Source organism: Coregonus lavaretus, assembly GCF_964263955.1.
Source record: "Coregonus lavaretus genome assembly, chromosome: 21".
Taxonomy (NCBI): Eukaryota; Metazoa; Chordata; class Actinopteri; order Salmoniformes; family Salmonidae; genus Coregonus; species Coregonus lavaretus.
This window is the reverse complement of record NC_140008.1, coordinates 13722006-13824866: the sequence shown is the minus strand read 5'-3', so window position 1 is coordinate 13824866 and position 102861 is coordinate 13722006. Positions and strand designations below refer to the sequence as shown.

The following is a 102861-nucleotide window of genomic DNA, read 5'->3' as shown; positions in this document are numbered from 1 at the left end:
AGAGGTCTGAGAGCGGGGTGGTTGAGAGCAGGGTGGGAGTAAGCTGGGGCAGGGAGTGGGGTGGCTGGGGCTGAGTGGGAGCGGGCTGGGAGCGGAGGGGCTGGGGCTGAGTGGGAGCGGGCTGGAAGCGGAGGGGCTGGGGCTGAGTGGGAGCGGGCTGGGAGCGGAGGGGCTGGGGCTGAGTGGGAGCGGGCTGGTAGCGGATGGATGGGGCTGAGTGGGAGCGAGCTGGGAGCGGAGGGGCTGGGGCTGAGTGGGAGCGGGCTGGTAGCGGATGGATGGGGCTGAGTGGGAGCGGGCTGGGAGCTTGGTGGCTTCCCACCTCTTCCCTTCCCTCCCCGTGGCTGGGTTGGGGTTGGCACACCAATGTGCTGTGCCAGGAATGTGCTGTGCCCGCACCTCAATGACGCGTGACACCTTTCCTGTGGTAAGGGGCTGGATGATCCTCTCACTACTGGCTGCCATGCAGGCTGGATCCCCTAAGAGTTAACATACCCCTCCTACCGTACACACTCACTAGAGAGGAGGTTTACCCAAATGGTGTGGGTTGCCCAAAATCTGTTAGGGGAGTGGAGGAGACTGTAGCTGCCCTGCAACACTCAAACTACATACAAACTTTTGCAAAATCACAACTTAGAAAAATAGTTACAATTAGTGGTAGTGTAGATGTTAGAGTATAATGTAGGTATGAAATAACTTTAGATAACTTTTCCAGCAACTTAAAAATATATATGTTTTGAAACAGAGACTTTAGGGGAATGGATTGATGAGGGTGTAAAAGGCTGAGAGCAATCTTGCTTTCCCCCCCACCCATCACTGCCACCCCCTCTCCCCCACACCCTCCCACTATACCCCACACCCCCACCCCTGCAGAGGCAGCTTGGCAAAACGCTCATGTGACCCCCATGAGGCAAGTTCAACATTAATCAATGATGACAACATCCTCAACTGGTCAGGAAGCCCCATTAGAGGGACATAAAGTCAGATTAGTGGTTCATCCCCACTGAAAAGACACTATGGCACCCTGCTGTGCTCCATAATCTAAACCAACAGCTAGCGATCTCTTTCTCTCTCATGAGAATGGGAGTGCTCGGACCACTTGTCCCGGCCGCTGCCGCTGTGTTAGTTAGACGCTCATCTTCATCTGCCAGGCAACCGTTTTCTCTTTCCTCAGTCCATAGAAAGACCAACTAAATAGCAGTTCCTCCTCCTGCATCTCTGTTCACTGATCCAAACACAGGAAATCAGAGAGAGACTAGCTAACTACACTAACACGACCATGATATAGGCCTAGGCTACATCCCAAATGGCACCCTATTCCCTACATAGTGCACTACTTTTGATCAGGGCCCATAGGGATCTGGTCAAAAGTAGTGCACTATATTGTATAGGGTGCCATTTGATACGCACACATAGCCAATCAAGACAACAATACAGCATTGATTAGGGAAGTGGAACAAAGGAGTGAGAGTCATGCCAGGAGATGATGTCATACATCCAGTGGAGCAGGACTAATTATGGAGCAGGACACATTATGGAGCAGGACTAATTATGGAGCAGGACACATTATGGAGCAGGACACATTATGGAGCAGGACACATTATGGAGCAGGACACATTATGGAGGAGGACTAATTATGGAGCAGGACTAATTATGGAGCAGGACACATTATGGAGCAGGACTAATTATGGAGCAGGACACATTATGGAGCAGGACTAATTATGGAGCAGGACACATTATGGAGCAGGACACATTATGGAGCAGGCCACATTATGGAGCAGGACTAATTATGGAGCAGGACTAATTATGGAGCAGGACTAATTATGGAGCAGGACACATTATGGAGCAGGACTAATTATGGAGCAGGACTAATTATGGAGCAGGACTAATTATGGAGCAGGACACATTATGGAGCAGGACTAATTATGGAGCAGGACAAATGATGGAGCAGGACACATTATGGAGCAGGACTAATTATGGAGCAGGACTAATTATGGAGCAGGACACATTATGGAGCAGGACTAATTATGGAGCAGGACACATTATGGAGCAGGACTAATTATGGAGCAGGACTAATTATGGAGCAGGACACATTATGGAGCAGGACTCATTATGGAGCAGGACTAATTATGGAGCAGGACTAATTATGAATGCAAATAAAAAACACTATTAATGCAAACAGGGGGCCTGAGAGAGATATGTGCAACTACTCTGCCCTTCTGTAAACTCCTGGGAACTGGACTTGGCACCTCAGAGTGTGTTAAATTGACCATTATGAGAAAGATTGAAATATGTAAACGATTGCTCTGCCACAATAATGTGTTTTCCCACCAACTAACACACAAGCACAGACACACGCACACACTGCACTTTCACAGATATCAGTTAAACCATGATTATAATATACAAACAGTACAACACAATGATTTCCTATCAGATTGTTGTGAAATACACAGCAATGAATGCCACTCACTGAATGGGCAACCACATGTATTTTTTATTTTTTAACCTTTATTTTACCAGGGGTTAATTCATTATATGGATTCCGTTGCGAAACGTTTTGTCTGTTGCTAAATATTTAGCAACAGAAACTGTTTACTCCAAACGTAAAATGCTTTGCAATAAAAACTGAAGTTTCTATTGGACAAATTAATATACTGTAGGTCTCTCCCCGTTTGGTTCCGTTTGCTCTGTTTGCTTCCGTTTGGTTCCTAGAGTAAACAGTAAACGTTTTGCAACAGTCGAAACGTTTTGTAACCGAATCCACTAAATGAATACACCCCATGTAGATTGACTGAGAACACATTCTCGTTTACAGCAACGACCTGGGGAGTAGTTGCAGGGGAGAGGGTGGATGATGATCAGATTTGTGCCATGGGATCTTTAGTGATGACAGAGTCAGGACACCAGTTACACAGGACAATGTCCCCAATCACTGCCCCGGGGCATTACGATAAAATATAAAATACCAGAGGGATGAGTGCCTCCTACAGGCCCTCCAAAACCACTTCCAGCAGCATCTGGTCTCCCATCCAGGGACCAACCCTGCTTAGCTTTAGAGGCAAGCCAGCAGTGGGATGCAGGGTGGAATGCTGCTACAGATACTATAGTCATCAGTGAAAACCTAATGTGTGAATTCAAAAACAGCTGTATAAGTTTTATACACTATGATGTTAGAGCTGATGCTGCTGATCTTTGACAAAACACCTCTCAAAGACGACCGGGCAGTGAGGGAGAAATCCTGCTCTGTTATGTGACAGGTTTATTGGGCTTTATCATGTTTGAGTTGTGTGGTGAATCATCCAGAGGGGTAGCGAAACACAGATTGATTCATCTCAACTTGAACTCTGAGCTGGGCTCTCCTCATTGTCATCAGAGTACTGTATCACATCTACCACAGACATAGCGAGAAGTGACATACTGTAGACACAACAGCAACAAGCGGAGTATACACACAACAGCAGACATACACGAGTCACACAGACACAACACAAATACATTGAGAGTTCATTGAAAGTTCATTGAGATACATTGAGAGTTCCACAGACACAATTATATGGACATAGACAAAACACAAGATCCACAGACATATCGAGAGGGTTGGTAGACACAACAAGGGGCACACAGACAAAATAAAATGTCAAAATATCCGTTAGATTATAGTGCCCTGATTGATAAACTCCAGGAAAGTTTTAACAAGGCAAATGTCAGTGTGTCAAATATATATATTTTTTAATTGTACACAGTATAAATAGCATGGGGTCCAATGGTAAATCATGTCGTTTTTATAAGAGGAAAGGAAGCCAGTGTGGTGGAAAGTGGTAGAATGGAAATTATTTGTCTTTTTTTTCAAACTTCCTGGTAACAGTAATCAGATTGGTAGCTAAAGGCCTAATTTAGACACAGTTGAGTTGATTGAAATCTTGATAAAATTATAATAAATCAGTAGTTAGAGAGATCATTGAAGTAGTCTCAACACACTGACACAGGGCAAAGCCCAGAGCCATTCACTGAGGACGGAGTGGAGGAAAAGGAAAGGTGAAAGGGGGATACCTAGTCAGTTGTACAACTGAATGCATTCAACTGAAATATGTCTTCCGCATTTAACCCAACCCCTCTAAAGGCTATCTGGAAAGAGCTGCAGTGTGCCAGTTTACACTGTAACCTAAGTAAATACTCAATGAATGTGAAGCCAGCTTCCAGGAAAAGCCTCAGCGAACAGAGCCCAGTGGAGATAGCTGCTAATCTGAGCGTGGAGCAGAAACCCAAACAGTGGAGGACCGCAGGCAGGGCTGGCCACCCGAGCGTGACGGCCAAACACATCAGACACCTTTGGGTGACACCAAACCGCAGGAGGCAAAGGAGCCTGGGATCCACGGAGGGAGCAGCTGTAACCTGCCGTTGAAATAACCCTGACCACACTGAGGCACAGGCTTGCGTCCCAAATGGCACCCTAGAGTGCCTTCAGAAAGTATTCACACCCCTTGACTTTTTCCACATTTTGATGTGTTACAGCCTGAATGTAAAATTGATTACATTTAGATTTTTTGTCACTGGCCCTACACACAATACCCCATAATGTCAAAGTGGAATTATGTTTTTTTTTTTATGTCCACAAATTAATTAAAAATGAAAAGCTGAAATGTTTTGAGTTAATAAGTATTCAACCCCTTTGTTATGGCAAGCCTAAATAAGATCAGAAGCACAAATGTGGTTAAGAAGTTACATAATAAATTGCATGGACTCTGTGTGCAATAATAGTGTTCAACATGTGTTTTACTGACTACCTCATCTCTGTACCCCACACGTACAATTATATGTAAGGTCCCTCAGTCGAGCAGTGAATTTCAACAACAGATTAAACCACAAAGACCAGGGAGATTTTCCAATGCCTTGCAAAAAAGGGCACCTATTGGTAGATGGGTAAAAAAAATGCAGACATTGAATATACCTTTGAACATGGTGAAGTTATTAATTACACTTTGGATGGTGTATCATTACACCCAGTCACTACAAGGACACAGGCGTCCTTCCTAACCCAGTTGCCAAAGAGGAAGGAAACCGTTCAGGTATTTCACCATGAGGCAAATGGTGACTTTAAAACAGTTACAGAGTTTAATGGCTGTGGTAGGAGAAAACTGAGTATGGATCAATAATGTTATAGTTACTCCACAATACTAACCTAATTGACAGAGTGAAAAGAAGGAAGCCTATACAGAATACAAATGTTCCAAAACAATGCATCTTGTTTACAACAAGGCACTAAAGTAATACTGCAAAAAAATGTGGCAAAGCAATTAACTTTTTGTCCTCGATATAAAGTGTTATGTTTGTGGCAAATCCAATACTGAGTACCACTCTCCATATATTCAAGCATAATGGTGGCTGCATCATTACATTTACATTTCAGTCATTTAGCAGACGCTCTTATCCAGAGCGACTTACAGTTAGTGAATGCATACGTTTTTTTTTTTTTTTCATACTGGCCCCGCGTGGGAAACTAACCCACATCCCTGCCGGCCAAACCCTCCCCTACCTTGGACGACACTGGACCAATTGTGCACCGCCCATGGGTCTCCCGGTTGCGGTCGGCTGCGACAGAGCCTGGACTCGAACCAGGATCTCTAGTGGCACAGCTTAGACAACTGCGCCACTCGGGAGTCATATCATGTTATGGGTATGCTTGTAATAGTTAAGGACTGGGGAGTTTTTCAGGATAAAAAAGAAACGGAATGGAGCTAAGCACAGGCAAAATCCTAGAAAAAAACCTGGTTCAGTCTGCTTTCCACCAGACACTGGGAGATTAATTCACCTTCCAGCAGGACAATAACCTTAAACACAAGGCCAAATCTACACTAGAGTTGCTTTAAAGAAGACAGTCAATGTGGCCGAGTTACAGTTTTGTCTTAAATCTACTTGAAAATCTATGGTAAGACATGAAAATTGTTGTCTAGCAATGATCAACAACCAATTTGACAGAGCTTGGAGAATTTGAAAAGAATAATGGGCAAATGTTGCACAATCCAGGTGTGGAAAGCTCTTAAAGACTTACCCAGAAAGACTCACAGCTGTATTCGCTGCCAAAGGTGCTTCTACAAAGTATTAACTCAGGGGTGTGAATACTTATGTAAATGAGATATTTCTGTAATTCATTGTCAATACATTTGCAAAAATTTCTAAAAACATGTTTTCACTTTGTCATTATGGGGTATTGTGAGTAGATGGGTGAGAAAATAATCTATTCAAATCCATTTTGAATTTCGAATAAAACAACAAAATGTGGACTAGGTCAAAGGGTATGAATACTTTCTGAAGGTACTGTATTTCCTATTTACCCATAGGGCTCTGGTCAAAAGTAGAGCACTATGTAGGGAATACAGTGTCATTTGGGATGCAGACAGAGGCACTCCATCTCACCACGGCCTGCAGGGAGATACACGACTATACATCACACTTTAAATACAAGACATAAAAGAGTCTCAGAGTTCCATAGCTGCTGAGAGTTTTACAATGGATCCGCATCCAGACCATATTTCAATATCAACAGGGTCTTAACTGGCATTAAAATACCCATATTCCCGCACAGGGTGAGGGTAAAACAGACGTTATTAATGGTTATTCTGCCAAATAAGATGGGGTGTTCAAAAGAAATGGAACCCACATAGTATTGTGTAAATATTTCTTTTACCATCAGTTTGCCACGCCATTCTCTTGGAAATAACTAAATTGAGCTATATGAAGAAACTGCCACTTGTGATCTGTTAATAATTATAGGCTCTCACTTTCAAGCCCGATTTTACAGCGTTTTGCAACGTTAATCCAATAAATATTTTATTTGTAACTTATTTCATCATCAAAACCATACCACCAACAATATTTCTTTAACCTATAAAAATCTGAGTGAAAAGCATGAATCGGTTCCATCAAAGATTTACGTAAGACTATATTATCAATATACAAATGCCATGTATAGCAGGTAATAGAAGACTTGATGGGATAATTGAAAAGCCTGAGGACTCATAGTGGGGATTCTATTTTAGGCCCCAACCTCTCCAAGTTCAAATCAGTCTTGAGCCCAAAACCCTCGGAAACTGAATTTGGATGCCTGAGTCTCCATCTATTTAAATGATCATATCCTGGAAATCAAAACATAGGGCTTAACATGGGTCTCTGGTCTCTTGGAATTGTCACTTGCTTCTCTCCTTTTCCTTCTGGTCCAAATGTTCAGCCTTTTTCCAAGCTGAACAAGACTCAGAGACAATTTCACATTTCCTTAAAGTGACAAAGTCTGCCAACTGAGAATACCCATTTCCCCCCCCAAAAGTATGTTTCTTGTTTAGATGCAGAGACTATAGATATGAATAAAGTTATGCAGTACTGTGGTTAGTGAAATGAATGTCCTGCTGATATCACATATCACCCATTGATCCTCAACTAGTGGCACTGCCACATCTGTTCATTTAGAACCAGACCTCTAAAACGGTCCTCATGAAGCTATGCTACATAGTACTGTATTATACATAATTGGACATTATAAGCCACTCGGTCAGCTGCCCCATCACCCAGACATGGGTTCAAAGGGTATTTGTTTTCCTACATATTCTATAGCCTTGATGGATTGAGCTTGTTTTGAACAGTGGAACCAGTACAACAGTACCAACAGTGAAAAGCACTCTCCACATTGCACCAGACAGGCTGAACCAGACCAAACCTAATTTAAAATATTTCAAATACTATTTGAACCCAGGTCTGTCCTCAACATGCACACACAAACTCTCAAGCGAAGTTCCAAGGATAATTTTTTCTGAATAAGAAGATAGGCAATTATGGAGACGGCAAAAAGCTTTCTCTCACACTGCCGTCATTTATACTGACAGGAAAACAATAACAGTGTGGTTGCGTCACAAACAAGTGGAAATCACGAATGTGGGTTTCCCCATATTTTTGTTTGTGGAAAATACAGTTTTTTCCACAATCTCAATATGTCACATCTTTACCATCAGCGGCACTACACACCTGCTGCTGTTGTGTTGCCAGTGGGAATATCTATGCTCAGTTTACATGGAGAAATTACTGTATCTAAGTCTCAGCTCATAATTGCCTATAAAAACTAATAATTCGACTAGAGAAATACAACTTTTATCTATCAAAGTAACCTCATAATAACAAGTTGATGATGGTGTCTATTGTGTGTCAGTATTACTTCCTATACCATCAACCATTGGGAGCATGCTACAGTGACACACACACACACCCTAAACCTAACCCTAATTTTACATTTACATTTACATTTTAGTCATTTAGCAGACGTTCTTATCTAGAGCGACTTACAGTTAGTGAGTGCATATATTTTTTATTTTTTTTTACCCTAATTGTTGAAACCCTAACCCTAACCCTAAACCTCTTAGCCTAAAATAGCCTTTGTCCTTGTGGGGACCTGGGAAATGTCCCCAGGAGGGAGAATTTTCCTTGTTTTACTATCCTTGTGGGGACTTTGGGGGATTTCCTGTACCCACGAGGATAGCAATATACACTAAATGAGAAAATGATACAGTAAACAGGAAACATGGGCGTAAGAACTCCAAATACATTCTGCCATTTCAGCTCTAGTCTGGCGTATGTCTGGGGGAATTGTCCTCTGTGCAATGGCATCTATTTCTGGGAAAGACTGAGAAGCAAGCCAGAACTCTATTGCAGCAGCAACAACATCAGCGTAAGATTTGAAGAAGAAAAAACACTCCATAAAATTTGGTAAATAGGATGATAGAGGATAAGGTAAGCAGACAGCCTGTACAGGACAGTTTCACACTCCATTGTCATGTGCTGCCTAGTCTGGTGGAAGGAGGTAGCCTAATGTTAGGGAAAGAGAAATAGAATGAATAGAAAGTCCCAACCAGAACGTTCTATTCATTCTGTTTCTATGGGTTGGGAGGCTTTCGCCGCTTGTAAAAGTGGTCCGCCTGCCAGCTTTTTGTCCCCTTTATTATCTGTGCTTTGTGTCTTGATGATGGCTTTTGCAAGTCATGAATAGGCAACTCTTTTCCATTAAAATAATACCCTCATCAAGAGGGCTCATGCCCACACAGCCATCTATGTGCCAGGCCAAGTTATTCACATCAAGACAGCCTGCGGGGTGCTCGCCAATCAGCAGAATTGTAATTGTTTTTGGGAATCAACTAGTTAGCCATTCAAATAGGCTGGCTAAAGACAGCTTTCCAATGAAAGATGAGGCGAGAATAGGGGAGTGAGGGGATTCAGGAAAGTTTGTGGTAAATTAAGCCTGTCCAAACTACAGCTTTGAAAAATGTAGCCTTCTTGACAAATGTAGGAGGAGGGGAAAGAACCAAGAGACATAGGCCTACTCCTTGAGGAGGGGGGAACCTTGTGACGTGAACAAAGGGAGAGATGGATGCTTTCGAGTCTCAGGGAGATTACACATTTTTACTAACACAATACCTTATTAGCCTCTCCATGACCTTTGGGGATTGGCCTTTGACTTTTAGCCTGACACCGTTGGGCTGTACCCCTTTTGTGAGACACTGTCATGAGTCTTTTCAGGACTAGGCTACTAAAGGTCTGACTGGGATGCCTCTCTTTCTGTGTGTGTGTGTGTGTGTGTTCACACCCTTGGGGGCATGATGGAGGGTGGGGGGGTGGGTTTAATCAGAGGCACCTCCGGTAATCCACTCTCTGTCCATCCATAAAGAGAACAGGGGGAGGGGCGTCAGGGAGAGATGGGAAGTTTTATAACAAGAGGTCAGAATAACTTTGTCCAGGAACACCAGCCTTTATCAAATCCAGTGGTAAATCGGCAGATTAGTCCATTCCACTGTTTTCAGGAAGTCCGCTCCCACCGGCCCAAAAGGCAGGAGATGGATTTAGGAACAGAGTGAGGGATCCAAGCCACTGGGCTGGAGCGAGACTGAGCTGGAGGGCTGCGTGTGTGTGTGTGTGTGTGTGTGTGTGTGTGTGTGTGTGTGTGCGTGTGCGTGTGCGTGTGCGTGTGTGTGTGTGTGTGTGTGTGTGTGTGTGTGTGTGTGTGTGTGTGTGTGTGTGTGTGTGTGTGTGTGTGTGTGGACGTGTTGAACTATACTTGTGAATAGTAAACAAACAAACATTTGACCAACTGGGGACATTTTGTTGGTCCCCACAAGGTCACATGCTATTTCTAGGGGGTTTAGGGTTAAGGTTAGAATTAGTGTTAGAATTAGAGTTAGGTTTAGGGTTAGGGTTAGGAGCTAGGGTTAGTTTTAGGGTTAGGGTTAAAAGCTAGAGTTTGGTTTAGGGTTAAGGTTAAGGTTAGGTTTTCGGGTTAAGGTTAGGGTTGAGGTTAGGGTTAGGGTTAGGGTAAGAGTACGGGTTAAGGTTAGGTTTAGGGTTAGTGGTTAGGGAAAATAAGATTTTGAATGGGACTGAGTTGTGTGTCCCCACAAGATTAGTTGTACAAGACTGTGTGTGTGTGTGTGTGTTTTCCTACCTTATGTGTGTGTGTGTATGTGTGTGTGTGCTCGCGCGTGTGTGTTTCAGGGGGGATGACACACTGAGGAAGAGGGTTCAGGCTCATACACAGAGCTCCAACCAGGACATTCCAATGGTCACTTCTGACTTCCTGGCCACCAGGCTCAGCGTGGACAGATAGAGGGCCAGTTTCCCACTGCGACCCCTCCACGGATAATATGGATCTTGGACACAGTCATCCGTCATGGTTTCATTAAAACTTTTGGGATATTTACATGCCCTGCCAATTTTGCCCTGCCAATTTTGGTAAAAATATGAAATTCCCCCTTAAATAAACATCACACTATTCTTCCCAGAATGTAACACAACCAAAGTCATCATCCTTGGCGTATGATTTACATGCAATGGCCAAAATAAGTTGTGGACATGAACTTAAAATCAACATTTGCTTCTCAATTTGTTCTACAGCATGTTCTAGCAACCTAAACACTGCTTGCCTCCTCGATGTAAAGCCAAGGATCCATTAAGCCTCTGTTTAGCCCTGGGCAGAACCCTGTTAGCTGGCTGTACCTGCTCCCTGTGTCGCCAGCACTCTGCTTTCCATTCAGATGAGGGAAATGGGGCATTGGGGCGATGACAGGGTGTGAGAATTACTAAGCAGTGCTGAAACTGGCCAGGTCCACTCCTTCTCCTCTAAAAGTAGACTTCTGTCAACTCCAGAACGAGCTCGGAGGAGAGACAACACATTAGCAACAGGGACACAAAAGCCCAATGATTTATTATAGCTTTCAGCAGAAATAACTGCCTTCAGGTGTTTCTCCGTCCGAGGAGGAGTAGGATGAGAATGTTGGTGCTGAGAGATATGGTGGTATGAGACGATTCAGCCTGCTGTTGTTTTAGAAGAGCGTGGCTGGGTGCCCGTGGCAGTAGTGCATGCACAGGTGGGGAGGTAGGAGGGGGTTGGGGGAGATAGAGAGAGAGAGAGAGAGAGAGAGAGAGAGGGAGAGGAGGAAGGAAGGATGGAGGGAGAGAGAGAAGGGGGAAGGGGGGGAGAGAGTGAGACTACAGAGAGAGAGGGCGAGAGAGAGAGAGAGAGTGAGAGAGAGACAGAGAGAGAGAGAGAGAGAGAGAGAGAGAGAGAGAGAGAGAGAGAGAGAGAGAGAGAGAGAGAGAGAGAGAGAGAGAGAGAGAGAGAGAGAGAGGAGAAGGAGAAGGAGAGAGCGGGAGTTGCTGGAAGGGGGATAACACATCTCTCTCTCTTGTTTTCATAAACATCTCACATTTACAGCTCACCTCACATGCTGGTGGTTCTTGCCCCTGTCTGTCCTTCCTGATGTATATCTTAACCTAAACATGGAGCCTTCAACTTCTCTGAATCAGAGGTGAAAAAAATTGAAATAAATATTGTTTTCATGTTAGGCAGTGAAATAATTGTGGTCACATTGTCTGACAAAATTGACACAAAAGCCAAAGATTATTATGCAAGGCAGTTTGTTCAGGCAGAGGATTGGAATGGATACTCACTGAGACAATGGAGTGAGAATAATAATCATTTCCTGCATTTACTGATTAACATTCCTGCATATAGCATTCCTGCTTCTTTCAACATAGAGACACCATCACTGGTCTGCTCCTAAATGTGGGCCTCTCTCCTCAGTTGTGTAGCCTACTATACGGTGTATTACAGTTCCCATACACACCTCTGTCTCCCATTACACTATCCATTTCATAAAGGAAGTTAAACCATCAGTAATGAATTGGCCTCTGTTGGGCCTTAACGTGCCACTGTCTTCCCGCCATGCTATGTCCCGAGGAAATTCCTAACCATGTGACAGCGCCAAGCCCGGTTCTGCAACCTCTAACAGAAATAACTCTTGGTTGCGGGCAACTCGCTGTGTTCTGTTTACCAACTAGTCTCAAGCCATTACAGTCAGGGAAGCATACATTTGAACTTCTGTTGACACATGGAGAAACCACTATTTGTTTAATTTCCTCCTGTATGTAAACAAGGAAGGAAGCTTCAGGTCAGGACAACAGGGAAGCAGACAGAAACCACACTGCATTGTGGGATTGACCTCTGTTGATTAGTCAACCCTGCATGCTGTGTGGTGCATCTCTTCCTTAATGAGTGTGGAAGACCAGAGACAGCAGAGCCTTGTGTGAGTATGAAACCCAGCAACACAGAACAAATAGCAGCCTACAATGTGTTGGGCAGGCAGGTTTACTAAACGGATCTGAGATTTGTTTGGGTTTGGCTCTAACACCATGTGACTAATTTGTTTCGTCTGTGTGTTTGTCAGGGGTGATTTCACCTAGCTCTGGGGAGGGGCGATTTAAATTCTTATTTACCAAAAATTGACTTTTAGGATTTGAGCTCAATTTATTTATTTTTTTATTTTATTTCACCTTTATTTAACCAGGTAAGCCAGTTGAGAACAAGTTCTCATTTACAACTGCGACCTGGCCAAAGCAGTGCGGAAAAAACAACAACAACACAGAGTTACATATGGAATAAACAAAACGTACAGTCAATAACACAATATAAAATCTATATACAGTGTGCGCAAATGTAGTAAGTTATGGAGGTAAGGCAATAAATAGGCCATAGTGTAAAATAATTACAATTATAATTTAGTATTAACACTGGAGTGATAGATGTGCAGAAGATGATGTGCAAATAGAGATACTGGGGTGCAATTTAGTGCATCTTCAAGAAAAATAACAGGTCCATTATAAAACGAACAATAAAATCAAATCAAATGTTTTAGGCTCCCTCTATGCCAAAACGAGATTGTGTATTGTTTGTGAAAAAAAGCTTCAATTTTTTACATTCAAATTCTTTCTAATAAGATGATATAATTACTACTCTTACTTAAGCAATAAGGCACAAGAGGCAGTGTTGTATCACTGGGCATTTACTTGTCCTGTATTAGCGGACCAATATAGCCGTCTGTAGCGCGGAATGCCAGTACACTAGCTGCATTTTAATTAGTTTGAGGGTTTTCTCTATTGCCATTTACTTGGATATGTCCATGATAATAACGTTGATGCGTGATTTCGACTGGCTCAGAAAAAGTGGTCTCGTCTCGTCTGAGCACCGTTCACTCTATGTATGGTACTACAGAGATCGAAATTCAAAAGTGAAACATTGTTTCGAGGTCAGACATGTAGAAAGCGAGGCTTATATTAACCCCTGCTGTACCAAACTAAATGCTAGGCTGGAAGCAAGGAGAAGTAATGTGCAAGTTGAGATAAATACAAGAGATGATTCAGAGAGCAACATGAACATGATATTCTTATGGAGGTACAGTGATCATTTTGATACGGAACTGTTAGCAGGCATACAGTAGGTATGTCTGTGATGGCCAATACAGCGCGGCTTGGGATGCTGCTCGTCCAATCAGCATCCAGAATCCAAACAACCAGTTGTATAATGCTAATGCTGGAACTCTACTCCCCAACCTGGTCCTGAAGTGGGATAGGTTTGTCTCCTGACATAACATTACACATGTTCATCCACTTTTGGTTTTAATTTCACACAATTCCCACCAGTACCATGACAGGTTTGAACCTTTCTTACTAAAAATGTCATTGGCAACCCAAAGGAAAAGCAAATATTGAACTAAAACCCTAAAATATAAATAATTTTCCACTCCACTAACAGGACCACACACACTCACACTCTCTCTCACTCTCTGTCTGTCTCTCACACACCCATGAATGCACACACACACACACACACACACACACACACACACACACACACACACACACACACACACACTTCAGATTGACCTTCGTAGCCACATCCTGAAGCTCCTACCTCAGGAGTGTAGGTTTACTCTCTCTGTGGTCCTGGTAGGTGAAGCATGAGGGCACTTGTGCTGTACAGTATTTACCCCTGTCTCTCCATTGCATTGTGCTGTCCTCTCCACTCTCCACCATCCTTACCTTAGTCAAATATTACTGATTTCAAAGGCAAGTTGCTTTATGAAAGTAAGTGTTTTCATATCATACAATATCATACTGTACAAATATACAGTTCACTGTAGTATGGCCTAAGGAATGTCTGAGTCTGCCTTACCCGGAGGTTAAGAGTGCATCTCCATTCCCTTCACAGAGGCACAGAGAGACATAGGCTAACAACTGCAATGGAGAGGGAAAGTAAGAAGAGATAGGTATAGCAACAGCAGATCAGCCCAAGGTCAATTTCTATAAATTTTCTTGGCCAGGCTCCATGGGGGCTGAGGTGGAGGGTGGAGGTTAGGGTCAGGAGGCCAGCCCAAGGCCAGGGACCGAGGGGCTGTGGAGGGGGTAACCCTAGAGCTGGCCTGGCATGGGATCCAGGTAAATTATACTCTCCCTCTCCATCATTATGGCTGAAAACAGTTGACCGAGCAGAAACGTGCTGCTGTAAACTAAGAGAGCACTTAGCGAGAGAGTAATCTCTGAAGTTGGAATGGCGTCCTGGACCCCTCCATGTCTTTGATTCATTTTCAAAGCAAAGAAAATCCATCTGTATTAATGGATGATAAGTGGTCACTTAAATGGTTTAGAGATATATTGTGCATCCAGTTACATGAGGCCTCTATGGGGGAGGGGGGGATTGTTATTACGATAACAATTGCTATAAACTAAAAATAAAGACGTGCAAAGAGGCCTGAAATGCAAGTCATGAAATACTGCGTTAAAACATTTGACTATTTCTCTTTCAATATGATTGGGGGGAAATGAACACCACCCACCTTTCCCAATAGCCACCAAACTGTACTGTAATAACTACTATAGCCCACAAACTCAACTCTGGACCTCGAAGCCAGTTCCACTGCGGTTTTTCATTGTTCCCCTCTAATCAGGGACTGATTTAGACCTGGGACACCAGGTGGGTGCAATTAATTATCAGGTAGAAGAGAGAACCAGCAGGCTCCGGACCTCGTAGGGTAAGAGTTGAACACCCCTGGTCTAGCTCCTTGCATGCGGCCAGCACTGAATCAGCTTGCACATCATCAGCATGCATTCCTGAAGCCCTGCCCAGTGCAAAGGTCTGTTTACACTGCCATAATAACACAATTGTTACAATGGTCTGCATGAAATATGAAATGAAATATGAGAGGTACGGAATCCACTCTGATATAATTGGTTTCATAGAGGAAGGAATTGGCTGTCTTGCTTTGTTTACCATTGGCATACAAAGAAAATCATAATGCTGACAAATGTACATTTTTCCACCAATCTATGGGCATGTAATGACCCGGTGTGGTTTCTTGCCGTATAGCACACTCTTTCAGATGCAATTACATACAGCAAACCTTATTCTTTGAAATAAGCAATATGCAATACTGGTAACAGTGCACTTAGTGTCAAATTGGTGCCCTTTGGATAACTTTGAATGTTGTTATCTTAGATATGCTGAATATGGTACGTGTAGGTTACAATAAAATATTCTAGGGATTCTGAGGATTTAAGACCTTGGAAGACCTTGAAGTATCATATATAACCTCCTATCGCTCTACAGAAGAGACAGCACATGCCTACAACTCTCTTTGACCAACTGCTACATAACTAACGAAAACCCACACAACTGGAGCACAGTGTGTATAAGACATGGCAAAAACCGAAATGGTAAATAAATATGCAATAAAAATAAGAATGTCCATTAAGAAGTATGGGGTGTATTTCTGTCTCCTCCTCATAGGAGACCTCCGTTGAAGAATCTCCTAGTTGTAGTCCTGTGCTGCTGGACTCCTGTCAGTGAATACCTCAGTAAAGGTTTTAATAAAACATGACAAGATTAGACTTGAAAGTGGTCTTAAACATAAACACTTACAATGGGGAGATGTGGATAACTAGGATTCCAGATGTCATCTGTAGCGAAGGTTTGCAACAGCAAGGTTTCCAGCAAATAGGATCCCACAGTGCAGGGTTGGAAGAAGCAGCGAAAAAAAACAAAAAACATCCAGTACTTAAGTTACAACAACAGCAACCAAAACAACGGCCTATTGTACAAAACGTAACTATTTTTGTTGCGTTTACACAGGCAGCCCAATTCTGATCTTTTTTCCACTAATTGGTATTTTGACCAATCACATCAGCTCTTTTCACATAAAATTGTTTTCAGAGCTGATCTGATTGGTCCAAAGACCAATTAGTGAAAATAAATATCACAATTGGGCTGCCTGTGTAAACACAGCCTATGATAGGCCTATATCGTAGTCATCAACAGCTAAACCAAGCCCATGCATGTGAGACACACAAAAGACCAAAGCGTGCCAATAAGCAGTCATCATATTATAGGAAACCGTTGATTAGACTGTTTGCTCACAGTGGAACAAGTCGAATGACACTCCAGGAGCCAGTGGTTTCTGGGCTGTGGCTAGTGGCTGGGGAAACACTGCAGTCTGGCCCTGTGACTGGGGACACACTGCAGTCAGTCTGGCCCTGTGACTGGGGACACACTGCAGTCTGGCCCTGTGACTGGGTACACACTGCAGTCTGGCCCTGTGACTGGGGACACACTGCAGTCTGGCCCTGTGACTGGGGACACACTGCAGTCTGGCCCTGTGACTGGGGACACACTGCAGTCTGGCCCTGTGACTGGGGACACACTGCAGTCAGTCTGGCCCTGTGACTGGGGACACACTGCAGTCAGTCTGGCCCTGTGACTGGGGACACACTGCAGTCTGGCCCTGTGACTGGGTACACACTGCAGTCTGGCCCTGTGACTGGGGACACACTGCAGTCTGGCCCTGTGACTGGGGACACACTGCAGTCTGGCCCTGTGACTGGGGACACACTGCAGTCTGGCCCTGTGACTGGGGACACACTGCAGTCAGTCTGGCCCTGTGACTGGGGACACACTGCAGTCTGGCCCTGTGACTGGGGACACACTGCAGTCAGTCTGGCCCTGTGACTGGGGACACACTGCAGTCTGGCCCTGTGACTGGGGACACACTGCAGTCAGTCTGGCCCTGTGACTGGGGACACACTGCAGTCTGGCCCTGTGACTGGGGACACACTGCAGTCAGTCTGGCCCTGTGACTGGGGACACACTGCAGTCTGGCCCTGTGACTGGGGAAACACTGCAGTCAGTCTGGCCCTGTGACTGGGGACACACTGCAGTCTGGCCCTGTGACTGGGGAAACACTGCAGTCTGGCCCTGTGACTGGGGACACACTGCAGTCAGTCTGGCCCTGTGACTGGGGACACACTGCAGTCTGGCCCTGTGACTGGGGAAACACTGCAGTCTGGCCCTGTGACTGGGGACACACTGCAGTCAGTCTGGCCCATGGACATGTCACACATCTCTTCAGCTGGGTCCCTGGTGGAGGAGGAACAGTGTGTCCAGAACCTGGCCTCCTAAGGGCTGAAAGGGAAACTTCCTGGGGTCAGGCACTATGATCCACTAACTAGCCTGGTCCTCCAGAAAGGAGCTACGTTTGTTTTCCCTGAGGAAACTGTGGCTTTGGGTTTTGTTTAGCTCACTAACCCACCACCCACTCCTCTCGTTTTTATTACAATGAAAGTTCGACTGTGGTGTGTGTGTGTGCAGTGCATGATGCCGTTTTGCATTCAACAACATGTGGTGAACAGCAGAAAACCTGTTTCATCCTGAGCTGGAGATTAGGTTTGGCCCACACAGATGTCAGCTGGGTAGCTAGGCTATAGCCGTCCATGGTGGTGGATGGAAGTTCTTCTGACTCACAACCATGGCTTTGGTGTTCTAAAATGTAGTGTCATTGCCAAAGAGGGTCAATGTTTTGGACCAAATAATGGAACTAGGGGGCGAATCTCCACATTGACAGTATCTAGACAAACGTATGGTAAAATGGTGTTAAGAGTCTGACTTTAAGTCACTGTTTTAAATGTTTTCCTCTAGGACATAACCTTAAGTAAAATAGAGTGTTTACTGTGTAAATTGAACACTATGATTCTGAGAAAAGGGTCAGTGTTCTTCCCTTTACAAGTTATGGCAAGCAAATACAGTGCAGTGATCGTCAACCACTGAAAAATAATGAAAATAACCGTTTTCATCCTTCATAAACGATATCATGGAAAGTCAGTCAGATGAACCCTGTAGCTATAAGCAGGGATTGTTAGAGAGAAGACTCAATTCATGAGGCCATAAAAGGAGAAAATTCTGGTTTGTTTTTCGAAGTCAGTTGCTTGCAATAGAGAGCTCATAAAAACAACATAAAATGCAATGACAGTAGAACATAATGAATTTGACTGTCTGAAAATGCTTTGACTTGGTCGTCTCCATTAACAGAGATTTCCCTAAATGTGCTGGTTGTGACCTAATAGGACAGAGGACTGGTCCAGACTACTGACTGGACATTGGCTGTAATGGTCAGTAATGGCTGGTGGTTTGGCTGAGTCTACTCGTCGTTACCCAGCTCTTCCTGTCCACACACACTCTGTATAGTGAAGGCTTCCTTACTGTGCTGAAAAGAGCTCACCATTCAATGTGAGGTTTCTCTCTCTCTCTCTCTCTCTCTCTCTCTCTCTCTCTCTCTCTCTCTCTCTCTCTCTCTCTCTCTCTCTCTCTCCTCTCTCTCTCTCTTTCTCCCTTTCTCTCTACTCTGACCTTCCCAGGCCAGCCTAGCTGTGTCTTTATATTTAAGGCATTGAGGCTACATCTGAAACAAAAGCTAAATGATGGGTCTGGCTCTTGGAGAGTGCAGTGACCCCGGCGTGTGGTTTCCTTAGGCCAGACCAGAGAGAGGTGAGGTGGGGAGAAGAATTTGCATGAATCTAACTGTGTATTTGAACAAATCCTGACCGCAGCTAATTTGAATGTGTCATTAGCAGGAGGGGGGAGATCTAAACTTGGGCTGGCGGACGACAGAGCGAAAGCCACATATTCCTGAAGATACCACTTGTTTTTACTGGGTTGTTGAGAGATTCTAGGGGGAGCAGCATGGGGTAGACGGCCTCAGGGGTAAGCACTGTACTTGTCACCTCATCAATATCAACCCTCCCCTTCTTCAATCCAAGGCATAAAGTTATTGTGTTCTAACCCACTGTGTTGGCGTTCACACAACCTCTGTCACTTTTGGCTCAGAGGCCTGTGCACTGATGGGTTAGCCGATAGTCAGGCAACACATTATCTTAAGCCAAGCTGAGGTAAATGTATTTTGTTGGAGGCACACAAGACAACAAGTCAATCAAACCACAAGTCATGTCTTCATGAAAAAGTAGAACGCAGATCATCGGCTAATATTCAGGTTATTGTAAATGTCAATGTCATCCTGACAAACTTGCTACTTTGCTTGACAACAGTCAGGGGACTGTTCCGTGTCAACACTGTCACCACAAGGGTACATACTGTGTGCTTCAATGTGCATGAGATGACATCCCTTTTATTGGACTAAATACATAGAGACACAGAGAGAAAGTGAAGCAGAGTCACAGAGAAATAAACAGAGAAAAAAAAGATGGACGACTCCAAAGTAAAACAATCAGTGATGAAGGCTCAGTAGTCTCTTCCTGTGTCTCTGAGCATCTCCTCCAGTTGGGTTGCTGTCCTACTCTATTTAGACCTGGTGGGTGACCACTGTACAAGTACACCATGTATCACTGCTGAAGCAGAGTGTCTACGTTCCAAATGGCACCCTATTCCCTATATAGTGCGCTCCTTTTGACCAGAGCCCTTTGGTCACTGGTCAAACGTAGTGCACCATAAAATGAATAGGGTACCATTTGGGACGCTGAGAGGGAAATTCCTGCCAGAGCACCAGCCCGGTGCATGTTTACCTCTCACAGAGTCTCCTCACCAGCTGTGGCAGGCACAGCACCCAGCCCGGCTTATGGTGATTGTATGATCCAGTATGAAAAAACACAAATATAACCCCATATAAGACAACCATGTTTATGGACGAACGTTGGAAGTTTAGATCCTCTAAGGGAAAAACTTACAGCATGCTAAATTGAAAGGCGATGCCCAGACCAGACCATTTTCAGAGGACAGCCCTCACCAGTGGTGCATGCCTTCTGGTTAGGACTTGTTTGATCCAGTGAGAACTTGAGGCTGTACTGTAACAGTTTGGCCGTTGGCTTCTCAGCCTATGGTTAGCCTCCAGTACAGCATCAGGCCCTGTAGTTCATGTACAGTATGTGATTATGAGCTGTGCTCACTGTATGTGAATTGTATGCATGTATCCATTGTCGAGCTTGTCTTGTTTTGGTCACAGTTCTAAGCACCACAGAAGAACCACATTCTGGTTCTTCTGACGACAATGTAAGATAACTACATTTCTACCCTTCAAATTTCACATAACGTTGCGTGAGGCTCTGACTTAAAAATGTCTATAAGACAATACACTTAATCCTCTTTCTTTCGTCATAGGGGCGGGTATTGCTCAGGAAATTCCACAAAATGTCATGGTACTTGTCCCTCGAGCATCATGGTGCCACGGCTCATTCAAAATCCGGGAAAGTAGACACCAATTCATCAAAGGGTAAGACGAGAGTTCTTACATCTTACATCCACGTCTGGGTTGAGGGGAACCAGCAAAAAGCCACAACTGGAATCATGTTTAAGCCATTACAATTACACAATGAAGACCCTTCACTGCTCCTAGCTGGTCTTATAGGAGAAATCTATCATTGTAGTTCTGAGTGAGTGCTGATGGTGGGTGGGCTGGGAGAAAGGCTGGGTGACATAGCCCTTGGTGTTGCGCTGCTATTGCCTCATCTTCCGGCCTCCAGCCGAATGGCATATCCTTGAGACTAAGCTGTAGAAACCGCCATGGCCGCTTAAAAGCTGGCCAACCAAAAGCATTGCTTTCTCAAAATCCACAAGGTGTCTTAGACCAGGCGTCCTCTCCCTCTCCTACAATTACTAGTACCACACACAGTTAATTTGAAAATACAGCCATAGAGTGCTGAAATCATCCACTGGTAAATCCATTGGTAAACCAGTCATGATTGCCAATGTGCACTTTTTCAAATGATGGGTTTGGTTAAATCTACTACCTACTTCTGCTATAAAATGACCAATGTTCCCCCAGCTGAGATCTATGGTTGACCAGTGGAAAGGTTGCAGGATGCTGGGATTTCTGTCTTGTAAAACATGGCTGTAAGAGCACCTTACTGTAAGACCTCCATAGGTTATTATGAGCTACAGGATCTGGAACATGTAGCCATGGTGCATGAGGTTCCACTGGCTGAACTGACTGTATGGTCAGGAAGACACAACCAGAGAGTAACCAGTGGCCATATAAAGCTGTATAATCAAATCAGTGGCTATTTAAAGCTGTATAACCAAACAAGTGGCTATATAAAGCTGTATAACCAAACCAGTGGCTATATAAAGCTGTATAACCAAACCAGTGGCCATATAAAGCTGTAAAACCAAACCAGTGGCCATATAAAGCTGTATAACCAAACCAGTGGCCATATAAAGCTGTATAACCAAACCAGTGGCTATATAAAGCTGTATAACCAAACCAGTGGCCATATAAAGCTGTATAACCAAACCAGTGGCTATATAAAGCTGTATAACCAAACCAGTGGCCATATAAAGCTGTATAACCAAACCAGTGGCTATATAAAGCTGTATAACCAAACCAGTGGCCATATAAAGCTGTATAACCAAACTAATGTCCATATAAGACCGTGTGACCAGTGGCTCTTAACACCAGTGTCTTCCCACACTCAGTGCACTGGTCAGAACGTGCCTGGGGCAAGGTGCTGTGTGTGGTCCTTTGGTGCTCCCAGGACAGTGCAGTTGTCCAATGGAAACCAGTGGTCAAATACACAATGCACGCAGAAATGTAATAACACCTTCTAAAGTTCAGAAATCATATTTTGAGGAATATGTAGACAGACATCTGACCACATTTTTTTACATTTTAGTCATTTAGCAGACGCTCTTATCCAGAGCAACTTACAGTTAGTGAGTGCATACATTTTCATACTGGCCCCCCGTGGCATTGCAAGCACCATGCTCTATCAACTGAGCTACAGGGGACTAGACCACACACTACAATACATCAACATTTCATTTCAAGGTTGTACCTGTTTCCATGTCCTTGTCAGAACAGTAATGTTGCTAGTGCTCTACAGCGTAGTCGTATGAAATGAAACCAATGCACATTATTTACGACATTGAAATTGCTAGGATATAACAAGTTTGTTAGATAACCCTTAAATAGATATTCAATTGCTGTCTTTCACCGATGTTTATAGTCTAATAAACTTTTATTACTAGTTGTATTGTTACAATGAAACATTAGAAATAATAAAGCACTCAATGTTATGGATGGTTTTGTTGTTTTCTAGTCTGAAACCTAGGAGAGTTTGGCAGGGGATCTGCCTCTAGTCATTGTCCTAGAGAAGAGGAGGACAGGGCAAAGTACGGGCTGATTCGTCCTGTGCGTTCTCCAACCTTGCGACGCACAGAGTCTGCTCTTAATTGTGGCGTAGAGAACATCAGCGAGACTCATTCTATTCTTCATTTTGTCCCCACAGACAGACACAAAACGGGTACAGTAGTTTGTGCAGACTGCATTTTCCACGGGAAACCAGCCACAAGACGAAAAAAGCTATGTACAATGTCATCACACAGGCATTTGAGAAATACCAAAAAGTCTGAGTTTTATTTTTAAAAAATCATCTGTGAGCACAAACAAATGTGGAGCACAAACATGCCTTTTTAATTGAGATGGCAGATGTCCCCGGTGGGTCGTTAGGTGGGGCATCCCAGCCAGGCTCAGCCAGGAGGCCAGGGAGTGGGACTGCTGTGGAAAACAAATCTGTGTCTGGAGTGACCACGACCCTTCATCTCTGTCGCTGCGTCTCACAGACTGGATCTGGGGTTGGAACCCACAAGACTCAAACAGAAATCACTTGGGTTTTGGGGGGGATGTTGTTTACCCAGTTCATCATGGTTGTTGTGTTTGTCTGCCGCTGTCTGAGTTGTAGACACCCAAGGAGTGGTTTCTGTTGACTTTGAAAGTGAAGCCCCTGGAGAACCCAACCTGTAATCCTAAATGACTTCAAATGAACCAGGAGTAGATGTGAAAGTGCATTCATTATGAATAGGAATAAACAAGGAAAACAACTTCAGGAAGTAACTTCATCATGATCTAGGCCTAGTAGCTTAAAGAACCACAGTGGCTTGAGGAATTTCCCTGGGCGTAATGGATACAGGCTATAAGTAAGAAAAAAAATCGGAGTCAGTTGGTTTCGGACTGTTGTGCTTAATTCAGCCAGAGGGGTGCGAAAAAGGATCCCTTGAAGTTCCGGGCTTGCCGTGGTAACGTTGTGGTAATAGGATCTCCTGTTTAATCATTTACTGCAGCGGGGGAACTGAGCGAGTGGTTTCCATTCTCCAGCACTGCTGGTAAACGTTTGTCCCAGTGACCACAACAAAGGAAAGACAAGTAGGGTGGGGGGCCCGGCCCAGAGTTCCCCCCAGTGTGACTGTGGATGGGGGCCCAGCGTTCCCCCCAGTGTGACTGTGGATAGGGGCTTAGAGTTCCCCCAAGTGTGACTGTGGATGGGGGCCCAGAGTTCCCCCCGGTGTGACTGTGGATGGGGGCCCAGAGTTCATCCAGTCTATGGATGGGGATCTCAGGGGATGATGGTTTATTGGGTCCTACAGAGTCCACTAAACCCTTGCTACCCCCAACCCTTCACCCCTATCAACTATCCTAGTTTAGACTAGACATCCCTCGGCCCCGCTAGAAACCAAGCCCCGGCCTCTGGGTAGTGTTCTGACATACTAGTAGTCTGGTGGTTATAGTGTCTGAGGACTTCCCAGGTTTCACCAAGTTTACAAGCTCTAGCTTAGGCCATAATGTTAGCTATTTTGATGGTCAGATTGACGTCGAAAGTTATTCCACACAATTCATTGAGGTCTCTCTAAAACTCTTACATTGTTGAAAGAGATAAAGTGTCTTTTATGAAGCCTGAAAAGGATAGAGCAAAAAGGGATCAGTACATTCAATCACACTGGCAGCAGCATTCATGCTCCCCCACTTCAATGCTACTAAAGATTAGAAGAGCCATTTCCTTCCCTTTGTTCTCACTACGAACAAACAGCTCAGCTCCAAACACTGTGACATATATTTCATCATGAACCGGCAATGGAGGCCACTGCACACTTGAGGTAGGAAACGTATTTCCTTTGTTGAAAGGTGGTGTGTAGGGGGATGGGGGTGCGGCTGCACTATAAGAGTCTCTAAAATCAACAGGGTGGGGGGGTTAGAATCCCCAGACGGACCGACGGACAGCAGCCAACGTTTGGGTGATGGAGTGGCATGGACTGCACCGTTCCCTGGCCAGCGGCCACCTTTTGACTGTAAAGTTTAACCATTAACCACGCTCACTTTGTGCAAACTGATACCAAAACAAAAACATATTGATGGATATCCCTTGCTCCCATTATGAACAAAGAACAAACAGGCATGCTTTTCAAAAGCAAATGTGGCACATTAATAATTATGCAGCAATAGTGGGCCACGTTTTTGTTTTCAGCTTTTGTGCAGAAATTCCTCATGCCTATTTGCCAACTTCAAAGGCCCTGAATTCATTAATATCAGAGACAACCTCATCCTCTGTCTCTGTGTGGTTGCCGGAGAGATTAATAAAGACATTCTGATGCACGGAGTGAAACTAAATGTTAAGCAGTCAAAGATCTAACAATGGCAAAAGAAAAGATGGTGCGAGGGGAACACTATGGCTGTCATTAACGCTAAATGTTTTGTTTCTGACGCCCTAAAACACTTCCCCCAGGGATATTACTGTTGATGCCTATGAACTATTGAGTAACCCTTTGAGTCTTGATTCAGAAAATGAGGGTCTATTAGGGTGTATACTGAGACAGTGGTTTGGAACAATAGCATACAGATGTGTTGTTATGATCAGAAACTTCGCCTTAGGATACATCCCTACACTCTTAGAAAAAAAGGGTTCCAAAAGGGTTGTTTTGGCTGTCCCCATAGGATAACCCTTTTTGGTTCCAGGTAGAACCTTTTTGGGTTCCAGGTAGATGTCACGTTCGTTGAAAGACGGGACAGACCAAGGCGCAGCGTGATATACGTACATGTTTATTCAACTTGATAAACACACGACAAAACAATAAACGAAACGAAACGTGAAGTCCTAAGGTAGATACAACAAACCTTAACCGGAACAAGATCCCACAACTAGACAGTGCCAATAGGCTGCCTAAGTATGGTCCCCAATCAGAGACAACGAGCGACATCTGCCTCTGATTGGGAACCACACCGGCCAACATAGATCCACACATACTAGATCGACAACATAGAAAAAGCACAACAAGGAATATGCACACCCTGACTCAACATATAAGCGTCCCCTGAGTCAGGGCGTGACAGTACCCCCCCCCCCCCCCAAAGGTGCGGACTCCGACCGCACAACATAAACCTAACAGGGTAGGGGCCGGGTGGGCATTCCGCCTCGGAGGCGGATCCGGCTCGGGGCGTGACGACATCTCACTCTCCGCCTCCCTGTTGCGCCCCTGGTCTGGTCTGGACCTCGGCGCGCTGCTTCCCCTCTCCTTCCTCCCACGATACGCCAGGCCCTGTCTGGACCCTGGTGTGGGAGACCCCGAACCTGGAGAGGGGCTGACGTCATGGTCTGGAGCCGCTGACCGGAGCTGGACTAGGCACCGGTGGAGCGGACTGCTCTGGCTCCGGAGTGGAGCCGCTGACCGGAGCTGGATCAGGCACCGGTGGAGCGGACTGCTCTGGCTCCGGAGTGGAGCCGCTGACCGGAGCTGGACTTCACCCCGGTGGAGCGGACTGCTCTGGCTCCGGAGTGGCGCAGCTGACCGGAGCTGAATCAGGCACCGGTGGAGCGGACTGCTCTGGCTCCGGAGTGGAGCAGCTGACCGGAGCTGGATCAGGCACCGGTGGAGCGGACTGCTCTGGCTCCGGAGTGGAACAGCTGACCGGAACTGGATCAGGCACCGGTGGAGCGGACTGCTCTGGCTCTGGAGTGGAGCAGCCTCCGGTGGAACGGGCACGGGCTGCGCCTGACTGGACAAACACACCACTGGTCTGGTGCAAGGAGCAGGCATGGGCCGGACCGGACTAGGAACACGCACCACTGGCTTGGTGCGAGGGGCAGGAACGGGCCGGGCCGGACCGGCAACGCGCACCACTGGCTTGGTGCGAGGAGCAGGAACAGGCCGGGCCGGGCTGGCGACGCGCACCACTGGCTTGGTGCGAGGAGCAGGAACAAGCCGGGCCGGACTGGCGACGCGCACCACTGGCTTGGTGCGAGGAGCAGGAACAGGCCGGGCCGGACTGGCGACGCGCACCACTAGCTTGGTGCGAGGAGCAGGAACAGGCCGGGCCGGGCTGGCGACGCGCACCACTGGCTTGGTGCGAGGAGCAGGAACAGGCCGTGCCGGACTGGCGACGCGCACCACTGGCTTGGTGCGAGGAGCAGGTATGGGCCGGGCCGGACTGGGAACACGCACCACTGGCTTGGTGCGGGGAGCAGGAACGGGTCGGACCGGACTGGCGACACGCACCACTTGCTTGGTGCGAGGAGCAGGACTGGGTTCCTTTATTAACCCCCGCTCCTTCTGCTGCCTAACCAGCTCCTCTCGCCGTGCCTCTACTTTTTCCTTCTCCCTTTTAGCCTCCTGTAGCACCTCCTTCTGACCGAATAACTCCTGCTCCCTCTGAGCCAACAGCCCCCGTAACATGGTGGCCTCCTCTCCTAACCTGCAGATCCGCCCTTTCACGGCCTCCTGCTGCCTCGTCGTCCACACCGTGTGCCCCCCCAAAACATTTTCTTGGGGTTGCCTCTCGGGTCTCCGTTGTCGGCACTGTTGGTGCCGTTTCTCCTCTCCTACCCGGGCTTCCTCCTTCATTGCCTTCTGATAACGGATGGCCTCCTCCTCTGTAATTCTCCCCCAACCGAGGAGGACATCTACTAATGTTACCTCCTGTTGAGTCCCAGGCGTTTGCTCCTTCTCGGCACGCTGCTTGGTCCTTGTTTGGTGGGATCTTCTGTCACGTTCGTTGAAAGACGGGACAGACCAAGGCGCAGCGTGATATACGTACATGTTTATTCAACTTGATAAACACACGACAAAACAATAAACGAAACGAAACGTGAAGTCCTAAGGTAGATACAACAAACCTTAACCGGATCAAGATCCCACAACTAGACAGTGCCAATAGGCTGCCTAAGTATGGTCCCCAATCAGAGACAACGAGCGACAGCTACCTCTGATTGGGAACCACACCGGCCAACATAGGTTCTACCTGGAACCAAAAGTGTTCTACCTGGAACCAAAATGGTTCTACCTGGAACCAGAAATGGTTCTTCAAAGGGTTCTCCTATTGGGACAGCAGAAGAACCCTTTTAGGTTCTAGATTTTCTAAGAGTGTAGTCAGTAGATATAATGGATTTGTGCATGTTGCTTTGCTAGATATAAGATATTAGATTGTTAGAAATTGCTGCTTAGGATGTGTGTGTAACATCCCTAACATGGATAGATGGCCTCTCCTATGCTGTGGGATCCTGTGTCATTGGGCCTATGTTGATAATAATAAAGATTAACTTGCTTTTTGTTGCTTCCCCACAATGAAAGGCCTAATATGTTAACCCCTCTATTAGAGAGAACTTACAACAGTAAATCACAACATTACAAAACCTTGATAGACATGAGAAATGTATATGTAATAAAAATCATCAGATCATGACGGTGTCTTTCCTCACAACCAGTTCCTTGGTGTGAAGTTCAGTGTGTCCATCGGCGACCATCACCAGTCATCGTCTTCTCTCTGTACACAGAACAGGTAATTCATTCTGCCATCCCCTAGCTTAAGCTGAAATGACACCCCTGTTAACTTCCATGTGTATAAACAGAGTGTGTGTGGATAAGTTTGGAGCTTGGCTGAAATGAAGTCTTCCCACTTATCGTACTCCCTCGTCAGTTCAAGTTCAGGTTATTATTACCGTAGGTCTGGGGAGTGATTCGGTAATGAATTACTGGGTGTGATTCCAGTCCATCGGTGTAAAGTGCTGATTGGCAGTGTCAGGCGCTGTGGGCAGGTGCTGTAAACTGTACAAGTTCAAGACAGTGACACGCCTGACACCACTTATCAAAACATACAGTGTGTAATGGTTTCCTTGTAACCAGATGCCAAAACAGGACCTGCATGGTGACTCCCAGAGTGTGATGGAAATGGCACCATTTTTTATCAGAGCTCTATAGGTCCTGACCAGAAGTAGTGAACTATACAGTATAGGGTATAGGGTATAATTTCAGACGAAGTCCAAGTGTTCCAGGGTCAAAGAACGACGTCGCCCGGCCCCATCCCTGTGTGGCGGACCTTCTGAGGCATGAGGACATGTGAAACAGCGCAGTGGGTCCGCAGTGGGACAGTAGGGTGTGTGTACGAAGCCGCAGACAAAACAACACACTGACAGACATAGCAAACTCGCCAGTTGTTTTCACTACATGGAAAACTAAAACTTTTAGGGTCAAGAGGTCAGTGATGTCAGGGTAGTCTTAGTAGAGACATGGCAGGGTGTTGCCATAGCGTCAGGGTTTACAAGCACTATTCTCATAGGATTCCTCAATGAACAAAGTGCAAACACTTACATTGCTCTCTGCTGTAGTGGGGCTAACGCTTTATTTTCCTATCCAAAGATTACAGTTGATCAAAACCTATACAATATATTGAACCTTGACCTTTAACTCGGCAGTCTTGTAAGGTGACACCTTGTTATCCAGCAACTCACAGTATCCTTGCCGATAATTCTACAGTTGTGAAACTGTAAATGTTTTCTGTATCACAGATCAATTGAACCAAAGATGAAGATTTACATACTGTATAGTTTTTAAAAAAAACGTGACCTTTATTTGACTGTCAACCTTGGAATGGGCCTCTATGCAGCTTGCCTGAATGCTGTTGATGCACCCCCCCCCCCCCCCCCCCCATACACACACACACACAAACGCACACACACACAAATAGGCCTTTCACATTTTAAGAACCCAGGCGACAGAGAAAAAAATGCTTTGGAGGAATTTTTATAATTTTCAACAGACAGCCCTTTTGAAGTGGCATTTCCCATTATTGGCTATTTACAAACCTCGCAGCCAGTATGTCATTTGGCACATGGTTATTTTCTTCAATAAACAATGTGCTTTTATTCTTATGAAGAACACATTTGTTTTAAATGTCACCCCGAGCAATAAAAGCAGAATAAAAATGTGTCCGTAATAAATAAAGTCATGCTAAAGCCATCCATCCTCTCATCCCATCATCCCATATGAAAAGAGCCACTTTACAACCTGATGTCACTATCTATGTTAGGGTTGCTCACAACACTATGAGCCACTCAGATCATCTCCCATCCATCCCTCCATATGATATGTGTCTCTCCTCACAAAATAAGGAGCAGCGTTATTCTGTTCTTTTCAGGAGCTACAACAACAGAGACACTGTGCTCTGAATTTTCATGAGTCCGGCACGACTCCCTACTCCCCAATGTGATTGAGCCAGTGTGTACTCTGGCATCAGGGTGAGTTCAGGGCTGGTTGTAGGGTGGTTATGTCTGAAGCAGTAAGTTATGGAGGGTCACAACTCAGGTGTTTTATGTGTTCTTTGGGGTCAAGGTGGATCCCAGTGGGTAATTGGTCCACTGTCTATAACTCAAAACCACAAAGCATTTCACTGATCATATGAGAGGTGATATTGGTAGTGCCATGGCCGGGCTCCACAAAGGCCTGAAGAAAGGAATTAGCTCCATTTGTGTTGAGTTGGTTTTCCACCATGGTAAAACAGTTCAGTCCTGGTTAAAGCAGTAGCAGTAGACTGGGGTCCCGTGTGGCTCAGTTGGTAGAGCATGGCGCTTGCAACGCCAGGGTCGTGGTTTTGATTGACAAGTATGATAAACGTATGCACTCACTACTGTAAGTTGCTCTGGATAAGAGTGTCTGCTAAATGACTGAAATGTAGACAGTGTGTTGTGTTGTATGTGTCTGCCATCTATTGGACAACTGTAGAAAACCCATGAGAAGATGGGTGTATTGTATGTGCTGTACTGTTTAGTTAGATTGAAATTGATCTGTTGGGTGATTTTTACTCCAATCAGTCAACTCAGGTGTTATACTTATTGCATAAATTAGTCCAGGTTCACAAAGCTACATTTCTGAGTCAATACAACCACAGTGAATTAGGGCATCATATCACTGGGCGTCAGTCACTACGCAAAAGTGTCCAAAGTTGCGAGGAATACATCTGAATGAGGTGTCAACCAAATGTCTTCCTTTTTAAATCATAACAATTAACCTGTCATCTTCAGAGTGGATGAAAAACTTCTGTAAGGTCTATTAACTGAAGTATAGATGAGGGCAGGACATTGGCATTCTAATAGTATCCATCTAACAGCAACATTTTTGTGTTTTCTGTAATGAGAAACAGTGGTTTGCAACCTTGATAAAAAAGAAAGAAATACCCCAACATTTATTAAAATAACTCACTTATATCCTATAACATGTGTTGCTGTGGTGGCCAGGGTCGGCTGCCAGGAAAAAGCGGGATCAGGCGAGTGCAGGAGTCTGCCCCAGCACGTGCCTCTCTGGGCCCTGGTGTCTTTCCTGGCTGCTGCCTCCGCCTTTCTTCCTCCACTGAGCCCTCCAGGCCGGGCATCAGGTGACCTCAGCCCCTGCACCCCTTCCTCTCTCCTCTATGAACCAGACACCACCATGACCACTCACACAGAGAGCCCTGACCGCCGCAGTGCCACAGCAGAGTACACAAACAAACAGGCCAAACCAGTCCAGTCCACACAGGTCTTCCCTGCTGCTCTGCTCCCCTGCCATTATGTCAACTCATCAGGCCCACGGCCCATGCTAGCTGGTTAGTCATGGGAGCTTCGTCTTGGTTTCGCAGAGGGAATCTGGCAGGAGATGTTTGCTCATTTGTCCCCACACATGTATGTGGTTTTGTAGTGCAGCAGTGTAGGGAGTAGGGACTGCTGCCCCAGCCTTTCTTACTGTCCATATTATTCAGCTTGTTGGAATCTGTCCTGTCCTCCTCCACGTTATACTCTGTCCAGTACATGCTGTGCATGCTGTCATACTGTACATGTTCGGCTATACTCTCTCGCAGTCCATCTACCCAATGTGTCTATCCTATGCATAGTCCTTCAAATAGTCCCCACGTCCTTCAAATAGTCCCCACGTCCTTCAAATAGTCCCTACGTCAGACGGTTTGCAATGTCCTTCCAGATTGGCTAAATGCCTCTACCTCTGTGGGTACGTCTTTATAGCTTCTTGTGTCATCCATTTTCTTGCACTGTGAACCCGCTGGTCCGAGGAGAGGGAAAGTTTACACACACACACACACACACACCTTGGCTGCGGTCCAAACACGTAAAAGACACACCCTCCTCCACTTACCCTAGCCTTATCCCCTTGGGGGAATCCTCGTGGCCATCTTTGCCGTTGGTCCAAACCATTAACCAAACAAGGGAAGTTGGCAACGTAAACCCCTCAGCCCTCGTTTTTGATCGAGTGGGCGAGTGCACAATTTTGTTCACTCCGGGGGCTGAAACGCCCCATAATTCAATTTGCAATGATTGTACATCCGCTAAGAAAATCAGCCAAAACTTAAAACCAACATCACGATGGAGAAGTCAACATACAAGTGTAGGTAAAAATGAATGTAAATAAGTTATAAATTGTGTTACTAATGCATATGATGGCACAAACATATGATGTTATTGTTTGGTTAGCTTTTGGAAATTGTAGAAATAACACATTTTCCTTCAGATGATCCAGCTAGGCAGGCTAACATCAGCTAGCTAGCTAGCTAGCTATCATACAGTATATTAATAATTATATAGCAAATTTAAGTAGACATATAATCAAATCAAATCAAAATGTATTTGTCACATGCACCGAATACATCAGGTGCATGTGACACCTTACCGTAAAATGCTTACTTACAAGCCCTTAACCAACAATGCAGTTCAAGAAATAGAGTTAAGACAATATTTACTAAATAAACTAAAGTAATTATAATTAGATAGCTATCTCAATTGGTACTGTCAAATTATCACCCAAGGTTAACTGTACTGTGTTCTGTGTACAACAGGGTCAGGCGAGGAGACCAAAACCCTCATTAATCTTCAAGCCGCAAATTAGGAGATGTTCACAGGGAAAAGGAACGCTGCAAAACTGGGCTGGGAGTAAGTGGAGGAACGGGATGGTAGTCAATACTGATGACAACAAATGAAACTTTTAACGTAATAACTTATAAGTAATGGATTAGCAGTAGCACTATAGTAAATGTATGATATTGGTCAACAATCTGGCATGTAAGGAAAATGGTGTTTGCCTTTCACACCAGCGACCCAGGTTCGCTTCCCTGCCCTGCCGTTTGCTACTTTGGTGTCTGAAGTGGGATGGTAGCCATGAGCCACATTACAATTCTCATCAAGTGGGTTAACCCTATTGGTGCGATTCGTAGGGTGTTTGCCTTTCACGCCAATCGACCCGGGTTCGCTTATCTGCCTCGAACTTCCCTAAAATATAATATTTGTGCTGTCAGTTGTTTGTTAATATGTATGAGTACTTAATATGTTGTTGGTTCACTTAATAAAATACTGAACCCAACTAAGATTCTCACTGTAAGTTACAATATTACATTTTAAATGTTATGCATGCTAATTTTAAAAATGCTCAAACAATATCATAATGACATTGTCTTGTTATTGACACCTCATGATGGGACTTGAAAAACCCTCCTACCAGAACAGGGACCGACCAGGCAGATGCCACTGCTGAGAACAGGAGGTGGTTTAAACTAATGCCCCAGGCCCTCCCCCCCAGGCCCTCCCCCCCAGGCCCATATATTTCTTTTTTCTATACTCAAAAAAAGCTTATTTCTCTCAAATTTGGTGCATAAATTTGTTTACATCCCTGTTAGTGAGCATTTCTCCTATTCCAAGATAATCCTTCCACCTGACAGGTGTGACATATCAAGAAGCTGATTAAACAGCATAATCATTACACAGGTCCAACTTGTGCTGGGGACAATAAAAGGCCACTCTAAAATGTGCAGTTTTGTCACACAACACAATGCCACAGATTTCTCAAGATTTGAGGGATCGTGCAATTGGCATGCTGACTGCAGGAATGTCCACCAGAGCTGTTGCCAGAGAATTTAATGTTAATTTCTCTACCATAAGCCGCCTCCAAAGTTGTTTTAGAGAATTTGGCAGTGCGTCCAACTGGCCTCACAACTGCAGACCACATGTAACCACATCAGCCCAGGACCTCCGCATCTGGCTTGTTCACCTGCGGGATCGTCTGAGACCAGCCACCGGACAGCTGATGAAACTGTGGATTTGTACAACCGAAGAATTTCTGACCAAACTGTCAGAAACAGTTTCAGGGAAGCTCATCTGCGTGCTCGTCGTCCTCACCAGGATCTTGACCTGACTGCAGTTCGGCGTCATAACCGACATCAATGGGCAAAGGCTCACATTCGATGGCCACTGGCACGCTGGAGAAGTGTGCTCTTCACAGATGAAGCCTTGTTTCAACTGTACCAGGCAAATGGCAGGCAGCGTGTATGGCGTCGTGTGGGCGAGCGGTTTGCTGATGTCAACGTTGTAAACAGAGTGCCCCATGGTGGCAGTGGGGTTATGGTATGGGCAGGCATAACTACAGACAACAAACACAATTGCATTTTATCGATGGCAATTTGAATGCACAGAGATACCGTGACGAGATCCTGAGGCCAATTGTTGTGCCATTCATCCTCCACCATCACATGTTTCAGCATGATAATGCATGGCTCCGTGTTGCAAGGATCCGTACACAATTTCTGGAAGCTGAAAATGTCACAGTTCTTCCATGGCAATCAACAGCCTGATCAACTCTATGCGAAGGAGATGTGTTGCGCTGCATGAGGCAAATGGTGTTCTCACCAGACACTGACTGGTTTTCTGATCCAAGCCCCTACATTATTTAATGGTATCTGTGACCAACAGATACATACAGTATATGTATTCCTATTCTTGTGAAATCCATATTTTTTTTTTTTTTTTTTTATTTCACCTTTATTTAACCAGGTAAACCAGTTGAGAACAGGTTCTCATTTACAACTGTGACCTGGCCAAGACAAAGCAAAGTAGTGCAACAAAAAAAAAAACAACACAGAGTTACATATGGGGTAAAAAAAAACATAAAGTCAGAGATACAACAGAAAATATATATACAGTGTGTGCAAATGTAGCAAGTTATGGAGGTAAGGCAATAAATAGGCTATAGTGCAGAATAATTACAATAGTATTAACACTGGAATGCTAGATGTGCAAGAGATTATGTGCAAATAGAGATAATGGGGTGCAAAAGAGCAAATTAAATAACAATATAGGGATGAGGTAGTTGGGTGGGCTAATTTCAGATGGGCTGTGTACAGGTGCAGTGATCGGTAAGGTGCTCTGACAACTGATGCTTAAAGTTGTTGAGGGAGATAAGAGTCTCCAGCTTCAGAGATTTTTGCAATTCGTTCCAGTCATTGGCAGCAGAGAACTGGAAGGAATGGCGGCCAAAGGAGGTGTTGGCTTTGGGAATGACCAGTGAGATATACCTGCTGGAGCGCAGACTACGGGTGGGTGCTGCTATGGTGACCAATGAGCTAAGATAAGGCGGGGATTTGCCTAGCAGTGATTTATAGATGGCCTGGAGCCAGTGGGTTTGACGACGAACATGTAGTGAGGACCAGCCAACAAGAGCGTACAGGTCACAGTGGTGGGTAGTGTATGGGGCTTTGGAGACAAAACGGATGGCACTGTGATAGACTACATCCAATTTGCTGAGTAGAGTGTTGGAGGCTATTTTATAAATGACATCGCCGAAGTCAAGGATCGGTAGGATAGTCAGTTTTACGAGGGCATGTTTGGCAGCATGAGTGAAGGAGGCTTTGTTGCGAAATAGGAAGCCGATCCTAGATTTAACTTTGGATTGGAGATTCTTTATGTGAGTCTGGAAGTTGAGTTTACAGTCTAACCAGACACCTAGGTATTTGTAGTTGTCCACATACTCTAGGTCAGACCCGTCGAGAGTGGTGATTCTAGTCGGGTGGGCGGGTGCTAGCAGCGTTCGATTGAAAAGCATGCATTTAGTTTTACTAGTGTTTAAGAGCAGTTGAAGGCTACTGAAGGATTGTTGTATGGCATTGAAGCTCGTTTGGAGGTTTGTTAACACAGTGTCCAATGAAGGGCCAGATGTATACAAAATGGTGTCGTCTGCGTAGAGGTGGATCTGAGAGTCACCAGCAGCAAGAGCGACATCATTGATATACACGGAGAAAAGTGTCGGCCCAAGAATTGAACCCTGTGGCACCCCCATAGAGACTGCCATAGGTCCAGACAACAGGCCCTCCGATTTGACACACTGAACTCTATCTGAGAAGTAGTTGGTGAACCAGGCGAGGCAGTCATTTGAGAAACCAAGGCTATTTAGTCTGCCAATAAGAATGCGGTGGTTGACAGAGTCGAAAGCCTTGGCCAGGTCGATGAAGACGGCTGCACAGTACTGTCTATTATCAATCGCGGTTATAATATCGTTTAGGACCTTGAGCGTGGCTGAAGTGCACCCGTGACCAGCTCGGAAACCAGATTGCATAGCGGAGAAGGTACGGTGGTATTCGAAATGGTCGATGATCTGTTTATTAACTTGGCTTTCGAATACTTTCGAAAGGCAGGGCAGGATGGATATAGGTCTGTAGCAGTTTGGATCTAGAGTGTCACCCCCTTTGAAGAGGGGGATGACCGCGGCAGCTTTCCAATCTCTGGGGATCTCAGACGTTATGAAAGAGAGGTTGAACAGACTAGTAATAGCGGTTGCGACAATTTCGGCGGCTAGTTTTAGGAAGAAAGGGTCCAGATTGTCTAGCCCAGCTGATTTGTAGGGGTCCAGATTTTGCAGCGCTTTCAAAACATCAGCTGTCTGAATTTGTGTGAAGGAGAAGCGGGGGGGGCATGGGCAAGTTGCAGCAGAGGGTGCAGAGTTGGTGGCCGGGTTAGTGGTAGCCAGATGGAAAGCATGGCCAGCTGTAGCAAAATGCTTGTTGAAATTCTCGATTATTGTAGATTTATCGGTGGTGATAGTGTTTCCTAGCCTCAGTGCAGTGGGCAGCTGGGAGGAAGTGCTCTTATTCTCCATGGACTTTACAGTGTCCCAAAACTTTTTGGAGTTAGTGCTACAGGATGCAAATTTCTGTTTGAAAAAGTTAGCCTTTGCTTTCCTGACTGCTTGTGTATATTGGTTCCTAACTTCCCTGAAAAGTTGCATATCGCGGGGGCTATTTGATGCTAATGCTGTACGCCACAGGATGTTTTTGTGCTGGTCAAGGGCAGTCAAGTCTGAGGAGAACCAGGGGCTATATCGGTTCTTAGTTCTGTATTTTTTGAAAGGGGCATGTTTATTTAAGATTGAGAGGAAATTACTTTTAAGGAACAACCAGGCATCCTCTACTGACGGAATGAGATCTATATCCATCCAGGATACCTGGGCCAGGTCAATTAGGAAGGCCTCCTCGCTAAAGTGTTTTAGGGAGCGTTTGACAGTGATGAGGGGTGGTTGTTTGACCGCGGACCCGTTACGGACGCAGGCAATAAGGCAGTGATCGCTGAGATCCTGGTTGAAGACAGCTGAGGTGTATTTAGAGGGTATGTTAGTCAGGATGATATCTATGAGGGTACCTATGTTTAAGGATTTAGGGTTGTACCTGGTAGGTTCGTTGATAATTTGCGTGAGGTTGAGGGCATCTAGCTTGGATTGTAGGATGGCTGGGGTATTAAGCATATCCCAATTTAGGTCACCAAGCAGTACAAACTCAGAGGATAAATGGGGGGCAATCAGTTCACATATGGTGTCCAGGGCACAGCTGGGGGCTGAGGGGGGTCTGTAGCAAGCGGCAACAGTGAGGGACTTATTTCTGGAAAGGTGGATTTTTAGAAGTAGAAGCTCAAACTGTTTGGGCACAGACCTGGATAGTATGATAGAGCTCTGCAGGCTATCTCTACAGTAGATTGCAACTCCACCCCCCTTGGCAGTTCTATCTAGACGGAAAATGTTGTAGTTGGGGATGGAAATTTCAGAATTTTTGGTGGCCTTCCTGAGCCAGGATTCAGACACTGCTAGAACATCAGGGTTGGCAGAGTGTGCTAACGCAGTGAATAACTCAAACTTAGGAAGTAGACTTCTGATATTTATGTGCAAGAAACCAAGACTTTTGCGATTACAGAAGTCAACAAATGATAGCTCCTGGGGTGTAGGAGTGATACTGGGGGCTACAGGGCCTGGGTTAGCCTCTACATCACCAGAGGAACAGAGGAGGATTAGAATAAGGATACGGCTAAAGGCTTTAAGAACTGGTCTTCTAGTGCGTTGGGTACAGAGAATAAAGGGGGCAGTTCTCCGGGCATTGTAGAAAAGATTCAGGGCATTATGTACAGACAAGGATATGGAAGGACATGAGTAAAGTGGAGGTAAACCTAAGCGTTGGGTAACACTGAAAGAGATAGTATCTCTAGAGGCATCAATTGAGTCGGTTTCTTTGTGTATTGGTGGAGGGACAAAGGAGCTAACTAAGGCATGTTTAGCTAGGCTGGGGGGTCTACAGTGATATAGTACAATTAGAAATAACCGAAACAACAATAAACTAACCATGTTTGGGCTGAGGCTAAACATAAACAGGATGTAGTACCGTAAAAAGGAACAGTCCAGCAGATATCAGCTGTATAGCTGAGTTATCATAAGGTCCGGTGGTGAAACACTAGTAAGAGGCCACGGCTAGCGTGTGCTAGCGGGCCAGGGCTAGCAGATGGATGGAATCTTCGTGGTTAACGTCGTAACCACATCAGACGATTTCGTCGGCAGACCAGTCGTGTAGGATCGGCGGGGCTCCGCGTCAATACTATGTGGTCCCGTCCAGTTGATAGAGAGGTAGATATCCGGGAGATGGGCCTAGCTCAGGTTGATTAGCCAGACCACAGCGTCCGTTTTGTTGTAGCCAGCTGGTGGCGATGAATCCGGAGTTAAAGGTCCAGTGAATCAGTGATTCCGCGGAAGAACTGATATGTTCTGGGTCGATAACGCGCTGTGCAGACTGGCCGAATATCCGGTGATCAATGTCCAGTGATTAAAATTAATCCCGCGGAAAAAATCCAATGTTCTGGATGAAAACACCTTAGCTGTGGCTAAAAGCAAATAGCAAGTAGCTAGTTAGCTGGCTACGCTAGCTAGCTAGTTTCAACTGGAGATTCTAGATTCTAGATAAAGGTAAGTCAATAATAGAATCCGTTCCACATTGAGTGAGGCGGGTTGCAGGAAAGTATATCTTGTAGAAGGATGAAAAGTCTGATAGGGAAATATGTACGAAAAATGTACGAAAATAGAGTATTTACAGGCTATATACAGACAGACGATAAAAAAACAACTGCACTACCTCGCCATCTTGGAAACTTGAATTTATTTAAATTGACTGATTTCCTTATATGAACTGTAACTCAGTAAAATATTTTAAATTGTTTGATGTTACGTTTATATGTTTCTTCAGTGTAGATGAATGCCATTATCAATCAAACAATCAATCAAATCAAATGTCACAAAGTGCTATACAGAAACCCAGCCTAAAACCCCAAACAGCAAGCAATGCAGATGTAGAATCATGGTGGCTAGGAAAAACTCCCTAGAAAGGCAGGAACCTAGGAAGAAACCTAGAGAGGAACGAGCCTCTGAGGGGTGGCCAGTCCTCTTCTGGCTGTGCCGGGTGGAGATTATAAGAGTACATTTGCCATTAAGGCCAGATTGTTCTTCAAGATGTTCAAACGTTCATAGATGACCAGCAGGGTCAAATAATAATCACAGTGATTGTAGAGGGTGCAACAGGTCAGTACCTCAGGAGTAAATGTTAGTTTTTCATAGCCGAGCATTCAGAGGTCGAGACAGCAGGTGCGGTAGAGAGAGAGAGTGGAAAACAGCAAGTCTGGGACAAGGTAGCACATCCGGTGATGCAGGGTTGTTCTGTTCATTCTTTTCTGTTTACTGTCCTGCAAATACACACACACACACACACACACACACACACACACACACACACACACACACACACACACACACATACAATTGACTGTATACATATATGAAAATTATTTGTTATATATAATTGTTAATAACACGTTAAAGTGTTTTACATGAAGTCTGCTTGTCTGTGTGTACATTTTTAAAAACGTGTTTAACAACTAGGATAGTTACCTTATAGTTTCTGTAATTCATGTTTTGCATACTCTAAGTGCCCAAACAGTTTGGGGAAAGCCCTTTCCTGTTTCAGAATGACAATACCCCATACACAAAGCGAGGTCCATACAGAAATGGTTTGTCAAGATCGGTATGGAAGAACTTGACTGGCCTGCACAGAGCCCTGACCTCAACCCAATTGAACAGCTTTGGGTTGAATTGGAACGCCGACTGCGAGCCAGGCCTAATCTCCCAACATCAGTGCCCGACCTCACTAATGCTCTTGTGGCTGAATGGAAGCAAGTACCCGCAGCAATGTTCCAACATCAAGTGGAAAGCCTTCCCAGAAGAGTGGAGGCTGTTATAGCAGCAAAGGGGGGACCAACTCCATATTAATGCCCATGATTAGTGTCCACATACAGGTGTCCACATACTTTTGGTCATGTAGTGCTACATGACCAAAAGTATGTGGACAAACCAATTCTGTATGGAACTCGCTTTGTGCACAGGGGCATTGTCATGCTGAAACAGGAAAGGGCTTTCGCCAAACTGTTGCCACAAAGTTGGAAGCACAGAGTCATCTAGAATGTCATTGTATGCTGTAGCATTATGATTTCCCTTCACTGGAACTAAGTGTCTAGCCCGAACCATGAAAAACAGCCCCAGACCATTATTCCTCCTCCACCAAACTTTACAGTTGGCACTATGCATTGGGGCAGGTAGCGTTCTCCTGGCAACCGCCAAACCCAGATTCGTCCGTGAATCGTGATTCATCACGCCAGAGAATGCGTTTCCACTGCTCAAGAGTCCAATGGCGGCAAGCTTTACACCACTCCAGCCGATGCGTGGCATTGCGCATGGTGATCTTAGGCTTGTGTGTGGCTGCTCGGCCATGGAAACCCATTTCATGAAGCTCCCGACGAACAGTCCTTGTGCTGACGTTGCTTCCAGAGGCAGTTTGGAACTCGGTAGTGAGTGTTGCAACCGAGGACAGACAGTTTCTATGCGGTACACGCTTCAGCACTCAGTGGTCCCGTTCTGTGAGCTTGTGTGGCCTACCACATTTACATTTAAGTCATTTAGCAGACGCTCTTATCCAGAGCGACTTACAAATTACACCACAGGTAATGTCCTACAAGTGGCTAATACACCTCAAACTGAGACTCAGTGTATGACATTGCTACGAGCAACAGGATGAACCGCGGTGCAAGACTTTGCTGCCACAAAAAAAATGTGCATGTGCACTTCACGCTGCTGCAGCGTGATAGCTGCGGGACAAAAAAAAGCTGAAATTTTTAGCCTTACTCTTAGTTGTTGCAGAAAACGTCCTGATGTACTTGGTACATTGCTGACTCTATCTTTACACATAATTGATTTAGAAATCAGTTGGAAAGAAAACCTGCATGGCCATGGGTACTTTGAGACTAGGATTGGGAAAACATCAGTATACTGCCCTGTTCCAGTGTGGTGGGTATTGACAACTTCTACCCTCATGCCAACCACTCAAATTCTCCCCCACCTCCTACAAAACCCCATACTTCCACAACCACCCTTCCCCGATCCCCTGACCCAGGCTGGGTGGTGGGTCTACGGTGGGGACGTGGAGTCTCCAGTGGCGGGTCCGTCCTGTCCCGTGATATGGTGGAGGACCTGGAGCAGTCATCACTGATGGAGGCTAGCAAGGGGGCGCTGTGTGAGGAGAAGGCTAGGCTGGAGACCCTACGGCTGTGGGTGCTCTGCATCTGGGCAGGCTCTGTGCCCTGAAAGTCTTTCAGAGTCACGGGTCCTAGCTTGTCACTGTAGGCGATTGTGGTCCTGTGGTGGGGATGCCAGGCCACTGAGGTAGGGCAACAGCTGGGCTCTACCTCTAATCTAGAGGCTGGTTTGGTGGGTTTCCTCCTGTCCCAAAGCAACAGACGGCCATCCTGGCCACATGAGAGGAAGAGGGAGTCATCGGATGGATTGCAGGACACACAAGTGACTGGCTTAGAGTGAGCGTTATGTGTGCTGACCACCTCCCCCTGACTAAGGTCCCAGACTTTGATTCGGCAGTCCATACTGCTGCTGACGGCGTGGTTTGACCCAGCAGGGCTCACGCTGGTGACGATGTGATCATGCTCGAGTTTAGTGAACCGATTCACCAGCAGACTATCGTCCTCCGCTAGCTCCCACAGCTCAACAGCACCCGAGTCAGATGCAACTAGGATGCCCCTCTCTGAAACCCACTTTGCCTTTGTGACCCCAGCCTCTGTCTGCACACCAGCCTTGCAGAAACCCTCGTTGGGAGACTGCTTGGGGTCACTGTAGACCCAGATGGAGCCCAGCCAGCATCTGCCCGTCAGACTGGAGGCCCCCAGCAACAGGCTGCCATCTGCCCTGTACTGCGCCGAGTCCAAATGCTTCTCCATGCACGCCGGGGCATTTGGGGGTATGTTCCATCTGTTTTCCTTGATCATATTGGTATTTACTGTACTTTTCATCCAGGCAACTCTGAGTCTGATTCACTCAAGCTAGTGTAGCTAAGTGTTTGCAATGCAAATTATTTTATCCTTTATACAATAAATGTTTTAACTTTAACTAGATAGTCTAGAAAACACAGACTAATAAACTAGCTACCAGATTTAGGTTAGCCTAGGTTTTTAACTTCTATTCTTGAATTATATTATTTTTCATTGCTCCATTGTTCATGCCAGAAATGAATGAACTCAAACAGCACACCACACCACTTCGCGGCTGAGCCGTTGTTGCTCCTAGACATTCCCACGTTCCCACAATAACAGCACTTACGGTTGACCGGGGCAGCTCTAGCAGGGCAGAAATGTGCCAAACTGACTTGTTGGAAAGGTGGCATCCTATGACGGTGTCACATTGAAAGTCACTGAGCTCTTCAGTAAGGCCATTCTGCTGCCAGTATTTGTCTATGGAGATTGCATGGCGGTGTGCTCGGTTTTATGCACCTGTCAGCAACGGGTGTGGCTGAAATAGTCGAATCCACTAATTTGAAGGTGTGTCCATATACTTTTGTACATATACTGTATCTCCCTCCTCAGTACCTTTAGAGCTGTCAGTGTAGACAGGCTGGATCCTGTAGATGGGCTGGGATCCTGTAGACAGACTGGGATCCTGTAGACGGGCTGGGATCCTGTAGACGGGCTGGGATCCTGTAGACGGGCTGGGATTCTGTAGACGGGCCGGGATCCTGATGGATGTCCCTCCTTCCTCCATTGTCTTTTGAAGCATTTGGAGGCTCTGCCTGGGCCTTAGCCACAGTGATGATTACAGCCCCATCATTAGACAATTACTGACATCTGCTCTGTTCCACTGCTCTGTCTCATGTCCATTAGCCTGACTTAGAGGGAATAGAGTAGAGACCCCTTCTTGTTCAATGACAAACCTAATTGGGGATGTGGTTCCTTGTTCCTATGTACCCCTCCTCTCTCCACCGACTCCCCCTTTTTCTCCACTCTCAACCAATGTACCCATAATGACTTCTGTCCCACTTTCCCTCCAAATGTACACAAGTTTAATTCATCAACCATTCTAAAGCTTTCACTTACCAACACACAAAGAAAAGGCTTCACAAGTAAAAACAAGATGGTTTATATAGTACCGTAACACCTTTCGCAATGTATACAGTAAGAATAGGAAATGTAATACACATCATTACCCCATGGGTTAGTGTTACATTCAACTGTTGAATCCTTTCATGGTTTTTCACATCTCCATGTCTACGCATGCATTTTAAATTCACAATCACATTCTATAGTCTTGGGCATGACAGCATGCTTACATTATGTGATACAGTTTATGAGTCTTCACGTCAAGCTCCGTAGGCCAGGTGCATGCATCCACTCATGGCTTGGCTTGTTACATCAACTTATATTACAGGTAAACTTACTGGGAAGTGCTTTAGTTTCATACAATAACAAAAGCAACTAAGCAGCTAGTGGTCTGTTTATCTTCATCGAAAAGGAACGAAAGTTAACTAAAGTTAGTACAATGTGTGTTGGTTGTATCAGGAATTCCCTTTATTGGACTGTCCAATGGTATGCACATCCTGTTAGTTACACACCTAAATAATCTTCCTTTTCTCCTTTCTCTTCATGTTAGGAGGGTAAAGTTATAGGACTATGGTAGTACTGTGTGGTAGTAGTGTGTAATTGATAATACTTTGTGGCTATGTGTAGTGGTGTTGGTAGTACTGTGGTAGAACTGTATGGCTATGTGTTGTGGTGTTGGTAGTACTGTGGTAGAACTGTATGGCTATGTGTTGTGGTGTTGGCAGTACTGTGGTATAACTGTATGGCTATGTGTTGTGGTGTTGGTAGTACTGTGGTAGAACTGTATGGCTATGTGTGGTGGTGGTGTGTGTCCTGTACTCAGAACCAGAACTCGGAGACGAAGATGTGGACGCTGACGATGTTCCGATGAGACACCACCCCAGAGGTGACGTAGTTCATAGCCAGCTTCAACACCATGTTCAGCGGGCCAATCAGAGGCTTCACTTGTCGGACAACACCTAAGGGAGACAGAGGGATAGTCAGAGAGAGAAGGGTACCAAAGGTATTGAAGGAGGGTGTAAAGAATGATGACTGACCATCAAGTTAGAATGATAAAACTATTTTATTTAGCTAGCAGTAGCCCTTACAGGGGGTAGGAAACCTTTTATGGGGGGTAGGAAACTTTTTACAGGGGGTAGGAAACCTTTTACAGTGAGTAGAAAACCTTTTACAGGGAGTAGGAAATATTTTACAGGGGGTAGGAAATATTTTACAGGGTGTAGGAAACCTTTTATAGGGTGTGGGAAACCTTTTACAGGGAGTAGAAAACATTTTACAGGGGGTAGGAAACATTTTACAGGGAGTGGGAAACCTTTTACAGGGGGTAGGAAACAGGGATGGAATTTTAGGATTTTTGGCACTGGCCAGCCGGGCTCATAGACCATGATTTCTACTAACACGGGTGACATTCAGGTCCAAAATCTGTGCCAAGCGATGTTTGAAAAAACCTGTCGGGGTAGTTTGACAAATTTTGTGTTTAATTTCCATCCCTGCATGTGCAGCCTTTGATGTTATTGATCATAAATAGTTATTGAAGAAACTCACTTGCTATGGATTTACATCACCTGCCATCACATGGTTGGAGAGTTATTTATCCAATAGAACCCAGAGAGTGTTCTTCAATGGAAGCTTCCCTAACATCAGATATGTACAGTGTGGTGTCCTTCAGGGCAGTTGCCTTGGGCCGTTACTCTTCTCTGTTTTTACAAATTATTTGCCACTGATCTTACACAAAGCTAGAATGACTATGTATGCGAATGATTCCACACTCAACATATCAACACCCAAAGCCAGTGAGCTCAGTGAAATTCTAAATAAGGAGTTACAGTCAGTATCAGAATGTGTGATTAATAACAAACCGGTCTTAAATACATCTAAAATTAAAAGCTGTGTATTTGGTTCAAAACATTCTGTAAGACCTAAACCTCAGCTGGAGATGTGTTTAAAGGGTGTGACCATTGAGCAAGTTGATGAAGCTAAACTCCTAGGTATACAGTGCATTCGGAAAGTATTCAGAACCCTTGACTTTTTCAACATTTTGTTACGTTACAGCCTTATTCTAATATGGATGAAATTCATGTTTTTCCTCATTAATCTACACACAATACCCAATAATTAGAAACTGAAAACAGGTTTTTAGAAATGTATGCCAATTTATTAAAAATAAAAAACAGAAATACCTTATTTACATAAGTATTCAGACCCTTTGCCATGAGACTCGAAATTGAGCTCAGGTGTATCCTGTTTCCATTGATCATCATTGAGATGTTTCTACAACTTGATTGGAGTCCACCTGTTGTAAATTCAATTGATTGGACATGATTTGGAAAGGCACACACCTGTCTATATAAGCCCCCACAGTTGACAGTGCATGTCCAAGACAGGATTGTGTCGAGGCACAGATCTGGGGAAGGGTACCAAAACATGTCTGCAGCCTTGAAGGTCCCCAAGAACACAGTGGCCTCCATCATTCTTAAATGGAAGAAGTTTGGAACCACCAAGACTCTTCCTAGAGCTGGCCACCTGGCCAAACTGAGCAGTCGGGGGAGAAGGGCCTTGGTCAGTGAGGTGACCAAGAACCCGATGGTCAGTCTGACAGAGCTCCAGAGTTCCTCTGTGGAGATGGGAGAACCTTTCAGAAGGACAACCATCTCTGCAGCACTCCACCAGTCAGGCCTTTATGGTAGAGTGGCCAGATGGAAGCCACTCCTCAGGAAAAGGCACATGACAGCCTGCTTGGAGTTTGCCAAAAGGCACCTAAAGGACTCTCAGACCATGAGAAACAGGATTCTCTGGTCTGATGAAACCAAGATTGAACTCTTTGGCCTGAATGCCAAGCGTCACGTCTGGAGGAAACCTGGCACCATCCCTACGGTGAAGCATGGTGGTGACAGCATCATGCTGTGGGGATGTTTTTCAGCGGCAGGGACTGGGAGACTAGTCAGGATCGAGGGAAAGATGAACGGAGCAATGTACAGAAAGATCCTTGATGAAAACCTGCTCCAGAGTGCTCAGGACTTCAGAATGGGGCAGAGGTTCACCTTCCAACAGGACAACGACCCTAAGCACACAGCCAAGGCAACGCAGGAGTGGCTTTGGGACAAGTCTCTGAATGTCCTTGAGTGGCCTAGCCAGCGCCCGGACTTGAACCCGATCGAACATGTCTGGAGAGACCTGAAAATAGCTGTGCAGCAACGCTCCCCATCCAACCTGACAGAGTTTGAGAGGATCTGCAGAGAATAATGGGGGAAGCTCCCCAAATACAGGTGTGCCAAGCTTGTAGCGTCATACCCAAGAAGACTCAAGAAGCTGCAGCTGGCTCAACACAGAGCAGCAAGCCTTGCCCTTAACTGCACGTACAGAACTAACATCAACAACATGCATGCCAGTCTTTCCTGGTTTAGGGTTGATGAGAGATTAATTGCTTCTCTTCTAGTTTTTATGACACACAGACACACTCTAACACACACATTATGTTTTAAGTTGTTTGTATATCGTTGTATTCTAAATTAGTGTGGCTGTCCTTGTCTATCAGTGTATCAGTGTTTTGTTACTTGTCATGTTGTGTGTTTTATTTGTGGACTCCAGGAAGAATAGCTGCTGCTTTGGCAAAAGCTAATGGGGATCCCAATAAACCAATAAACCAAAAAACCTCATATGATGACAGGAATGTCAAACCTCTTCATGTGAATCTGGCTTTAAATTCTCTCCTCCATCCTTCTCTTCCTCCATCCATCCACCCATCCCCACCTTCCTCCCTCCACCCTCCCCTGGAGGACGGGAGAGAGCGCAAGAGACTCTCCTATCACGGTAACAACATGGGGAAAACACACCACGACCGCTGCAGACTGAGACCCAAGAATGACCGAATGCACATGGAATTTGTTGGAAGCTTTTTTTACGTGAACATGCGATTACAGGGTGAAAGAACGCCAATGTTTATCCAGGCTGTCAGCGGGCCCTTTTCTCTGTGGAGGGCTGGTGACATTTCAGCTCAGTCCTGTTTGAACAGCCATCGTCCAGCGTGCAGCCAGGCAGCACAATCACTGCACTGTCCTTTCACTGTTTTCACTGTTTTATTTCTCTCTCTTGTTCTCTCTCAACGGTTTTTCTGTTTCTCACACACAGGGAGACAGGTATTAGATGAAATAGGTATTGGTCACAAAGTACTAAAATATATTGAATGCTATAAAGTCCATCAAAACTACAGCACGATTAATAATCTTCAATCAAATCAACAAGATGTCACGGCATCATTCAATGTGACTCATGGAATGCCTTTGTCCCACAATTGTCATAACATTTTGTCATGTTCACCACAGGGAAAACGATGATGATCAAGTGTGAGCTGGTTGCTGCAAAATGTCCTCTGGGACGGACACTGACATGGCTATGATCTAGATCCTCTATCCCATTATTTTATTTTCTCTTCTCCTCTCTTCCCTTCTCCCTGTCTCCTCTTCCCTTCTCTTCCTGAGGGGGCCAGCCTGATGTTTGTGGCACCATCTTTGTGGCCCGCGAGGGTAAATGAGTCCCATGTGCTGGACGATGGGGAGCGGAGCATTCTCAGTCACGCAATACAGCCATTGAGGCAGGCAGGCATTCTTTCAGGGATCCATCTTTAGGATTCAGTTAGAGGAGCTCAACCAGAGTCAGTCTCACTGAGCCTCCCCTCTCATCCCTTCTCCCCTCACCCATCTCCCAGTCAGTCTGGATCCCTGCGGCCACACAGAAGATTCCAGCGATAAGCGCCTGAAGAGTGTGGAATTGGGCCCTTTTTTACCAGGGTTGCCCCCTTGTTTTGGTGTTTTGGGACTGTTGCATAGTGACACAGGGCTGAGGGGCTGAGAGGAGGGGGACGACGGTTTTATTGTTTCCAAACCGTCAGCGCCATCAGAGAGGAGGAACCTCTGCATGAACTCAACGACAGTAATGTTCAGAAAAATAAAGGACATGGAAAAACAGATTGGAGCTTTGCGTATGAAAAAAATATTATCATCACTAGCGAATGGAGGTGGCATGCTGATCGGTAATATGGCGCCATATATTCATTCAACACAGAGAGATAATTTAGACATAAAGTTGACTGCATGTGAGTAGTTGACATACAACAAGATATACTACCAATGCAATATCTGCACTGTGTGAGATGCCTGTGAAGCAACAGAGTTCATAAAGTTCAAATTCGTTCATGTAACTTCGATGTCAATCAGTTCACAGGGTTCAATACTGGATGAACCAGAAGACCCAATGAAGATGCGCGAGAGCGAGGCGAACAAAATGAAACATATCATTATAAATACAGTATGGAGCACCACAATACGGCCTGGATTTCACAATAGCCCTGTTTTATTGGAAATAGAGCGATGGTTTCAGATCATAAATGTGACCCGAATCCAATCGAGGCTCTAGATGTTTTCCATTACAGGGGTCAGTTAGGGCCAAGTTCGCTGCTGCCACAAACAAAGTCTCTCGAGGACAATGTTTCAATTAAAATCAGAGGGACAAACAAGCGAAAATGTTACATTATTATTAAATTTGCATTATATAAAGATATATATTACACAACGTAGATTTCAACTAAGTGTTGCCATGAGCATCCACAGTCGAAAAACTCCTCAAATGACTAAATTAGCAGCAGCTAATGGGGATCTTTAATACAGTTGAAGTCGTAAGTTTACATACACCTTAGCCAAATACATTTAAACTCTGTTTTTCACAATTCCTGACATTTAATCCTAGTAAAAATTCCCTGTGTTAAGATCACCACTTTATTTTAAGAATGTGAAATGTCAGAATAATAGTAGAGAGAATGATTTATTTAAGCTTGTATTTATTTCATCACATTCCCAGTGGGTCAGAAGTTTACATACACTCAATTAGTATTTGGTAGCATTGCCTTTAAATTGTTTAACTTGGGTCAAACGTTTCGGGTAGCCTTCCACAAGCTTCCCACAATAAGGGGTGAATTTTGGCCCATTCCTCCTGACAGAGCTGGTGTAACTGAATCAGTTTTGTAGGCCTCCTTGCTCGCACACGCTTTTTCAGTTCTGCCCACACATTTTCTATAGGATTGAGGTCAGGGCTTTGTGATGGCCACTCCAATACCTTCACTTTGTTGTCCTTAAGCCATTTTGCTTCAACTTTGGATGTATGCTTGGTGTCATTGTCCATTTGGAAGACCCATTTACGACCAAGCTTTAACTTCCTGACTGATGTCTTGAGATGTTGCTTCAATATATCCACATCATTTTCCTTCCTCGTGATGCCATCTATTTTGTGAAGTGCACCAGTCCCTCCTGCAGCAAAGCACCCCCACAGCATGATGCTGCCATCCCCGTGCTTCACGGTTGGGATGGTGTTCTTCGGCTTGCAAGCAACCCCCTTTTTCCTCCAAACATAACGATGGTCATTATGGCCAAACAGTTCTATTTTTGTTTCATCAGACCAGAGGACATTTCTCCAAAAAGTAAGATCTTTGTCCCCATGTGGAGTTGCAAACCATAGTCTGGCTTTTTTATGGTGGTTTTGGAGCAGTGGCTTCTTCCTTGCTGAGCGGCCTTTCAGGTTGTGTCGATATATACGACTCGTTTTACTGTGGATATAGATACTTTTGTACTTGTTTCCTCCAGCATCTTCACAAGGTCCTTTGCTGTTGTTCTGGGATTGATTTGCACTTTTCGCACCAAAGTACGTTCATCTCTAGGAGACAGAATGCGTCTCCTTCCTGAGCTGTATGACGGCTGCGTGGTCCCATGGTGTTTATACTTGCGTACTATTGTTTGTACAGATGAACGTGGTACCTTCAGGCGTTTGGAATTTGCTCCCAAGGATGAACCAGACTTGTGGAGGTCTACCATTTTTTTTCTGAGGTCTTGGCTGATTTCTTTTGATTTTCCCATGATGTCAAGCAAAGAGGCACTGAGTTTGAAGGTAGGCCTTGAAATACATCCACACTTTAGTGTCCTAAGTTTCCAATTGACTCAAATGATGTCAGAAGCTTCTAAAGCCATGACATAATTTTCCGGAATTTTCCAAGCTGTTTAAAGGCACAGTCAACTTAGTGCATGTAAACTTCTGACCCACTGGAATTATGATACAGTGAATTATAAGTGAAATAATCTGTCTGTAAACAATTGTTGGAAAAATTACTTGTGTCATGCACAAAGTAGATGTCCTAACCGACTTGCCAAAACTATAGTTTGTTAACAAGAAATTTGTGGAGTGGTTGAAAAACAAGTTTAATTGACTCCAACCTAAGTGTATGTAAACTTCTGACTTCAACTGTAAATACAAATACAAATACTAAATGACAGTTATGTTACATTTGTATCTGTCACGGTTTCGGCCGAGGCTGCTCCTCCTCCTTGTTCGGGCAGGCTTCGGCGGTCGTCGTCCCCGGAGTACTAGCTACCACCGTTCGATGTTTCATGTTTGTTTGGTTTTGTCTGTTTGTACACCTGTCCCTTGTTAGTGTTTGATTTTGTTTCCTATTTAGTTATCGTGTGTTGGGTCAGGTGTTATGTGTGATTGTTTTTTTGTCAAGCTGTTGCTCTCTGTATTTACTCTCGTGTTTTGTTGTTTTTCGAGAGTCCGCACTGTGTGCGCTATCGTCGTTTTACGCACTGTGTTTATTGTGCGTAATTTGTATTTAGCCTCCCGGTTGGGTTGGCTGTTCGCCTGTTTGGTGCTGCTTTCGTTTACTAAATTCTGTTCACGAACGCCCGTGTTTCCTGCGCTTGATTTCCACACCGCATCTACACTCAGCTACTGACAGAATCACACATCAACCCATGGAATCAGCAGGAGCAACCGCGCCAACGGACATCATGGAGGACCGTCTTCGTGGGCAGGAGGACAGGATCAACCAGATCGGTCACGCCCTGGATCGGGTGATGAACACTCTCCACCGATGGGAAAGCAGCGGGGTACCCACGCCCCCACCTACCGGACCATCCCCATCGGTCAGTCCTCCTGTCCCCCTTCCGGAACCCAGCGGGATTCGGCTCTCGCTCCGGCTCCGCTGCCGGGTGTCAAGGGTTCCTGCTGCAAGTGGAGCTCTACCTCGCCACCGTACACCCGGCGCCCTCGGGACACGAGAGCGTCTCCGCCCTCATCTCCTGTCTCACCGGCAAGGCGTTGGAGTGGGCCAACGCCGAATGGAGGAGAATAGACGCCGCTACTATTACCTATGCGGAGTTCTCCCGCCGCTTCCGTGCCGTGTTTGACCATCCACCAGAAGGGAAGGCGGCGGGGGAGCGTCTGTTCTACCTCCGACAGGGGATGAGGAGCGCACAGGATTTTGCTTTGGAGTTCCGGACTCTAGCGGCAGATGCAGGGTGGAATGAGCGGGCCCTCATAGACCACTTCCGCTGCAGCCTCCGGGAGGACGTCCAGAGAGAGTTGGCGTGCAGGGATACCACGTTGTCGTTTGACCAACTGGTCGACATGGCCATTCGGCTGGACACCCTGCTCGCCACCCGTGGACGTCCCGGGTGGGGGTTGCCCATTCCACCTTCCGGCACCTCCGAGCCGAGCCCTATGGAGCTCGGAGGTGCTGGCGCTAGAGAACGGAGGAGTAGGAACCCGAGGGGGGCCGTTCCCTGCACCAACTGTGGCCGTGGAGGGCACACCGCGGCTAGGTGTTGGGGAAGGTCCCCCGGTGGAGGTGAAGGCAGGCCACGCATTGGGGAGTCCTCCCAGGTGAGTAGGCGCCTACTTACCCAGAGCTTTCTGTCGTTCACATAACCTTGCCTGTTTGTTTCCCACAGGTTGCACCTCGTTCCCAGCATAAGGCGCTAGTAGATTCAGGCGCAGCTGGGAATTTTGTAGATCGCCAGTTCTGTGTAGAGTTAGGGATTCCTCTCCTTCCCGTTGATAAGCCTTTCCCTGTACATGCCCTAGATAGCCGTCCGTTAGGATCTGGGTTAATTAGGGAGGTCACAGCGCCCCTTAGGATGAAGACGCAGGGGGGTCATGAGGAGACGATTCAGCTCTATCTGATTGACTCTCCTGCGTATCCGGTGGTGCTGGGACTTCCCTGGTTGATTACCCATGATCCTACTATTTCGTGGCGAGAGAAAGCTCTTAAAGGGTGGTCTGTTCAGTGTGAGGGGCTATGTCTGGGTGTTTCCATAGGGGCGACCTCGGTGGAGAGTCCAAATCAAATGCCCGCACTGCATATTCCCCCCGAGTATGAGGATTTGACACTGGTGTTTAGTAAGACAAGGGCGGCGCAGCTGCCGCCTCATAGACGGGGGGATTGTGCGATAGATCTCCAGTTAGGAGCAGCACTCCCGCGGAGCCATGTGTATCCCTTGTCTCAAGAGGAGAGGAAGGCGATGGAAACTTACATCGCCGAGTCTCTGAGACAGGGATACATACGGGCCTCCACTTCACCCGCTTCCTCGAGCTTCTTTTTTGTGAAGTTTGCGCCCGTGTATTGATTACCGCGGTCTCAATCAGATTACGGTGAAGTACAGTTATCCACTTCCTCTGATTGCGACTATGACGGAGTCATTACACGGTGCTCAGTTCTTCACAAAATTGGATCTCAGGAGCGCATATAACTTGGTGCGCATTAGAGAGGGCGATGAATGGAAGACAGCATTTAGCACGACCTCCAGTCATTACGAGTATCTCGTCATGCCATATGGGTTAATGAATGCTCCCTCAGTCTTCCAATCCTTTGTAGATGAGATTTTCCGGGACATGCAGGGGCAGGGAGTAGTCGTGTACATAGACGATATTCTGGTGTACAGTTCTACCCGAGCTGAGCATGTAGCCCTGGTGCAGCGAGTGTTGAGGAGACTGTTGGAGCATGACCTATATGTCAAGGCAGAGAAATGTCTGTTCTTTCAGAAGTCGGTCTCCTTTTTGGGTTATCAGTTGTCTGCGTCAGGGGTGAAGATGGAGGTTGACCGGGTGTCAGCTGTGCGTAATTGGCAAACCCCAACCACTGTGAAAGAGGTGCAACAGTTCTTGGGTTTTGCAAATTATTACCGGAGGTTTATCCGGGGTTTTGGACAGGTGGCAGCTCCCATAACGTCTCTGTTGAAGGGGGGTCCGGTGCGCTTGCGGTGGTCAGCTGAGGCGGACAGGGCTTTTGGGAGACTGAAGGACCTGTTTACCTCGGCGCCGGTGTTGGCGCATCCGGATCCCGCTTTACCATTCCAGGTAGAGGTAGACGCGTCCGAGGCCGGTATTGGGGCCGTCCTCTCACAACGGTCTGGCACACCACCTAAGCTCCGCCCCTGTGCCTTTTATTCTAAGAAGCTCAGTCCGGCGGAGCGGAATTATGACGTAGGGGACAGGGAGCTGTTAGCCGTGGTAAAGGCCCTAAAGGTGTGGAGGCATTGGCTTGAGGGGGCTCAACACCCTTTCCTCATTTTGACGGACCACCGTAACCTGGAGTACATCCGGGCAGCTAGGAGACTGAATCATCGCCAGGCCCGCTGGACTATGTTTCTAGCCCGGTTTGTGTTTAAAATCACTTACATCCCTGGGTCCCAGAACGGGAAGGCAGATGCCCTGTCTCGGCGGTATGACACGGAGGAGAGGTCCGTTGAGCCCACTCCCATACTACCAAAGTCTTGTCTGGTGGCACCGGTGGTATGGGAGGTCGATGCAGAGATCGAGCGGGCGTTACGCACCGACCCAAGTCCTCCACAGTGTCCAGTGGGTCGGACGTACGTTCCGCTCGAGGTACGCGATCGCCTCATTTATTGGGCTCATACGTCCCCCTCCTCTGGACATCCAGGTATCGGCCAGACAGTTCACTGCCTTAGCACTAAGTACTGGTGGCCAACGTTAGCCAGGGATGTGAGGGTTTATGTCTCCTCCTGTTCGGTGTGTGCACAGTGTAAGGCGCCCAGACATTTGCCCAGGGGTAAGCTACAACCCCTGCCCGTTCCACAACGACCCTGGTCCCACCTCTCGGTGGACTTTGTTACAGACCTTCCCCCCTAGAATACTACCATCCTGGTCGTTGTGGATCGGTTCTCGAAGGCCTGTCGTCTCCTTCCCATGCCGGGTCTCCCTACTGCCCTACAGACCGCTGAGGCTCTGTTTACCCATGTCTTCCGGCATTATGGGGTACCCGAGGATATAGTGTCTGATCGAGGCCCCCAGTTCACCTCCAGAGTGTGGAGAGCCTTTATGGAACGGTTGGGGGTTTCGGTGAGCCTTACCTTGGGTTACCACCCGGAGAGTAATGGGCAGGTTGAACGTGTCAACCAGGATGTGGGTAGGTTTCTGAGGTCTTATTGCCAGGGCCGGCCGGAGGAGTGGGCGAGATACGTTCCGTGGGCCGAGATGGCGCAGAACTCTCTCCGCCACTCCTCCACCCAACTAACCCCTTTCCAGTGTGTGTTAGGGTACCAGCCGGTTCTGGCACCTTGGCACGAGAGCCAGATCGAGGCCCCTGCGGTGGATGAGTGGGTGCGGCGCTCGGAGGAGACATGGAACGCTGCCCACGTCCATCTGCAGCGGGCCATCCGTCGGCATAAGACGAGCGCCGATCTCCACCGCAGTGAGGGGCCTGTATACGCACCTGGAGATCGAGTCTGGCTCTCGACCAGAAACCTGCCCCTCTGCCTGCCCTGCCGGAAGCTGGGTCGGCGGTTTGTGGGGCCATTCAAAGTCCTGAGGAGGTTGAACGAGCTGTGTTACAGGTTAGAACTGCCTATTGATTACAGGAATATTAACCCCTCGTTCCATGTGTCTCTCCTCAGGCCGGTGGTAGCTGGTCCACTCCAGGACTATGAGATAGAGGAGACTCCTCCGCCCCCGTTGGACATCGAGGGGGCTCCGGCGTACACTGTGAGGTCCATCCTTGATTCGAGACGCCGGATGGGGGGTCTCCAATATCTCGTGGAGTGGGAGGGGTACGGCCCGGAGGAGCGGTGCTGGGTGCCGAGGAGGGACATATTAGACCTGTCCCTGCTGACCGAGTTCCATCGGGGTCATCCTACGCGCCCTGCTCCGCGTCGTCCTGGTCGTCCCCGAGGCCGGGATCGGCGCACGGCTGGAGCCGCGCGTCAAGGGGGGGGTACTGTCACGGTTTCGGCCGAGGCTGCTCCTCCTCCTTGTTCGGGCAGGCTTCGGCGGTCGTCGTCCCCGGAGTACTAGCTACCACCGTTTGATGTTTCATGTTTGTTTGGTTTTGTCTGTTTGTACACCTGTCCCTTGTTAGTGTTTGATTTTGTTTCCTATTTAGTTATCGTGTGTTGGGTCAGGTGTTATGTGTGATTGTTTTTTGTCAAGCTGTTGCTCTCTGTATTTACTCTCGTGTTTTGTTGTTTTTCGAGAGTCCGCACTGTGTGCGCTATCGTCGTTTTACGCACTGTGTTTATTGTGCGTAATTTGTATTTAGCCTCCCGGTTGGGTTGGCTGTTCGCCTGTTTGGTGCTGCTTTCGTTTACTAAATTCTGTTCACGAACGCCCGTGTTTCCTGCGCTTGATTTCCACACCGCATCTACACTCAGCTACTGACAGTATCTCTTAGTCCAACATGATATTATAGGAAAACATAATCCTGTCACGTTTTTGCAAAACAGAAAACTTCACAGTATTCTGTATATAAACTCAGCAAAAAAAGAAACGTCCTCTCATTGTCAACTGCGTTTATTTTCAGCAAACTTAACATGTAAATATTTGTATGAACATAACAAGATTCAACAACTGAGACATAAACTGAACAAGTTCCACAGACATGTGACTAACAGAAATGTGTCCCTGAACAAAGGGGGGGGGGGGGGTCAAAATCTAAAGTAACAGTCAGTATCTGGTGTGGCCACCAGCTGCATTAAGTATTGCAGTGCATCTCCTCCTCATGGACTACACCAGATTTTCCAGTTCTTGCTGTGAGATGTTACCCCACTCTTCCACCAATGCACCTGCAAGTTCCCTGGGGGGAATGGGGGGAATGGCCCTCACCCTCTGATCCAACAGGTCCCAGACATGCTCAATGGGATTGAGATCCGGGCTCTTCGCTGGCCATGGCAGAACACTGACATTCCCGTCTTGCAGGAAATCACGCACAGGTGGCATTGTCATGCTGGAGGGTCATGTCAGGATGAGCCAGCAGGAAGGGTACCACATGAGGGAGGAGGATGTCTTCCCTGTAACGCACAGCGTTAGTCCGATGATGCTGTGACACACCGCCCCAGACCATGAAGGACCCTCCACCTCCAAATCGATCCCGCTCCAGAGTACAGGCCTCGGTGTAACCTCATTCCTTCGACGCGAATCCGACCATCACCCTTGGTGAGACAAAACTGCGACTCTTCAGTGAAGAGCACTTTTTGCCAGTCCTGTCTGGTCCAGCGACGTTGTTGCCGGTGATGTCTGGTGAGGACCTGCTTTACAACAGGCCTACAAGCCCTCAGTCCAGCCTCTCTCAGCCTATTGCGGACAGTCTGAACACTGATGGAGGGATTGTGCATTCCTGGTGTAACTCGGGCAGTTGTTGTTGCCATCCTGTACCTGTCCCGCAGGTGTGATGTTCGGATGTACCGATCCTGTGCAGGTGTTGTTTCACACCACAGCGAGGACGATCAGCTGTCCATCCTGTCTCCCTGTAGTGCTGTCTTAGGCGTCTCACAGTACAGACATTTATTGCCCTGGCCACATCGGCAGTCCTCATGCCTCCTTGCAGCATGTCTAAGGCACGTTCACGCAGATGAGCAGGGACCCGGGGCATCTTTCTTTTGGTGTTTTTCAGAGTCAATAGAAAGGCCTCTTTAGTGTCCTAAGTTTTCATAACTGTGACCTTCATTGCCTACCGTCTGTAAGCTGTTAGTGTCTTAACGACCGTTCCACAGGTGCATGTTCATTAATTGTTTATGGTTCATTGAACAAGTGTTTAAACCCTTTACATTGAAGATCTGTGAAGTTATTTGGATTTTTACAAATTATCTTTGAAAGACATGGTCCTGAAAAAGGGACGTTTCTTTTTTTGCTGAGTTTATGACTTGGTCAATAAACTGCATTCATTGGAAAAAGATGTCACATGGTCGATGTTTTTGTCAATACATTGCATTCAATGGGAAAAGACGAGTGTCGCAGGGGTTAGGGTTAGACATACAATTCTATGGGCAAATTATCTAGAGACTCAGACAAACAGACAGACAGACAGACAAACAAACAGACAGACTGATACATACATTCACAGACAGACAGAGCTTCAAATTTCAATTAAATCACAAATAATGTGACCTATATCCTCTTCAGAATTCATTCTAGTAAGGCTCTTAGTTTCTGCAAGACCATTGTGTCCAATGGAGGTGAAAAATGCTTTTGGGTCAATTCAATTCAAATTTCAAATGCCGGGTCATGACCGTCCCTCGGTAACAAATATGTAACCTTTGTAACCCTTTGAAAATGCCCCCCCCCCCCCATAATGGTTATGTAAGGGCTGTAGGTAATGCTTTTCTGTGGAAGAATGGCCTTGTTCTTTGTTGGATCAAGTTTTACTGTGAAGAGTTAATTTCACATGTTTACGTGTAGCCTTGCGTTCATCGGAATAATCTGCTTAACAATCCCATACATTAATTGTGTTCCTAGCCTCAACCATTCTACCGATGTCACTCAAAAGAACCTTAGCTCTAGAGCAGGCCACCTGGTACGGCAACTGCACCGCCCACAACCGCAGGGCTCTCCAGAGGGTGGTGGGGTCTGCACAACGTATCACCGGGGGCAAACTACCTGCCCTCCAGGACACCTACAGCACACGATGTCACAGGAAGGCCAAAAAGATCATCAAGGACCACTACCATCCGAGCCACTGCCTGTTCACCCCGCTATCATCCAGAAGGCGAGGTCAGTACAGGTGCATCAAAGCTGGGACCGAGAGACTGAAAAACAGCTTCTATCTCAAGGCCATCAGACTGTTAAACAGCCATCCCTAGCACAGAGAGGCTGCTGCCTACATACAGACTTGAAAATCACTGGCCACTGAACACTAGAAACTTTAATAATGCCTCTTTAATAATGTTTACATATCTTGCATTACCCATCTCATATGTATATACTGTATTCTATACTATCAATTTTTTTTTTCTTTTCACCTTTATTTAACCAGGTAAGCCAGTTGAGAACAAGTTCTCATTTACAACTGCGACCTGGCCAAGATAAAGCAAAGCAGTGCGATAAAAACAACAGCACAGAGTTACTTATAGGGGTAAACAAAACATAAAGTCAAAAATACAACAGAAAATATATATACAGAATGTAGTAAGTTATGGAGGTAAGGCAATAAATAGGCCATATTACAAAATAGTTACAATTTCGTATTAACACTGGAATGATAGATGTGCAAAAGATGATGTGCAAATAGAGATACTGGGGTGCAAATTAGCAAAATAAATAACAATATGGGGATGAGGTAGTTGGGTGGGCTAATTTCAGAATGGCTGTGTACAGGTGCAGTGATCGGTAAGCTGCTCTGACAACTGATGCTTAAAGTTAGTGAGGGAGATAAGAGTCTCCAGCTTCAGAGATTTTTGCAGTTCGTTCCAGTCATTGGCAGCAATGTTGGCAGCATGTTTACATATCTTTCATTACCCATCTCATTCTATACTATCTATTGCATCTAAGCCTATGCCACTCTGATAATGACATTGTTCCTCCATATATATATATATTCTTGTTCCATTCCTTTACTTAGATTTGTGTGTATTAGGTTTTTGTTTTGGAACTGTTAGATATTACTTGTTAGATATTGCTGCACTGTCGGAATTAGAAGCACAAGCATTTCACTACACTCGCAATAACATCTGCTAACCATGTGTATGTGGCCAATAAATTAGAATTAGATTTGATTTGAAGTGAGGCTTACCTTACTGCCATGTAGTGGGGGGAGGGGCACATTTATATATAAAAAAATGAGGGTTAGGATTATATCTAAGGTTGAGACCCTAACCCTAGCTTCATGTTCATTACCAGCTCAACCCTAACCCTAACTCTAACCCCAACCATGTCCATTCCCAGCTCAACCCTAGCTTCAAATTTTCATCCAGTCCTTACCCTAACTCAACACTGTAAACCCCAATGTGCTGCCATTACTCAAAACTGTGGAAACCTGTTGCACTACCATATCAGAGTACAGCTACTTGAAGTGATGTTGTAGTGGTTTTTCAAATTGATAGAGTCACTGTGACCCTGTAGGGGTCCAGATTTGAGTTGTATCAGCTTGAAAATGTGGAGTAAGTCAACAAAGGTTAGAAGTACATTGGACTTTAAGCTTATTGTTAATTAAATGCTGAATGTATTAGTGACTTGAACTCTAAACAGACGTGTTAAGAAATGTTTAATATTAAGTTGATTGTACTTAGAATACAGACATTTTGTAACCCATTTGCAGGTCTGATGTGGCTTGTAAATGATAAGTCTCAGGCCACTTTTTAAAACTAGGCCTTTCCAAAACTTCCCAGACTTTCCAAAAATCCTGGTTGAAGTATTTCGGATGTGGCACGGCTTGCAAACTATTACGGACTACAAAGGGAAGCACAGCCACGAGCTGCCCAGTGACATGAGCCTACCAGACGAGCTAAATTACTTCTATGCTCGCTTCGAGGCCAGCAACACTGAAGCATGCATGAGAGCATCAGCTGTTCCGGACAACTGTGTGATCACGCTCTCCGTAGCCGATATGAGTAAGACCTTTAAACAGGTCAACATTCACAAGGCCGCAGGGCCAGACGGATTACCAGGACTTGTACTCCGAGCATGCGCTGACCAACTGGCGTGGAACGCTGCCCACGTCCATCTGCAGCGGGCCATCCGTCGGCATAAGACGGGCCCCCCCCCCCCCCCCGCTTCTCCTTCACACAAATTCCGACAGCTGATGTTCTGAAAGAGCTGCAAAATCTGGACCCCTACAAATCATCTGGGCTAGACAATCTGGACCCTTTCTTTCTAAAAAATAGCAGCCGAAATTGTCGCAACCCCTATTACTAGCCTGTTCAACCTCTCCTTTGTAACGTCTGAGATCCCCAGAGATTGGAAAGCTGCCGCGGTCATCCCCCTCTTCAAAGGGGGTGACTCTCTAGATCCAAACTGTTACAGACCTATATCCATCCTGCCCTGCCTTTCAAAAGTTTTTGAAAGCCAAGTTAACAAACAGATCACCGACCATTTCGAATCCCACCGTACCTTCTCTGCTATGCAATCCGGTTTCCGAGCTGGTCATGGGTGCACCTCAGCCACGCTCAAGGTCCTAAACAATATTATAACCGCGATCGATAATAGACTGTACTGTGCAGCCGTCTTCATCGACCTGGCCAAGGCTTTTGACTCTGTCAACCACCGCATTCTTATTGGCAGACTAAATAGCCTTGGTTTCTCAAATGACTGCCTCGCCTGGTTCACCAACTACTTCTCAGATAGAGTTCAATGTGTCAAATCGGAGGGCCTGTTGTCTGGACCTATGGCAGTCTCTATGGGGGTGCCACAGGGTTCAATTCTTGGGCCGACTCTTTTGTCTGTGTATATCAATGATGTCGCTCTTGCTGCTGGTGACTCTCAGATCCACCTCTACGCAGACGACACCATTTTGTATACATCTGGCCCTTCTTTGGACACTGTGTTAACAAACCTCCAAACGAGCTTCAATGCCATACAACACTCCTTCCGTAGCCTCCAACTGCTCTTAAACACTAGTAAAACTAAATGCATGCTCTTCAATCGAATGCTGCTGGCACCCGCCCACCCGACTAGAATCACTACTCTCAACGGGTCTGACCTAGAGTATGTGGACAACTACAAATACCTAGGTGTCTGGTTAGACTGTAAACTCTCCTTCCAGCTTCACATTAAGCATCTCCAATTCAAAGTTAAATCTAGAATCGGCTTCCTATTTTGCAACAAAGCCTCCTTCACTCATGCTGCCAAACATGCCCTCGTAAAACTGACTATCCTACCGATCCTTGACTTCGGCGATGTCATTTACAAAATAGCCTCCAACACTCTACTCAGCAAATTGGATGTAGTCTATCACAGTGCCATCCATTTTGTCACCAAAGCCCCATATACTACCCACCATTGTGACCTGTACGCTCTTGTTGGCTGGTCCTCACTACATATTCGTCGCCAAACCCACAGCTCCAGGCCATCTATAAATCACTGCTAGGCAAATCTCCGCCTTATCTTAGCTCATTGGTCACCATAGCAACACCCACCCGTAGTATGCGCTCCAGCAGGTATATCTCACTGGTCATCCCCAAAGCCAACACCTCCTTTGGCCGCCATTCCTTCCAGTTCTCTGCTGCCAATGACTGGAACGAACTGCAAAAATCTCTGAAGCTGGAGACTCTTATCTCCCTCACTAACTTTAAGCATCAGTTGTCAGAGCACCTTACCGATCACTGCACCTGTACACAGCCCTTCTGAAATTAGCCCACTCAACTACCTCATCTCCATATTGTTATTTATTTTACTCATTTGCACCCCAGTATCTCTATTTACACATCATCTCTTGCACATCTATCATTCCAGTGTTAATACTAATTGTAATTATTTTGCACTATGGACTATTTATTGCCTTACCTCCATAACTTGCTACATTTGCACACACTGTATATATATTTTCTGTGGCATTTTTGACTTTATGTTTTGTTTTACCCCATATGTAACTCTGTGTTGTTGTTTTTATCGCACTGCTTTGCTTTATCTTGGCCAGGTCGCAGTTGTAAATGAGAACTTGTTCTCAACTGGCTTACCTGGTTAAATAAAGGTGAAAAAAAACATGCCTAAATGACTACCGACCCTTTGAAAGGCTGGTCATGGCTCACATCATCACCATTATCCCATTATCCCAGAAACCCTAGACCCACTCCAATTTGCATACCGCCCCAACAGTTCCACAGATGATGCAATCTCTATTGCACTCCACACTGCCCTTTCCCACCTGGACTAAAGGAACACCTACGTGAGAATGCAATTCATTGACTACAGCTCAGCGTTCAACACCATGGTGCCCTCACAGCTCATTACTAAGCTAAGGACCCTGGGACTAAACACCTCCCTCTGAAACTGGATCCTGGACTTCCTGACGGGCCGCCCCCAGGTGGTAAGGGTAGGTAACAACACATCTGCCACGCTGATCCTCAACATGGGGCCCCTCAGGGGTGCGTGCTCAGTCCCCTCCTGTACTCCCTGTTCACCGATGGCTGTATGGCCAAGCACGACTCCAACACCATCATTAAGTTTGCCAACGACACAACAGTGATAGGCCTGATAACCGACAACGATGAGACATCCTATAGGGAGGAGGTCAGAGACCTGGCCGTGTAGTGCCAGGATAACAACCTCTCCCTCAACGTGATCAAGACAAAGGAGATGATTGTGGACTACAGGAAAAGGAGGACCGAGCATGCCCCCATTCTCATCGACGTGGCTGTAGTGGAACAGGTTGAGAGCTTCAAGTTCCTTGGTGTCCACATCACCAACAAACCATCATGGTCCAAACACACCAAGACAGTTGTGAAGAGGGCACGACAAAGCCTATTCCCCTCAGGAGACTGAAAAGATTTGGCATGTGTCCTCAGATCCTCAAGTCTAGGTCCAAAATGCTTCTTAACAGCTTCTACCCCTAGCCATAAGACTCATGAACAGCTAATCAAATGACTACCCGGACTATTTGCATTGTCCCCCCTCCCACTCTCTGTTTATTATCTATTCATAGTCACTTTACCTCTTCCTACATGTACATATTACCTCAATTACCTCAACTAACCTGTGCCCCCGCACATTGACTCTGTACCGGTACCCCCTGTATATAGCCTCGCTACTGTTATTTTACTGCTGCTCTTTAATTATTTAATTATTTATATATATATTTTTTTTTTTAAGTTTTTACTTAACCCTTGTTTTTCTTAAAACTGCATTGTTGGTTAAGGGCTTGTAAATAAGCATTTCACTGTAAGGTCTACACCTGTTGTATTCGGCGCATATGACAAATAACATTTGATTTGGTTTGATTTGATTTCCTGCTTATTCCCTCCTGTTTCCAGGAATCTTCCAACCGGGATTTCCGTAAAATTTGGGAAAGTTACCAAAATAAATTACAACCCTTCCTGCAAGTCACATTATGCTGGCTTGCAAAGTGATGTGTAATTTCTGTTGGAATCCAGCCAGAGTTAGGATATCCAACAGTTGGAATATTTATTCACTCAAAACCAGCATTCATAATGACTGCCAGGGTTAGGAATATTTGGAAGAGACTACCTAAAGCAGGGGACACGTACATAGGATTGTTTACCGTTCGCCAGCCGAGAGCAATTAGCACCTCTAAACAGAGTGTCATCAGTAAATCTCTTTTGTGTTCACACAGCAAAGACATTGAAGTTGTCAGCCACAAAGCCTTGTTAAAATACTCCAAACCAAAAGGTGGCAGTAGCGTTGTTTGGCAATGCATGTCCGTATGTGTTGCTTAGTTAGCCAATGTTAGCAAGCTAGCTATCTGCACTAAAGTTGCTATTTTGTAGAAATCCCTTATTGATACTAGCCAAATGATCACAGATAGATAACTACCTAGCAAGAGGGCGAAGAAACAATTTAATTTACTCTCCATAATCCCATACTGCCAGTGCCAGCCCATAACCAAATGCTTAGCTGGCTAGCTAGCATTAGCATATTCGCTAGCTAGCACAACATAGCTAGCTAGCTAGCTAAGGACATTGCACTAGCTCAGCAGCTAATACAGGCAGCTGTTTCATGGAAACTAATCCATTGTGATTTCATTATAATGTCAATACTAGCTACAGAGGTCAGATAGCTAGTTTGGAGGAAGCATTTAGTGTTGTATGCATTGCATCTGTGCACTTACTTAGCTACCATCCCATAGTCTACATTGCATATGAAGTGTGGCTGACTAATTACATTTAACCGCGGATGTAGAGAGGAAATGCCCTCTTTTTTCCTTTTTGTTGTCACTCCTGTTGGCTCCCCCTCGTGGGGGTTCGTGATCTCTGACTGGCTCAAAGTCATATTATTGGCTACTGACGAGCATTGCGATTCTACAAGTGGAATCGGCTGGTTGGCGCTAGCAGGTCGGCACGCAGCAGGTACCGCTTTTGTTCTAGCAAGAGAAGGAACGGCCTCCCACTGTGATAAGTACATATCGGCAGTCTGTCGATAGTGAGATTCTCGGTGTGTTTCATGCTTAAGCCATTTAAACTGGAACAACCATTTCAGTAACGGATGCAAAAAATGTAACTAACTGATTGGATTAGTTTAGAAAAATTTGTTATTTATCTTTGTGTAGCATAAGATTAATCAACCCTACACTTAACCCCAAGCCTAATCTAATTATGAATTAATTAATTTGCCCCTGTCCCCGCCACATGGCAGAAAGGAAGCATGCCCTAGAGTTAAGGTGCTTTTGAGTAACATCGGAAGAACGGTTGAGGCTAGAAACACAACTCATATATGGGATCGTTCAGCAGACGCTCCCGATGAATGCAAGCCTACACGTGACCATGTGAAATTAACTCTTCACAGTGAAAACTTGGTCCCACAGACGACAAGGCCTTTCTTCCATTGAAGGTTTTACCTACAACCCTTACATAACCATGACCCCCCCCCCCCCCCGTGTTTAGGTTCAGCTTCCTGTGGCTATGGGAAGTGGCTTAATTCATTCTCAACATGGTCCTTCATTTTCTCCCTGCAGTTACACAAAAACACTTTATTCAACCCTCTGTGGAACAGTAAATTCTTAACATAAATACTTGAAACTCAGGGCATTGTTAAAGAGTGTACCCTGTGGGCCGTGCATTGAATTTCAGCTTCCTATGAATAAAGGAAGGGACTTAATTGGAGGTCAAAGGGGCATTTTCGAAGGATTACATTTTACATATTTGTTACCAGAGGATGGTCATGACCTGGCATATGAAATGTGAATTAAATTGACATTGACCCAAAAGCATTTTCAACCTCCATTGGACACAACGATCTTGAAGATGTAGAAACTAAGAGCCTTATAAAGAGGATATCGTTCACAATATTTTAGATTGACTTTATGAAACTGCCTGCCTGCCTGTCTGTCTGTCTGTGAGTGTATAGGTATGTCTGTCTGTCTGTCAACCCTATGACACTCGTCTTTTCAAAGTGAATGCAATGCATTGACAAAAACATCTTACTGTATATTGTGATGTTTTCATTTTTGCAAAAACATGACAAGATTGTGTTTTGAGGCTGATGCTGGGCTGCTCAGTCCTTTCTCAGGTACCATGCTCAGTTCTACTGTCAGCAGCTTACTTGTAGTCATTGATCAGTGAGGTACAGCAGCTATCTGAGCTGTAGATTCTAGTTGTTCCTCTCAATCATCCCATGTTTTAATTGCGCAGTCAGAGCAGTTCAGATTTGACACCTGAAGAGGAGCCTCATAAGGGCTCTGCGCGTCAGCATGTTTCACATCCACAGCACACAGAGTACTGTATCCTCCATGAAGGCAAGGCATCTACAGTGACACCTGGAGCTCAACATACTAGCTATGAACCTGAGGTGAAACCAAACCACCACAACCACATAATCACTGCAAACATTTCACTCAGTCACGAGCTGTGGTGAGGTGAAAGCCTAACCACAAAGCTAACAGGTTTTACTTTGATACAATCATATCGTCATTACTTGAGGTGCAAACCTGTACACATAAACAATGAAAATACCAGATCTCTCACTGATATCATCTCTCCTCTACTTTGCGTATCTAGTTCATTCCAGGATCTGATGGTAGGCTTACAGTACGGCTGAAAGCACTCTGCTCTGGTATCCCTGGGAGTCGGGAGCGTGTCGTTCCGTTCCTGAGGTAGCGTATCTGCCGCAGGGTGCAGAGGTGACCCCACCATGTTCCAACCTCCATCAAACACACAGCCGCACAAACCCCCTGTTCCCCCAGAACATTCCACCACACCATAAAATAGCCCGTAATTAGAAAATAACCTTAAATGCATGGCAGAAGAGCGAGACGACACTGCCACAAAACAAAGTGAAGCAAATGCCAGGAGGCATTTGTCAACCTCTATGGCTGCGAGGGCTACAATATTGAAGGGTTATACGTAAACAGTACAATTTCGGGGTTTTCTGGTTTCTACAACTCGGCGAGGAAGTGTATGACAAAATCCTAAATGAACGGGTTTAACACCAGAAACAAATGAAAAGTATGCGTCGGCCTCACCACAGTATTGTATAATCACACGCTGGCCGTGGTACGATGCTTGCTCAGTGCTGTAAAACCATTGGACAGGGGCCAGGCAGAGCACACCATTGCCCAGGCCCAGGCCCAGGCCCAATCCGCTCTGAGGAAAGCCTAGGATTAGCATACAGGCTCCTTGGGGACCGGACCGTAGGGCACGGGCCTGACTGGCCTTTCTTGTGTGTTTGGTATAGCTCCTGATCACAACCAACTGACTGATGGTTGGGCAGTCCAGCCAGGCTGTCTAAACAGTCCCTTGACCACTCCAAAGGGGACGTGAGCGCTGCACACCCCCGGTCTGAAAAGCGAGCTTGTGTGGTTTGGTATTTCAAGGTCAATTAGCGATGACTGAGTCATAGTTACAGATCTCTCCCAAATGAACCGTGGGGCCGTGCTGGACGCATGCAGTCCTTCTCCACTGTTGTGACATCATTGAAAAAGTTGCTAGCTGGAAGGAAAAGGTTTTTGCTTTTCTTGGACTTTCTATTTTCAGTGGTTGTTTGATGAATGAGTAACATTGATGATATAGTAGCATATGGGCAAATTTTAAGGTAACAGAATGATGCTGAGACAGATGTAAAGTTCGGTTACAGAATGACCGAACAAACTGCACAAACTGTCATTCAAACTTTGCATCTGTACTGTAATTCTTCTTCTTATTATTATTATTATTCACTCTGTCACCGTGGAATTGCCCATGTACCATTATCTTCATCGTGACCTTCACATCGTAATAAAAGTGACCTTATACAGTAACCTAACCACCGCTGAGGAACAGAGGACAGAGTAGACGAAAGCACTCTATCTACATCTCGAAACACAGCATTAAAACATCCAATGTCAAAGATTATGCTGGATTTGGTAGACTTGGTAACAGATTCCTCAACGCGTATATCCTAGTGAACGTTTTTTGGATCAATTTTTGATGAACAGATACGGTATGCCAGTATCCCCTGACACCTTTTATCTGTATTGATCAAAAAGACATACAGTTTAAATAAAGTGATAATAAATTAGTCAAATATAAATATTCAAAATAAAGCTGAAATACGCAGCAGCGTGGCTGTGGAGATACTAGGGAGGGATGATGAACAAGTCAATACAAATCAAGTGGAAAGCAAAGGGGAGGTAGAACATTACATAGCTAGCTATGTCTGGCAAATTCTATGAATACACAGCAAGAATCCATGGTGTGTCAATGTGTGTGTACAGTATGTGTGTGTGAGGGTGTGTGTAGGCATACAGTGTATGTGCAGGTGTGAACAGAGGAGTGCACATATAAATACAGCACATTCTGAAAGTATTCAGACCCCTTGACTTTTTCCACATCTTGTTACGTTACAGCCTTATTCTAAAATGGATTAAATAAATTTTCTTCCTCATCAAACTACACAAAATACCCCATAATGACAAAGCGAAAACAGGTTTTTAGAAATGCTATGAGACTCGAAATTGATCTCAGGTGCAACCTGTTTCCATTGATCATCCTTGAGATGTTTCTACAACTTGATTGGAGTCCACCTGTAGTAAATTAAATTGATTGGACAGGAAAGGCACACACCTGTCTATATAAGCTCCCACAGTTGACAGTGCATGTCAGATCAAAAACCAAGCCATGAGGTCGAAGGAAGTGTCCGTAGAGCTCCGAGACAGGATTGTGTCGAGGCACAGATCTGGGGACGGGTACCAAAAAATGTCTGCAGCATTGAAGGTCCCCAATAACACAGTGGCCTCCATCATTCTTAAATGGAAAAAGTATGGAACCACCAAGACTCTTCCTAGAGCTGGCCACCCGGCCACACTGAGCAATCTGGGGAGAAGGACCTTGGTCAGGGAGGAGACCAAGAACCCGAGGGTCACTCTGACAGAGCTCCAGAGTTCCTCTGTGGAGATGGGAGAACCTTCCAGAAGGACAACCATCTCTGCAGCACTCCACCAATCACGCCTTTATGGTAGAGTGGCCAGACAGAAGCCACTCCTCAGGAAAAGGCACATGACAGCCCGCTTGGAGTTTGCCAAAAGGCACCTAAAGGACTCTCAAACCATGAGAAACAAGATTCTCTGGTCTGATGAAACCAAGATTGAACTCTTTGGCCTGAATGCCAAGCGCCAATTCTGAAAGAAACCTGGCACCATCCCTACGGTGATGCATGGTGGTGGCAGCATCATGCTGTGGGGATGTTTTTCAGCGGCAGGGACTGGGAGACTAGTCAGGATCAAGGGAAAGATGAACGGAGCAATGTACAGAGAGATCCTTGATGAAAACCTTTTCCAGAGCGCTCAGGACCACAGATTGGGGTGAAGGTTCACCTTCCAACAGGACAACAAATATAAGCACACAGCCAAGATAACGCAGGAGTGGCTTCGGGACAAGTCTCTGAATGTTCTTGAGTGGCCTAGCCAGTGCCCGGACATGAACCCGAAAATAGCTGTGCAGCAACACTCCCCATCCAACCTGACAGAGCTTGAGAGGATCTTCAGAGAAGAATGGGAGAAACTCCCCAAATACAGGTGAGCCAAGCTTGCAGCGTCATAACCAAGAAGACTCAAGGCTGTAATCGCTACCAAAGGTGCTTCAACAAAGTTCTGAGTAAAGGGTCTGAATACTTATGTAAATGGATATTTCTGTTTTTTATTTTGTAAAAATTTGCTACAAAATCTAAAAACCTGTTTTTGCTTTGTCATAATGGGGTATTGTGTGTAGATTGATGAGGGGAAAAAACAATTTAATCCATTTTAGAATAAGGCTGTAACGTAACAAAATGTGGAAAAAGTCAAGGGGTCTTAATACTTTCCGAAGGCACTGTACATTCTGTGTGTGCATGTGTGCGTGTGAAACACTATCAAACATCAGTGTAGACCACCCCGGGAAGAGAAGGCGTTGTGTGTTTGGCTGTGCTGTGGGGTTGTCGGGTGGAGAAGACACTGTTTTGATTAGCTGTACTAATCCCCTCAGTGACAGGCAGGCATGGATTCCTCATGGGCTTGGCCTGCTCTGGTGGGCCTGCTGATGCCATGTCATAATTCATGATCATCCCCTGACAGACAGACAGACAACCTCTCTCTCTCTCTCTCTCTCTCTCTCTCTCTCTCTCTCTCTCTCTCTCTCTCTCTCTCTCTCTCTGCCGCGAGGAGGCTTTCTCTGCTTATCACACTATATAACCTGCAGATTTCTGTTCTTAGTTCCCTCCATACTAATACACTCAACCACAAGCTAGAGTACGTCTGAAATGCCACCCTATTCCCTATATAGTGCACTACCTGTCTTTCGACCAGGTAATAGCATAGGGTTCCATTTAGGAAGCACGCCTGAAGCCCCACTGTGTCCTTAACACCTGCTCTGACACACCAGGCCCAAATTCCACCAGCTGCTGTGAACTGCTCCATTGACCGCCACCAGCACATAAAGTACCTGACCAGTCACATACAGTGACAGACACTCCTTCATTCATGGAGCTAACGGACACAGTGGGCCTGTCACCTCCATGCCAATGACATCGTAAATAGGCCTTTCATATTTTTTTACATTTACATTTTACGTCATTTAGCAGACGCTCTTATCCAGAGCGACTTACAGTTAGTGCATACATTATTCCTTTTTATTTTCATACTGGCCCCCCGTGGGAAACGAACCCACAACCCTGGCGTTGCAAACGCCATGCTCTACCAACTGAGCTAGCTCCCATATTGTCTGGCTATAACTCAGAACCACAGAGGCATATTTCTACCTGCGTTCTAGAATGGTTGGAATCTTGCTGTGGCGTCTCAGTCTTCAGTCCAGTAAGTGCCCCATTGACTGAAGGTTTGATTTACTAAGATACTAGCGTCACCAAAGGTTGAGGTTTAGGAACTTGCCTGTGATGGTTTGCTCACTTCCCAACTCTCACGGTGGCCAGAGGGAAAAGTGTTGCCCTTCTGTGAAAAATATGCTACTTCTTCTAGTATCCATCCTTATCCTTATTCTTCTCCCACATATTTCACACGTTGCTACATTAGCCTCAGCCCCAGCCCCATTCCCACCCACAGTCTCAGCCCCATTCCCACCCACAGTCCCAGCCCCAGCCCTATTCCCACCCACAGCCCCATTCAAACCATAGCTACCTCTGCCTGCTAACAGGAGCATGACGTGAGCTCAGTCCATCCACATCATGCATTCACTGGGAGTGTTGTTAAGACAATATTAATCCCACTGTGAAAGTGTGGCCTGGCAGACAAAGTCAAACAGGGGGAACCACCAACACCATGGAAGATGAATGGAGAGACCACCACCAATCTGTAGCACGCCAAACACAAACACACACACACACACACACACACACACACCACCACCACCAACACATGCTGCATCACAGGAAAGCCCCTGATTCCGGACCCCCACCTGCTCCCCATGCTGTAGACCACAGAACCGCAGAACCCTTGTTTTTAAAGGGAGTAGCTCTGCAGTTCACCTGCTGGCTGCCAGAATCAATCATCCTATTATCATAATTTCCCTTCAAACAGACGTCGTCCTCAAACAATCTGCCCTAATCAGAAGTGCATGGATGACAGTGCAAGACAGTCTGAGTAATGCATACCTCTTCCTTCACTGTTTGTCTTTCCGAATATGCATCATCTGATGTGCCAGAGATGTTGTCTTAGTGATGACATACCACGAAGGTGGATCTACTTCAGCTCTACCTGCAGGGGCGTAAGACTCAGTAAGACGTCTGCTGTGTGGTCCTGGCTGTACGTGGAGCTAGGCTAGTCACTGGGCTCCAGGACATTGGATTCCGTGATTGTATGATTGGTTGTGATCATGTTTTCCTGAGCATTGAGGGGCTGTTGTGTTTGCACAGATGTGGCTGGCTGTCAAGGCTGTCACCCAGACTGACAGAGCTGGGAAAACCTCTCCTGTAACACTGATGGATGACTGGGGAAGAGTGGTTCAGCTCTCTTGCAGTGTTTGGCTCGTTGTATAGCCAGTGTGTGTGTGTATGGGTGAGACTGTGCGTCAGTGTGTGAAACAGAGAATCAACTCAATCATTCTCCCAAATTAGCAGTGTACCAAACTTAAATGGCTTACCCTGGTCAAAGCGGTCAGTCTATTAAAAACACGATTGGTGAATACAAAGGAGGATTTTCCTCTTGTTCATAAAGTAGATTCTTACGCAACTCTTACAGACAGCCTACACGTCAGCTAGCTACAGAGCCACAGAGCTACAGAGCTACAGAGCTACAGAGCCACAGAGCCACAGAGCCACAGAGCCACAGAGCTACATAGTTACAGAGCCACAGAGCCACAGAGCTACAGAGCCACAGAGCTACAGAGCCACAGAGCTATAGAGCCATAGAGCTACAGAGCTACAGAGCTACAGAGCCACAGCTACAGAGCCACAGAGCTACAGAGCTACAGAGCCACAGAGCCACAGAGCCACAGAGCTACAGAGCCACAGAGCCACAGAGCCACAGAGCCACAGAGCCACAGAGCTACATAGTTACAGAGCCACAGAGCCACAGAGCCACAGAGCTACAGAGCCACAGAGCTACAGAGCCATAGAGCTACAGAGCTACAGAGCTACAGAGCCACAGCTACAGAGCCACAGAGCTACAGAGCTACAGAGCTACAGAGCCACAGAGCCACAGAGCTACAGAGCCACAGCTACAGAGCTACAGAGTTACAGAGCCACAGAGCTACAGAGCCACAGAGCCACAGAGCTACAGCGTTACAGAGCCACAGAGCTACAGAACCACAGAGCCACAGAGCCACAGAGCCACAGAGCCACAGAGCTACAGAGCTACAGAGCTACAGAACCACAGAGCCACAGAGCCACAGAGCCACAGAGCTACAGAGCTACAGAGTTACAGAGCTACAGCCACCAGCCAAACGAACCAGAGCAGAGCACCACCACTGAGTTCCCACGGGGGGCCAGTATGAAAAATGTATTCACTCACTAATTGTAAGTCGCTCTGGATAAGAGCGTCTGCTAAATGACTAAAATGTAAAAATGTAAATTTTTTTGAATAAACCAAATCCTATAGCTGATCACGACATGGACACCACACTTCACAGCAGACAGTCACTGACCAAAGCCTCGTCAGCAGAGCCACTCAACATGGACGACTATGGCTAACATGCGAGAGCTGCATCCAATAAGCATCCCAAGGGTTTGGGAGAGAAGTGGCTCCTCACAAACAAGGCAGCAAGGTCTTTCATGTGGTAGCCATATAAAGCGCTCTAATGCTCAACGAGACACTGAGGGCTGGTGGGGGGAAATGGAACAATACATTTAACCACATGAATCACTAGGGCCCATGATTACTTCTGCACATATTCGTACACACACTCTCTTGCACATGCACGCACGCACGCACGCACACACACACACACACACACACACACACACACACACACACACACACACACACACACACACACACACACACACACACACACACACACACACACACACACACACACACAGCGAGACACACATATACACAAGCATTGGTCACACACATTCTCTCACAAACACACACATTTAACTTCTGAGGAGGGGTGACGTATGTCCCAAGTACCAAAGGTTAGCTCAACACACACACAATTATACCCCCCCCCCCACACACACACACACACACACACACACAATTATACCCCCCCCCCCCCCCCCCCCCACACACACACACACAATTATACCCCCCCCCACACACACACACACACACACACAATTATACCCCCCACACACACACACACACACACACACACACACACACACACACACACAATTATACCCCCCCAGTAACAAAATGATAACCACAAAACTCAATAGATGATATCTGTACTCTACCCACTGGGCACACACTGGTTGAATCAACGTTGTTTCCACGTCATTGGAATAGACGTTGAGAATTTACATCTATGCCCAGTGGGTATTGTGTGGTTGTTAGACTAATAATCTTTGTGTACACTCGTGTGTGGGCACATGTGTCTGCATGTGTGTACACATATATGGGTGTGTTTGTATGTGTGCAGTGTGAGACCTTGCGTGTGCACATAGCATATGAGCTGATGACTGCTTGGCCCTCTCACTCTCCACTTTGTTTACACTCTCTTAATCCCTCTCCGTTCTGGGAAGAGACAGATGTACGTAGCACAGGAGGTTGGTGGTACCTTAATTGGGGAGGATCGGTTTGTGGTAATGGCTGGAACAGAATTAGTGGAATGGCATCAAGTACTTTAAAAACATGGTTTCCATGTGTTTTGATGCCATTCCATTGACTCCGTTCCCTCCCCTCAGCAGCCTCCTGTGGTAGGTTGTGACAGGCCATCCCTTCATCCATCAGCACAGTGTGTATCTCTCACTCTCTCCTTCCACTGCCCGCATCCCTCCATCCTCCCATCGCAGAGCCAAAACAATAACATCCAGGCAGGCCCAACTATGTGTCATCCCCGGGCCCAGTACACCCCCGTCCTCCTGGAGCCAGGCTTCGGTTCCTCTCTCCCAGACACAGTGAGCAGCACTGGATCCTCACCAGACCAGTGGAGGGTAAAAGGATGTGCTACTACACTACAGAGGCTCCGCATGCAGTCACACCCACCGAGGCTCCTCTCTTCTCTGTTCTACAGCAACAGACTTGGATCTGATCCTTGGTTGAGTGGGTTAAGTGGGGTACCATTACCGTCTCAAGGCCTGTATAAGGACTAGTGTTGCAAAGCTACCGGTAATTTACCAAAGTTCCTGGAATATTCAGGAATTTTGGTAATTAACAGAAAATCTATGTCAATCTATTGTAACTTTGGCAATTTATACTTGAATAACTCTTAAAAACTTTATTCATATATAGTATTCATTTGTTATATCTGTGTCCATATTGTCCATGAGTTTCTAGTAGATAGACCATATGGTTCAATAATAAATAGCCTAATTAATGGAAAAAGCATCTAATTAATAATGGCATTATTTTAAATTAACTCTGCAACTCTTCCAACAATTGACTGTGTTCACAACTGCCACCAGTTTGACGCCAAAACATTGACAACAAATACATATAAAAATAGTAAAATACATAAAAGTGTGTAAAAAATATATAAAGGATATTTCATGCTGAAACCCTCCTATTAAACACCAATTGTATTCACTAAGTTGATGGTTTGTATATTTAGGATCATGTTTTACAGCTTTGTCATTACAGTGAGGGAAAAAAGTATTTGATCCCCTGCTGATTTTGTACGTTTGCCCACTGACAAAGAAATGATCAGTCTATAATTTTAATGGTAGGTTTATTTGAACAGTGAGAGACAGAATAACAACAAAGAAATCCAGAAAAACGCATGTCAAAAATGTTATAAATTGATTTACATTTTAATGAGGGAAATAAGTATTTGACCCCCTCTCAATCAGAAAGATTTCTGGCCCCCAGGTGTCTTTTATACAGGTAACGATCTGAGATTATGAGCACACTCTTAAAGGGAGTGCTCCTAATCTCAGCGTGTTACCTGTATAAAAGACACCTGTCCACAGAAGCAATCAATCAATCAGATTCCAAACTCTCCACCATGGCCAAGACCAAAGAGCTCTCCAAGGATGTCAGGGACAAGATTGTAGACCTACACAAGGCTGGAATGGGCTACAAGACCATCGCCAAGCAGCTTGGTGAGAAGGTGACAACAGTTGGTGCGATTATTCGCAAATGGAAGAAACACAAAATAACTGTCAATCTCCCTCGGCCTGGGGCTCCATGCAAGATCTCACCTCGTGGAGTTGCAATGATCATGAGAACGGTGAGGAATCAGCCCAGAACTACACGGGAGGATCTTGTCAATGATCTCAAGGCAGCTGGGACCATAGTCACCAAGAAAACAATTGGTAACACACTACGCCGTGAAGGACTGAAATCCTGCAGCGCCCGCAAGGTCCCCCTGCTCAAGAAAGCACATATACATGCCCGTCTGAAGTTTGCCAATTAACATCTGAATCATTCAGAGGAGAACTGGGTGAAAGTGTTGTGGTCAGATGAGACCAAAATGGAGCTCTTTGGCATCAACTCAACTCGCCGTGTTTGGAGGAGGAGGAATGCTGCCTATGACCCCAAGAACACCATTCCCACAGTCAAACATGGAGGTGGAAACATTATGCTTTGGGGGTGTTTTTCTGCTAAGGGGACAGGACAACTTCACCGCATCAAAGGACGATGGACGGGGCCATGTACCGACAAATCTTGGGTGAGAACCTCCTTCCCTCAGCCAGGGCATTGAAAATGGGTTGTGGATGGGTATTCCAGCATGACAATGACCCAAAACACACGGCCAAGGCAACAAAGGAGTGGCTCAAGAAGAAGCACATTAAGGTCCTGGAGTGGCCTAGCCAGTCTCCAGACCTTAATCCCATAGAAAATCTGTGGAGGGAGCTGAAGGTTCGAGTTGCCAAACGTCAGCCTCGAAACCTTAATGACTTGGAGAAGATCTGCAAAGAGGAGTGGGACAAAATCCCTCCTGAGATGTGTGCAAACCTGGTGGCCAACTACAAGAAACGTCTGACCTCTGTGACAACAAGGGTTTTGCCACCAAGTACTAAGTCATGTTTTGCAGAGGGGTCAAATACTTATTTCCCTCATTAAAATGCAAATCAATTTATAACATTTTTGCCATGCGTTTTTCTGGATTTTTTTGTTGTTATTCTGTCTCTCACTGTTCAAATATACCTACCATTCAAATAATAGACTGATCATTTCTTTGTCAGTGGCAAACGTACAAAATCAGCTGGGGATCAAATACTTTTTTCTCTCACTGTATATATATTTTTTATTTTTAAATCATCTTATTTAATGATTTCATATATTTTACATGTGATAAGGCCACACAGAGGGCCAGAGATTATTACAGACATCTGTGATCATTTGAAGTACCCAAAAGGGCCACTAGATGTCATGTGATAGATTACAAAAAATACTTGAAAGATACCAAAATTCTGGTAATTTACTGGTAAATGTTGAAGGTTTCCAGTATTATACCCTCCTTTGCAACCCTAATAAAGACTGATATTTGTCATAGAAATGTACATACGCACATGAAAATATATTATGCCCATCCAGACTGCTTGATATGCAAAAGTATAAGCCATCTCTGTACATTATAGACACAATAATCTGTTGGGGAGAAGAAAGGCTTTGTTGCTTAAGGAGTGGAAAAAACATGGCGGTCAGTAAGTGAATTAAATGGTGCAGAAGAGTGGGACAAACTGATGCCAAATGTTTGGTGGAGAAAGAAGAGAAAGCCGTCCTTCATTGGTCTAGAAGACAACCCAAAGGACAGCTTCCTAGAGGATGGAGACATGAAGGGCCACAGAAGACGTTGCCAGCTACCAAATGCCACCAGGGTGCAAATGGCATTAGAAGAGTTAGTCCGATGTACTTATGTCACGGAAGCATCCTTATGATGGAGAAGTTCATGCTTCTCAAACCAAAGCTTCTCTTTCTTCTTCTTCTCCTCAGCTCTCACATGGAGACACACACATGCGTTTGGTTTGTATATATAAAAAAAGCCCTTACGCAATGCAAAATTAGGTCAGAAAACCGCTTGTTTGAACATCTATCCAGGGAGGCCTCGGAACTAGTGATTGGCTGCTATTGTTATTTGGCCCTTGTGACTTGATGAGTTACTCAGACCTCAACTCAAGTCAAACGACGTATGGCCTAGCTAGCTGCATCCCTTCGCTCCTTCTTTCTTTCCACTCACCCACGATTACACCGTGCTCCTGACGCTTGACGATGTCGAAGGAGTTCTGGACATTTCCCTCCAGGATGTCGAAGACGATGTCGGAGCTGATGTGGGGGGAGGAGTGCGCCGGCGACATGGTTCTCAGGAAAACTATCTCTGTTGGAAGAAGATAACAATTAGAGACAAAAGAGCTTTACAGAGCTTTAAACCCTCATAATCAGGCTGGGATTGCAACGGCCAGGCTCGTGCCAACTTCTCCTCGGAGGAAGACAATAAAATGGGAGGCAGCTGAGCTTGGGGTTTATTGTGTGCAGAGGGGGTCATGACAGGGATGAGGAACTGTTGTTCAGTTGGAGGCCTGCAAGTCCTAAACACCCCGACGAGGAGCTTATGAGAAACAACAAGGACTTAACTTCCCATGAAGTTGAGGAGGAGTGCATCTGAAATGTGCACCACATGTAGGACTTAGGTTGTCTCGGTTTGAGATTTCAGTCTTGGAGGTGTGTTTCCTGACCCATTCCGCATTTGGTTAATGATATTTGTCCCCCATGAGACACTGTAGACGAGGAAGCCTATTTCACGTTTTCAAAATTCCCAGAATCAATCTAAGAAATCTCAAGAAATCTGTAATAAATGTTTACGTTTTTGCTGAGGATGTTCTCGTTGTGCAATTTTACATCTAACTAAGATGTTTGGTGCAGTATTTCTCAAGAGAGCAATCACCGCAGCTGTTCATCCCATGTTAGTGGACAAATGGAGATCGTCAAATCAAAACCCAACATTAATTTACCCATTGTGACGCATGGATGTTCCAAACTCCGTTTTAGACGAGACTGACTTTATGACCAAAATTATCCCATTTACACTTTGTAGTCAATTTTGACACTAGAATAACTGTTTCTGACTCATATTGATGTCACATAGGCCATTTTCAAAGGGATTAGTTGCTTTTGAAAGGCAGTCGTTCTTTAAGCATTAGCTGATTTTGGGCAAGTAAGTAAGTAGCCTTGCAAGAGCCTTGGATTTTGCCAGCCGAAACAGCTCATTATGAAGCGTGAGGCAGCTTGATGTATAAGCACACCCCCTGGACAGGAGGCTAGTCTATCCCATGGACTTTTTTGGGCAAGATGTTTTGGACATCAAGGTAACATAAAAAGGAATATACTTACAAGTATGTTTTCACATAACATGCTGGCAGTGAAAAAAACATTTGATGTGATAAAAAGTGTGATGTAATCTAAATAAGTGCATGAGAGATCGCCCCCTACCTTCTGGCCTGGTGAACTCCCTGAAGGTAGGCATGGAAATGAAGGTGTGGGAGATGGAGTGTACAGGGTCCAGGACACAGCTGATGTCATTGGGCTGGCACGACTTCACACAGCGGACGGTGTCTGAGCGCTCGACCCTTGCCCTGCTGAGAGAGGACACATTTAAGTCATTTAGCAGACGCTCTTATCCAGAGCGACTTACAGGAGCAATTAGGGTTAAGTGCCTTGCTCAAGGGCACATCGGCAGATTTTTCACCTAGTCGGCTCGGGGATTAGAACCAGCGACCTTTCGGTTACTGGCACAACGCTCTTACCCACTAAGCTACCTGACACACACACATGCACACACCCACACAAACTCTGACCTTTAGGGAGAGATTATAAAAAGCCTTAGGCACAAACCGCCTTCAGTTCCTCCCCTGAAGCTCACAATGACAGGGCATCCTATTCCAAGGGAGAAGTATACTGCACAATCAAGAACACAGCAGGCAACAACCGCAACACAAACACAATCTGTCCAACTACAGCGGGGAGGCTGGAGAAAGTATTCTACATCAAAAACATCAGTACTGTATCTGGCTAGCAAGAATGATAAAACAACGACGGCCAAAGATCACACAGTAGCCAGAGTGTAGCTGGCTAGTGGAGGCTCTGGTTGCCATTGATTGTTTGGTTTCTGATGCAGTGGTTGTGTTGTGTGGGGAGAAGAGAAGTGAAATATGAAATACTACGAGGAGATGGGAAAATATTTGGATTTGTTGAGCGTGTCCCCGGCTTCGTATCCGATAATCTCTTGAGGAGAATTTATGGGACGAGGGGGGTTCTAAAAGTCTCCTAAATTGTGAAGAACATGACTAGACAACTCCCAGAGCGCTCCGAGCTGCTCTCATCCCATTATTTAAGACTCTGTTTATTTCACAATCTAATCAGTGGCAGCTTAGGGTGAGGGGAGACCCCGCTGAAACAAATGCCACCCACCCACATACCTACAGCTACAGGACCGCTACGCTGCCAGGAACCTGTCCTGGAATCTGAGAGGAACTGCTTCTCTGCAGGCTTTCACCCCCAAGCACCAGGGACAGAGACCCCTATTTAAATCATCATTGCCCTGGGGAGGTCCTGGTTATGAAACATATCAAGACAAATTCTACAACTCAACATCAGCCATAATCTCCTCCGCTTGGTGGGGCGTGAGGTTGTGCCATGCTCTACCGAACGAACTCTGCTTCTCCATGAGTCTAAACAGACAAGATACCGTACATGCAGCTTATACAGTTGATAATGTCTGGTGTGGATGGGCTTCAAACGGAAGGTAACGCAAGGTAATGCCAACAGACAAGTAGCTGGCCAGTGCATACATGATTTGGCTCTGGTTTCCAAGAGTAACATGTATAGGGTACAGTGAACGTCCACCACTGCTCCAGTGTAATGTATAATATAGCTACATCATGACTCATTGTCAATGCCTCTCTGTCTCTCCTTGTGGGACCTATAAGCTGCAGCTCAACCCCAGGCCAGAACCCGGCTCGGGTTGCACAGCTCCTTTCATGGAGAGAGGGGAGAAGCCCCTAACAAAAAGTCAAGCCGCTGCTGGGTAGGGGCTTGTAATTAGCAATTAGCGCCTGGGTACAAGTTTTGCTTTGGTCCCGGCCAAAGCCACAAATGTTCTTCTAGTTTATAATACCTCGGCCTGCAGCAGCAGTGAGACGAGAGAGCAGGCCCTGGAAGATTGGGCGAACGCTCTGCTCCGCTAGGCCACGGAGTGAATTTACAAGATTATGATGACCCAGGGTGAACTGGCCCTCTCACAGAGCGGGGTACATCAAAGACTAGACAGCAAGTAGAGAGAAGGGCTAATTATGCCCTTTGTGTGTGTGTGTGTGTGTGTGTGTATGTGTGTGTGTGTGTGTGTGTGTGTGTGTGTGTGTGTGTGTGTGGGTGGGTGGGTGCCACAGGAGGGCCATTGCATTCCCCTGTCCTCTCATCTCTCTCTTCACCTCACGTGGCCCAGAGAGACCCAGCCCTACAGAAAAAAACCAATACTTCAAGACCAGAAAGAAAAACAGACTGTTGGATGGAATGGAAGTCCTCTGGTCAAGCGCTGCAAAGTCCTTTTATTTTTTGGGTAATTATTATTTATAGTCGGCAGATTGATAACGCCCCAACACAAACACTGCAGGGCATCGTTCATTCTCCGAGCGGTGATGTTGCGCCGCCACAAATTGTTCAGACCACCGGCCAGAACCCAGATCCCAATAACTCACTGTCAGAGTAGAGAAAAAAACGAATTGTGCTTTACAGATGTAGGATCTTCATTTGAGCCAGTTTTCTACAGAAGGAAACTAATCTTGCAGCAACAGGAAATGTGAATTATTGTGTGGATTATAATTAATTGACATTTTTGAAGGGGTTGATACATTTTTCATAAGGGAAAATCAAGTCTGAAATCTCAAAGTGGAAATTACAAACTTCAGAAGCCTTTTTAAACCTCAAATACACTACAGGTTTTAGATTTCCTGAGTTGTAGAAAAGTTATCCTGCAACAGGGTGATCAAATTAAAATCCTTCATCTGTAGCTGTGCACAGACCACCATGTTTTTATTTTTAAGGATGTCCCGACTAGACAGGTGTATCCTTACTGCCCTGACAGGTCAGGAGAAACCTGGGACCCATGGATGAATTTACAGTTATTGTAAGACGCAGCCCAGACAGGCTCTGACTAGTGGCCTAACAGCATGTTAGGCTATTTATACTCTTTCTCTGTACCTCGCATATTTCCAAGTCTTCCACGACTGCATCCTTCGCCTGTCACTTACTCTGGCTTGCCTTTGAGTCACTGTCTGCTTGGTTTTACACCCTCAGTATGCAGTGGAATATATCTGTGCATTTCACATTATTCCTAAAATATCAAGTAGTCTAGGTCAGGATGTGAGACCACATTAGAAGGATGTGGATCCACCAATTAACTGCTTCCACCAAATCAACCATTACTTGACAGTGCTAATATGCTATTTCATATGCTATTTAAAACACTGATACTCACCTACTGGAATATCACAGTTCTATTCAACAGATGTACCTATGCCACTGAAAATACGTTTTCACAAACCACATAATCTTACCCCAAACATTAAGTGCATACTTGCTTTACAGGTCATAGTTCCCCCAGCTATGTATTACTGAAATAAAAAATTCTATCTCTGGTGCTGTCCACAAAACATATGTTAAAAAAATGTGTCAGAATTGAACGTCTATTGTGTCTATTCCAATTTTAATACAAAACATTTCATTAAACAAATCAACCATTAGATAATGTTGGACTACAACTACACCATGCAAATGATAATTCACATACAGTAATCAATTGGCATCCCCAGGCCACTACCTCAATACCCTGCCCTAGAGTGCCACCTAGCGGCTATTCCAACAGAGTACATTACATTTTGCCTATTTTGCGGGCCTATACTTGGAATAGCTACAGTAATCAAAAAACCACAATAAGACCAAAAACAAGGACACAAATTACAGAAAAATGCTGCTTCTGGTCTATGTCAACTGTGTATGAGCTTGCTTATCATGGAAGTGTTTGCTCTTTTTTGGCTGTTATTGTTGTTACTCTATGCTACTCCCCTCTACTCGGGGATGGCGTTATAGGGTAGGATGGGCTGCTCCTGGACAACAAACACCAGGACTTTGGCTAGGTAGGTGCTGGTGGTGCCGTAACGCAGCAGTCTCATCTCCAGAGACAGCTCAAAGTCCTGCGGCTCTGTGATGGGCCTCGTCACAGCCATTACACCACCAGAGGGCACTCTCTGCGCGCTGAAGAAGTCGCCTTTGTTGCCGCCGACTATGGCAATCTGGACGTGGTCTCCGGGCACGGTGTTGGACGGGCCCATGCGGAAGACGTTGGTGGGCACGGGGATGTTGGTGGGGAAGGTGAGGTGGTAGTAGGTTATTCTCAGAGGCGAGGCCAGGCACTCGCTAGTCTGATTGCAAAGCAAGCGTTCACAACGACTGTAAGAAGAGAGAGGGGCAAGAGACAGGACAGGACAAGACAAAGACAGACAGATAGAACAAACAGAAAACAAAAGAGAGGTATAAGTTTGATTTGCCGTGCATGGCATGCTGGTAGCTGGGTGGGGCTAGGTGGGTAGGGACAAAGTCAGCCTCATGTGTTTCTGTGGACCAGTAGGTGTCACACTGCCCCCTGTAGGGTCATGCAAGAACATCTCAAGGAAAGTATTACATTTTGTCATTCAACTGCCTGCATTAACAGAACATGCTTTGACTGAATCCTAAAACTGAAGTCATTAAGCATCAACATTGGGCATGCACAGCTTCAATAGAGAGGTAGGGGTTGGAGTTGGAGTTGGAGTTGGAGTTGAGGTTGGGGTTGGGGTTGAGGTTGGGTTTGGGGTTGAGGTTGGGTTTGGGTTTGGGGTTTAGGTTGGGTTTGGGGTTTAGGTTGTGTATACACTGTAGAACAGTGGCCATAAAATAACTTGTGCCTGATCCACACTTTAGGACCAACCTGACCATACTCTGCTGGCAGGGATGTTTTTCGTTTCACAATGCTTAGCCAGGCCAGCACAGTAATGCTTGCCTTGACTGGACTCAGTTTGGCTCAGTAGTGTGAAAAGGGTTGTTCTCCTGATTAACAAGGAGTTACATAAAGTCATCCCCCTTGGTCAATGAGAACTTAACTGAGAACTCCATACCTGGTGACCTTGTGATACTGTGAACTAAAAACAGGCATATACCCCCAGTATTCGAGAGAGAGACCTTAGGTAGGTAGGTAGGTACTCACTTCTCCCCTGCTCGGCGATAGTTGGGTGGACACTCAAAGAACAAGCATCTGAATCCACCCTGCACGTTGAAGCAGCTCTCTGTCTCAGAGCAGGTGTGTGTCCCTGTCACACACTCATCAACATCTGAACAGGAAGAGAAATTAATCAATTCAGAACCCAAAAAATTTACAATCCTATATATTAAACATGAAAACTCGGCTCAAACATCGGTCTCCTGCGCGTCACGAGACCGCTGAGCTAAAGCCTAGGCATTAGCAATGGGAGCTAATGCAACTCTTCAGGTCTCAGGCTACTCATTACAGAAGTTTGGTTCACAGAATTATCACTGTTACATTTTATTCATTTAGCAGACGCTCTTATCCAGAGCAACTTACAGGAGCAATTAGGGTTATGTTGCTTGCTCAAGGGTACATCAACATATTTTTCACCTCGGGGATTCAAACCAGCAACCTTCTGATCTGAAGAATGACCATAACCCCCATGCTGAGAACCCCTAAACCCCCATAAGGAGCAAGGACTTACCCTGGCAGCTGCGTCCGTTGGGGGCCAGGGTGTAGCCGGTGGCGGGGCAGTTGCAGTGGAAGCTCCCGGGGGTGTTGTGGCAGCGGTAGGAGCAGATGTGACCCCCGGTGGGCAAGGCACACTCATCAATGTCTGGAGAGGAGGTCAAAGATCAGAGGTCAAACAATAGAGGATATAAAGGGTACAGGAAGTCAAGACAAATAATACCTCTGTAATGGGGCTCCTGATTAGGTTCCACAGTAGGCTATGGCTCATTAGATGTGTTCTATCATCTCCTACCTTCACAGTTGATGCCATCCCTGTCACTGAGCTGGTAGCCACGGCGACAGTAGCACTGGTAGGAGCCGTACACGTTGGCACACTCTTGACTGCAAGGGCTGCTCTCGCATTCATTTAGATCTACACACAACAATGTAACTCAGTTAGATAATACTAGTAATCTATACACAGTACTGCACATGAGCTTGAGCAACAGGAGAAAGAGAGAGAGAGAGAGAGAGAGAGAGAGAGAGAGAGAGAGAGAGAGAGAGAGAGAGAGAGAGAGAGAGAGAGAGAGAGAGAGAGAGAGAGAGAGAGAGAGAGAGAGAGAGAGAGAGAGAGAGAGAGAGAGAGAGAGAGAGAGAGAGAGAGAGAGAGAGAGAGAGAGAGAGAGAGAGAGAGAGAGAGAAAGAGAGAGAGAGAGAGAGAAGAGAGAGAGAGAGAGAGAGAGAGAGAGAGAGAGAGAGAGAGAGAAGAGAGAGAGAGAGAATACATTTATAAAACACATGACCACAAACTTCAGTAAGGCAAAACAAGAGATGGCCAATGAGAGAAGCTCAGATTTAAACACCTCTATTAACATTGGGAAGGCTGCCTTACCATCACAGTTCCTGCCGTCGCTGGCCAGCTTGAAGCCTTGGGTGCAGCTGCACTTATAGGACCCCACGGCATTCTCACACTTGTGGGCACAGAGGCGCCACTGGGTAGTGCCTGCACTCATTGATATCTAAGACACAGAAGAAAAGGACACTAAGTTGAATATCTACAGCAGGGTTCCCCAATTGCCAGTTATTTTCTATTTTATACTTTTTTGGGACATAAAAGACTGTAAAAAACACCAGCCAAGTCAGCTCCAACTGATTTTAATTTAGGAAATCTGTTCCAAAGTATTCCCACGCATAATAGAGAGATATATGTCATCGTATACAAATGTAAGCAAGGTTTGAAATGATTATGATTTAGTCAAATATTATATCTGTTTGGGCTTCTTGCGGTCAATTTGCTGTCTACAAATTATTTGTAATTATGTTCCAGCCCCCTGATCATCCACTCAAGAAAAAACCGGCCCACGGCTGAATCTAGCTGATGATCCCTGATCTACAGTATATAAGAAACCGAAGCAAGCACAGACCCAATCTTCGGTAACCTTTAACTTGAACCCTTTGTCATAAGACCTACATAACACTGTGATTATGATGACATACCAGATGTCATAAACAGTCATGACTATTGGTGTTCTGCTTATGTCAACTGACACTACACTGTCCTTTTACTACTAGGTAACTACAAGGAGTAGGAAGTCAGTGTGTACCTTCGCAGACGCGGCTGATGCTGTTGAAGATGAAGCCAGTCTTACACTCACAACGGAACGATCCTACCAGGTTGATACAGCCATGGCCTGCACACGCTCCATCAGGACCTTTACACTCATCGATATCTACACCAGGGCAGAGAGAGAGACCACAATAAATTACAGGAAGAAACAAATGCATCGGCATGCAGAAGGATAGCGAGGCCACTAGAAATACATGGAAATGTAGGTTACAGTGTCAGGTTCCTAATGCTAACCAATGGAGGTGAACATGGTAGAGAACCATGTCTATCAGTGCTGAGGTGGTTACAGGGGATGTTGAGGCTGTCTACTATAGCCCAGGACAGGGATCTTGTGGAGGCCTTATGCCCCGACTGGTGCGATGAGGCCTCAGTATGTAAATGAAGCAGCCGTACGTACCCACGCAGCGGTTGCCGTTGTCGTTGAGGTGGTATCCCCGGCCACAGTTGACAGAGTTCCTCTGGCAGGTGAAGGAGCCCACCGTGTTCATACACAACTGGCCAGGGTGGCAAGGCCCCGTCTGGGCCAGACACTCATTGATGTCTGTGGTAGAGGTCAGAGGTTATACATATGTAATGTACACTACCGGTCAAAGGTTTTAGAACACCTACTCTTTCAAGGGTTTTTCTTTATTTTTACTATTTTCTACATTGTAGAATAATAGTGAAGACATCAAAACTATGAAATAACACATATGGAATCATGTAGTAACCAAAAAAGTGTTAAGCAAATCAAAATATATTTTATATTTGAGATTCTTCAAATAGCCACCCTTTGCCTTGATGACAGCTTTGCACACTCTTGGCATTCTCTCAACCAGCTTCATGAGGTAGTCACCTGGAATGCATTTCAATTAACAGGTTTGAGCCAATCAGTTGTGTTGTGAAAAGGTAGGGGAAGGTACAGAAGATAGCTCTATTTGGTAAAAGACCAAGTCCATATTATGGCAAGAACAGCTCAAATAAGCAAAGAGAAACGACAGTCCATCATTACTTTAAGACATGAAGGTCAGTCAATACGGAATATTTCAAGAACTTTGAAGGTTTCTTCAAGTGCAGTCGCAAAAAACATCTAGCGCTATGATGAAACTGTCTCTCATGAGGACTGCCACAGGAAAGGAAGACCCAGAGTTACCTCTGCTGCAGACGATAAGTTCATTAAAGTTGCAAGCTTCAGAAATTGCAGCCCAAATAAATTCACAGAGTTCAAGTAACAGACACATCTCAACATGCCTGTGTGAATCAGGCCTTCATGGTCGAAATGCTGCAAAGAAACCACTACTAGAGGACACCAATAAGAAGAAGAGACTTTCTTGTGCCAAGAAACACGAGCAATGGACATTAGACCGGTGGAAATTTGTCCTTTGGTCTGGAGTCCAAATTTGAGATTTTTTGTTCCAACTGCCGTGTCTTTGTGAGACGTGGTGTGGGTGAACGGATGATCTCCGCATGTTTATTTCCCACCGTAAAGCATGGAGGAGGAGGTGTTATGGTGTGGGGGTGCTATGCTGGTGACACTGTTTTACCAATTAGGAGAGTGATGGAGTGCTGCGTCAGATGACCTGGCCTCCATAATCCCCCGACCTCAACCAAATTGAGATGGTTTGGGATGAGTCGAACGGCAGAGTGAAGGAAAAGCAGCCAACAAGTGCTCAGCATATGTGGGAACTCCTTCAAGACTGTTGGAAAAGCATTCCAGGTGAAGCTGGTTGACAGAATGCCAAGAGTGTAAAAGCTGTCATCAAGGCAAAGGGTGGCTATTTGAAGAATCTCAAATATAAAATATATTTTTATTTGTTTAACACTTTTCTGGTTACTACATGATTCCATATGTGTTATTTCATAGTTTTGATGTCTTCACTATTATTCTACAATGTAGAATGTAGAATAAAATAGTAAAAATAAAGAAAAACCCTTGAAAGAGTAGGTGTTCTAAAACTTTTGACCGGTAGTGTATGTATGTATGTCAGAGGGCACTGTGGACGGTACATTGAAGTTACTGTGTTTGGGGGTATATGTGGGATGGATGGGGTGATGTGTTGTCCTGGTGATGTGTTGCCATGGTAACAGGGTTCTGATGCTAACCGATGCAGCTGCCCAGGGCATCCTGGATGTATCCATCGCCACACTGGTTCTTGGGCCGACAGCGGAATGACCCCTGACTGTTCTGACACATAAAGTCTGGGGCGCAGTTGTGGGTGCCCGACTCACACTCGTCAATGTCTGGGGGGAAGAAGGCATGTTGTACGACAGCATCAGCAGATTTACATGATATTAAAATGTATGTGATTCAAATCTATTCTCATAAATACTCAACAATAGCTTCATTGTAAATTCTATAGATAGATAGATGGGTGGATGGATGGATGGAAGGAAGGAAGGAAGGAAGGAAGGAAGGAAGGAAGGAAGGAAGGAAGGAAGGAAGGAAGGAAGGAAGGAAGGAAGGAAGGAAGGAAGGAAGGAAGGAAGGAAGGAAGGAAGGAAGGAAGGAAGGAAGGAAGGAAGGAAGGAAGGAAGGAAGGAAGGAGGAGGGAAGGAAGGAAGGAAGGAAGGAAGGATGGATAGACAGACAGTCAGACAGACAGAGAGACAGATAGATAGATAAAGTCTGTATCCAGTTTATCATGGATGTATGAATCATGAATCATACATATTGATCTTTGCATATTCCCTCTCCCCTGTAGGAGGTGTTGTGTTGCGACCTCTGACCTTTGCAGTTGTTGCTGTCGGTAAGCTCGTAACCGGTACCACAGCTGACCTCTCTTTGGCAACGGAATGACCCCAGCGTGTTGATGCAGCGCTCGCCTACTCGGCAGTTACTGGCACCCAGCAGGCACTCGTTTATATCTGAGAGAGAGAGGGAGAGAGGAAGAGGAGAGGATAATATGGAAGGCGTATCTAAGAGGTAAGATATCCTAGTCCTGTGGAGATACTAGATGAACAGGGATTTATTCCAACTGATTTACTATTCAACAAGATATGGCTGCTGCCTCCATTCCACCCACCTTCACAGTTCTTCCCATCTGGTTTGAGTTTGTAGCCTTTGAAGCAGGCACAGGTGCCGTTGCCCACACATTCCTGTGCACACTTCGCTAATCCTGTTGAGAACAGAAAATGTGCACATTAAAGTAAAATATTTTTTCTATTAGAGTACTTATGTTTCTGACTTACTCTGTGAGGACAGTCAGCTAATAACATGTCAAGGTCATGTGTGGACGGGTTGTTTGTACCATTACTGCACTCATTCAGTAAAGGATTATCCTTGACAGTGAGGGTCTTGTTGTCTTTGTCAGAAACTGTGGGGGATAAAAAAATAAAAGATTGACCAGTACAGGCAAAAACTGTTTGCAAACAAGGAGTGTTGAAACCATTCATCATGACAATGTAGGTCTTTACTAAAACAGCAGTAAGAGCCATGTCTCCTAATAGCCACCAGATGGCAGTGTAGAACTAGATGAATAATAGTCCATATCTCCTGTCACTCCCTCCACCTCTCTACTCCACATTTTCCCTCCTCCCTGCCCTCTCTATTACAACACCTCCCATTCCCCCCTCCCTCCACCCTATCCTCTCCCTCCACCCTCTCCTCTCCCCCACCTCCTCTCCCTCCACCCTCTCCTCTCCCTCCACCCTCTCCTCTCCTCTCCCCCACCTCATCTCCCTCCATCATCCTCTCCTCACCTCCTCTCCCTCCACCCTCTCCTCTCCCTCCACCTCCTCTCCCCCTCTCCACCATCTCCTCTCCCTCCACCCTCCTCTTCCTCCACCCTCCTCTCCCTCCACCCTCTCCTCTCCCTCCACCTCTCCCTCCACCCTTTCCTCTCCCACCACCCTCTCCTCTCCCTCCACCCTCCTCTCCCTCCTCTCCTCTCCCTCCACCCTCCTCTCCCTCCATCCTCCTCTCCCTCCCTCTACCCTCTCCTCTCCCTCCACCCTCTCCTCTCCCCCCCTCCCCTCCCTCCACCCTCTCCTCTCCCTCCCCCCTCTCCTCTCCCTCCACCCTCCTCTCCCTCCCTCCATCCTCTCCTCTCCCTCCACCCTCCTCTCCCTTCCTCCACCCTCTCCTCTCCCTCCACCCTCTCCTCTCCCATCACCTCCTCTCCCTCCACCCTCTCCTCTCTCTCCACCCTCCTCTCCCTCCACCCTCCTCTCTTACCCAGATTGTTGTTGGTCTCCACATCGGGGGCTCCGTCATCGCAGCAGGCCCGGGACACCAGGCCACACTGGTAGCCCAGAGACAGGCTGTGGTCACAGGGCAGACCCTTCTCCTGAGCAGCCCGGCCCAGCAGACAACAGTCACAGCACATCTGGAGGAGTCAGACCATAGACATGACTACTCAATGTATTTATATGCATAATTTGGCCAGATGGACAGACTGACGGACAGAGGGAAATTACTCCACCACCACTTCACAACTTCACCAATCACCATCATCTGAAGGGGAAATGTCTGGGCTTGACTCGGGGAAGGAGTCTGGCTTCCACCAGTTACCACAGCCACAAAGTCAAAATTGGCTATATTGTAAAAATTCATGAAATCAAAACATAGCTTTTTGGTCTTAATTTAAGGTTAGGGTTAGGCATAAGGTTAGCAGTGTGGTTAGGGTTAGGGTTAGGTTTAAAATCACATTTTAAGAAGATAAATTGTAGAAATAGGAGGTGTTTATGACTTTGTGGCTGTGGTAACTAATCATGACCGAGGAGTCTAGTCTGAGTGTGTCTGTCTATCTTCTCTGTCTGTGTGTGTCCTTGAGGATGTCATAATATGGGTATTGGGTGGTGGGGTTGTAGTCTGGTAGTGTACTGAGAGATTTTAGAGGGAGCTAGAAAATGAGCATGCTATGGTTTATCCCCCATTCTAAACTCATCCTGTACCTCCTTTCTCCCATTCATAAAATGCAGCACACCTTAATGCAATCAGCCGACACCTGCATTTCAGGGAGGTTGAGGATCAAGTTAAGACATGTTGCTGGCTGCACTAACAACAATCTCATTCTCCTGGGCAAATATACTGTGGCTCCCTTGGCAAAGCTCTGCAAGGGCCTTGACTGATGCCTTGATGTGCTGTAGTGTGTTGATGGGGTGCTATGGTTGTGCAGGATCCTGAGGAGGAATACAGCCGGGTATAGAGCGCCTAGCTTGGCAGAGAGCCTGTAGTAGACAGTATCTTATGTGAATGTATAATCTACCTGACAGCAACAAGCTCGATTCCTTATTTCTCCCCAGAGTGACATGTTTCATCCTGCTCACCAGGATCGCACACACACGGATGCATGCACACACACGTACGCCCACACACGCACACACACTCAAGCACATTCACTCTCCTGCAGAAATTGCACGTCGGTGCTGAACGTAAAGTTTTTGAAGCAGACAATTAATTATTCTCTGACATACACTTTTTATACACACACACACACACACACAAGTATTTGTGCTATGTATACACATATGCACACACACACACTCTCTCACACACACTCTCTCACAGACACACCTTGGCAGTCTTGGTCTCGCAGGTGCTTCCAGGAAACTGGGTGTCACAGCCCCCCTGGTCTTTGGCCATGTTGATGCCGTTGGTGCAGATAGAGTCCTCTAGTACCGCCGCGCAGCACTGCTCCTGTACTATCCTGTCAGACAGGAACAGGAAAGACACAGGAAACACAGTTTATTCTTAACTCCATCACTGGGCTCCTTAGTGGAATAGAGCGCTGTCTCAAAGTGCTTCCTATTAAAAAGAGCCCCGGGCATGCCTAATAGGGATCTATTCATAGTCCTGCCTGGTGCAGCTGCTGTAAGTGGGTTGAGTGATGAAGGAAGGCCCTGTGTGAGCTCAAGGTGGATTAAAAAGTTGTTTGCGTTTACAATTTTCACTTTATCAGTTGGGTAAATGTACGACTGCCTTCATTTGGCTTACCACACCCCCACTGTTATGGGTACAGTGAAGCTAACTTAAGAATTGATTATTTACAGTAACTATTTTAACCCACCCACCTCCCCATTGGATGTCCCTCCCCTGATTGGCACAGAGGGGTGCAGAGCTGCAACACTTCCTGGATAAGGTCGGAACATTTTTACTTTCCCAAAATTCCCATGTTTTCCAGAAATCCTGGTTTCGATTTTGCATCCCTTTTCCTGGGCAACATTACTGGAATACATCCCTCTCTGGGTGAATGGCCAGCCTGAGTCTGGACCAGCCTATCTAGGATGCCTGAGAACTTACAGACAGCTGGATGACCAGTGATATCCACCTCTCTGACCAGTCTCTCCAGTTGGAGTGGCTTGATTAGCCATTTTACAGTAAAACCAGAAATGGTTGCCATCCTGTAAGAATTCCAAGGGGAAAACTGAGGTAGACTAAAAGCTGTGCGAGTCTGCTGTAAATAATCAGATCTGAAATGAGAGTGAGAACAGGCAGCACACCTCTTTACTGTACACAGTCAAGCTTTATCAGACAGAGACTGGGGTTGCTGTGCTTTGCCGCCAATGGTCTGCTCCTCTGAGGGAGTACAATAAGTTAAGGGGTGCTTGTGTTTGTCTGTCTCTCTGTCTGGTCTGCCTCTGGTCTGTCTGGTCTGTCTGTCAGGTCTGTCTCTGGTCTGTCTGTCTGGTCTGTCTCTAGTCTGTCTGGTCTGTCTCTGGTCTGTCTGTCTGGTCTGTCTGTCTGGTCTGTCTGGTCTGTCTCTGGTCTGTCTCTGGTCTGTCTCTGTTCTGTTTGTCTGGTCTGTCTCTGTTCTGTTTGTCTGGTCTGTCTCTGTTCTGTTTGTCTGGTCTGTCTCTGTTCTGTCTGGTCTGTCTGTCTGTATGTCTGGTCTGTCTGTCTGTCTGTCTGTCTGTCTGTCTGTCTGTCTGTCTGGTCTGTCTGGTCTGTCTGTCTGTCTGTCTGTCTGTTCTGTCTGGTCTGTCTGTCTGTCTGGTCTGGTCTGTCTGTCTGTCTGTCTGTCTGTCTGTCTGTCTGTCTGTCTGTCTGTCTGTCTGTCTGTCTGTCTGTCTGTCTGTCTGTCTGGTCTGTCTGGTCTGTCTGATCTGGTCTGTCTGTCTTTCTGTCAGTCTGTCTGTCTGTCTGTCTGATCTGGTCTTTCTTTCTTTCTTTCTTTCTTTCTTTCTTTCTTTCTTTCTTTCTTTCTTTCTTTCTTTCTTTCTTTCTTTCTTTCTTTCTTTCTTTCGTTCTGTATGTCTGGTCTGTCTGGTCTGTCTGTCTGTCTGTCTGTCTGTCTGTCTGTCTGGTCTGTCTGGTCTGTCTGTCTGTCTGTCTGTTCTGTCTGGTCTGTCTGTCTGGTCTGGTCTGGTCTGGTCTGTCTGTCTGTCTGTCTGTCTGTCTGGTCTGTCTGTCTGTCTGTCTGTCTTTCTGTCAGTCTGTCTGTCTGTCTGTCTGTCTGATCTGGTCTTTCTTTCTTTCTTTCTTTCTTTCTTTCTTTCTTTCTTTCTTTCTTTCTTTCTTTCTTTCTTTCTTTCTTTCTTTCTTTCTTTCTTTCTTTCTTTCTTTCGTTCTGTCTGTCTGTCTGTCTGTCTGTCTGTCTGTCTGTCTGTCTGTCTGTCTGTCTGTCTGTCTGGTCTGTCTCTGTTCTGTCTGTCTGTCTGGTTTGTCTGGTATGTCTGTCTGTAGGGAGGGAGTGAAATACATTGTCTGTTTTACAAGATTGAGTAAAGAACAGTACAGTACAGCACTTAGATCCCCTCTCCACTCCACTCCTGTAACTGGTTCCAACAAGCCTCTGTCTTTATCAACCCTCTTACCAGAAATGATCTCTTTTTCCTTATAAACTACAACCGCACTCATGCCGCCTCCGCAGGACCTTTTAAGGGCACAGCCGGGCTCCTGTTTTTCTTTTCTCTTCTTGTCTTTTTTTCAGTGTCTGAAATAATCCCTCCGATTTCCTGTTCTTCCCCCTCTCCAGTCCTCTCTTTGAGTATAGTTTCACCTCAGTGGTATTTCCTGGATTTGGCAATACCCCCTCTCTCTAAACCCTAAACCCAACCCCCAACCCCCCACTCAACCAGAAACCATCACCCTTCCCCCTCACTCTATAATTTGAACAAATTCTGTATCACTTGGGTAGCCAATGTAAATACATGTGCCACCAGAGAGCAGATTGAGCAACATATCTCCTCCTTATTGGCCTTGAACCTGTGGCAGCACACCTTCTAATATTACTACCAGAGCTGTTATTACTGTCATTATTACTAGTGTAATGTCCCCTGCTCTCACGTCAAGTCAATAATGTGGCTGCGGATTTATGACCGGGGTAAGGTAAAGTAATCTCACATTATGGCCTACCACAATACATATTGCCCTATAGTCTATCGTTACAGCTCTAAGTTAACCCAATAGGACTAATACTGAGGTAAGCACTTCCCACTATGGGCACAGAGGTAAGACCATAGAAATATAATCTACTTTCTATCTATTGTAGTCATTATATTTATATGGGTAAGAGAGCCCAGTAAGTACAGTAGTGGGGTCACCTGCATGTGGTGGACTCGGAGATGAGAGGGAGGGCTGTGCAGTCCTGTTTATCAATGCCCCGGTCCCGACCATCCTTACAGCACTCCTCTATTGACATCTGTTTTCCACCTGTGGATGGACAAAACCACAAACAAACAGTGGGTTATAGGCTTATGTTGTATGTTGTGACCGGCCCTAGTGAAGAGTGAGGCAGCAGGTAACTGAAAGGTCGCTGGTTCAAATCCCTGAGCAGACTAGGTGATATGTCAATGTGTCAATGTGCCCATAAGCAAGGCAATTAACCCTAATTGCGCCTGTAAGTTCTTCTGGATAAGAGTGTATGCTAAATTACTAAAATGTAATGTAACAGATTGCTTCAGTGTGGGAAATCTAGAGACCCCAAATGGGGTGTGACTGAAGCTGCTACATTCTATTTCTTTGGTTTTAGCCTGCTGAGCTAAAGCCCAGGCATTAGCTCTGAGAGCTAACGCTAGACTTCAGGGCTCAGGCAAGGTTACTCATAATGCACAGAACCACCTTCTAGGTTACATAAGGTGACAGTCAATCTAAGGGATAAGAAACTCTCTAACATTACTTAGAACTACATTGATAGAGCAGAACAGATGGAGGTTTCAAGCCATGTTTAGCATACAATGGAGTCTATTCTCTTGCATGAATAATACAACATTATTTAGAATGATTATGCAAAGCATGTTTACCAAATGTGCAAAAAATCTTAGCCAAACTAAAATATATTGTTTTACCCAATGCCACTCACACTCTCACACTATTAATAATGTGTCTTCCAAGTGATTGAAAAACAAATTCAGAGCTGTTATAGGAATGTTTTTAAATGCCCATAAGCATTTTGCCAGCGATACTGAATGATGGATATGTTGTGTAGAAATAAGAGAGGCTTTACGACTGGAGCTGAACCAACTTTGTGGCGCTCCGTCTGTTTTTTTCATGTGGATTAAAGAGCTCGGAATGCCTCAACTCTGTAAACAATTCAGCCATCGCAATCAGATCAAATACATTAATCTCCTTGTGGTTAGCGTGATTTGCCAAACGTGAAATAACTCTGGCAGGTTGGCTGGTCCTTTCTTGCCTTAGGCATAAACAAACCTCTGCCTGCCATATTGGTACTATCAATATAAGTCCTCCAAAAGAACAATATAAGTCCTCTTGGTTCATCCAATAAACCTGTTGTTGATTCGTAGCCTAGTCGAAACTATAGGAATAATAGTGAATAAAACCACTGACAATAATAACAGCCATCGTAGAGGATCATAGAGATGTCTAACTTCTAATTCTAGCTTCGTAGACCAGTCAACAAAATAGGATCAGAAGTTTCAACTAAGGGAGGACAAGTGTCTGGATGTGTCATCTTTAATTTATAGTTCCATAAAAAAGTAATAAAATAACAATTTAGAGTTCCAATTATTTCTGCCAGAGGGAACTTGTTTTATATCTTTGAATATGGGAAGTACAGATAGGGGCCAAAGGTGTGAATATATTAACTTAATGTAAAAAGAATATGGTCATTTATGTGAAGCAAATTACATAACTGTCAACATTGACCTTGAGAGATACGGATATGAAAGTGAATTTGGGCAGATTCACAAAAAGCAGAAACTTAAAGTCAATATCATTGTAAATCAAGAGCAAAGTGTATCATCAAACAAATACAGACTAGGTAGTCAAGATGCATTACCACGCCAATAAACACTATTTTGCTGACTCACTGAACGAGCCTGTTGTGGCCAACCAGACTAACAACTGCAACAGTCGAGCTCCTCGTCCCACCATGTCCTAACTGAGTCATAACCCACTGGGCACAGACGTCAGTTCAACGTTTTGATTTACATTCACTAACGTGAATTCAACGAGAAATCAACAACAAATGTCACCATGTCATTGGATTTAGGTTCAAAATTGAGTGAAAATAAGTTACGCATATAAAAGTGAAGAAAATACATTTGCTGGAACAGCAGGGAATAGTAGGAATGGTCAAAACCTACTGTGGTAAACAATTCTCCCTGCTCGGCTGCCCCCCAGGCCAGTTTTGGCCGGTCTGGCCTTTTTTCTTTTTCTTGACCATTACCACTGGCATTAACTGACGTCTCCTTGCCAAAACACCCTGGAAGCTGGAACCCTCAGTATGTCTTTAGAAAGATCACACACAAAAACAGAATGCATCTTGCCAGCTCCCACAAAGCACAAAGCTCTATGAGCTTCCCTTCCCAGCTCAGAGAAGGCATAGCATGAGCATGTCATAGAATCTCAGTTTCTTCTGACGGGAAGAGATGGTCACATGACTCTCGCGTCCTGCAGTTCTGGTGTTTTCTCACTCCACTCTATACTGATAACTAATCCTAACCCACAGTGCATGGCAGGACCATTCCTCAGCCACCGCAGTCCGCAGCCTGCCCCCTTTCCCAACTAATTGAATGAGCAGAGCGTAATCTACCCTCTATTATTTTATCAAACAAGGCAACCCAGCGGTTGCAGAGGAGAGGAGACCTAGCAGTCTACCCTGCCTGTCCACGTGATGCATTGTCTGTCTGCAGAAAAGGCTGATTTCCATCTTGGAACGTGGTGTGGGCTGTCATGACTCCTGTCTGGGTCTGGGTCTGGCAAGAGAGAGAGAGAGAGAGAGAGAGAGAGAGAGAGAGAGAGAGAGAGAGAGAGAGAGAGAGAGAGAGAGGGAGAGAGAGAGAGAGAGAGAGAGAGAACATTGCTGGCCCAAGTCTAGACTCCTCATGTAAATGCTGCTTGATGAGCTCAGTGGAGCCCCAGTCCCTCAGCCTCAGCCCACAGCAATGGCACATCAGACAGACCCAGACATTGCAGCAGCACAGTCCACTTCCATGGCCCACATCCTTTATCTAACACACTTTAGTCAGTTTACCTTATTGTCATCGTAGTGACACAAATTACCTTATAAGTACTGAGAATTTTGATCATTATTGCAGGTAGACACCTGTCACAAAAGTCTGTCATTGACACATTTCACTCGACCTAATACGTCTTTGGCTGATGGTTGAGTCTATGATGGTTGAGCTGATACAAAATTTTTATAAATGTACATGGATGTTCCATAACCTGCTCCTATGGGGCCAGCTTCAGATCTTCAGTCAGTCTACCCTGACCCCGTACCTAATGGAGTGATACCCCACCCTGACCCCGTACCTAATGGAGTGATACCCCAAACTGACCCCGTACCTAATGGAGTGATACCCCACCCTGACCCCGTACCTAATGGAGTGATACCCCACCCTGACCCCATACCTAATGGAGTGATACACCACCCTGACCCCATACCTAATGGAGTGATACCCCAAAGTGACCCCGTACCTAATGGAGTGATACCCCACCCTGACCCCATACCTAATGGAGTGATACCCCACCCTGACCCCTAACCTAATGGAGTTATACCCCAAACTGACCCTATACCTAATGGAGTGATACCCCACCCTGACCCCGTACCTAATGGAGTGATACCCCAAACTGACCCCATACCTAATGGAGTGATACCCCACCTTGACCCCGTACCTAATGGAGTGATACCCCACCCTGACCCCGTACCTAATGGCGTGATACCCCACCCTGAACCCGTACGTAATGGAGTGATACCCCAAACTGACCCCGTACCTAATGGAGTGATACCCCACCCTGACCCCGTACCTAATGGAGTGATACCCCAAACTGACCCCGTACCTAATGGAGTGATACCCCACCCTGACCCCGTACCTAATGGAGTGATATCCCACCCTGACCCCATACCTAATGGAGTGATACACCACCCTGACCCCATACCTAATGGAGTGATACCCCAAAGTGACCCCGTACCTAATGGAGTGATACCCCACCCTGACCCCATACCTAATGGAGTGATACCCCACCCTGACCCCATACCTAATGGAGTGATACCCCACCCTGACCCCTAACCTAATGGAGTTATACCCCAAACTGACCCTATACCTAATGGAGTGATACCCCACCCTGACCCCGTACCTAATGGAGTGATACCCCAAACTGACCCCATACCTAATGGAGTGATACCCCACCTTGACCCCGTACCTAATGGAGTGATACCCCAAACTGACCCCGTACCTAATGGAGTGATACCCCAAACTGACCCCGTACCTAATGGCGTGATACCCCACCCTGACCCCGTACCTAATGGAGTGATACCCCACCCTGACCCCGTACCTAATGGAGTGATACCCCACCCTGACCCGTACCTAATGGCGTGATACCCCACCCTGACCCCGTACCTAATGGAGTGATACCCCACCCTGACCCCGTACCTAATGGCGTGATACCCCACCCTGAACCCGTACGTAATGGAGTGATACCCCAAACTGACCCCGTACCTAATGGAGTGATACCCCAAACTGACCCCGTACCTAATGGAGTGATACCCCACCCTGACCCCGTACCTAATGGCGTGATACCCCACCCTGAACCCGTACGTAATGGAGTGATACCCCAAACTGACCCCGTACCTAATGGAGTGATACCCCAAACTGACCCCGTACCTAATGGCGTGATACCCCACCCTGACCCCGTACCTAATGGAGTGATACCCCACCCTGACCCGTACCTAATGGCGTGATACCCCACCCTGACCCCGTACCTAATGGTGTGATACCCCACCCTGACCCCGTACCTAATGGAGTGATACCCCAAACTGACCCCATACCTAATGGAGTGATATCCCACCCTGACCCCGTACCTAATGGCGTGATACCCCACCCTGACCCCGTACCTAATGGAGTGATACCCCAAACTGACCCTATACCTAATGGAGTTATACCCCACCCTGACCCCGTACCTAATGGAGTGATACCCCAAACTGACCCCATACCTAATGGAGTGATACCCCAAACTGACCCCGTACCTAATGGAGTGATACCCCAAACTGACCCCGTACCTAATGGAGTGATACCCCAAACTGACCCCGTACCTAATGGAGTGATACCCACCCTGACCCCATACCTAATGGAGTGATACCCCAAACTGACCCCATACCTAATGGAGTGATACCCCACCCTGACCCCGTACCTAATGGCGTGATACCCCACCCTGACCCCGTACCTAATGGAGTGATACCCCAAACTGACCCCTAACCTAATGGAGTGATACCCCACCCTGACCCCGTACCTAATGGAGTGATACCCACCCTGACCCCGTACCTAATGGAGTGATACCCACCCTGACCCCGTACCTAATGGAGTGATACCCCACCCTGACCCCATACCTAATGGAGTGATACCCCAAACTGACCCCGTACCTAATGGAGTGATACCCCACCCTGACCCCGTACCTAATGGAGTGATACCCCAAACTGACCCCATACCTAATGGAGTGATACCCCACCCTGACCCCATACCTAATGGAGTGATACCCCACCCTGACCCCGTACCTAATGGAGTGATACCCCATCCTGACCCCATACCTAATGGAGTGATACCCCACCCTGACCCCGTACCTAATGGAGTGATACCCCACCCTGACCCCATACCTAATGGAGCGATACCCCACTCTTACCCCATACCTAATGGAGTGATACCCCACCCTGACCCCATACCTAATGGAGTGATACCCCAAACTGACCCCATACCTAATGGAGTGATACCCCAAACTGACCCCGTACCTAATGGAGTGATACCCCAAACTGACCCCGTACCTAATGGAGTGATACCCCACCCTGACCCCGTACCTAATGGAGTGATACCCCACCCTGACCCCGTACCTAATGGAGTGATACCCCAAACTGACCCCATACCTAATGGAGTGATACCCCACCCTGACCCCGTACCTAATGGAGTGATACCCCACCCTGACCCCATACCTAATGGAGTGATACCCACACCCTGACCGTTGACTCTCTCCCGCACAGCATGGAAGCTGAGAAGAGGAGCGAGGGGTGCTGATAGGTGTTGGGGGGAGGGTATAGCCCCTGTGCGACATTCCCAATTACATTGAATTCAATGGAGATGGGGTGATGTCAAATTCTTTCCTAGGGCCAGAATTTTTAGGCACACCACTGGCAGGCTGTGAAAGTGGCCTCGTGTGAAAGTGGCCCCATGTGTGGAATTGGCCCCAGGTGTGTCCAGCGGACCCTAATATGGGTCGTCTCATGCTTCTGTGACCCCTGGAGGGGCCTTTAAAGGTCTAAATCAGAGCTCCTCCCCCCCGACCAGCCAACGCTCAGTGGGGTACTGCTTAAGTGCCTCCAGACTCATTTGACACACTGTCATAGTGTAAGGAGAGACCTGACCTGCGTCTGTCTGGCTGGCTGGCTGAGCAGCAAGCCTCTTGAGCACATCTCTATACTGCGTATTCTAAACTTTAAAGCCTTGTTACTGTTAGAGCTTGGGCAATAATTTCCTTCTGTAATATTGTGAGCGGCAGGTAGTCTAGCGATTTAGAGCATTGGGCCAGTAACCAAAAGGTTGCTGGATTGAATCCCAGAGCCAACTAGCTGAAAAATCTGTCGATGTGCCCTTGAGCAAGGCATTTAACCCTAATTGCTCCTGTAAGTCCCTCTGGATAAGAGAGTCTGCTAAATGACTAAAATGTAAATAGCATACTGACCTCTCACCGATTACAAATATTAGTCCTGGCAGTAGTCTGACCAATCTCTACCAACAAAATTAGTCCATATTATAAACTACACACAATGCATTTCATCACTGCCAAATCACTTTAGGACAAGTTGCGAATGTTGAAACCATCCTTTAAGCTAGGAATCATGTGCAGATGTTTTACTGGCAAGATACACACAAACACAGAAGGCACACACACTCACAAATCAAAATCAAATGACACACACTGAACAGCATGTGACACAGTAGGCTACATGATCTTACTGTAATATAACTGACATAAAGTGTTCATAAAATTACATGTAAAACTTAATGGAACATTTGGTTATCTCCAGTGGTACCCGACCTCATCTCTGCCCACACAGTGATACTGCAGTAAGGTGTTAAGCTTGACATATCTACCATGCCTGTGTGTACTTATAGGAGTAGTTAGTCTACTGTATGTCTATACCAGTGGAGGCTGCTGAGGGGAGGACAGCTTATAATAATGGCTGGAATGGAGTGAATGGAATGGGGGGCCAGAATGAAAAATGTATGCACTCACTAACTGTAAGTCGCGTGTCTAAAATGTAAATGTAAATGTATCAAAAACATTCCATTCCATCCATTAGACTCCATTCCAGCCATTATTATGAGCCGAGACTATACAGTATGCGGTACATCACGCATGGGCATGGATTGATTCTCATGGTTAGAATTACATCTTGTCACAGTAGGCTACTATCCTGAAGCAGAAAGGTAACTTACCTTGTCCTTTGAGAACTCCAAACAGAGAGAAAAGTATAACTAACCCGGGACCCATTGGAAGGAGGAGAGATTCTTGCTAAACTAAAAAAAGTGTTCAACAGTCAGATCTGTAGTATTCTGCCTTAGGTGTGGACCAACAGCACAGTTTCTCACGGACACGCAGATTTTCAAGCGAAAGGTAGACAGACTGTGAGCTCACGCTGGGCAGGAGTATGCGTGTGGGTGATGTGGCTGAATGAATCGCAGCGTGACTGTCTCCGAACGAGCATCTAATTATCTCGCTCAGAGGGGCGGGCTGGGGCCATCGCAAGTGACGAGCAAAACCTTTTTAAATAAAAGTTCAGAAACCCTAAATGGAGAGTATTGATTTAGACATTACAGTATTATACTTCCTCTTATTAACTACCAGGTTCTTATGACACAATTAAATTTAATTCAAGTCATTTTATTGACTTCCATTAGCTAGGCCTACTGACAGATTTAAAGTAGCCCTAAATATCAATGTATTCTTCTGACTGAATAATACGACACGTAATGGCGACATTGATTGACACTGTCCTCCAACTTCGATTACTTTAATTCAGACGTATGTCTGTGATAGAATGATCACACTGATTACTGAAGAAGACCTGGACTCCACTCCGTAGTGATTCTGTGGTTATCTAAAAATATGTTGTGGCCATGTCCAGACTGCAATACATAAAATATTTTGAATTAGTCGGTAAAAATAAATACAACTAATTCTAATGCATATTCCATATTTTGCAACATTTACGACCATCCTCCTCCGCAGACAGACTTGATATTTGAGGTTCACAAAATTGCTCCTAAGGAAAATGATAGATTTCATTGAAGCGTATGTTATTTCATCCTCTCAGACTGTGACAGACGTGTGTGTGTGTGGGGGGGGGGGGGGGGGGGGGGGGGGAATAACCAAATGGTGAAACAAAGCACATTCCGATGTGGGAGAGATACAGTGGGGGAAAAAAGTATTTAGTCAGCCACCAATTGTGCAAGTTCTCCCACTTAAAAAGATGAGAGAGGCCTGTAATTTTCATCATAGGTACATGTCAACTATGACAGACAAATTGAGAATTTTTTTTCCAGAAAATCACATTGTAGGATTTTTAATGAATTGATTTGCAAATTATGGTGGAAAATAAGTATTTGGTCACCTACAAACAAGCAAGATTTCTGGCTCTCACAGACCTGTAACTTATTCTTTAAGAGGCTCCTCTGTCCTCCTCTCGTTACCTGTATTAATGGCACCTGTTTGAACTTGTTATCAGTATAAAAGTCACCTGTCCACAACCTCAAACAGTCACACTCCAAACTCCACTATGGCCAAGACCAAAGAGCTGTCAAAGGACACCAGAAACAAAATTGTAGACCTGCACCAGGCTGGGAAGACTGAATCTGCAATAGGTAAGCAGCTTGGTTTGAAGAAATCGACTGTGGGAGCAATTATTAGGAAATGGAAGACATACAAGACCACTGATAATCTCCCTCGATCTGGGGTTCCACGCAAGATCTCACCCCGTGGGGTCAAAATGATCACAAGAACGGTGAGCAAAAATCCCAGAACCACACTGGGGGACCTAGTGAATGACCTGCAGAGAGCTGGGACCAAAGTAACAAAGCTTACCATCAGTAACACACTACGCCGCCAGGGACTCAAATCCTGCAGTGCCAGACGTG

General features: G+C 45.9%; 1 protein-coding gene and 1 pseudogene across 2 annotated transcripts; both read right to left on the bottom strand.

The window, feature by feature from the left end:
- Positions 1-41305: 41305 nt before the first annotated feature.
- Positions 41306-42226, bottom strand: LOC311148828 (methylosome protein WDR77-like; annotated as a pseudogene). The gene has a single exon. The product of its transcript is annotated as a methylosome protein WDR77-like (transcript).
- A 1077-nt stretch (positions 42227-43303) lies between these two features.
- On the bottom strand, positions 43304-101396 carry LOC311149236 (fibulin-1-like). The gene is given in 18 exon segments (XM_084186322.1): positions 43304-44237; positions 77184-77321; positions 78434-78579; positions 83241-83364; positions 83764-83895; positions 84043-84162; positions 84622-84721; positions 84723-84748; positions 85334-85459; positions 85754-85897; positions 87439-87576; positions 88063-88200; positions 88359-88451; positions 88584-88649; positions 89510-89660; positions 90851-90983; positions 93820-93928; positions 101164-101396. Coding segments are annotated over 18 exon segments (2079 nt in total). The 5' UTR covers positions 101219-101396; the 3' UTR covers positions 43304-44097.
- Positions 101397-102861: the final 1465 nt, after the last annotated feature.